The sequence below is a fragment of the Oncorhynchus kisutch genome, linkage group LG2 (assembly GCF_002021735.2).
Source record: "Oncorhynchus kisutch isolate 150728-3 linkage group LG2, Okis_V2, whole genome shotgun sequence".
NCBI lineage: Eukaryota > Metazoa > Chordata > Actinopteri > Salmoniformes > Salmonidae > Oncorhynchus > Oncorhynchus kisutch.
This window is the reverse complement of record NC_034175.2, coordinates 46,045,306-46,189,484: the sequence shown is the minus strand read 5'-3', so window position 1 is coordinate 46,189,484 and position 144,179 is coordinate 46,045,306. Positions and strand designations below refer to the sequence as shown.

General features: G+C 41.4%; 1 protein-coding gene across 1 annotated transcript; it reads left to right on the top strand.

The window, feature by feature from the left end:
• Positions 1–27,429: 27,429 nt before the first annotated feature.
• On the top strand, positions 27,430–142,641 carry LOC109867271 (contactin-associated protein-like 5). The gene is made up of 24 exons (XM_020456332.2): positions 27,430–27,703; positions 53,219–53,329; positions 58,127–58,320; positions 65,415–65,562; positions 70,620–70,823; positions 95,218–95,402; positions 95,636–95,779; positions 96,836–97,103; positions 103,479–103,622; positions 113,405–113,579; positions 116,108–116,214; positions 119,195–119,314; positions 119,901–120,101; positions 126,141–126,297; positions 126,539–126,666; positions 126,873–127,043; positions 127,777–127,995; positions 128,934–129,173; positions 132,749–132,973; positions 136,419–136,552; positions 136,759–136,846; positions 139,878–140,081; positions 140,474–140,548; positions 140,714–142,641. Exons 1-24 carry the CDS (start codon positions 27,631–27,633, stop codon positions 140,965–140,967), a joined length of 3,969 nt encoding a protein of 1,322 aa, XP_020311921.2. The 5' UTR covers positions 27,430–27,630; the 3' UTR covers positions 140,968–142,641.
• The last annotated feature ends 1,538 nt before the right edge of the window (positions 142,642–144,179 follow it).

The following is a 144,179-nucleotide window of genomic DNA, read 5'->3' as shown; positions in this document are numbered from 1 at the left end:
CGCTCGATTATCTTTGATGTTTGTTGATTTCATTATTACGCACGTGTATGTAAAGTGTCAGAACTGTGGTTGTTCCTCAGTTTCTGATTATCAAGAGTATTTGTATTGGTGGACTATATGATTAAACACGCTTCACTGACATCCCTGCTCTCCTGCGCCTGACTCCTACACCTCTCACCGAGACGCACCTTATCACAGTATTACAATTGGGTACTTTTTTTATGATCTTATAGATACCTCATATGCGACCCATAATAAGACTAAGCAATTAAGACTAAGCCCATTAAATGAATTCTTATGCAAGAGACTATAGTTGAGTTACAGTAATAGAAAGGCAAAATAAAGGTCTGAGAATATATTTGTAAATATAAGTGTATTTAATTACTTAGTCAAATGAATGCTAAATTTATACAAGGCATGAGCTTAAGTTAACAAGCATGACAAGGCATTATTCTAGATATGATCAGAGAGAGAGAGAAAGAGAGATCCTGCGACATATGAGGTATGTATCAGACGTTCATCATGCTCTGCTTACACCTACTGTGATGGTCCGGGCCTAAACCACACAAAAACACTAGACAATATGGAACACAAAGCTTTTACTATTTCATCCTTGAATATACAAGATCTGAGGTCATTTGCCTCCGGATCAAATCAAATGTATTTATATAGCCCTTCTTACATCAGCTGATATCTCAAAGTGGTGTACAAAAACCTAGCCTAAAACCCCAAACAGCAAGCAATGCAGGTGTAGAAGCACAGTGGCTTGGAAAAACTCCCTAGAAGGGCCAAAACCTAGGAAGAAAACTAGAGAGGAACCAGGCTATGAGGGGTGGCCAGTCCTCTTCTGGCTGTGCCAGGTGGAGATTATAACAGAACATGGCCAAGATGTTCTAATGTTCATAAATGACCAGCATGGTCAAATAATAATAATCACAGTAGTTGTAGCTTAAGCCCCACCCTCTTCAACATATATATATCAACAAATTGGCGAGGGCACTAGATAGGTCTGCCTCACCCTACTAGAATCAGAAGTCAAATTTATACTGTTTGCTGATGATCTGGTGCTTCTGTCCCCAACCAGTGAAGGCCTACAGTAGCACCCAGATCTTCTGCACAGACAGTAAATCTCAGTAAGAAAAAAATTATGGTGTTGCAAAAAAAGGTCCAGTTCCCATGAACACAAATACAAATTCCATCTAGATGCCTTTGCCCTAGAGCACACAGAAAAACTATGCATACCTCGGCCTAAACATCAGTGCCACAGGTAACTTCCACAAAGCTGTGAACGATCTGAGGGACAAGGCAAGAAAGGCCTTCTACGCCATCAAAAGGAACATAAAATTCGACATACCAATTAGGATCTGGCAAAAAATACTTGAATCAGTTATAGAACCCATTGCCCTTTCTGGTTATGAGGTCTGGTGTCCGGTCACAACCAAGAACTCAGAAAATGGGACAAACACCAAATTGAGGCTCTGCATGCAGAATTCTGCAAAAATATCTTCCGTGTACAACGCAAAACATCAAATAATTAATGTGGAGCAGAATTAGGCCGATACCCGCTAATTATAAAAATCCCAAAAAGAGCAGTTAAATTCTACAACCACCTAAAAGGAAGCAATTTCCAAACCTTCCATAACAAAGCCATTAAATACAGAGAAATAAACATGGAGAAGAGCCCCCTAAGCAAGCTGGTCCTGGGGCTCTGTTAACAAACTCAAACAGAACCAACAGAGCAACACAATTGGATCCAACCAAATCATGAGATAACAAAAGATAATTACTTGAGACATTGGAAAGAAATAACCAAAAATATTTGGCCCTAAACAGAGAGTACACACTGGCAGAATACGTGACCACTGTGACTGACCCAAAATTAAGGAAATCTTTGACTATGTACAAACTCTTGCTATTGAGAAAGGCCGCCGAAGGCAGACCTGGCTCTCAAGAGAAGACAGGCTATATGCACAATGCCCACAGCATAAGGTGGAAACTGAGCTGCACTTCCTAACCTCCTGCCAAATGTATGACGATATTAGAGACGCATATTTCCCTCAGATTACACAGACTCAAAAACAAATCCAATTTTGATAAACCTCAAAATATTTTGGGTGAAATACCACAGTGTGCAATGTTTGCGACCTGTTGCCACAAGGGCAACCAGTGAAGAACTAACACCATTGTAAATACAACCTATATTTATGTTGATTTATTTTCCCTTATGACCTTTAGCTATTTGCAAATCATTACAGCACTGTACATAGACATAATATGACATTTGAAATATCTTTATTATTTTATAAGTGTCTTTTTATTTTTTATTATCTATTTCACTTACTATAGCAATGTAAACATACATTTCCCATGCAGAGATAGACACCCATAGCTCATGGGAGAAAGAAAGAAAGCAGTTCAGGAACAAAAAAAAGAGAACGAATCTAAGACTGTTTATAAGCATCTGAGTTGTTTGGATTAAAACACTGAGTTGTTGACCAATAGTATTACTGTACAGTTAACCTTCAATCAGATTTCAGTCCTACAGGATGCAACCTCTGCTTCTCAGTGGCGAGACAGTGGGTGTTGGACAGATAATATAGCGAAGGTTGAATTCCTGAGAAGACAATAAAACCTTTTGCATAGAGTGTTGATAAAAAGAGTCACTTTGGGGGCTGCCTTACATAATCCTCTCTTGAAAACATCTGATTCTGCTTCAGAAAGAAGTGGTAAAAACCGGATAGCCAACGCTGTAGTCTATCAGGAATCAAGCTAAGACCCAGATGCAGAAACGTCAAATTGACAATGGTTTAATATTCCAACAGAGGCAGGCAATAGACAGGTCAAGGCAGGCAGGCGTCAGTAAACCAGAGGTGGGGCAAAGGTACAGGTCAGGCAGGTGAGCAGGCAAGGGTCAAAACCAGGAGGGCGAGAAATAGAGAGACTGGGAAAAGCAGGTGCTGATAACAAAACAGGAGACAAAGGGCTGTGAGACATGAGTTTGAGTCTGGACACATGAAAGGTGGGATGTATATGAAGGGTACGGGGCAACAGAAGACGAACAGCAGAGGGGCTAATAATCTTGGAGATGGGAAATGGGCCGATAAACCGGGGGGAGAGTTTGCGGGATTACACCCGGAGGTGCAGATCCTGGGTGGATAGCCATACCTTCTGCCCGAGATGAACCCAGGGAGCCGGGATCCAATGGTGATCTGCTTGTCGTTGATACTGGCCGACGACCCAAATGAGGCCACAGAATGTCTTCCAGAACCGGGACGAGAACTGAGGCCCCCGGTTCACTCACGTGAACGAGACCTTGGGCGAGGTGAGTGCAGACAGGGGTGAAGCCAGGATGCTGTAACCCCAGATAAAGCAGCGATAGAAGTTGGCGAACCCCAGGAAGCTGTAGCTGCACCCTGGAAGTAGGCTGGGGCCAATCCACCACACCTTCCCAGGATTTGCACACTCCCAGCAGCGGTGATGAAACCCAGAAAAGGGATGGTGTAATGTTGAAACTCGCACTTCTCTGCTTTCACAAACAGCTGGTTCTCCAGGAGGCATTGGAGAACCTGTCGGATGTGGAGCACATGTTCTTGAGTGGAAAGGGAGAAGATGAGGATGTCATCTAGGTAGACAAAGATGAACTGGTTCAACATGTCGCGGAGAACATCATTGACCAGAGCCTGGAACACAGCAAGTTGGTAAGTCCAAATGGCATGACCAGAGACTCGTAGTGAGCGCTGGCTGTGTTGAAGGTGGTCTTCCACTCTCCCCTTCCCGTATCTGCACCAGGTGGTAGGTGTTCTGTAGGGGGGATTCAGGGGGCCACCATGGAAACACGGTGGCCCGTGGAAGCACAGATGAATCCTGCAGCAAGGGAGTCCCAAATGCAGGTCTCCATCGCCGACAGAGTACAGTTGTCCCCGGAGAGGAGTCGTGCTAGGGAGAAGGTCAATCCCGCAGTCATAAGGTCGGTGTGGCTGGACAAAAGTGGCCCGGGCCTTGCTGAACACCTCTCAGAGGTCCAGGTACTCTGCGAGAATGACGGAGAGGTCTGGGGCACCTTCCAGGAAGATGTCCCGGGGCAGGCTGTGCAGACTTCAGGCAATGGGCGTGGCAAAACGGGCTCCAGCCCATGGTGGCACCAGTAGACCAGTTAATTTGGGGATTGGGTCGCTGGAGCCAGGAGAATCCAAATACAATGGGTACTAAATGAGCGGGAGCTGGATAGCCTCGCTGTGGTTCCCTGACACACGTAGGTTGATGGGAATGGTGTTGTGGGTGACTTGTTCTATAGAGCGCCCGTCCAGCTCTCTAACGTCCATGGAAATGGAGAGGGGCTGAGTGAGGATGTTCAGCTCGGACGCCAGGGTAGCGTCCAAAAAGCTCTCGTCGGCCCCAGAGTCGATGAGAACCCGGAGAGATTTGGACTGGTCTCCCCACATTAGAATAGCATGAAAAGGGGTGCATGCAAGGGAAGCAGGAACGTTCTCCATATGGCCCACCAGAGTACACGCTCCTACTGGTGAGCTTGTTTTTTAAAGGACAAGAGAACATGAAGTGACCAAGAGTCCCGCAATACAGACAACTCTTTGTGTTGATCCTGTATTGCCAATCCACTGGCGACAGCCCAGCTCTGCCTAGTGGCATAGGCTCAGGAAGCGGTGACTCAGCCGTCTTCGGCAGCCCTCAGGACAGGTCGCGAAGCCTCGGATTCTCTCAGCAACGAGACCGTCGGGAGCTTCCGGGATGACTCGGAGGCAAGGTGGGATCCTTGGGCGTGCAGGCAAAAAACAATTTCCTCTGCCTCTGCCGTTCCCGTAATCGCCCATCGATACGGATGGTCAAAGCAGGAATTGAGCGCCGTAGGTAACTTCCAGGCTGCAAGCTCGTCCTTGACCTCCTCCAAGATGCCGTGCAGGAACATAATTAACAGTGCCTCTTGATTCCAAGCAATCTACAGCCATGTTGTTCCCAAATGGCAGTAGCCCAGTTGAGGGCCCTCCCGGACATCAGCGTGATGAGGTAGGCTTTCTTGGAGCGATTCGAGAGGAAGGAGGAGGGCTGAAGCTCGAAGATGAGGGCACACTGACCGGTGCTCTGCTCTCCATTGAAACGTTCTGGAGGAGGTAAGCAGAGCTCCCAAGAAGGTGGAGTGACCGATGAGTCGGTGCTGCTAGCAGCTGAGTCGCTGAGGAGCTGTGGGGTTATCACCATGGTAGGCGGCCTCCCAGAACACCTGTGAAATTGCTCCAGCAAACTGTCCAACACCCGGTCACGGCGTTCAGTCAACGTTTGGACCCCCTCTACAAGGCCACAATGAAATTCCTTGTGCCTACCGATGGTGGCTTCCTGGGTGGAGATGGCGTTGCGCATTTGGCCCTGGTCTGCTGGGTCAGTCATGGCCAGCTCGTACTATCAGGAATCAAGGTAGGACCCAGATGCAGACACGTCAAATTGACAATGGTTTAATATTCCAACAGGGGTAGACAATAGCCAGGTCAAGGCAGGCAGGGGTCAGTAAACCAGAGGTGGGGCAAAGGTACAGGTCGGCAGACAGGCAGGCTCAGGGTCAGGACAGGCAAGGGTCAAAACCAGGTGGATGAGAAAAAGAGAGACTGAGAAAAGCAGGAGCTGATAACAAAAATGCTTGTTGACTTAACAAACAAGATGAACTGGCAATGGACAAACAGAGAATAGGTTTAAATACACTGGGTGTAATGGGGAAGATGGGCGACACCTGGAGGGGGGTGGAGACAATCACAAGGACAGGTAAAACAGATCAGGGTGTGACAGTCGTCACTCTAGACAACCTTCAGACTAGCATTTTATGGTCCATAAGCATCACTTCAGAAGTGTCCTTTAGGCAGGTAGCATTGTCTTCTTTAGACATGGAAATGTTTTAGATAACACCATTCCTGCAAGCAAGCTAGAAAGGAAGGCTCCATTTTTCTTTGGAAGAGAAAAACATTTCAGATTAATTTCCATTAACATAAAATAGTCTGTTTTTCTGATTGGATTGGTCAATAGCAGCTTCAAAAGTAGTTGTATCAAAACAGTCAGATTAATATAAAATATATGAAAGATCACTGCTTCATAGAATACAGTATATTTTAAATTAAAACTCTCAAACTCTCCTCCCTTTGAGAGAAAATATATTTGCCTTGAAAATGAGAAAATAAACAAAAGAACCATGCATTTTGTAATAATCAAGAACAATTCTTGAAGCTAAATCAAAACAACAATCGAACACATGTTTTAGGTCTAGCATTTGTGTGAGAATTACAATGTAGGTTTAGAGTGGTTTCAAAAGCTATTTGAAAATTAAATGTATTAGCATCACAGTTTACAGCACCCAACATTAGCATAGCAATGGTGAAAGTTCTAAGGCCATTTTCGAACAAATAATGACTTTTCACAGCACACACACATTTTTACATTCAGATTGACTTAGCCATTTACACCACGCTTAAGAAAACAAACTATTCTTTGATAATACAGAGAAAGCTGAATTCCTGAGAAGACAATAAAACCTTTTGCATAGTTGTTCATAAGAAGAATCGCTTTGGGGGCTCCCCAGCAGTGTAAAGTATGACACACAGATTACTGATAGGCCTGCATCAGCCAATAATTTGCACTCACAACATTATACACCTATTTGTTTTTATGTAACTTGAACTTGACTTTATCTGTCTTGTTGCTGTTTATTGCCATATAACGATGAATAACATGTACATAGGGTTTAATAACACATCAATAGCCTCCACCTGCATTTTGTACATTTTCTGACAATCATGTAAATTATTTGGTGGTCTGAATCAAAGAGTGAGACCAGATCAAGACAAAGGGCCCTGACAACTGCATGGGAATGGATCTGGCCCAGCCGGGTATTATGACAAATCTCCTTCAGAATGAGAGCTTACTGTGCAATGCATCGGGGAGGAAGATTAGTGGGCCACTTCAAGTCTGAATTTGATTCAAGTTACAGAGTTTTTCTCTCTCTCTCTCGCTCTCTCTTCTTTCAAAGTTTCAGAGAAGATGAAATGCCAAACACTAGTAAAAAGAGCATTAACCAAACCATCTTATCTTTTGGATGGAACATTGTCAGTGAAGAAGTGCTATCCCACAGGCAATAATTGGTTTTGAGGAAAGGGGCCATTTATTGTTTTATTTTTGTTTTATTGTGTTACGTAAATAATTTTGTTAGTAAAAACTATAGATTTATTAACTCGTTTTCAATGTAGTTAGTGCAGAGAACACAAGCACATTAGGTTTGTGTATGCTAGATGCACGTGCTCTTTCCCCTTGGATGCTCTAACATGCTTTCTACCTCTCTCAACACGGATATTATCACCCTGTCACCCATGTCATATCCTCTGATAGGTCACATGAACATTATATTGAGTAACTGTCAGAACATGTCATCGTGGCATTGGCTATGTGAGTTTTGATTGACAGCTGTATGCAGTGAGACTCCACATTCCCACTGTTCCTCTATATCCTCTTTGAAATAGTTAAATAACCTAATTGATTCATGGCCTTAAACTCTGATCTAGTGTATGTTCTTCAACTGAAAGGTGTCATTAAATAAGCATATGAATAATTGAACAATGTGAAAACCAGACCATGGAAAACAGGAGGGTTTCTGTAGATAAAAACACATGACATGATTCATCTTAACCCTAAGATGGCACTGACAGAGAGGACTGCCTTGCTTCTATTTCTTAGGAAACTTTGCAGTATTGTGTTTTTTAAATATTTTATTTCTTACATTGTTAGCCCAGAAAATTGTATGTGTTATTACGTACAGCCGGGAAAAACTATTGGATATCAGAGTGGCGGTAACTCACCAGCACAACCAGCATTACGGATCCTTTGTTCGCACCACTCAGGGCAATTGAACTGATTCCAGAGGCCGACCCAAAACAACGCCGGCGAAGGAGAGGTACTCGGAGCGGTCTTCTAGTCCAACAAGAAGGGTGGGGGTGTATGTTTCATGATTAACAACTCATGGTCTAATTGTGATAACATACAGTCCTTTTGTTCACCAGACCTAGAATAACTCACAATCAAATGTCGATGGTATTACTGTATCTCCCAAGAGAATTCTCTTCGGTTATAGTCACGGCCTTGTATATCCCGATACCATAGCCGATACCATGATGGCCCTCAAGGAACTTAACCTGACTTTATGTAACCTGGAAACCCTATATCCTGAGGCTGCATTTATTGTAGATGTGAATTTTAACAAAGCAAATTTGAGGAAAACGCTGCCTAAATTCTATCAGCATATCGACTATAGAACTTGCACTGCTAAAACACTCAACCACTGTTACTCCAACTATCCGGGGTGCATAAAAGGCCCTCCCCCACCCTCCTGTCAGCAATTCTGACCACGACTCCATTTTGCTCCTCCCTTCCTATAGGCAGAAACTCAAACAGGAAGTACCTGTGCTAAGGACTATTCAATGCTGGTCTGACCAATTGGAATCCCTGCTTCAAGATGTAGCTTCCGAGAATAATATTGATGAATACACTTACACGGTGACTGAGTTTGTCAGGAAGTGTATAGGAGATGTTGTACCAACTGTGACTATTAAAACCTACACTAACCAGAAACTGTGGATAGATGGCAGCATTCATGCAAAACTGAAAGTGTGAACCATCGCATTTAACCATGGCAAGGTGACTGGGAATATGGCAGAATATAAACAAAGTAGTCATTCCATCCGCAAGGCAATCAAACGGGCAAAACTTCAGAATAGAGACAAAATGGAGTCACAATTCAACCGCTTAGACACAAGACGTATGTGACAGGGTCTACAGACAATCACGGACTACAAAAGGAAAACCAGTCACATTGCGGACACCGATGTCTTGCTTCCGGACAAGCTAAACACATTCTTTGGTCGCTTTGAGGATAACACAGTGCCATCGATGCTGCCCTCAACCAAGGACTGTGGGCTCTCCTCCTCCATGGCCGACTTGAGAAAGATATTTAAACGTGTTATTAACCCTCGCCGGCCCAGACAGCATCCCAAGCCGAGTCCTCAGAGCATGCACAGACCAACTGGCTGGTGTGTTTACGGACATATTCAATCTCTCTGTATCCAAGTCTGTCCCCACATGCTTCAAGATGGCCACCATTGTTCCTGTACCGAAGAATGCAGGTAACTGAACTAAATTACTATCGCCCCGTTGCACTCACTTCTGTCATCGTGAAGTGCTTTGAGAGACAAGGATCATAGCACCTCCACCTTACGTGTCACTCTAGACCCACTTCAATTTCCTTTCCGCCTTAATTGGTTCACAGACTTTGCAATCGCCATCACACTGTACACTGCCCTATATCATCTGGACAAGAGGAATACCTATGTAAGAATGCTTGACTATAGCACAGCATTCAACACCACAGTGCCCTCCAAACTCATCATTAAGCTCGGGGCCCTGGTTCTGAACCCCACCCTGTGCAATTGCATACTGGACTTCCTGACGCACTGCCCCCAGGTTGTGAAGGTAGGAAACAACACCTCCACAGCCTACTGGGAGGGGGTGAGGGCTCTTGGAGTGGGGTGCCAGGAAAATAACCTCTCACTCAACGTCAACAAAACAAAGGAGATGGTCGTGGACTTCAGGAAACAGCAGAGGTAGCACCCCCTATCCACATCGACTGGACAGCAGTGGAGAAGGTGGAAAGTGTTAAGTTCCTCTGCGTACACATCACTGACAAACTGAAATGGTCCACCCACACAGACAGTGAGTTGAAGAAGACGCAACAGTGCCTCTTCAACCTCAAGAGGCTGAAGAAATTTGGCTTGTCACCTAAAACCCTCACACTTTTACAGATGCACAATTAAGAGCATCCTGTTGGGCTGCATCATACCGCTTAGGAAGGAGATGCATTCTGTCTCCTAGAGATGAACGTACTTTGGTGCGAAAAGTGCAAATAAATTCCAAAACAACAGCAATGGACCTTGTAAAGATGCTGGAGGAAACAGGTACAAAATTATCTATATCCACAGAAAAACGAGTCCTATATCGACATAACCTGAAAGGTTGCTCAGCAAGGAAGAAATCACCGGTCCAAAACCACCATAAAAAAGCCAGACTACATTTTGCAACTGCACATGGGGACAAAGATCGTACTTTTTGGATAAATGTCCTCTGGTCTGATGAAACAAAAACAGAACTGTTTTTCCATAATGACCATCGTTATGTTTGGAGGAAAAAGGGGGAGGATTGCAAGCCGAAGAACACCATCCCAACCGTGAAGCATGGGAGTGGCAGCATCATGTTGTGGTGGTGCTTTGCTGCAAGAGAGACTGGTGCACTTCACAAAATAGATGGCATCATGAGGCAGGAAAATGATGTGGATATATTGAAGCAACATCTCAAGACATCAGTCAGAAAGTTAAAGCTTGGTCGCAAATGGGTCTTCCAAATGAACAATGACCCCAAGCATACTTTCAAAGTTTTGGCAAAATGGCTTAATGACAACAAAGAACAGGTATTGGAGTGGCCATCACAAAGCCCTGACCTCAATCTTATAGAAAATGTGTGGGCAGAACTGAAAAAGCGTGTGCAAGCAAGGGGTCCTACAAACCTGACTCAGTTACACCAGCTCTGTCAAGAGATACGGGCCAAAATTCACCAAACTTATTGTGGGAAGCTTGTGGAAGGCTAACTGAAATGTTTGACCCAAGTTAAACAATTCAAAAGGTAATGCTACCAAATACAAATTGAGTGTATGTAAACTTCTGACCCACTGGGAATGTGATGAAATAAAAGCTGGAATAAATAATTCTCTGCTAATATTCTGACATTTCACATCCTTAAAATGAAGTGGTGATCCTAACTTACTTATGACAGTGAATTTTTACTAGGATTAAATGTCAGGAATTGTGAAAAACGGAGTTTAAATGTATTCGGCTAAGATGTATATTAACTTCCGACTACAAATGTGATTGGTCACATACAGTTGATAAGATGGATTCTGTTAAAAATGTAACATGTTTTAAGTTAAACTGTAGTTTGTTTTTATCCTGTTTAGTGAATGATTACTGTGTGTTTTAATGATTTTAGGCCATCAAACTGTGTGTATGCTAATTTGGAATGTTTGACCTAATCAGATAAAAGGAAATTGCCTAGGATCAGAGAGCAGGATCAGACCTAGGACAATGAAGATGGACGGAGTGTGAGTCTGACATCTAGCTAAACAAAGTAAGAGCCATGGACATTCCACAGGGGAAATAAGGGAAACTCATTGAATGTATAGCTGGGGAGGTTACACCTACAAGAGTGTGTGACCAAAAGGAGGGAAGAGCATAAGATGTGCTGTCAACTTTCTAAATATATGCACTCAGATGACGGCATCCTTGTTAATAAACACTTGAAACTTCTCTTGAGCTTTTGGTCTCAATTCCTTATTGCAAAGAGGTTGCAATAGCATTTTTCTTTTTAACAATTTGATTACATGATTCATACAGTACAATATCACACAACAGTATTGTGGCCAACAAACAGAATGAGAAATACCACATCAAATCTACAGTAATCATGTAAGATGTTGTCACATGCTTCATAAACAGACTATCAATGAAATGCTTACATACGGGTCATTTTCCAACATTGCAGAGTTAAAGATAAAAAAATTAAAAAAATACATTGAAATAGCGACACGAGGAACACAGAGAATAACAAATCAATAACGAGTAAAACAAAACATGGCTATATACAAGGAGTACCAGTACAGAGTCAATGTCCAGGGGTAGGAAGTAATTTAGGTAGCTGTATAGATATAGGTGAGTAGGAAAAGTGAGTAGTTAACAGGATAGATAATATACGGTAGCAGCAGCGTATGTGGTGTGTGTGTGTGTCTGGCCATGCTTTGTCCAGCATTTTTCATTTCCTTCGTCACGGTTCTTTTAATCAGGCCCATTATGTTGTATTTATTTAGCCTACCCCACCACTAATGCACTGAGATGTTGTCACATTGTATAATGATAGGAGACAGGCGCAAGAATAGGAAATATGCTTTTTTATTTCTTTACCCAAAATAGCGTACGTCATGAACATGACGGGGACGAAGCCCAAAACAAATACGTATATATATATATATATATATATCTCACAGGGCTGTAAGCAAAACAAAGGACGAGGTGTAAACCTCTAGAAAATACACGGAACGAGACCCGTAATAACAAGTGCACACTAACACAGTAACACCAAAGCAGATACAACAGAGCACAGGTTCTCACAAGACCAACAGACATGGAACAATAATCAAGCAGGACAATGGGGAACAGAGGGCACATATATAAACATACTAATCAGGGGGAATGGGAACCAGGTGGACGTAATGAGGCAAGACAGTCTGGGGTTGGAGGTAGTGATCCAGTTGAGTGACGCCTAGAAGGCCAGTGACTTAGACCTCCGGAGCTGGTGAACGGAATGAGCAGCAGTACCGGGGGAATCCATGACTGATGTTGATATGAGTCCACCAAGAAATAATCGTAAATAGTCACAAAAGTAGATGGGGTGTTTGTTAAATTATCTTTTAAAATAAAAAATGAATGGAGCAAATTTTGAGCAGCAGTTTTGGTAGGCTCATGTCGCTGGGCAACTCGCGGCTTGGTTTCCGTTTGTAATCCGTGAAGTCCTGCCTGTCACATTCGTCGTAACGAGGAGACCAAGGCGCAGCGTTATTGGAATACATTCTTCTTTTATTAAAACAAAGAACACTTAAACGTGACGCTATAAACAACTAGTGCTGACATGCAACTACACAGACAATAACCCACAAAACCAAAATGGGAAAATGGCAACCTAAATAGGATCCCCAATCAGAGACAACAATAAACAGCTGCCTCTGATTGGGAACCAACTCAAGCCACCATAGATCTACATTTACCTAGACAAACCAAAACCCCATAGATGTACAAAAATCCTAGACAAGTAAAACATCCATACCACCCTCGTCACAACCTGACCTAACCAAAATAATAAAGAAAACAAAGATAACTAAGGTCAGGGCGTGACACTGGCACATCCAGCGAGCGTCAGAGGTGGTATAGTAGGATTCTATCTTAGTTCTGTATTGACTTTTTGCCCGTTTGAAATGCAGAAAGTAGAGTAGCTTACACAGTGTAATGTAGCTACAGTGGGTGAAGTAGAAATAGTTGTGCATTCCATTACCAGAAAGGCCAGGCGTGAATTCTTTAGAAGAGTTAGTTTTTTTACGTTGGATATAAATTCCACAACACTGATTGTTGAAATGGTAAACATTGATGCAGTTTTGCTGACTGTATCTGTAAAGGGACTCTGTTGCTGCAGCAACAATGAATTAATGTAGGGAATTTGTTACCAGTGGTACAGTTCATAAAGTACAACAAATTGTGATTTCCCTATTCCCTTGCATTTGAATAGTTTTCCACTCATCCTGATTATGTAATAATACCAATATGTAGATTTCATATTGTGTCAAGCCTAGGTCGAGTATCCCCATTGATATTGTCCACATTTGAAACAACGTAGATCTGCATTGTCAGAGCAATACAAAATGAGTATAAATTATTCCGAATTGCAACACTTTCTCTCTGTGTATACAGTATGTGTATTAGTCACTGTTGTTTTCCCTCCCAGTGCCATTGTCTATGTGGAGATCCCCCTGGATGTAGAGGCCAGGGTATTCAGGGATCTGCAATGGACCTGGGCCAGGGCTTGGCCACTGCCATGGGAGGGATGAATATTCATCATATCTACCCTGTGGAAGACGTATGGAGAAATGTGATCCCCAGTCTCGTCAGTTCAGCTTACTGTTTTCCTCCTCATCCATCAGAGTGACTGCAGCCCTCCCCCCTGGGCAACTCCATGCAGTGGCTCTGACTCTGCCCTCTCACTCCAGTGCAGAGAGACAGAGAGGATCTAGGCAGAATCCATAGCTACTCATCCCAGAGTGTGCCATGAACTGGGCCAATGTGATATGCTTTTATAGAGACTGCAAGCTCTTTTTCTATTGCAAGTTCTTTTTCTATTGCAAGTGCCATCGGTTACACATTCCTGATACCATTGTAAAGCATAAGTTACTCTTGAGGACCTATATTTCAGTGAGAAACATGTGCTTTTGTTAAGCTTTGTGCCTAAATGGAGCTCAGGTGCACACTCTACGGCGAGTGCTACCTCTCCATTTTAGAATGACGCATTTGCATCCACTTATAGTAGGAACTTCATGAATTCAACAAAAGCTATTATTTTTTCTGATCAAAGCAGTTGAAATATAAAATGAACACACTCCCATCCATCAGGCTTCATAAGCATCTGGCTGTGGTAGACAGGAGCATACCAAATCAGTTACTGACTGCCTCAGTAGGGTAATTAAGCTTTGGGTACTGCCAGATCCTGTCACCTGTTCGTCGGGCTTTGTTTACCCTCTCTAGCTCCACAGATGATGAGTGGTCCTCAAACGAGACAGAAATCCAATCGGAAGTAGAGATACAGAGGCTGAGGGGTTTTCAGAGAAGACAGCAGCCAATTAGAAGCACAGATACAGAGGCTGAGTGGTTCTCTGAAAGGACAGTCAACCAATCAGAAGTAGAGATGCAGAGGCTGAGGGTCCTCAGAGGAGACAGCAAACAAATCAGAAACAGGTGTGCAGATTAGTTTGACTTCTGTCACAATCAAATGATTGAGTCCAAGACAAACAGAACGAGAGGTCATTCCAGTATATCTGGGTCAGGTGCAGGAGCAGTTGCCCCTCCCTTGCATGCCGCCTGCCTAGGGTTGCAAAGCTATTAGTATTACTTCTGTAAATTTGTTAATGTATACCACAATAACTTTAAAAAATGTATTCTTATATAGTATTCCTTTTTCACATCTGTGTTCATGAGTTTCCAGTCGATAGACCATATGATTCAAGAGAAAATAGCCTCTAATCAATAATGTAATTTTTTCAATGAACTCTGAAACCCTTCCAACTATTGAATTTTTTCTAAACTGCCACCAGTTAGGCTCCAAAACATTTACAACAAAGACATAAAAATGTGTAAAAAAATATATATTTCATGCTGAAACCCTCATAGTAAACCCCAATGGTATTCGCTTAATTGATGCTTTGCATTTAAGATAATGTTTTACAAATATGTCATTACATTAATTAGACACATTATATTTTGATGTTCCCAAAAAGGCCAGTAGATGTCATCTTTTAAAAATAAAAATAAAAATCTTGAAAGCTACCAACCAAAATGTTGGTAGTTTACTGGTCAACTTTGAACTTTGTCCCTGACCTGTTTGGAGAGCTCCTTGGTCTCCATAGTGCCGCTTGCTTAGTGGTGTTGCAGACTCTGGTGCCTTTCCGAACAGGTGTATATATACTGAGATCATGTGACACTTATATTGCACACAGGTGGACTTTAATTATGTGACTTCTGAAGGTAATTGGTTGCACCAGATCTTATTTAGGGGCTTCATAGCAAATATGCATGCATCACTTTTCCATTTTGTTATTCTTTTGAATTTTTTGAAACAAGTCATTTTTTTTCATTTCACTTCACCAATTTGGATGTCCATTACATGAAATCCAAATAAAAATCCATTTAAAATACAGGTTGTAATGCAACAAAATAGGAAAAACGCCAAGGGGGTGAATACTTTTTGCAAGGCACTGTATAGTCATGGGTGCCAAAATGTTTTATGTATGATCCAGGGAATCAAACCCACTATCTTGGCATTACAAGCACCATGCTCTGCCGAGCTAGATGTTGCTGTGTGAGCTATGTGGCGGAGAGCTACTACAGCGCTGTGCAGCGCGTGGACATTTTGCAGATGCAGGTGATGACTCCAATATGTGTAGTTTTTTGGGACAACTGGGAAAATGGCTATTTTTCAGCTATGAACCCAGTGTGAACCTGCAGGAGATCGCCCATTGGTTGATGCAATGGGGAACACGACCCTAATTTGCTCTCAATGTGTATGGTATATTACCAGGATATACACTATATTATAAGGACATAAGGATTTGGAAGGGTCTCTGAGATTGCAAAGACAATCCAGTCCTTTATAATAATGTTAAACAACAGCTGATTTTGGAGTGCAGTGTCAAATGTCCACCATAAAAGTAATGAATAATAATATGGTAAATTATCATGCATGCAGGTGTCTGGTCATTGACAGTCAGTTTGAACGGTTCCTCTCTAGCACAGAATGAAACACCAAAGTCCTTCATTATGATTGCATATAAAGCACAGGCACCATCAACGTGGGAGACTTGTAATGTTTCATTTGTGTGATGGAAACTAAACCCACCCACTTCCTCAGCCCACAGGCAGAAGATAGCAGTGGGAAGGAACCCTGACTCAGTACATCAACCATTACATTCATCCCCTGTTCTAATCCTTGGAGTGATGACTCGACGGTTCTAACAGCCTGCCAGGGCAAATGGGGGCTCCCATCCCAGTCAGCCGCAGTTAGTGCCTCCCATGTTGAAACTCAATAATAGCGCCTTCATCTCATTGGCTCCCGAGGGATGCGGTGCCAGGGTCTATTGGCTCATCAATTGTAGCTCTATTGTCCCACCCCTGGGTTTTAAAGTGAACTTTTGGGCAACCCTCACCCCCACCTCTATCCCTCCAGTCCCACTCCCCTTCCAGTCAGAACTGGTTAGCTGTGGCGGTGGCACCCATGGCAGGCAGCTGTTACAGGATTGGCCTGGATATGCCTTTAGCCTGTCTGCAGACTGGCCTCCCTGGAGGAGCAGCGGTGGGTTCAGAGGAGAAATGAGTGGCTGCTTCCTCCATCACTGTTTTTATGGAAGCACCAGAACCTCCCAGAGGGAAACAATTTGGCATGGTTATGGGCGATGGATGAGGATTATCCCTTGCGTGTTAGTTAGGGATAAGAGTAATTTTCAATCAAATAACTAATAATTTCTACACCAATGCATTCAGAGAAAAACACTAAAAGGAACAGAAAACAGAGGTGTGCTTAATTCAAGGATTTACTCCACCAGCATTACATTACTGTTTTCACATGAAGCTGGCACACTGTCCCGGGGTACAACATTGACAAGAAATGAGGGATGCCCTCTCTTTGTGTGACCCAGTGATCACCTCTCCACTGACTGTGCATCAGAGCTGCAGACAGAACCGTTCAATACCTGTCAAGTGTCTCCCTGTCTCTGTCTGGCCCGCCTGAGCACTGTGACAGCCAGAGAGGAGATGAGAGGAATACAGACGAAGCTGAGGCTACAGCAGACTTCAAACAGACAAAACCAGACAGAACAGGGGACCTTTGCCAACAGAGACATATACAGTAAACTGCTGCAGTCGAAAACAGCCCCAGGTGGATGCTATCTAGCTAGCTAACGTAAGGTGTGTAGGCCCAAACGGAATCTGCAGTTTTCTATTTTCTGCAGAGATTTCTGATGAAAATCTGCAGAATTCTGCGGGAAGCTTTTTTTGTGTACCTCATGCAGTGTAATGGGGCACTTCATTTTAAACAAATAAAGTTACATGTAAAAGTTACCTGTTACATGTAAAACAACATGAACCCACTTACTTTCGATTTCGAACATTTACTTAATTTTTCTTTAAGTACAATCTGTGTAAACAGATATGAAAACAGTAAGTTAATAAATAAATAGATAAACAGTTTCGCATAAAGTGTCATGAATTCGATACTTTTTGTGTGAGAGAGGGTGGGAAAGACAAGAGAGAGAGAGAGAGAGAGAGAAATGTGCAGTGGAAAGAGTCAGCTCTTTTCTGCCTGGAGGATGTACATATTTCAAATTGAAACAAAAAATAAATAATACGTGCATCAAATCAAATCAAATTTATTTATATAGCCCTTCGTACATCAGCTGATATCTCAAAGTGCTGTACAGAAACCCAGCCTAAAACCCCAAACAGCAAGCAATGCAGGTGTAGAAGCACGGTGGCTAGGAAAAACTCCCTAGAAAGGCCAATACCTAGGAAGAAACCTAGAGAGGAACCAGGCTATGTGGGGTGGCCAGTCCTCTTCTGGCTGTGCCGGGTGGAGATTATAACAGAACATGGCCAAGATGTTCAAATGCATGTAGCCTATACAACTCAGACCGCAAACTTCAATTCAATAACACATTATGTTTTTGTATGTATGAACTAAGATCCAAGAATTTCATTGACAAAATAGGTGTTAGACTACAATACCCTGAGCACTTACATCTGAATTTGAATCACTTGAATCACTTGTGTTTGAAGAGTCAATCAGGCCATCAAATAAATAAACAAAACCTGGAGAGGTGTAGACAGGAATGTAAAAGCGCCAACCAACATCATTTCCTAAATACCTGTTCAACAAAATACATTTCTGCCTATAACATTCCATAACTTTGCAAACTGTTAGACCAAGGGTTCCCCAGAAAACTCACCTTCCAGGGTTCTTCAGAAGGCTCACCTTCCAGGGTTCTTCAGAAGGCTCACCTTCCAGGTGAGCAAGATACTTAAGCAGTAAGACCCGAGGAGGTGAGGGCTATGGCCAATATACCACAGCTAATGACTGTTCTTAGCAAGATGCAACACGGAGTGCCTGGATACAGGCATATTGGCCATATACCACAAACCCCTGAGGTGCCTTATTGCTATACTAAACTGGTTACCAACGTAATTAGAGCAGTAAAAATAAATGTTTTGTCATACATGTGGAATACGTTCTGATATATCATGGCTGTCCGCTAATTAGCATTCAGGGCTCTAACCACCCAGGTTAAACTCTCTAAGAGTATGATGTAAGTATGACCTACAGTAATTCTGACAGAAAGAGGGCGAGAAATAGAGAGGGAGAAAAAAGAAAGAAAGAGAGAAATAGAGAGAAGAGAGAAGAGAGAAAGAAAGAGGGAGGTGTGAGACCGCATGAGAGAGTTCATTCTTCAGTGCTGCCGTTGAACTTGGCATTCTTCTGTTCTGAGTTAACAAGTTCTGGTAATGAGAGAAGAGTTTCTCAACATCCACAAGTAAAGAGAAGCAATGCGGGCCAGAGTTGGCGGCCTGTCTTTCGTCGCTGCCCACCAGTCTACTGCTCTCACCTCTCTGAAATCAGTCTTGTCTATTGACGTGTACCTGTGCCACTCCTCCTCAGACACCTCACTCAAAGCAGGGATGATGTGTACATAGTCCTTCCTCTCTTTTCCTGGACCCTTCCACTCGTGAGTAGGTCCTGCAGTTTGTTGCCAATCTTGTGGGCGAATGGCTCCGATGTCTTCTCCAGCTTCTTAAGGAGGACCACAAGCTCCAGACTGTGTTCTACAATAAACACAGCTTAGGCCTTCAGCGAAGATATGTGGATCCCCAGCAGCTCCTTCAGATCTTGGACACACTTGGCAAAGGTGTCCAGGAACACAGAGAGGACATCCATGTGCTTTGCCAGCCACTCCACAGCACTGACCTAAGAGCACCACCTCGTCTGTACTGTGTAGACTGGCATTACAGGAGTGAGGTCCACTTCTAGCATGATGCTGGCGACAGTGGAGGACAAAAATACCTCTTAACATGAGCACACAAGGTGTTTATCTCCACGAACACTTCAGGCAAGACCTAAAACAAAGTTTAGGAGATGTGCAACATATGTCACATGGGTTATGTTGGGAAAGAGGCCCTTCGGGAGTTTCTTAAAGGCCTTTTTCATGTAGCTGGCTGAATTTGGCCCACAACTGATTGAAGCTCACCCCATTGCTACTCAGACTTATCCAAAAATTGGATAATGGGTCTCTCCTCTACTGGCTGAAGTAGAATGACCAAGGCGCACCTGACCCTTGTGTCGGTGGTCTCGTCCAAGTTCACGTAGAGATCCTGACCTTTCAATACATCTTTGATTTTCTGGGTGTAGAGCTGGTACAGTTCAGCTAGGTATTCAGTGAACATATGGGAAGCTGCAGGAACACTCCCTCCTTGCTTGGAGTGTTTTTGTTTTAGAAACGTGGAGAACTTCGGTTCCTTCTCCAGCAGAACATTGACAAAACACTGTGTCAGCGTCTGAATTCTTGATTGACCTGTAGGATGATAATAACAACATGTGTTAATATAAATGAAAAATTAAGGATAACTTAAAGTCACAATAAGGTTTTGGTAAAACAGACTCTCCCTCTCACACACATACAGCACACAGAGCACACACACAGACCGAGAGAGAGAGCGAGAGGGCGATCCCAACACCCCTAAACACACACACAGACCGAGAGAGAGAGCGAGAGGGCGATCCCAACACCCCTAAACCCACACACAGCGTACAAAAGGATGCCCCATCATTTATTTTATTTTCAAAACCTAGGCCTATTTATTGGTCTGGTCATTATTTCCTCCAAGCTAACTCTAAACCTATTTAGGTGAGTAAATACAGGCTAGGAAATCTAGCAATATTGGCCACTGTTGCCTTTGATCAATGTGCCATGAAGCTGTGCATAGCACTCTCGCCCTCACACATGCGGGCAGTACCCAGCTAAACTTGTGGGGACACACAAAATTCAACCCCATTCAAAATCCAATTTTCCCTAACCCTAAACCTAACCCTAGCCCGTACTCTTACCTTTACCCTAACCTTAACCGTAAACCTAACCCTAGCTCTTAACCCTAACCCTAAAACGAACCCTAGCTCCTAACCCTAACCCTTAATGTAATTCTCACCCTAACACTAATTCTAACCTTAAATTTAAACCCCCTAGAAATAGCATTTGACCTCGTGGGGACAAAAAAAATGTCCCCAGTTGGTCAAATTTGTGTTCGTTTTCCATTCTTGTGGCGACTTCTGTTCCCCACAAGAATAGCGAAACATGTCCACACACACACCACAGAGTTCACACACACACCACAGCTAGACACTGTAGCAGAAACAGTAGCCAACCACACAGTGTATATCACATGATTTCATATGTGCCTGGACTGATTTAATGACCATCAATAAAATAGACAAACAGACTCTCGAACATAAGTGAGAAGAGGAAATGGAGGAGAGCAGGCTCATTGTCTCAACATCAGCTCTTGGCTCAGCCAGTGAAGGACATTGTCACGTACACTCTCACACACACACACACACACAGTCCCCCATGGACCTAGGGTGATAAGTCAGAAGAGATGAGACGTGCCATTAAACCAAACTAAAGTTATGCCCAGTCACACAGTAGCGCTGGGTGAGATGTCGAGTTATACAGCAAGTCATGAAGTCAAGGATCCTCATGACAACGTCATCATTTAAAATGGCAGCCGTCTTCCATGCTTATTAACAGGATTTATCAGCTTGTGGTTCCTAGTCAATTCCAGACGTACTCTATATGCATTCAGAATAAATTGGATTTAAAGTGAGAAAACAAGTGAGAAATTAAGTTATGGTGGAACAATCTCCAGGGGGTACAGCATCAATTCAGCAAGTGTTGTGGTTTGAGAATATGATAATGTCATATATAGACTACAGTATATCTATCTGCCAACTCCTCCATCTTCCCACCATGAACAAACAAGTATACTAGAGGAATGTTTTTTAATTTGTTATCCTGACAATAATTTTATATACATGATCGTACAGTACACTAAATGAGTATAATTAAGAGACCATATACAGTATATGACAAAACACAATTGTTTTTGAGCAACAACATCAGGTGAAGGTAAGTGGATCAAGCGGCGTAATGATATCAATGTCAAAGTCAGGACGTTCCCAATTTCACTCTCATCTGATAAGACTGTCAGTTCTATTCTCTGTGTCTGGGTTGCTGGGAAGGTTGGCTTGTCAAATCCAGTGCCATGGAAACGCACGCCCACCGTGAGCCCTGTCACTTATTGCCTTTGTAACAATATTACTTCAGCTGAGGGAGAGGACCAGAGCTAATATGAAAAGGCTAATGCAGCCATGATTAAAAGGAAAATCTGCCCTCCGTCTCTAGGTAATACAAAAGCAGATAGCTCATATTACCTTCATATCATTGCAAATACATCTAATGGTGAGAAATGAATGGTTATTATATCACAGCAGCTAATATGGCATTTTAAGAACTCTGTGACTCAGATCTCTCCTCCATATTTGTTTATTTTCTGTGTCCGCGTAAATGTCATTGAGATCAAGGGAAAGGGAACACAGAGATTACAACAAATTAAACAGACAACTGATAGAGAATTTGGGACACAGAAATGAGTAGCACTGTGGCCAAAGTGTTGGTGGCTCCTTATGGCAGCATTCTTTAAAAAGCACTGCTAGAGTTTTTTTAAATAAAGACAGAGGCCTGTGGTGATTGAGAAACACTCCAGGGCATCCTCATCAGAATCACTCAGCCCTAAATGTGAGAGTTCTTTGCATCTGAGATCTCAGCCTCATCTATCAGCCATATGAGTGAAACTATAGGCAGCCTCTCAGTTTCCCAAATTAAATTCTCCACAGTGGCTGCATCTGAGGATGTCCACAGAAGAGTAATGTGGCGGAGAGGACAACCTGAAAATGCAGCAATCAGGGAGGTGTCGGAGATCTAGGTGATCTGTGAGTCCCAGAAGGACATTTATTTTTTTGGTCAGGTGAAGGTATTTGCCTGATTATGCCAATGATTTTACACAAGTCTACATAGCGGTTTAATACAAATGTCTATTTCAAGCATCTGTTGCTGCTGGTTATATTATCTTGCCTCTGGAAGGAAAATCCATGATAGAGATACAGACAGGGGCCCAAAGTGATTTTGGCTGATAAACTGCCAAGTTATGTCATTCCACTTTGCCTTCTAAGATTTATTGGATTTGTGTTTCTTCCTGATCCTTCCTCCAACAAGCATGCACTTGATGCGATTGTTTACCATCACTATTGCTGATATTTCCACTATATTGAACTCCCAAGTGGCGCAGTGGTCAAAGGCACTGCATCTCAGTGATAGAGGCGTCACCATAGATACCCTGGTTTGAATCCAGGCTGTATCACAACCGGCTGTGATTGGGAGTCCCATAGGGCGGCGCACAATTGGCCCAGCGTCGTCCGGGTTTGGCCAGTGTAGGCCGGCATTGTAAATAATAATTTGTTCTTAACCGACTTGCCTAGTTAAATAAAAGGTTACATACATTATCTGAATGAATACCACAGTCATGATACTAGCCACAGTATGTAGCTTGGGAGATCATCAATCCATAAATCAATTGTTTTTACTCCAGAATTCAAATGTTGAGGCTAGCATTTCTCTCTGGGTAAAACAATACACTATGGAGAATATGGTAGATGAAATAAGAGGAAAATCCATTAATATACAACAATAAATGTTCAATTATTGATCAGGAATAATATTTCAGCAGTTCTGTTTTGTTTCATCTGCATTTTTCTCTTTATATTTTCCTCTCATAAAATATTTAGGAGCTCAATCTACTTATCCACATTTTCATTATCTGCAGATTTCCTCAAGTGGGTCCATTAGTGCAGTTTAACATTACACCTTGCCAACAATTTAGGAGGAGCATCTGGGAAGCTTAAGGTTATTGAGCAAACTTTAATGGTCAACGACCTTCTCTATTGACTAGTGCCGTAACATGATATTTTCAAGCTAATAAAACTAACAAACTTGCCCTTTGTGAAATCAGTAAACTTGAACACTTTCTCCACCCGAGTTAGAAACCTTGACTTACCACTAAACAAAAATATAAAACGCAACATGTAAAGTGTTGTTCCCATGTTTCATGAGCTGACATAAAAGATCCCAGATATGTTCCATATGCATCAAATAGCTTATTTTGCTCTAATTTTGTGCACAAATCTGTTTACATCCCTGTTAGTGAGCATTTCTTCTTTGTCAAGATAAACCATCCACCTGACAGATGTGGCATATCAAGAAGCTGTTAAACAGCATGATCATTACACAGGTGCACCTTGTGCTGGGGACAATAAAAGGCCACTCAAAATGTGCAGTTTTGTTACACAACACAATGCCACAGACGTCTCAAGTTTTGAGGGAGCGTGCAATTGGCCAGCTGACTGCAGGAATGTCCACCTGTGCTGTTGCCTGAGAATTTAATTTGAATTTCTCTACCAAAAGCTGCCTCCACTGTCGTGTTAAAGAATTTGTCAGTACAGCCAACCGATCTCGTGAGCGAGCGGTTTGCTGATATCAACGTTGTGAACAGTGCCCCATGGTGGCGGTGGGGTTATGGTATGGGCAGGTATAAGCTACGTACAACAAACACAATTGCATTTTATTGATGTCAATTTCAATGCACAGCGATACCTTGACGAGATCCCGACGCCAATTGTGAGGCAAATTTTGTTTAAGGTATCTGTGACCAACAGATATGTGTTCCCAGTCATGTGAAATCCATAGATTAGGGCCTAAAGAATTTATTTCAATTAACAGATTTCCTTTATTGAATTGTAACTCTTAATGAACTGTAGAATGTTGAGTTTATATTTTTGTTCCATGTAGATTTATGGCAGATAGAATATTTAAAGCTAGCATCTTTGCACTTTAACATCTCAAGTTAGGACAGTTCTACAAAACATCTTTAATGAAATGGACTCTGTCTTTGCTAATGTACTGCACTCCTAATGCTGCTCGTAATGCTCTACCTTGTAACCACTGAAAGTGCCAATATCCATTATGGCGTACTCTAATCAATGGAGGAGTAGCATTTAGGTGCATTTAGACACAGACTGTTTAAACAGGCTGCTAATGAAAGCTAGTAAATTATACAATTCAGTGGACTTCCATTTAGCTATAATACATGTACAAACAATACTGTCAATACATGGCTATTCCTATAGCTATCAAATATGGTCATCAATACTTACATATGTATGTCTTAATGTGGACAGTTTTCTACAGCAGGAAAATAATCCTGCAGCAGCAGGAAATGTGAATTATTATGTGGATTATAATTAATGGACCTTTTTGTAGGGGTTGATACATTTTTCGTTAGGGCAAATAAAGTCGGAAATTTCAATGTGGCAATTAAACTATAGAAGTGTTTTTACAACTCAAATACACAACAAGTTTGCATTTCCTGCTATGCAGGAAAATTCTCAGACACAAAAGAATGATCAAATTAAGAGCCTACATCTGTATGGCATCAAAGCTCACACCTTCATTGTTCAGTGGACAATCATCAACACTCCTTTCCACACTTTTTTTTTTTTTTTTTTTACCTTTATTTAACCAGGCAAGTCAGTTAAGAACAAATTCTTATTTACAATGACGGCCTAGGAACAGTGGGTTAACTGCCTGTTCAGGGGCAGAACGACAGATTTGTACCTTGTCAGCTCGGGGGTTTGAACTTGCAACCTTCCGGTTACTATTCCAACGCTCTAACCACTAGGCTACCCTGCCGCCCCGACAAGGAGATATGTTCTATAAATATCACCACATTAATACAGTGTGTCAAGAACATGTAGGACCTATCCTCTAGTCTAGACCTGATTCTGCATTGATTATACCAGACTCAGGTGATCTGCAGCAAAGCGGTAAAGCGGGGTAGAAGGGAGCGGTGTAGGACAGGTGGGGGAGCAGCTGTTCCCAATGGGTACAGAGACATCAGCAAGACAGGGCAGATGGAGCCCCTCGACACCTCCAACAACACCCATTGCTTCAAACCAGAGCAGGGCACAAATGATGAATGGGTTTATTAATGTGTGACTATTGTGAAAATCAAATTAAATTAAGTCCGTAGCCATCTCTCTGATTACTATATTCATTATATTCAGTATTAGGTTTTTCAATTTCCTTTGCAGTAGAACAGTCATTCACTAATAACCATTACCGGCATAGTGAGATGAGTCACTGTCATTAGTTCTACACAGCTCTTCAACATCAACCTAGTTCTCTCTATCCATTAGTCAATGATCAACCAACAAATCACAATTAGTCAATCAACCACCCAATAAATCAGTCAATCAAACCAGCATTTCAATAAGTCAATCTAAAATAAAAGTCATCTTTTAACTCCTTGAGACAAGCCATTTTGCTTTCGGCTCGGCAAAGAACTGACTGAACACTGATGCCTGACTGCGTGGTAGAATGGACCTACACATGTGGTGATTTTAGGGCTTTTGGGATGCATGTACTTTTTACTCTCTCATTCAATATTCAATTTGCCGCTACCTTTGGAGATCTTAAAAGAAAGTATACATTTTTCATGGGGCACTTGTCAAGTGGAAATGGTGTTGAACCCGGTACCATATTTGTAGACCTTAAAAAGGTGACAAATATGGCCCTGTAATTTAATAGCACTTTAGCGTAGGCCTCATACCTTGACACCTGACAAGAACCCCAGGGTTATGCATTGAGGAATAGAGGTGTTAGATAAATGAATGTTGCATGCACTTATGCTAATGGAGAATTCTGCCAGAGTATTCAGGGTGATGTCAAAAAGAAGGCAGAAGAGAGCAGGCGGACGGTTAGGTGAAGTAAATTACTCCGAAATGGCTGTTTTCCATGATTCACAGGATAATATAAGACAATAATATTACAATAATGCACCATAACAATCAATACAATAGAGAGGAATGTCTTCTTCTAAGTCCAAAAGGTGGCCAATATGATCTAAACTGTGATAATATAGCAGGTAATGTGTAGTGCGTATACAGTAGATGGGTGGGAGGTGGGATTTTCAACAATATTGATGCATAGCTGAACAATTTGCATCTACAGTATAGGTCTGCGTGTGCAAAGCCCTGTTGTGTTGAAGGTATTTTTTTCACAATGTGTTACCATGAAATAAATGACAACGATCGAGCTACTGTCACCCTACCTACCCTGAATATTCGTTGCCCAAGGATCCCCATATATATTTGTCAATTATCATCCGAAATGGAAATGTGTTTTTAGATCAAATAATAGAGACAGTAGAAGTCGAAATAGACGGTAATCGCGGCGAGACTGGAGGTTATCCACCGCTCGGTTACCGCCTGTGGGCAGAAGTAAATAAAGAGACAGAAGGGAAAAAACGCGTGTTTTTTTGTACCGTCTCTGTAGTCTATGCAGTCTCGACATCTAAAACATACAGCCTGTGGCACAATGTCTGGAGGGAAACTTAGAGAAACTGCAACATTAAGCCAAACAAGTTGAGAGAGGTATATATGAAGTATTCATTTGAGCCAGGCCTGCTAGCAGCTTGGTATTGTTTTGACTGCTGGCTGTGCTTTGTGAAGAATGCAGCATGCCGATCTGTCTATTGCTGTGAAGCTGAAATAGTGTGAGCGGCAGTTGAGAGCGCGACTGGGAGCTCACGTTAGCATCCACCGAAGCTCTCCCCAGTGCCCATTCCTCTGAAATAAGCCATATAACCTTCAAAAACTTCCATAACTAATGCAACATATGTCAATATTGCTATACCATAGCTTAATCGTGCAGAATGTCCAAAAATAAACTCGAAATGATTAAAGGCGTTTTTGTGTGAGAGGGCGAAAGAGAGAGAGAGAGAGAGAGAGAGAGAGGAGAGAGAAAGAGAGAGACGCACCGATGTGACGGAGATTTGGGAGCAGCAGCAGAGTAGAGGGTGTTGTGCGCGCGCTAGCAGACCTGCCTCGTGATGGTTCTGCAGTGAATAGGTGAAGTCGAAGCAGCTGGAATTATAACACACTGCTCGGAAGTACGGTCATCGGAGGTATTTTCACTGAGGATATACAGAAGCCTGGATATCTGTGGCAAGCAAGGTGGAAATGTCATCTCTGGCCATCGCCTTTATTCTCACGGTGCTTGGCGTTGTCAGTGCTGCGCTGGCGGCCAGTCACTGTAAGTAACTTGATAATAATACAACATACATTGTATCGAGATTGTTGGTTCTGTTTTCTAAGTTTGTATGGCATTTGTTCTCTCTCGCAATCCTAAATCAGCAGAAATTTGAGCATGGAGTTCCATGCATGCATATGATAACCTCAACTCAGTCAGATAAACTACAGAGCGGTTTTGCAAAACCTGTATTTGTCTCTACAATTGCAATGGATGTAAACGGATCTAATCGATTGTTTATAATACTCAGATCAATCAACTAACTTCCTGTACTTGGAATACACGTTTTAGCGCACGTCATTTGAGTAAACATGTGTCGCATAGATCCATCTTTCTTACATTGCAGTGTTCTGTATTAACAGTAGGAGCAAAATTCGAAATGAAGTTTTCAACATCACTTTCCTATCTCGGGATTTGTGAAGTCCTTGCGAAAACCTAGAGCTGTGTAGGGTTACATCCCACTGGGCACAGACGTCAATTCAACTTCTATTACACGTTTGTTCGGCGTAATTTCATAAAAATTATATGGAAACAACGTTGATTCAACCAGTGTTTTGCCCAATTGGATAAGCTGTTTTTATTTAATTTAATTGCTTTAGGCTACTGTTTCTTTCAGAGACCACACTCAAACACAATGCATGTGCATTATACCTACTACCTATGTGAACCCAGTTCGACTAGAGGCCTATGCCTAGAAGCACATCCTACCATGGTCATCAAACTTACTAAGAGGAATGACATTCTCAAGTGCAAATGCTTAGGCTATCCGTGTTACCATGTCTGCACTGTCACTAGAGGTCAGAATTATTCTACTTAGGTGCAGGAAGCTCTTCGATCAGAGAATATAACTGCTCAATTTGAAGTGGAATGAGACAGTTCTGAACACTATATTCTCAAAGATAAGACAAATATGTCATGGTTCCTCATCTGAACAGTAGATGCCAGATGTCACCCATGATTATCAGCATAAAGGTTCAGTAATCAGTAGAAATAATATACATTCATAAGCCAAAGCTTTTTTTCAAACTTAAATAAACACAAAGGAATTAGCAATCAGTCTCTGATATTGATTTGGTAGCACTGTAGTTCTGAATCCATTTACTGTTCTTATAATTCTTTGAAACATTGTTTCAAACAGGGAGTTGTCTAAATGGCATTACTGTATGCAACCTTGTTTAAGGTTGAGGCAAAAACTGTGCATTTTGGGGGCTTTGCTGCTAATGTTAGTGCCTGGGACCCTTTTAGTCTGTGACTTGGTACCCTTTTTCACCTACAGTAATGTATTAATGTGGTTAATGGCAGCTCAATGTCTCCCGTCGGACAGGCATTGCTTTGCCGTAGCTCTACCTGGTGCTGGAAGGCAACCTGGCAGGCAACCTGGCAGGCAGCCTGGCCGAGAGAGAGAAAGCAGGGGGAAACACTACAGTGTGTTTGTGCCTCACAGTTTGAACAGCCTGCTGCTCTTCTCTATTTGGATCAGAGTCTCATCAAGTGAGGCTTCTGTTCAATGGTCCTCCCAGACAGTGCTCTGATCATCATGGTTCATTCTCCCCATCCCTCCCCCTATTTTTAAAGCTTCAATTTCAACTCGAGGAAATAAATGTACTCAGCACAGGATGCATAGAAGAGTGGTTGATCTGACATTAAAATGCATATCAGTATTTTATCTTGACACGGTGTCTAACGGATGATTAAATATGACTAAAAATAGCAAACTTTCACTTGGCGGTTTACCCTTTCCTCTGTGTGTGTGTGTGTGTGTGTAACTAATTGGTTGCATGCATGAGTACTGGTGGTGTGCATATGTGTGTGGCTCATTTCATTTCATGGCCTAACGGTTCAATGACCTCATCCATCAGTCGTGATAGCTGCTCGTCATCTCATCCTGTATTTATTCAAAGGATATGGACTTGAGTCAACAGTGTGTATTGACCTGAAGCATGAAACATCAAATGTTACATTGTCCCTTTTGTTCAAGCAATTCATTGTTTACTATAAGTTTATATATTTTGGTTTGTAAATAAGTAAGAAAGTTATAACAAACATCAAAAGGACATTAAAAAAATGGTGCTTTACAACCAAGCAATCCTTTTGGTAGCGCTTTACAATGACTCAAGGTAATATAACATTCATAATGGATTAGTAAATGTTTTATTCATTATTTATCATCATTACTCACACATTTGTAAATGTTAGTAACCTAGTTATTCACACATGTATAAACAACTTGTAAAGTACTTAAAAAATAATTAATATGATTACGCAAAAGAGGTTGAGTTAGTTAAGTCTTTTTGCGTGGCGTCATATAAAGTGTGTGCTATTTATATGGTCCCCTTTTGATGAGCTATTTCTACTTTATACATTAGAAATGTAATTTCTCACAAAAAGATTCACATGCCATTGGTAGAAAATTCCAGCTCTACTTGATGCTCATTAAGGTCTCAAAATGTGCCCTAGAACATATCAATGGTTAAATAATAGGCACGCAATATGGAGGATGTTTAAGAAAATATATTGAAATTTTTATTCCAAAACAGTCACACGGTTGTACTAGTGGGATGTGTAACTTCAGACAGACTCTATGCTGAGTAAAATAACATAAGTGTTACATTTCTACCAAAACCAAAGTGTGAATTGCAGCAGTCACTCCGTAGAGTCTAATATGTGAAAAAACCTATGCTGGATTCAAAACTTAGTTTTTCAATTTAAACTATTATACAACATTTATGCAACCAACAGAATGTTATATATAAACATATATATAACATATATATAACATATAACATATATATAACATATATATAACATATAACATATATATAACATATATATAACATATATATAACATATAACATATATATATAACATATAACATATATATATAACATATAACATATATATAACATATAACATATATATAACATATATATAACATATAACATATATATATAACATATATAGAAACATTCCTTTTTCAGGACCCTGTCTTTCAAAGATAATTTGTAAAAATCCATTGTAAAGGGTTTAAACACGGTTTCCCATGTTTGTTCAATGAACCATAAACAATTAATGAACATGCACCTGTGGAACGGTCGTTAAGACACTAACAGCTTGCAGACGCTAGGCAATTAAGGTCACAGTTATGAAAACTTTGGACACTAAAGAGGCCTTTCTACTGACTGAGAAACACGAAAAGAAAGATGCCCAGGGTCCCTGCTCATCTGCGTGAACGTGCCTTAGGCATGCTGCAAGGAGGCATGAGAACTGCAGATGTGGCCAGTGCAATAAATTGCAATGTCCGTACTGTGAGACGCCTAAGACAGCTCTACAGGGAGACAGGACGGACAGCTGATCGTCCTCGCAGTGGCAGACCACGTGTAACACCTGCACAGGATCGGTACATCCGAACATCACACCTGCGGGACAGGTACAGGATGGCAACAACAACTGCCCGAGTTACACCAGGAACGCTCAATCCCTCCATCAGTGTTCAGACTGTCTGCACAATAGGCTAAGAGAGGCTGGACTGAGGGCTTGTAGGCCTGTTGTAAGGCAGGTCCTCAGCTCACGATTTGGAGGTGGAGGGTCCGTCGTGGTCTGGGGCGGTGTGTCACAGCATCATCGGACTGAGCTTGTTGTCATTGCAGGCAATCTCAACGCTTTGCGTTACAGGGAAGACATCCTCCTCCCTCATGTGGTAACCTTCCTGCAGGCTCATCCTGACTAGAGGTCGACCGATAAACAGTGCTGAGCTGGCGAAGAGCTGCTGGCAAAACGCAAAACGCACGAAAGTGCTGTTTGAATGAATGCTTATGAGCCTGCTGCTGCCTACCATCGCTCAGTCAGACTGCTCTATCAAATCATAGACTTAATTATAACACACAGAAATACGAGCCTTTGGTCATTAATATGGTGGAATCCAGAAACTATCATTTCGAAAACAAAACATTTACTATTTCAGTGAAATACGGAACCGTTCGTTTTTTTATCTAACGGGTGGCATCCCGTCCAGTCTAAATATTCTTGTTACATTGCACAACCTTCAATGTTATGTCATAATTACGTAAAATTCTGGAAAATTAGTTCACAATGAGCCAGGCTGCCCAAACTGTTGCATATACCCTGACTCTGCGTGCAATGAACGCAAGAGAAATGACACAATTTCACCTGGTTAATATTGCCTGCTAACCTGGATTTCTTTTAGCTAAATATGCAGGTTTAAAAATATGTACTTCTGTGTATTGATTTTAAGAAAGGAATTGGTGTTTATGGTTAGGTACAGTCGTCCAACGATTGTGCTTTTTTCGCAAATGCGCTTTTGTTAAATCATCCCCCAGCGTTGCATCGATTATATGCAACGCAGGACTCGCTAGATAAACGAGTAATATCATCAACCATGTGAAGTTATAACTAGTGATTATGATTGATTCATCGTTTTTTTATAAGATAAGTTTAATGCTAGCTAGCAACTTACCTTGGCTTCTACTGCATTTCCGTAACAGGCAGGCTCCTCGTGGAGTGCAATGAGAGGCAGGTGTTTAGAGCATTGGACTAGTTAACTAACGTTGCAAGATTGGATCCCCCGAGCTGATAAGGTGAAAATCTGTCGTTCTGCCCCTGAACAAGGCAGTTAAACCCACCGTTCCTAGGCCGTCATTGAAAATAAGAATGTGTTCTTAACTGTCTTGCCTAGTTAAATGTATATATATAAAAATCGGCGCCCAAAAATACCAATTTCCGATTGTTACGAAAACTTGAAATCGGCCCTAATTAATCGGCCATTCCGATTAATCGGTCGACCTCTAATCCTGACATGACCCTCCAGCATGACATTGCCACCAGCCATACTGCTCGTTCTGTGCGTGATTTCCTGCAAGACAGGAATGTCAGTGTTCTGACATGGCCAGCGAAGAGCTTAATCCCATTGAGCACATCTGGGTCGGAGGGTGAGGGCTAGGGCTATTCCCCCCAGAAATGTCCGGGAACTTGCAGGTGCTTTGGTGGAAGAGTGGGGTAACATCTCACAGCAAGAACTGGCATATCTGGTGCAGTCCATGAGGAGGAGATAGCTTGTATGGCTAATGAATTTCAACATTTTCCTGGAGCTAACCCTGCAAATAGCACTGCTGGGCGATTTAAAAAGTCATACTCAAATCGATCAATAATGTAATAATACTTTTAGCAAAAAATGTTTATTTTTAAGATGACAATCTGTAGAAACTATGAAAAAAAGAAAGGTTCTGTACTTTTGTGAAACAGAGCACAGCTGAAAAACAAATGGCAAATTGAAAACGGGATGGTGTTCAGAGATAGATGGGAGGGTTTGAGTGAAGTTGAAGCATGTGTCTAAAAGCAAACAAAAGATAACTATTGTAAAATGTCTGTGTCCGTAAAATGTATATAGTATTTTTAAAAGTAAGAATAGGAATAGGAAGTAGAATCCTAAGTGTTGTTGTCCATTAGTTTACTCCAATTAGGGGAGTGGTGGTAGTGTTAGGGGAAAATAATAAAGGAAAATATATAAACATTTATACAGTACCAGTCAAAAGTTTGGACACACCTACTCATTCCAGGGTTTTACTTTATTTTTTTTACATTGTAGAATAATAGTGAAGACATCAAAACTAACTATAAAATAACACATATGGGATCATGTAGTAACCAAAACACTGTGCCTGGTTAGAAGTTAAGAATGAAAGAAATTCCACAAATTAACGCGTTTGTGCCAATCAGTTGTGTTGTGACAAGGTTAGTGGTGATATAGAAGATAACCCTATTTGGTAAAATATCAAGTCTATATTATGGCAAGAACAGCTCAAATAAGCAAAGCGAAATGACAGTCCATCATTATTTTAAGACGAAGGTCAGTTAATACGGAACATTTGAACGTTTCTTCAAGGGCAGTTGCAACCTTCAAGTGCTATGATGAAACTGGCTCTCAATTCCACTCTAAATAATGCCACTTTAATAATGTCTACATATCTTACATTACAAAAATCACCTGTATATTCTGTATTGAGACCCAATCAGTGGACACTAATAAATGGATCACTAGTCACTTTAAACAATGCCACTTTAAATAATGCCACTTTTATAATGTTTACATATCTTACTCATATCACATGTATATACTGTATTTTATACCATCTACTGCACCTTGCCTATGCCGCTCGGCCATCGCTCATTCATATATTTATATGCACATATTCTCATTCACCCCATTAGATTTGTGTGTATTAGGTAGTTGTTGGGGAATTTTTAGACTACTTTTTGGATTTGTGTGTATTAGGTAGTTGTTAGGAATTATTAGACATTACTGCGCTGCTGGAACTAGAAGCACAAGTATTTCACTGCACTCACATTAACATCTGCTAACCTTGTGTATGTGACCAATACAATTTGATTTGATTTGAGATCGGCCACAGGAAAGGAAGACCCAGAGTTACATCTGCTGCAGAGGATAAGTTCATTAGAGTTACCAGCCTCAGAAATTGCAGCCCTTTTGACTGTATATATATATATATATATATATATTACAAAAAGACTTACATAATGATTATTAAATGGTTTGTAAGGACCTATATTAAACATCTTATGATTGGAGTAATGATTCAGAAATAAACTATTTACTAATCCATTATAAATGCTTTATGACGCGGCATTATTATGAAGTGCTACCCTTCGTTCACAATTAACCATTCAACACGGTACGGTTCAAAAGCACCTACAAACTTCACAACGGCACCACACACATACCAGCATTTGGCCCACTGCTACAATTCCTGTGTTTTGGAGATTTAATTTCCATCCTCCTCGTCATCTGTGAATTGTTTCATCCAATGTCCATGAACTAATTAAATCTCCTCGAGAGGTAAATTCTTACTTTTGTTCTTGTCACGTTCGTCATAACGAGGAGACCAAGACGCAGCGTGATAAGAATACATTCTTCTTTATTTACACGAGGAACACTAAACAAACTAACAAACCGCCTGCGCCGCTATATGCCACAAGTGCTGACAGGCAACTACACATAGACAATAACCCACAAAACCAAAATGGAAAATGGCAACCTAAATAGGATCCCCAATCAGAGACAACGATAAACAGCTGTCTCTGATTGGGAACCAATTCAGGCCACCATAGACCTACATATACCTAGACATACTAAAACCCCATAGAATTACAAAAACCCTAGACAGGAAAAAAACACCTAGACAATACAAAAACTAAACCAACCACCCTTGTCACACCCTGACCTAACCAAAATAATAAAGACAACAAAGATAACTAAGGTCAGCGCGTGACAGTTCTTACTTTTCAAACCCAATTTTTGGCTAATCTATAAAAACAATGTTGATAGCCGCTCTTGCACATGTAGGATTTCAGATGGTAATAAACATGTGCAAACCCTGACCGGTTTCCTGATGTAGATATTTGGTTGGGTATTTTAGCAAGGATTTCATGCCGCAGATCAAAACAAAACATTGTTTTGTGTAATGTTTGGTCAAGTAAAAAAAAGGTGACCAAAAACAGGTATGGGCAATGGACATAAATAGACATGTATTATAGTTTTACTTCGTCTATGCGGGGTGAATCTAAGCACAAGTCTGAACAATCATTCATGAACATTCTGCATTCATGTCAAATTCACTCCGTGATCAGGATTGACAAGCTGCTCAGAGATAAAACATCTAGATTCTCCTAGAGGACAAGCAAATGACTGTTCTCATATTTACCTTTGAGAAACAAAAGGAGAAGCCAGATATCCATCATGGGTGGTTTGTGTAGCCCCTGTGTCTGGTGACAGAGATAATGGCAGCCACATCCTCTCAGAGGAGCATGTCCTCATGCACTCCTCGCAGAGAGAGAGAGAGATTTGTGACCTGTTGCCGCAAGAAAAGGTTAACCAGTGAAGAACAAACACCATTGTAAATACAACCCGTATTTACAGTATGTTTATTTATATTCCATTTTGTACTTCAACTATTTGCAGATTGTAACAACACTGTTAGACAGCCATAATATAACATTTGAAATGTCTTTATTCTTTTGAAACTTTAGTGCGTGAAATGTTTACTGTTCATTTCTGATGGTTTATTTCACATTTCACTTGCTTTGGCATTGTAAACATATGTTTCCCACGCCAATAAAGCCATTTGAACTGAATTGAATTGAAATTGAGAGAGGGAAGTGTCTCTCCTACAGTAGCTGTGATAGAAGCAAGTTTATAATTGTGTGTAATGGGATTAATCGAGGCTCAACATAAGCTGTGTTGGGTTGACTAGGCCAATATTAATATTGAGCCAATCTTGTTGAGGGCCGCCACACTAGCAATAGAGTAAACAAACCTCTCGTATGAACTTCTTTATGCTAGAACTTGTATTGTCTGATTGCAAATGGTGTAGGCTATTACAAAGTATAGCTAAAGAGTTAAAACCAGGAGAGGATTTTATTCTGATATTATACTGTAAGTGAGTACTCAAAAGGTTAAAACAGTATAATAATGTAATATGTCACTATATTTGTGAAAGCAGTGACTAATTTCACATTTCCCAATACATCCCCACTCTCTGTGGGGGATTGTGGAATTTTGACCAAAGCATTAGTGTAATAGAGTCTTTACCTCAATTTTATTATGAGGTCAAACATGTTAGGTGTTTTAAATGGAGTCACACTGCTGGGAGGGAGAGTACGGTTGTGAAGGTTGCCTTGGGCAAGGAACAGCGGGGGGAGTTTCCATTTCAAAAACTCATACTGATAGTATAACTTATGACATACTTCCCTAGGGTCTGGCTCCAGCATATTGCTCCAGATCCTGTCAATACCATGGGGAAATGGGTCTTGACAACCCACACAAAGTCAAAGGGATTTATACAAGAGCACATTAGACACACACCTACACACACACACCTACACACACACACCTACATATGCACACACGCACACATACTCCTAAACATGCACACACCTACAGCCATGCACATAAGCGTGTGCATGTGGACACACAAAGACTGTCAGACATAGCGAGCCTTCCAACCTTTGAAACCCTCTAAAATGTAAATGAATACCTCTTATCGTAGATAGACCATATCACCACACACAGCGAGGGAAGCTACAGTATGAATGACCTTGCGAGGGAAGACAAATACAATAGGAGTGGTATGTGGCCGTAATTCTCTCTTTACCCCATGCTAATTTATTCCAGGTGTTTCTATAGGGGTAATTTAAATTAGTGAGTGATTGGTCACTCTAGAGATGAATGAAACAACTTTGAGAGATAGCCGTGTTCTGAATTGCCCTCTAAAATGCCCCATCACTCACCCCTTCTCCCCTTCTCCAGATCTCCAAGATAGATGAGGATCCATTAAGTGATCAGGGAGTTAGGAGGAGGACAAAATGTCACTGTAAATTATGCAGAGGGATGTTGTTGTGGTGTTGTTTAATTACGATGGGGACAACCCTATCAGCTGATGTGCTATATTTCCAAAATGATAATCAGCTGTTGACCTGGTGCTGAAAAATACATTGTGATAAACCGTTATCATCATCAGGATCCTGATCGTCTGCCTCACCATGGCTAGCCCTCGGCTAGGATCACAGATAATGCAGATTATGATATGCCTCGGGGGGCATTAAAATGTTTGTGTTGGCAAGACACAAAGAACAGGACAGTGATACAGTTGGCACAGGGAAAATAGAGCTGGCTTTATCCTAAAGGGGTTTCTATCTAAATCCATTACAAACACAACTGTTCTGGATAAACCCACGGCCGTAACTGCCTCATTCTCACTGACTAGAGTTCATGTCTTCCTCTACCAGACTTATTCTGTTTGAACGGTTCAGCCCCCACTGTTCGAATTCATTGCTTTTTGTATTAATGAGAACGTGGCTATTCTTTTTCTTGAGTTTGACTTATTGCAGCTGTTCCGGGCGAATTGAGTACCAAAGCAAAGAGAGGCAGAGAGAAAATCTTTTTCTTCCTCTCACAGAGCTCACGATCAAATTAGAGTTCTCTTTTCTTTGATATGTTTTTGCTAGTGCCTGGTCCGCTTTGTATTACCCTAGGCTTTGGATTATGGTTTTATATTGTGTCAGATGACAATTCAAGTAAATTGTGCTTTCTTTTCAATAGGTCTGCAGGACAGACTGTTATTGCTGTCCTGTTCTGATTTATCACACTTGATGAAGTGTTAAGACTAAACTAAATGTGTCTGTAACCTAACGACCCGCACTCACAAAAGAGCATTTACATGTTCATTGCTATGAGCTAGTTTGTAATTAGTATAGTTTTGTTAAAACTAGTTTCTTTTTTATTAAATAGCCGTGTCTTCACATTTCCAGTCTGAGTAATACACAGAGAGTGAGTTGGGGAGATGAGCTGTTTCCAGTTAAAATAGTACCCATATATGACAAGCTTTTTTCATCTTCCAGTGTGTGGAAGATGACGCTGTAGGACAGCTCTGGTCAGCTGAGGGCATCTCACCCCACGGTTGTGTTTTCTCATTAAGCTGGTGTTTAATGTGATAACGTGAAATGATGAATCGCTACAAATTATGGCAGCCTGAAAATAAATTATCCACTTGCATCAACTTGAGCAATTTGCATGCATTGACTGCAATCACCACGCATGAGATACGTTTCTCTCTTTTTGAGGGTGCCCAAATTAATTAATACTACAGAATTACAGTTCAATTTAGCTATAATGGGGTCTCAGTTACACCACTTCTGAGTGTGCTCACACTCACACACACTGTGCAGACACACTTGTGCAGACACAAACATACACACAGTATCTATTTGACAAATGTGGTGCCAGTGGAGGTCTTTGTATTTACAATCTAATCACTCCAACACTGATGGAACACCACTCTCCATCTATTGAGTCCTATACATTAGCTGTAAATATTAGTCTATTCATTTCTTTTAAAATCTTAATTAATTCATGGCATACAGTAACTAACCACAAAGTAAAAATTCCCACAAATCTGTTTTTAGACTTTGTAAATCCCCAACATAGTAAGAGTTTATATTTGATCCATTAATCCATTTTTGTTTGAACATATTTGGGGACAGTTTCGCAGTCAAGATGACACTGCAGCGGTGGTGTAATCCCAACTGGCCAGGCAGTCCCAGATACTCCTTCTGTATCCTTTGATCTTCAATTCGGGAGACTTAATCAAGTACCATAAAGTAGATTTGGGCAGTATTCAGATTTTCATACCATCATTCCGTTTCTGTACCATACTGGGGTATACGGTATTACCGGAAATGCACAAAAGGGGAGCTATTTAAAAAAACATATTTATTATGATATAAAAAATAAAAACATTTACCCAGAAAACTATTTAGGCAACAGGGATCTTGATCCAGGAGGGGATTGAATGTTGCTGTGGAGTTGCGTGCTACAGTATTGAAAATCTTACTGTCGGTATTTCGAAATAACCCAGTATACGGTATATCGCTCAAGCCTACTGTAAAGTACACTTTTTACAGTATAAATCCACACAGTGCCCTCCACTGTAACTTAAGCCCTCCATGCTCTCAACGTCAACAGTGAAGAGGCGACTCCGGGATGAGAGTTCCTCTGTCCAGTGTCTGTGTTCTTTTGTCCATCTTAATCTTTTCTTTTTATTGGCCAGTCTGAGATATGGCTTTTTCTTTGCAACTCTGCCTAGAAGGCCAGCATCCCGGAGTCGCCTCTTCACTGTTGACGTTGAGACTGGTGTTTTGCGGGTACTATTTAATGAAGCTGCCATGTGAGGACTTGTGAGGCATCTGTTCTCAAACTAGACACTATAATGTACTTGCTCAGTTGTGCACCGGGGCCTCTCATTCCTCTTTCTATTCTGGTTAGAGACCGTTTGTGCTGTTCTGTGAAAGGAGATGTACACAGCGTTGTATGAGATCTTCAGTTTCTTGGCAATTTCTCACATGGAATAGCCTTAATTTCTCAGAACATGAATAGACTGATGAGTTTCAGAAGAACGTTCTTTGTTTCTGGCCATTTTGAGACTGCAATCGAAACCACAAATGCTGATGCTAGAGACACTCAACTAGTCTAACGAAGGCCAGTTTTGTTGCTTCTTTAACCAGCACAAGAGTTTTCAGCTGTGCTAACATAATTGAAAAGGGTTTTCTAATGATGAATTAGCCTTTTAAAATGATACACTTGGATTAGCTAACACAACGTGCCATTGGAACACAGGAGTGATGGTTGCTGATAATGGGCCTCTGTACACCTATGTAGATATCCCGTAAAAAAAATCTGCAGTTTCCAGCTACAATTGTCATTTACAAAACTAACAATGTCTACACTGTATTTCTGATCAATTTGATGTTATTTTAATGGACAAAAAATGTGCTTTTCTTTCAATAACAAGGACATTTCTAAGTGACCCCTAACCTTTGAACGGTAGTGTACCTCACAGAAGTCTGAAATGTAACAAAACCATTTGACATAGAAACACTGTATTTTCTGTGGGCTTTCACAGCTTCATATAGTGTACATTCTATACATGGTTTACAGTATACCTATTTAGATTTTGGGGTCGCCACATGATATTAGCACCATGTATTCCAATATATGTGATATTATTCCAGTGTATTTAAATGTGAGTGTGCTGGCAGACATTTTTACAGGAAAACGAGTGCTGTCATGTCAGACCCACCATCTGGGGCTGCCGGGCTACATGATTCTATTTGAATGGGAGGCCCTCTCCTTCAGTCTAGTATTCAGTGGGGCTAATCAGCCAATAATCCCTGGTTGCTGACTTCCAGTGGGGGCTAATGTGTGGGGTCACTTGGGACCAACTAGGATCCATATTTTTTCCCAGCACTGGGGCTATTCAGTGGAGGTGAGGCAGGATCACCTGGAGTGTCAAATATGATTGGAATTACCACCCTGGAATCATTGGCTATGGTTGAGAAGGTTTGCTAAATTGAATGGTAAAAATATAACCTGTGTGATATTTTGTGATATTGGTTCTCCCATCCTGTCAACTCCTCATGGATATCTGAGGCAGGTCTGAGTTTGGGTGAACTGATGTTAACATTTAGTATCAAAACCCAAGAAAATGTTGGTATATAGTCTGTGGAAGAAAGAAATAACAGTTTGAACATCTGACTAACTAGAGAAAGTACCTTAGCTATCTTGTGAAAATAGGGCAATTTGTTACCGTAAATTAGTCTGGTTTCATTGTAGGGCAATGTTTGTTTGGTGTCTGAGAAGCTTGCTAATGAGCAAAGAGAGTTGAGAGATCTGTTGATAAGCACTGTCAAACAGACAAATGGGCCCATGATATCAGGAGGAGATCAAAGCCATCATCAGGACAGACAAAGAAGTTGGAGCCAAAGGCAAAAATTGGCACCACTGGTTAAAAAATAGGTCGTAAACAATATTTATTTCAGCCTCTAAAAGTACTTAGTACCTTTCTCCTGGTTGAATTTAGGCCTACTAGTATTAAACACAGTTTAGTTGGCATATCATTGTTCGTCATCTGTATATATGAGACTGTGTCCCTTTTCTAATGTCCCAGTATGTACATTTTATACCACCTGAAATATCCCAATGGAACCAATATGCTGGGGCTGGAACATGATTTTGAGAGCTCTAGTGATAAAAACACAACTAGTTTCTCTCCATGTTAGCAATCTTATGTAACATGGTTATAAATACATATTGTTAGGGAGGGGATTCAGGATTCAACTGCAGAAGATACACTGTGCACAAAACATTAGGAACTCATTCCATGACATAGACTCACCAGGTGAATCCAGGTGAAAGTTATGATCCCTTGTTGATGTCACTTCTTAAATCCACTTCAATCAGTGTAGATGAAGGGGAGGAGACAGGATGTTTAAGCCTTGAGACAATTGAGACGTGGATTGTGTATGTGAGAAAGGGAAAGGGGATACCTAGTCAGTTGCACAAGTGAATGCATTCAACCGAAATGTGCCTTCTGCATTTAATCCAACCCCTATAAATCAGAGAGGTGCGGGGGGCTGCCTTAATTGACGCCCATGTCATCAGCACCATTCAGAGGGTGAATGGGCAAGACAAAGGATTTAAGTGCCTTTAAATTGGGTATGGTAGTATGTGCCAGGCAGACCGGTTTGAGTGTGTCAAGAACTGCAGCGCTGTTGGGTTTTTCACACTCAACAGTTTTCCGTGTATATCAAGAACGGTCTACCACCCAAAGGACATCCAGCCAACTTGACAGAACTGTGGGAAGCATGGGCCAGCATCCCTGTGGAACGCTTTCGACACCTTGTAGAGTCCATGCTCCGACGAATTGAAGCAGTTCTGAGGGCAAATGGGGCTACAACTCAATATAAGGAAGGTGTTTGTAATGTTATGCTTGTGTATCTCAATGATTCACGTACTGTAGTTGTTGCTGACTGTATATATATTTAGTATTCAGCTCACAAACTACCAGCAGCCTCTATGCCCTTCAGTCTGTGTTTGGTTCATTACTGGTGAGTTCATATGAAACCATGTCGTGCCCTCAGGAATATGTATACTATACTTCAGACAGTCCTCTCCACGCAAACAGACTGGATTTGGGATTATGTCTTCAGGGATTTGTTTGACTGCGTCAGAACTTGTCATGGATTCAGACAGAAGAAGCACTTGATTTGAGTATGCAACTTCTGTAAACTCACATCTCAGGTGGAGAAGTAGACAGTTTACATCTGAAGTTGGTAATTCCTAAATAATCCATCAAATTCCCCTTCAGGTGTCAACCCATTTCATCTGTTTGCTTTTAGTATTGTGTCAACTCAACACATCTCTTTCTGACTAAAATCCAACAGGCGAATCCCTTCATTAGCCTTTATCCAGAGAAGGGGTGGTCATTTTGGATTTGAATTAATACCAGCCCTTTTGTTCAGGTCTAACACGCAGACGAGAATAGCACATCCCAGTCCTGCCCAGTCCAGCGCTGCTGCCTAAAACCTTCTATTACAGTACAATGCTCCAGCCTTCCTCCATCAGCCTCAATGTGCTGACTGCAGGGAAATGTAATTATGCGACCACCGACCGTTTGAGCTGAGTCACTGCTGCAGTTGGGGCTCTCTTCTCGTCCTGCCTAACGACTTAAGCCACAGGGGCGGGATAGAGAGTTTAACCGTGTGCTTGGACACATGTTGCGCTGTAGTGATGACGGGGATTGTATTGTTGACACTGCACAAGTGACTTGTTAAGTTACTATAATACCTGTGTAGTCAAAATGTAATTATTGTAACAACATGTTATAAACGGCAGTTTTTTTGTTTGTTGTGGAAGTGCAATAGAAACTGTACCTTATTTCAGTTGTTTAATAATAAAGGTAGTGTTACCAAAGATGTAAATGAGGTAATCTGAACTATATGAACTATATGTGCCGTGTTTACTTGGAGCTTGACCGGTGAGAAAAACAAGTACTTATCTATTTAAAGTAAAATATGATGTACTCCTGATCCTAAATCACTAAACCTTGATCCTCTTACATGATGTTGATGTGAAGATGTAAACCCTGCAGAGCTATGGCATGCATCTCAGCTCAGAGAGGAGCAGAGGGAGATGGAGGGGCAGAGAGTGCGATAGGCAGGGAGAGAAAGCAAACAGCCAACGTGCACGGTAGCCTGCAGCATACCACAGAATAAAAAGGAGAGCGTCAACATCAAAATCCCTTCAGAGCACGTTGGCACTTGCTGTAGTGATGTGCGTAATGTACATTGGCAGATATCTCACTGCCCGGCTGTATCTGGGTCTTAAAAAATGGCTTGATCCACTCAGCATCAGAGGCATCTGCTGGCGAGTGATCTGAGTGCCGCCAAATCAGGTCAGATGAGATCCAGTGGGCCAAAGCATGCAAACAGACTTAATGCTGTCTGTTTTTTTAACATGACATTGTTGTCTACTAGATGAGTGGTCACTAGCCAATGCAGGTGTTTCCAGGAGGAGAGCTCCAACATGGAGACAGCATCCAAAACAAGAGAGAAATCGATGAATGAGTCACTGATGGAGAGTATACAGTGATCATTGTAATCAAGCTGTTGCCAGTTATTTTTATGTCCTGGGATCTTCCTTAGCAGCCACACAGTGATGCTCCAGAAGCCACACTGCTCAGTGGAAACAACAAAGGAGAGTTGTGGTGCAGTAACTAGCTAAGTGAAAGAGCTCCACCCCACTCACTGCTCTTATTGGGGCCTGGCAGGCAGGGCTGGATCAGTGGAGATGTGCCCGACACGTTCAGATCACTGGACTCTTAATGTCCTTCTGCCTGGTGGAAGTGATCTAATCTCACACTGATGGATTAGGGGAACACTACAAGTGTTCGTGCAGGATCTCGCCGGTTCCGTCTATAACTCAACTCAATTTGGATTTATGATTCAGTTAACGTGCACGCCACAATCTGACTGAATGGTACAATGAATGTCATGTTATCAGGTTTATCTTTGGCCGATATTGTCGTTATCTAATCGGCCATGATAATAGGAGTTTTATTTCAGTTTTAATGAGCACTTTTAATCAGGCCCTGCTTTAGGTGTTAATCTCTAGATGATTTTCAGGCCTCAGAAAGCAGGTAATAGGCTAATCAAAGCCGGTGGGTGATTTGTAGAACCAGCGGAGAAAATCAATCTCAGGATTTAATGGGTGTAGAAAATAGTTTGATTTCCTATAACCACTCATTGATATAAAAGGTTAGATGTTGTTATCCATGAATCTACAAACTACTGTAAAGTTACCTGGTTGCCGTGTACTAGAAAATTTGTATTCAGTATTCATATTTCTGTTTTTTTTTCTTGAAATACATGCTGGAGATATTCAGCTACTCCTGAAGGACAGTGGAAGTTCAGCGAAAGATTATTGATTTATTATTTAAAATCTCTTTCTATCTCCAAGTCATGCACCTTGGTTGGACTGTGTGGTAGCAGCAGCATTTGTTTTCCTTTGTCTTAAATCTGTGCAGACAGGAAGATATAACAATGCTTTTTGGCAATGATATCAAAGCCGCCTAAGGGTCCAGGAGATGTTATTTATCAGAAAAGTAATTGTTGCAAATGTAACCATCTGAGGATATTTTGTGGAGCTTTGCTATAGAAACTAATGTGTGAAAGGAAACATTTGACTATACTAAAATGAAAATGGGTTTCATGTCCTGCATCAGCAGTGGGCTGGGTTGACTAAGAATTCCCTTGAGTAAATATTGATATTCTATTCCTTCTATCATTTAATTTTTTCCCTCTCAAGGCCATTGGCTCCTGTGAGAGTCGTAGATGCAGAGGTAGCTGCCGCTGTGAGCTGCTGAAAGCTTAGTGGAAATGTGTTTGCAATTACATGCAAATTCCCCAGAAAGGTCAAGAAACGTCAAACCCTGCGGTAGTTAACGTCACTAGCTACATCTGCCTTTCATCTATGATACAATAGTAATATGCTAAGACAGAGAACTGAAAGTTACCGAGGTATGGAGTATCACACAACTCAGAAGAAAGATTCTAAAGAATACTGTAAGAATTCTGAAGCAGTTTAGTTGTTTCTTCTGAAAAAGCAATGGATCACTGAATCCCTGTTTGTTTTCTCCCTCCCCACAACCTTTGTTCACAAGGGTCTGAGACCTTGAGAGAGAAGTGCCTGGTTGCCAGTACCAGGTTAGGACTCATTTTTAAAGATAGATGATGTTCCACAGTGTTTCAGAACCTGCAAAGCCATGCTGTGCAGCTTGCCCCAAGTCTTTAGGGTCCACAGGCAGTCTCACACACTGACATGGATGGTGTTTTATAACTAACGGTTATATTCCAAGTTGTGGAATGTTTTTGATGACTACCATACAATATTCACATGCCAATCCAATCCTCAAATATCCTATACATGACCTGTCAAGGTGTAGAGGAGAGGTGCACAACAGATATTTGGGACATTTATGCCCTAAAGGCTGTTGCCATGGAAATGACCTTGACCTCTGTTAATATATCTCTAGAAACCCAATTTAATGTTGTATAGACAGGTTGGTTGTTTAGCAACAAAACTGACCCGTGCACAACTGTGGGGGCAAAACTGACAGGGTTGGCTTAGATTGTTGACAACATGTGAGCTATCTTTCAACTCCAATGTTTATTGAAAATGTGACTGCATCTGCACAATGAGCACTTGTTGTCTCTCAAATACAACATTACAGTTGTTGCTTAGCTAGATTGCGAATTTTTGGCATATTTGGGACATTGACATGAAATCAGTCAAAACACCTCAAAATAAGACATGGTATCAAGTACAAGATGAAACGAGCCACTTACGATTCCCCACATGGCAGTTTCTTGTCATTCTTGTCATCACAACAACACGGTGACCTCTGCTCCATGGAAGTGCCTACATCACTTTTGTGACGTTGTCAGCTAACCCATCTACAGGATGTGTGTTTATGCTCCCCTGAAGTACTGTACAATATTACGTTGGATAGACATGGCTGCAGTCATATTTGTGGACTGCACAGCATTGAAGGTCACGGTTGAGAATATGGTTGTATATCCTCTTCTGCAGCCCAGGCATTTCTAATGGATCCCACACAAGTGACGATAGACTAGTGTTGTCACGATTCCCGAATTTTGACTTCGATACCACTTCCAGGATTAGTATCACGATACATGATACCATCACAATACTCGATTAAAAAAAAATACCACAACAACAGAAAATGAGGCGTTTAAGCCAAAGTTACAGAATGGCACTTGCTCCAGACATAAACTCAGCTTCTGCCCTGTTCAATCGCTGGGCATCTTTTTTTTTTTGCATGAAGAACTCAATAAGACAATCATACAATCAATTTGACTTTGTTTTTAACAATCTAACTTTAAATGGGACTACAAAACAACATAATGGTAAACTTTTAGTTGAAAGGTAAATCTCTATTGTTAATCTGGGTAACTGAAGATGTAGCCTAGGTCTATTCACAATACAGGTGAATGCATATTATTCAATAGTGCGTGCATGCATTGTGTTATTGAGTTGGTTTTAGCTGATTTCATGGGGCTGCAGATGACAAACAACCCCTTCTATTTAGGACTTGTTTTATTGGCAACTGCTAGCAAAACATACAGTTAATGTCGGAAGTTTACATACACTTAGGTTATAGTCATTAAAACTAGTTTTTCCACCACTCCACACATTTCTTGTTAACAAACCATTGTTTTGGCAAGTCAGTTAAGACATCTACTTTGTGCATGACACAAGTCATTTTTCCAACAATTGTTTACAGACAGATTATTTCACTTATAAGTGTAACGGCCGTCTGGTGAAGAAGGATCTGACCAAAGCGTAGCGTGGTAAGTGTTCATGATTTTATTGAAAACTGAACACTAGAAAAAAAATAACAAAGTGAGAACTAAACAGTCCTGTCAGGTGCAGAACACTAAACAGTAAACAACTACCCGCAAAACACAGGTGGGAAAAAGCTACCTAAGTATGGTTCCCAATCAGAGACAACGATAGACAGCTGTCTCTGATTGAGAACCATACCCGGCTAAAACAAAGAAATACAAAACATAGAAAAATGAACATAGAATGCCCACCCAAATCACACCCTGACCAAACCAAAATAGAGACATAAAAAGCTCTCTAAGGTCAGGGCATGACAATAAGTCACTGTATCACAATTCCATTGGGTCAGAAGTTTACATACACTAAGTTGACTGTGCCTTTCAAACAGCTTGGGAGATTCCAGAAAAGATGTCAAGGCTTTATAAGCTTCTGTTAGGCTAATTGACATAATTTGAGTCAATTGGAGGTGTACCTGTGGATGTATTTCAAGGCTTACCTTCATACTCAGTGCCTCTTTGCTTGACATCATGGGAAAATCAAAAGAGATCAGCCAAGACCTCAGAAAAAAAATGTAGACCTCCACAAGTCTGGTTCATCCTTGGGAGCAATTTCCAAACGCCTGAAGGTGCCACGTTGATTTGTACAAACAATAGTATGCAAGTATAAACATCATGGGACCACGCAGCTGTCATACCGCTCAGGAAGGAGATGCGTTCTGTGTCCTAGACATGATCGCACTTTGGTGTGAAGTGCAAATCAATCCCAGAACAACAGCAAAATACCTTGTGAAGATGCTGGAGGAAACAGGTACAAAAGTATCTATATCCACAGAAAAACTAGTTGTATATCGACATAACCTGAAAGGCCGCTCAGCAAGGGAGAAGCCACTGCGCCAAAACCGCCATCAAAAAGCCAGACTACGGTTTGCAACTGCACATGGGGACAAAGATCGTACGTTTTGGATAAATGTCCTCTGGTTTAGTGAAACAAAAATAGAACTGTTAGGCCAAAATGACTTGTGTTATGTTTGGAGGAAAAAGGGGGAGGCTTACAAGCTGAAGAACACCTTCCCAACGTGAAGTACGGGGGTGGCAGCATCATGTTGTGGGGGTGCTTTGCTGCAGGAGGGACTGGTGCACTTCACAAAATAGATGGCATCATGAGGCAGGAAAATGATGTGCATATATCGAAGCAACATCTCAAGACATCAGTCAGGAAGTTAAAGCTTGGTTGCAAATGGGTCTTCCAAATGGACAATGAACCCAAGCATACTTTCAAAGTTGTGGAAAAATGGCTTAAGAACAACAAAGTCCAGGTATAGGAGTGGCCATCACAAAGCCCTGATCTCAATCCCGTAGAAAACATGTGGGCAGGAGTTAAAAAGTGTGTACGAGCAAGGAATTACACCAGCTCTGTCAGGAGGAATGGGCCAAATTTCTCCCAACTTATTATGGGAAGCTTGTGGAACTGTATTATTTTATTGTACTAATCAACAACATTGCATTAGAAGAAGCAGTCTTATCTTTTATAAAAGTGTCTCTTTAAGAAAGGAATGTCATTCAGGAGGAGACAAAGAAGTAAATTAGTTTTTGGTGGCAACGGAGACGAAGTGAATTAGTAACGTTTTTGGTGACAATTAGCTTTGAAATCAGCATATTTTGCGTTATGGTTTGCATATTATTACAAACATGTACTAGGGTATTGAATTGATGTTGCTTCAGGTGTAGCCTACAAGTAAAGCTGGAAGCTACCAGTATTATTTCTGCATGCCATGTTGCAGTATTCAAGTGTGTTAACCTTTGTGCATCATGAGTGGGGATCAACCAATGCAGCCCCGACAGACAGCTCTAGCAATTAATGAGTAAGTGGACTATGCACTTTGCTCTTCGCACTGTATTGGGGCTGCGCTGATAGACAGACTTGATCCTCTCAGTCACGTGAGACACATTTGACAGAAGTACCGAACATAACAAAAAGTTGTGTTTTTTTTTGTATAGAAAAAGTATCTACGTTTTGGAATACCGTGCAACAACACGATGGACAAGTAACTGTTGCCCGGGACCCAACAGTATAATATACCAGTTTCAAGAGTTGTTTAGATTGTTCATTTAAATGGAATAGACATCCAAATAATTTGCATGTTAGGTACAATATTGTGAGAATTGATTTAGTTTAAAACTTGTTTTTGACAATGTATGGGAGGTAATGCATAAATTAAAAAGCTGATCAATGTAATGCAGTTTGGCATATGCCAAACACAAAGCAGGTGGTCCTGTTTTAATTACTTTGCATGACTAAACCTGACATCTCGGAAGTGGAAACAATTACTCACTTTTATTATCACAGTGCACGAGAGAGAGCGTGAGAGAGGGAGAGAGAGAGAGAGAAAGTGCTTATATAAACAAGATATTACAACAGTGCAATATGCAGATCGATAAGAGGAGTTTATTGAATTGCACTCAAGGCCCTCCTTACTTTCAAAGACTGTGTAGTCCAATACTGTTGACGCCAACCTTAAGACTTATTGCAGATGTGACCGCCACCAAGGACGGTGCACTCTTAGAAAAAAGGCACTATCTGGAACCTAAAAGGGTTCATCGGCTATCCCAATAGGAGAACCCTTTCCACAGAGGGTTCTACTCTACATAGAACCAAAAAGGATTTGATCTGGAACCTAAAAGGGGTTCTCCTATGGCAGGGTTCCCCAACTGGCGGCCCGTGTGCCGAATTTGGCCCGCTGGTGAGTTTTCTGGGCAAAAACGAATAATAAAACAAATATATTTTTGTTGTTGTTGAATTTTCATTGTTGGAAATAAAAGACTGTAAAAAGACCAGGAAATCAGCTCCAAGTGATTTTCATTTTGGAAATCTGTTCCCAAATATTCCCACGCATAATAGAGAGACATATGTGATTGTATACAAATAATAGTAATTAATAATAATTGATTGGAATCATATAACATTTTTCTACCAACTGGGGTGCTCAAAGTGTTTTACATAGTAGGAAGAAACTCACCTCATCCACCGTCAATGTGTAGCACCCACCTCAGTGATGCACAGCAATCATTTTTGTACAAGAACTCTCACCACACATCTGCTGTCAGTTGATGAGATGAGCAGTGATATATGCCAATTAGGAATGAGGAGGATGATTAGGTGGCCATGATGGAATGTGGCCAGGTTGGGAATTTAGCCATGACACCGGGGTGAACATCCCTACTCTTACAATAAGTGGGATTTTGAATGACCACAGAGAGTTAGGACGCCTGTTTTAACGTCCCATCCGAAAGACGGCACCCTATGCTTATCAATGCTCCCAAATATAACCAAGGTTTGAAATGATTATGTTTTAGTCAAATATTATATCCGTTTAGGCTTCTTGTGGGCAATTTGCAGTCTACAAATATATCATTTTATTATGTTCCGGCCCCTTAACCATATGCTCAAGAAAAAATTCCAATGGGGACAGCCGAAGAAACCTTTTGGAACCCTTTTTAATAAGAGTGTGTGTGAGGACATGGTAGGCAAACTGCTTGAGGTCTTTCAACAAAGAGAATTGGAAAGAGAGAAAGACAGAGAAGGCGAGGGACACCTACCTCATTCTCACATCTTTTATTTTTTTTCGGTATTTTAGCACAGAAAGTAACACCACAAAATATGTGTGGTCGGTGTGAAGTTCTGAATGTTTTTCTCTCCAAATCGTGGAGGGTGAGGCTTGGGGATATATCCCAGTGATTCTACTGTACACCCTGTATGTCTCTGAGCAGATTTGAGCCTCCTTGCTCTCCATTTCTTTAGGTACTTAGAGCCCTCATTGGTACTTAGAGCCCTCATTGAGAGATTACCATTGGGTATCATATAATTCTCTGGCCATTACAGCCTCACAGCTTAGAACTCCACAACCACATCTTCCAGCATTTCTTCTTCTTGTTTTATAACTGAATGTCAAGCCTACTTTGGGGCTTAAAACCCTATCAGTCTCTGAAGTATCTTAGCTCTGATGTTTAGTGGAAATGCAGCACACTGAGAGATAACAAGAGGGCCTCCACACACTCCCGGGCCCCTCGCCACCCTGCACCCTTTCTCCATGCTCTTCCATCATGTGTTTCTTTCCGCTGTCACCCGTGTCTGTCTCTCTCTCTCATGATGATGTTGGAAATCAATTAATCAAATCTGGAGCCATCGTTTTTGATGTGGGGCTCATTGAGCAGACCTGTGAAAAGGTTAATTAGCTGAATAATCAGCTTAGCTACTGCTTGGCAGCTTAAACTGTTGGCCTCTATGGAGTGTATCAGACATGGTTAGGGGCTCTTCCTCTGTGTTTAACCATACTGCTAGTACAGCTATAGCCGATCCCATGAATGTTCACCTGGGACGAACATTGGGTTTTGCTCAGAGTACTCCCCGTCCCATGCTATTACATGTCAAATAAATCAGTAATCATGCATATGGGGGTAAGGCCAGGGTGAGCCCCCCAAAAAAGCCTGTCACTGTCTTCGTTGATGTTGGAGCCTGCTCAGCTCACCTGCAGATGCCTCATGGCATGGGATATGGTAGAGAGGGCTTGACTGACAGCGGGGGAGGGAGGGAGGGGGTCAGTGACAGGTCCCAGACTGCAGTCTGAGGGCAAAGTCTCATCAAGATGACGAGGAAAAAGCTGTCCCCAGCAATCACAGAGGAGAGGAGATGAGAGGAAATATGCTCTAATGAGAAAGAGAGATAGACAGTAGAGCTGGGGGCAGGCAAGTGTGCAGAGAGGAAAGAAGAGGAGTAAGAAAGGGAAAAAAACTAGGAAATAGAAGAGGGAGTGGAAACAAGAAAAGAGAGCCAGAGAGAATACAGTACTATGAAAAGGAGATGATGTATTATAGATATACTGTATACCACGCTTCTCTGTGGAGCTGAATCGCATGCTGGCATTCACTCGTCTGTAAACAAACCGCTCTCGGCATACCCATGGTGAAGGCCAATAAGGTGCAATAGAAAGCAGCAGGTCTCAGCAGGTCAATGAGGTACTACTGAATCAGTGATGTAATGAAACCTCGGAATACTAATTGGCCTCAAGGAAATAGAGAAAGTCTGAGCGATAGAGATAAGAATGGAGGGAAAAGAAGAATGTGAGAAGAGAGAACGGAGTGATATTTGCTCGGTATGCGAGATAAAAGCCCTGCAGCGACACAATCAAATTCAGCGCAGATGCTTCAATAGAAGCCACAATTGAAAACAAGAACAATAATGGATTGTCTCTTGGGTTTTCTTGACATTATTCTAAACAGATAAATTAATGTGTCAATTGCTGGAGGAAGGGCAAGCACCAAGCAGACAAAAGAAGAAAAAGCGCTTGTGGTCTTTTATGTGAACAAGGAGGCGATTGCTTGTTGATTTCCTCTGAACTGAAAATGACTCTGTCCCTACAATGAGAGATTAAAGAGACTTGTATCCCCTTTGAACCAGGACAGATCGCGTCAAACACTTTCTAGGCGGTACGTTGTCGGTCATTTGAAGGGGCTCTGTTACTTTCTGCATAACCAAACCTCAAAGCATCCAAATCCTCTAAAGACAAACCTGAACAAAATGGTGCACAGTCCTAGGTGAAGGGAGCTAGCTTCAACATGTTGGAAACCATGTATTAGCCAATACGAATCAATGATACATGACACATATGACTGACTGATCATTTCTAATGAGAATACTGTTATTTCCCATGATTCTTGTCTCGTGGGTAAATCAACTTCCACTGTAGTGCTCCATCACATGGCAAATATTTGACTGATTATGACGCATGTAATTAGTTACATCTCCCAGTCAACATAGAACAGCAGAGCTTGGTTAAACGAAGAGAAAAGGTTACCAGAACTCATATTTCATCAGCCTGTGCATGACTTTGAAATGAAGCACTAGGCATAACCCTTCTCAGAACCGTTTGTCTTTCCCATCTTTTGTGTCTAATGCAATCAGAACTTAATGAGTTGGTTGTCACATTTGTCTGCATATACAATACACTGTCATTTGTCATACATTGGGGGCAGTGAACCTCACTTGAATGTCATCAATCATTCACTAGAGACAGTATAAGACATGCTCAAGGAGATCACAGGAAACAGGATCATTCAATGTTACAAAATGTATGTTGAAAGCATATTTGCTACAGTTCTCAGAGGTGTATCAAGGCTACTTACTGTATTATCGCGCTAACCTGATTGCTCTGGTTTTGATCTCTTTAGATAACTGTGATGGCCCTTTGGTATCAAATCTGCCCCAGGCCTCATTTCAGAGTTCCTCGCAGTCCTCCACCAGCAACGTTCCACACTTCTCCAAGCTCAACAGAAGAGATGGTGAGTAAAGATTAAGGCCACGCTCAACGCTGTGTATAAGTACCTATCCATCAGTGATAACCTCTTGACGCAGAGTCAACTTCCCATGAACATCCTGTGCAGAACATGTTGCTTTAACATTTCATTTCCACGTGTAGCATAATAAACACAAATGATCTGTGAATAGCTGTAATTGATTTGATCGATGGATTGTAAACAACAATTGCTTGTCATTTAATTATATGGTTGTGAGCAGTTAATTGCCAGCTGTTTCCTTTAGAGTCCGCCATCTGCATTTGATCACTATACATCAATGGCTTTCACTCACGTAAATGAGAACTTGTCAAAGTATTGATGAACTCCAAAGGCCAACCTAATTGTCCCAGACACTCCATACTCCTCAGTCTGGAAAGTTGTCAATGTGGTAACAACAGAGTTGTTGAAGTTGCCTGACTTAAAAAATGCTGTTTGGCCTTTAACATACAGTACTTATATATATATATATATATATATATATATATATATATATATATATATATATATATATAACAAACAGAGGCCTTCCAGGGAAACATACTGTATATACACATATATTTTTCACACCCTGTCCATCAAACACTGACTGTACCCCAGGTTATTTTTAGCCACAGCCAACCTCCCTTTGTGAGTCTGTAAGAACCTGAATGATCCTTCTCTCTGGGGGGGGGGGGGGCTCCGTAAACGATGCTTCCTCTGTGACTGAGACTGGTTTGATATTCAGAGCTCATCTGCTCCCATGGTGTTGTGTCCCAGCCCACAGCAGCTGAGTAATGAATCTCTGCCTGAGCTGACCTGTTTCTTCTTCTTGATAGCTGAGTAGCTGTGGGGCTTAAACACATCTTTAAGGAACATAACATACATTACAATTAGGACTACTCAAACGATTAACATAAATGAATCAAGTTAATGGCATTAGTTCATTTTTTGTTGTTGAATTTGCTCAAATTTGTCCCTATAGAAAAAAAGCAGTTCATTGAGTAACATGTATACTTTGCTTTGATTGTCCGATTTTTTAGGCTACATCAGAATGTTTTAATAGCATTTTCACTATAAACAACACAAAAGTCACTGCAACATACAGCTATTAATGCTCCCAATGTTTAAGTAGTTTAACACACACACACACACACACACACACACACACACACACACACACACACACACACACACACACACACACACACACACACACACACACACACACACACACACACACACACACACACGCACACACACACACACACACATACATAATGACAAAATACTACTCACCTCACACTTTGACAAGCTTCTCATACTGTACAGTCCTGGCAAAAAGTTTTGAGAATTACACAAATTAAAATTTTCACAGTCTGTTGCCTCATTTTGTATGATGGCAATTTGTATATACCTCAGAATGTTATAAGGAGTGATCAGATGAATTGCAATTAATTGCAAAGTCCTTCTTTGCCATGCAAATGAACTGAATCCCCCAAAAACATTTCCACTGCATTTTAGCCCTGCCACAAAAGGACCAGCTGACATCATGTCAGTGATTCTCTCGTTGTTGACGAGGGAAAGGCTGGAGATCACTCTGTCATGCTGAATGAGTTTGAATAACAGACTGGAAGCTTCAAAAGGAGGGTGGTGCTTGGAATCATTGTTCTTCCTCTGTCAGCCATGGTTACCTGCAAGGAAACACATGCCGTCATCATGGAGGATGGCCTGGTGTCAAGAAGGGCAGCAAATAAGCCACTTCTCTCCAGGAAAAACATCAGGGACAGACTGATATTCTGCAAAAGGTATAGGGATTGGCCTGCTGAGGACTGGGATGAATTCATTTTCTCTGATGAATCCCCTTTCCGATTGTTTGGGTCATCTGGAAAAAGCTTGTCCAGAGAAGACAAGATGAGCGCTACCATCAGTCCTGTGTCATGCCAACACTAAAGCATCCTGAGACCATTCATGTGTGGGGTTGCTTCTCAGCCAAGGTAGTGGGCTCACTCACAATTTTTCCTAAGAACAAGAATAAAGAATGGTACCAACACATCCTCTGAGAGCAACTTCTCCCAACCAACCAGGAACAGTTTGGTGACTAGCAATGCCTTTTCCAGCATGATGGAGCACATTGCCATAAGGCAAAAGGGATAACTAAGTGGCTCTGGGAACAAAACATTGACATTTTGGGTCCATGGCCAGGAAACTCCCCAGACCTTAATCCCATTGAGAACTTGTGGTCAATCCTCAAGAGGCGAGTGGACAAACAAAAACCCACATATTCTGACAAACTCCAAGCATTGATTATACAAGAATGGGCTGCCACCAGTGGGCTGCCACCATGTGGCCCAGAAGTTAATTGACAGCATGCCAGGGTGGATTGCAGAGGTCTTGAAAAAGAAGGGTCAACACTGCAAATATTCATCAACTTCATGTAATTGTTAATAAAAGCCTTAGACACTTATGAAATGCTTGTTATAAAATCAAATCAAATTTATATATATAGCCCTTCGTACATTAGCTGATATCTCAAAGTGCTGTACAGAAACCCAGCCTAAAACCCCAAACAGCAAGCAATGCAGGTGTAGAAGCACGGTAGCTAGGAAAAACTCCCTAGAAAGGCCAAAACCTGGGAAGAAACCTAGAGAGGAACCTATGTGGGGGGGCCAGTCCTCTTCTGGCTGTGCCGGGTGGAGATTATAACAGAACATGGCCAAGATGTTCAAATGTTCATAAATGACCAGCATGGTCATATAATAATAAGGCAGAACAGTTGAAACTGGAGCAGCAGCACGGTCAGATGGACTGGGGACAGCAAGGAGTCATCATGTCAGGTAGTCCTGGGGCATGGTCCTAGGGCTCAGGTCCTCTGAGAGAGAGAAAGAAAGAGAGAATTAGAGAGAGCATATGTGGGGTGGCCAGTCCTCTTCTGGCTGTGCCGGGTGGAGATTATAACAGAACATGGCCAAGATGTTCAAATGTTCATAAATGACCAGCATGTTCGAATAATAATAAGGCAGAACAGTTGAAACTGGAGCAGCAGCACGGCCAGGTGGACTGGGGACAGCAAGGAGTCATCATGTCAGGTAGTCCTGGGGCATGGTCCTAGGGCTCAGGTCCTCCGAGAGAGAGAAAGAAAGAGAGAAGGAGAGAATTAGAGAACGCACACTTAGATTCACACAGGACACCGAATAGGACAGGAGAAGTACTCCAGATATAACAAACTGACCCTAGCCCCCCGACACATAAACTACTGCAGCATAAATACTGTAGGCTGAGACAGGAGGGGTCAAGAGACACTGTGGCCCCAACAGGGCCAAACAGGAAGGATATAACCCCACCCACTTTGCCAAAGCACAGCCCCCACACCACTAGAGGGATATCTTCAACCACCAACTTACCATCCTGAGACAAGGCTGAGTATAGCCCACAAAGATCTCCGCCATGGCACAACCCAAGTGGGGGCGCCAACCCAGACAGGATGACCACATCAGTGAATCAACCCACTCAGGTGACGCACCCCTTCCAGGGACGGCATGAGAGAGCCCCAGTAAGCCAGTGACTCAGCCCCTGTAATAGGGTTAGAGGCAGAGAATCCCAGTGGAAAGAGGGGAACCGGCCAGGCAGAGACAGCAAGGGCGGTTCGTTGCCCCAGAGCCTTTCCGTTCACCTTCCCACTCCTGGGCCAGACTACACTCAATCATATGACCCACTGAAGAGATGAGTCTTCAGTAAAGACTTAAAGGTTGAGACCGAGTTTGCGTCTCTGACATGGGTAGGCAGACCATTCCATAAAAATGGAGCTCTATAGGAGAAGGCCCTGCCTCCAGCTGTTTTATACTTCAGTAGTCCATAGTAACATCTGACAAAAATATCTAAAGACACTGAAGCAGCAAACTTTGTGAAAATTTATATTTGTGTCATTCTCCAAACTTTTGGCCACGACTGTATACTGGAAATACATAGCTTAAAGATATACTTAATATACTTTCTATACTGTACGTCCTTTCAGGCTTTGGGAAAAACATGCTACTGTATCAGAATCTCAATGCAGTCAGAGGATAGGCTATTAATACATCTCTGCTAGCATGTCTGTTTCTCTGTTAGTTTCTCTGGGAGACTAGGTCCACAGGCTAAGGGATATCAAGACCGTGTCCATATTTTAGAGTAACGGCTATGTGTAATAGAATGCTGAATACCAGACCAGAATTAAAGTTAGTTGCTTTTGTTTTTATTTGATTTTTTCTAAGGCACAACTACATGATTGAAACCATTAATGGTTCACTACTACAAAGATGAGAAAGAAAAACCCTTGGTTCAAATTGTTTCCGATCCGGCACAAAGGACTGACTAGTCTAAGGGTGCAAAGGCACTGCCAAAACTGTCTGAATCACCTCCAATAATGCCACATTAAACTGCTTTTAGACAGGGTTTAGACAATCGTGCTCATGAACACATATAGTAGAGTACAGCCAGTGAGTCTGTATGAGTTAACCCAAATGCCAAATCTGAAAAATGCTCTATTATTTCTGTCTGACTCACAGCCCTACAGACATAATAACTGCAACAGTGACCAGTGACCAAACACAATCCCACTCTCTCCCACACACTCTATATTCTCTCTGGCTGGAGCTTTAAGGAAAATAATCTTTCTCACTGGAGATAGCTGTCTGGACTACCTATCTGTTTGGGGTTGTGTGCGTGTCTGTCTGTCTATCTACTCATGCTGTGTCACACCTAGCCATGCTAGGTCACTCTTTGCACCTTCCTGTCCTGAAATGTTTTTTCTTTCTCTGGTCTCAGGAGCGGGAGGCTGGTCTCCCCAGGTGACAGACAGACAGCCGTGGCTGCAGCTGGACCTCAGGGACAGGATGGAGGTGACGGCCGTCGCCACACAGGGGCACTACGGCAGCTCAGACTGGGTCAGCGGCTACCTGCTGCTCTTCAGTGACACCGGCCTAGCCTGGAAGCAATACCGACAGGAGGATGGGGTTGGGGTGAGTCTCCTCGCTAATGATTTCTGTACCAGGAAAGGCTCTGTTCTCCATTTGAATCCTTTAAACATTTCTGCAGGCCATGTTCAATAATATGTGAGAGCTTCAGATCTATAACTGCATTCCCCATTACAACGCCCGGAAGAAGGCGTCAAATAAAGCTGTATCTGACAGTAACGTCAGACTTCCTTGGGAAGATACATAGCTAGCTAGTTTGCCTCCTACCTGTCAACTCAGAAGCAGTACATGCTGACTGCAATGTTTGGGTTTGCTGAAGTGGATTTGAGTCAGACTAAAAGTATGAAAGAATGACAAAAAGTCTATGGAAGAGTGACACTGCTAAATAAGACTGTTGGATAAGAAACATATGACTCAGTGTCTGAGCTCTCTCTATCTTCACTCTGCCAGATACAAGGGAGTTTTAATCCACTCTTTCAAGTCTTTACTTCATTTTAGCGTTGCCATGAGGGACAGAGTAACGGTTGATCAAGATTTTTTGAGTCTTGACTGTTTTTTGTTCCTGCGGTTTGAAATCCCAACTTGGATTTGAAATCCTAACAAAGGAGGGTTTTTGCAGATGCACGTACTCATCAGGCAACTACACCCCATGGACAAACATGCACACAGGTTCCTCTATCACACCCTTCCAGAGTGTGGAATAAGAATTGTTATCCATGTCCACTGATGATTTATAAATATTGCACTTGGCTCTATTTTTTCCCCTCTCGTTCAGTGTGTGAGCAGAGAGTAGAGGAAACATGCGCCTGTGTGGCCAATGCAAAGTCACATTACAGGAGAAAAGATTGATTGACTTATCATGTCCATTTTTTTTGGGGCCTCATCAAAATGGATGCCGCGTCTCGACCTGGAGGTGTGAACTTTTCATCACTCACATGCTCAGAAACACATGGATGAAAGAACACCTTTTCTTCTTCTGGTACAGTATGACTGAGCTCAGCTGCTGCTCATGTAGCAGTCATATAGGGTAGGTCCAGCTATAGACCAACGACACTCCTATATCATAGAGGCGTTGGAGATGGTGCCACGGCAATTTCAGTGACCTCTCTATTAGTTGGTGTCACTCGAAACCAAGCAGTCATAAACCTTGTAGTATTGTTGTTGGTGTGAGAGGTGTAGGATCCATTAGATTCAGAGTAGTGGCCATAACTGTGCTTGTGCTGACAAGCCAGCTTAGGGCTCTTATAGAGCTGACATTGACACATATCTTTCCACACCCTCATCTCTCTTCATCTCCTAGCCTTTGTCACTTAACGGCAGGTGAACCTTGATTCCTCGTAGTGGAAAGTGCTGAGTGCAGGGGCTTTCTGAGTGCTTGTTGCTACACAGTTATTACTGTCATCGCATGTCTTCCCCAAAGACATGCATTTTAGACGCTTTCATGCCTCATAGGTTGTCATCTCAATAATAGTTTTCAAGGGCATAGTCTATACTCAGTGGTACTTTGCTTGACATAAATGCATGTACTTTGTCTGTCATGAAAGTATTGCCAGTCAAAGAAAGGAATGGAAATTGCCAAAATAATGTCAACAGCGTTGTTAATAAAAAGAAAAGCTATAACTTTGAGAGGGCATCATATTTTTCTGACAGATTAACAAATAAAAAAAAATAGACCAAGGTAATGATGGTTATTTTTGGTTAACCATTACATCGCAGTTGAAAATGAAATATTTCTCACAAAATGAACTACAATTCTGCTACGCAAGTTACATCGTAATTATTTGATGGTTATGTATTTGACATTTGAGATGATAAATTATGAACTTTGTCTTTAAATGATAATCTTATAGCAGAGGTCATAAGCTAATTCTGTATGTATGAAAGGGTTAAACACAACATGAATTATGTTGCACGCCATAATGTTCTAAAAGGTGCTGATAACCATAAGAACGAACATGTATTTCTCATTGAACCTTTATTCCACCAGCAAATCTCATTAGGTTTGTGCTTCTCTTCTCCGAGAGACTTTGCCCTTGATAAAGAAGCAGCGGATGTCACTCATTCAAACCATTGTGCTGAAAAGGTTTCCCAGGTTCAACCCACTCTTTCATTTTCCATGAAGGGTTTCAGTGATTCTTTTGATGTAGGAGCACAGCACTTTTCAGTTTTTTTTTTTTTTTTTTAAATTGACAGGGGCACCTTTTTTAGAAAATGGTATTCATTGACGTGCTGCTGGTAATTTTCACCAGGTTTCCAAGATCAAAGACTGTGAAAGACCAGAGCAGCTACAACATTGGTCTTTCTGCATACAAATGTGGAGAAAATGGAGCCTTCGATATAAACAGGTTGTGCTTTGTTTAAACCTATGCATCTTGAAGCCATCTTACATTTTATGCCTCATGTATGTTTTGAACCTTGAGAAAAGGGTCACATAAGGACATTTGCATACATGATTTGTCATGCAGTTATGTAGGCATTATAAAGGGCTTATGGAGGCGTCATTAAACATTCAAAGTGTGACCGATAAACAGATTAACAGACCTCCCATTAGTGCTGAGTGCTGCTCCCAGGCTCTCATAACCCCTGATTGACCACATGACCAGATACATCAGATCATGTGCTCTCCATACTTTTGGTTCATTTCCAATATCCAGCTCTCAAGTCTTCCATTACAGGGAGGCTTGAGCAGCCCACAGGCCAATCAATATGGAGTCTATTACCATGTGAAGATTGGGTGCAAGAGCATGGTCTGGTGGTCAGTGTAGATCTTCTCCGGGTCTAATTGATGGAAGGTTCGTTGGGATTGTCGAGGGGATCGGAAGCTCCAAACTGATGCTGAGTAATTGGTGAGAAGAAGACACATTTATCTCCATGGGTGGATATCTCACTTGTTTAACACATAGCTTAATATTAAACAAAGATTGGTGATGTTGATGATGAGTGAAAGTTAACTTCCAAGAAACAGAGGTTAACGGTTAGCTTGGATTACATTTGAATGACAACGTACACATACATTTTAGAAAACTATGAGCATGAATATTTAAAAAAATCTATTTTTTGGTTTTGGTAATGATTTATTCATTTGTTTTTGTACTACATCGTAAATGTATTGTCTTTTTTTATAGTGTATAAAAAACCCAGGAAATAGTGCAGTTGAGGTGGGAATTCCATCTGCAGCTGTTTGTCCAAGGATGTGTTTATAAATTGCCTCCAGTGTGTCAAAGTGCGCTCTGAGCCGTTCGTAAATTCAAAGTGTTTCGCTCTGGAGCGTTCAGAGCGCACTGGACGCTCTGGCCAAGTATTAGGGTTGATCCGAGCCTTCTGACCTCACAATGTCAGTCAAGCACCAAAAACTTGCTAAAGTTGGCTAGCTTGCTAGCTACTTCCAGAATCAAATGAGAGAACTCTTAACTCTGATCATTTTACTCGCCCTAGCAGAGCTGGTTAGACTTTTCCATGTTATCAAGAGGGTTAGTTACTGTAACTGTGCTGCTGGCGACTATTTCATTCAGTTTTTTGCCGAGTTCATAAATGAATCAATTACTCAACTCGGAGTAGCCAGAATGAATTTACAAACGCACCCCATATCAACATCTGGCAAGTATTTGTGAAGAAGTAGACATAATGATATTGCTCCCTATCTGGTACTTTAACTAGACCCATAAAGTCACATACTGGCCTATTATTTGTCCTCAAACAGGAATTAGTTGGTCCCATTTCACACATGCAGAATATTTTTCAGCAGCAGAATTAGCAATCATTGTGGTCCATAGTCTCTGCAATGTAGTAGCTTTCTAGTTTAGCTAACAACAAACTCAAAGTCTTTCTGACTTCAGAGTCTGGGAAGGCTGCATGATGCTGTAGGCACAATGCAATCGATAATGGGGTCTGGGATTTTTTTATGACTCAAACACCCGCATGTACAACCACACACAGCCCTCGAGCTCCACCCCTTTACAATACAACTGTTTGATTTTCAAATCCAAACAACCTGAGGCCTCAACCCCCAGGAAATATATATATATATATATATATATATATATATATTGAGAAAGAACCAATCAAACAACAGCACATTTCTGCACGAATACTCCATTTACAACGGACTCCTGTCCAGACTAGTGTGTCACATCTCTCCCTTGCTGTGTACCACGTGAGTCAACCAGGCTAGTTACTTCCCTGAATTTGACTAGTTTTCTAATTTTCTAATTATGTGGTCAGGAAATTGTAATTGCTTTCACGGGGTATCTTTTATGGAGCTTCAACGGTTTTTCCTTAGATCCTAAGAAATATGCTTTTCTTGAGTGGCAGTAGTACATGTTTGGTTAATGCATCAATGTGTTTTCTGTCTCCATTGAGTCAATATTGTTTCAATGGCGGTTCTGAGGACAGCAAGAGCTTGATTCCGTAGATATCAATATGGGAGACAGCATCCTTTCAAATAAATAAATATTGACTTACTTAAACAAAGTATACCAACATCTCATCCGATCACAGAATCTGTGATTATTAACTCATATTTATTCCATAGCAGAAAATGGCTAATCATATATCAGTATTTACAAGTATGTTTTTGTTACATTTTATCTTCAGTTTCTGATGCCTCAGACAGAAGCGATGCAACATGTAGACGTACTGTGATGAATAATGAACTCATCTTTTCTCAAAAGTTTCTGTCCCAGGTGCTATTCTGTGTTTTCTTCCTCATTGAACAGAGTAAATAATAGATTGTCTCTGATGTTTGCCTATGTGCAAGTGTAGCAGAGCATCAGAGACAGTGGAATGAAGAAAGCGCTTGGCGTAACCCCTTGGGAGAACTTGGCTGCCTTTGCCTCCCCTGTAAGCCCGGTAACCATGGCACTCAGGTGCTCTTTGTGTTTGACACATAGCTAAGTCCGCCCGGCTCAAGGGACCATATAAAGCATCTTTCTGCAAGGGGAAGGAAGATACGTTAAAAAGCTTGTACTGTAGCTAAAAGAAACACTGGGGCATTCTTTTCTACAACTCAATACATCTTCCTTTGTTTAATGTACTGTTTGTATGTTTGTTTTGCATCGAGTGAACAATGCCTCAAAATAGTAGGAACTATCCTCAGAGAGCTTTCATATCTTTTCAAATGTCTACATGACACGAGGAGACATGCCATTTGCCTATGTTGTTACAATATATTGTCTTTAGAATTTTATTATCCTACATTTTCATATAGAGGGGAGTGAATATTTTACCCTAGAGCTAGTGTGCATTCAGCTGACGTGCATGACATTAGGGACCTCATCACAGTAGAGGAAGAGTAAAGAGTCCTAATGAATGGGAGGGAGGCCGTTGGTTCAAGAGTCGATACAGGAATAGAAATAATGAAGTCACTGTGGGGTTAGTAGCTGTTTATGTGGACAGTGACAAACCTAAAGCCCTGTGGTCCAATGGGAGGTATTCTGTCCCCTCGGGGTTCTAGCCAAAGACTCTGGTTCACATCTGCACGGTAATTGGGCGGATGTGTTGTCGCCATTTTTTTCAGATCTGGAATAACAAGGGTTGTTCTGGGACAGGGTTTAGTTTCCATTGTGCTTTAAAATAGATCACTCTTGCGGGAGACTGATGTTCCTGATATGACGCAAGATGACTGCTGGGACTTTTGTAAAGCAAGCTGCAAAGCTTAAAGTCACTGTCCCTGCTGAATCACTTGTTGTACATGTGTTTCCAAGGTCACACACACCATGCACTCATCCATTTCAGTCCAAACATCAAACAAAAAATGTGTCTTAGGTCTGCTGTATATGACTAATTTGAAAGAAAGAGATGACACTCATGACGATTTGTATTACCTTCGAGGGCCTGTACGTATGTGTACTCACTCACTACTCACTCAACTCACTTTCTCTAACTGAATAGAGTTTAACCATGATTCTTGCAGCCAACAGGGAGACATGCAGATACTGCCTCTGGGTCTTACTCAGTTCAACACAAACCATTGGTCTTGACAGTATGATTGAATCATTATAAGTCATTTCAGTGCTGATTCCCTTACTTAATTTTCAAAAGACAGAAATGTTACAAAGAGAGAATTACTGATCAGTATTGCATGCCTATACTGTTGATTTAAGGATTTAATGAAGAGTGTCATTGACCCAAACGACGCTAGATAACGCCGATAGATACATTCTATTGAATTATTGTCTATGTTCTAGGTAAGGCATTTTCTTGTATGCTATTGATGAGATGATTATGAAATGCTAAGATATCCTGGACATATAGGAGAGATTTTAATATCAAGAAATGTAATGGCATTTGTATATTATAGTCATTAGGGGGGAAACATTTGGGGGGGGGGGGGGGGGTAGTGCCTTGATTTTTTATTATTATTAATAAACATATCCTGCTATATAAATCCTAATGAAAGGGGGGAAAAAAATCCAATATTATGAAAGCTGACACTTGGAAAACAGAACAAGGAAAACAATGATGAAATTGCACCATGCAGGGTATAGTATATGTTTCCAGGCCATTCTAATTCAAACAGAATACTAATGACTTCATGCAAATTGAATTGTAAATAGCTTTTGCCATGTTGTTATTCATATTGTGGTATCAAAGTGTTTTCATTAAGTAAAACAGTGTGCACAGAAGCCACAGTACAACAACGCAAAATGCAGGACAGAATCTGCATGATTATGATTTCACTGTATGGGTGTCCTTAGTCCGTATCTAGTGACCATGATATTTTGTATACTGTGTGCGCGTGGGTGTAGGCCTATGTGTCTAAAGACACTATGACACGTGCTTGGAAGGTGTTGATATGTACTGGGACTTGTTAACAAAATTTTTAACAAAACATGTATTGTACAGTTGAGAACTACCATCTGTACAATGGATGGAGAACAAAGAGAGTTTGTCCATTTGTGTTGCCCTCAATACTTCCTTTGAGAATGGATGAATGTTCAGTCATGGCTTACACAGTAGAGTCGATGATGTGATTAAGAGGATAAATATGATGAGTATCTTCATAAAATTTGCATTTTACTTTTCCACCTCTCAGGGTGCGCTTAAGGTTACTGTAGTGACGCTGCATGAACGATGAAAGACACTTAATGCATCTTATGTAACCCTTCTGCCTGTTCTCCTTCCTCTCTGTGTGTCTCCAGAGGTTTGTGGGGAACGTGAACGCTGATGGCGTCGTCCACCACAAGTTGTCCCACTCTATCAGAAGCCGCTTCCTACGCTTCGTCCCGCTGGACTGGAACCCCAGTGGCTGGGTGGGACTCAGAGTGGAGGTGTACGGCTGTGCCTACAGTGAGTGACCAGACCACCAACATTACAGAAAACAAACGTGTTCAGCTAATATCATAATAACTCCATACACATTGAGCTAATATCATAATGTTCTGGCATCTGTGATTCTAACCCATTTGGTATTCACTCTGTGGGACTCCTGGACTGCATTGGACATTGCTCTAACAAGAGCATGTTCAAACCTGTCCAGACTCTAACACTTGTCATTGGGGCTTGTCATCTATCATGTGGCTGATTGTATCCCCATGTTGACGGTGGAATCCATGAGAAAATAGCATTATGCTAGCCAGTAATGTCATTGTAACCATCCTTTACATTGTTGCCCATTATTTAATAAGATATACAGTATATGCTAACTGAAGAGACATTTCCTTCTGGCATGCCTTCCTTCATACAAGATCAAAGCAAATACTGACAGAACACAGTCCTCACCAGTTAATAGAGGCAGACAGTGACAGCCAGCCAGGCGTGCCAGTTGAGAGCCAGTCTCTGCCTGGGTAATGCTAAATAAATAAAGGGGAGTAACTGGGACGCCTCTCACACACATTCTGAAGCAGCATTAACTGGATCAGCCAGTGAATTACTGCTTTGTGAAAGACAGTTACAATTAACCCTGAGTGAGCACTTTCATAATGCCGAACTGTTCCACAGCATGATCCCTGTATTAATGTTGGATGAATGTGTGCTCTGCTAATAAATGCTGCGTGACATGCACCTCAATGTTAAAATGAAACTCCGGAGTGCTCTAACAACGAGCAAATACAGAGGGGAAGGGAAGAATCTTGGAGCCATGCAGTACCATTGAACATGTCATAGATGACAAAGTTGCACTTATAGGTAAGCCCTTGGAATCTGTATTCGGCTCATCATAATCATTATGGAAATCTTGCTGAAAGGAAGGTCTGACTTTTATACATCCTCTAAAATGATTTACAGACATGCATAAGATCCGGGCACAAATCAATGACAAATGTTGAAGTTAGCTGTCATTTGCTTAACTGTGGTCGGTACTGCCCAAATTAGCATGATTCAAACATAACATGTCTACTTTAATTACACCAACAGAAGAAATATTTCAACATTAGAATGCAGATTTCATTTTTTAATGTTCACATACTTATTGCAAATCTTGTTAATGTCAACTGAAGGGCTGTCCTTTGCCTGGAGACTGAGTCACACCCATGTCTCTCCATCTCATTTTGTTTTTCATTCACTAGACCCTCAGACTTCAGATCAATGAAGGGTAAAACGATTTAACTTATTTTCACAGCTAATCACGTGAACAATTCTTACTTTTGTTCTGAATATTCCCCATAATTGCCATAATGCCTTATTGTAATTGACAAGGTTGGGTAGGTTACTTTCTAAATGTAATCTGTTATAGTTACTAGTTACCTGTCCAAAATTGTAATCAGTAACGTAACTTTTGGATCACATAAACTCAGCAATGTAATCTTATTACATTCAGTTAAGAGGCATTAGAAAAAGACAAAAATGTATGTTACCAATTTAATGACATCTATTGTAGGATAAATCATTTTTAAAGTTTACATAGCTGGCCATATATGGATGTTACATTTTACTTAATGGGTTGGTTATGTAGACATCTTCTCACCCATTGCTTTCTACTTGTTACGTTCTGACCCTAGTTCTTGTGTTATTTGTTTGTTTTAGTTGGTCAGGATGTGAGTTGGGTGGGCATTCTATGTTTTGTGTTTCTAGGTTGTTTTCTGTGTTCGGCCTAGTATGGTTCTCAATCAGAGGCAGGTGTCGTTAATTGTCTCTGATTGAGAATCATACTTAGGTAGCCTGGGTTTCAGTGTTGTTTTTGTGGGTGATTGTTTCCGTGTCTGTGTTTGTTCGCCACACGGTACTGTTTCAGTTTTGTTCAAGTTTATTGTTTTGTAGTCATTGAGTGTTCAGTTTATGTTTTTAAATAAACAACCATGGACACTTACCACGCCGCATCTTGGTTCGATCCTTGCTTACACCTCTTCAGAGGAAGAGGAGGAAAACCTTTACACTACTACATATAATAATACGATTAAATTATATATATTCAAATACACATTTAGATTTGTGAACAGCCATCCACAACAACCACGTAAGGCGCAAATAGCTAAATGAGAGAGCAACAGTGTGATTCAAATCAATGCGCGATGTAGGTATCAACAATACAGTGGCAAGAAAAAGTTTGTGAACCCTTTGGAATTGCCTGGACTTCTGCATACATTGGTCATAAAATTGTATCTGATCTTCATCTAAGTCACAACATAAGACAAACACAGTCTGCTTAAACTAATAACGCAAACAATTATACGTTTACATGTCTTTATTGAACACACCGTGTAAACATTGACAGTGCAGGGTGGACATTTTTTGTCAACCCTTGGATTTAATAACGGGTTGACCCTCCTTTGGCAGCAATAACCTCAACCAAATGTTTTCTGTAGTTGCGGATCAGTTGAGTCTCAATCGGGATCAGGTCAGGACTGGGCCACTCCAGAAGGCATATTTTCTTCTGTTGAAGCCATTCTATTGTTGATTTACTTCTGTGTTTTGGGTTGTTGTCCTGTTTTATCACCCAACTTCTGTTGAGCTTCAATTAGCGGACAGATAGCCTCACATTCTCCTGCAAAATGGCTTGATAAACTTGGGAATTCCATCAATGATATCAAGCTGTCCAGGCCCTGAGGCAGAAAGCCACTGCTGTAAAAAAAAAAAAGAAGATCTGTGCCTCGACACAATCCTGTATCGGAGCTCTACGGGACAATTCCTTCGACTTCATGGCTTGGTATTTGCTCTGACCTTATGTCTACAGGTGTGTGCCTTTCTAAATGATCAATTGAATTGAATTTACCACAGGTGGACTCCAATCAAGTTTTAGAAACATCTCAAGAATGATCAATGGAAACATGATGCACCTGAGTTAAATTTTGAGTCTCATAGCAACGGGTCTGAATACTTTCGTAAATAAGGTATTGATTTTATTGCTATGGGGTATTGTGTGTAGATTGATGAGGATTTTTTTATCCATTCTAGTATGAGGCTGAAACATGACAAAATGTGGAAAAAGGTTAGGGGTCTGAATACTTTCACAATGCAATGAATAAATATATACTGTACCAGTCAAAGGTTTGGACATAACTACTCATTCCAGGGTTTTTATTTATTATTACTATTTTCTACATTTTAGAATAATAGTGAAGACTTCAAAACTTTGAAATTACACATATGGAATCATGTATCAACCAAAAAATTGATAAACAAATCTAAATATATTTAATATTTGAGATTCTTCAAAGTAGCCACCCTTTGCCTTGATGACAGCTTTGCACACTCTTGGCATTCTCTCAACCAGCTTCATGCAATGCATTTCAATTAACAGGTGTGCCTTGTTATAAGTTAATTTGTGGAATTTCTTTCTTTCTTAATGCGTTTGAGCCAATCAGTTGTGTTGTGACAAGGTAAGGGTGGTATACAGAAGATAGCCCTATTTGGTAAAAGACTAAAATATTATGGCAAGAACAGCTCAAATAAGCAAAGAGAAACGACAGTCCATCATTGGTGCTATAATGAAACTGGCTATCATGAGGACTGCCACAGGAAAGGAAGACCCAGTGTTACCTCTGCTGCAGAGGATAAGTTCATTAGAGTTACCAGCCTCAGAAATTGCAGCCCAAATAAACGCTTGACAGAGTTCAGGTAACGGACACATCTCAACAACAGCTGTTCAGAGGAGACTGCGTGAATAAGGCCTTCATAGTCAAATTTCTGTAAAGAAACCACTACTAAAGGACACCAATAAGAAGAAGAAATTTAGCTTGGGCCAAGAAACACAAGCAATGGATGTTAGCCCGATGAAAATCTGTCCTTTGGTCTGATGAGTCCAAATTTGAGATTTTTGGTTCCAACCGCCGTGTGTTTGTGAGAGTTGGTGAACGGATGATTTTCACATGTGTGGTACCCACCGTGAAGCATGGAGGAGGAGGTGTGATGGTGTGGGGGAGCTTTGCTGATGACATTGTCTGTGATTTATTTAGAATTTAAGGCACACTTAACCAGTATGTGTTATTTCATAGTTTTGATATCTTCACTATTATTCTACAATGTAGAAAATAGTAAAACATTAAGAAAAACCCTGGAATGAGTAGGTGTGTCCAAATTTTTGACTGATACTGTATATATATATATTTATATTCTGGACTAATTTCTTTATTCTTTACATTTTGGATTATGTGTGTCTTGTTTTTTATTGCTAGGTATTACTGCACTTTTGGAGCTTGAAACACAAGCATTTTGCTGCACCTGAGATAACATCTGCAAATCTGTATACGTGACCAATAAACATAGATTTTGTTATTATTTTTACTTATTCGATTGAGTAAACAATTCTAAGAGGTAGGGCGATTCTGGAATTGTGTTTGTGTGTTTACGAACGTGTTAAACATTCTTTAAATACACGATAGCAAAGTCATGTCTTTGATACAATGTAATGTAAATGTTAGTTGAACAGCTTGCCCAAACACGTCAAGTTTTCTCCTACTCATTGCTGATTCCCTTGTTTCTCTAGGCACATCACCCTCCCTCAGTTCTGTGTTGGAATAGCAGGTGCATGTTAGAGATTGCATTATTTATTCAGACAGCTTTGCCTACAGAAACTGAATCCCATCAGAAAATATAATGTATTCAGGCTTTAAAAACAGGAATTCAACATTTCTCCTGCTGCTGAAGCTCACTACAGTATATCTTCAGTTCAGGCCCATCCACATGAACTGAGCATGGAGCAGAGGCGCAGTGTTAGATAATGTATTAGACAGAGCTAGAGAGTTGTGATAAAAGTACCTCAGAATAAATAGAAAAAGTTTGACATATACTTCCAATCAGAATTTGTGGTGAAAAGTCAATTCTGTAAAAAGAAATGTAACTTGCCACTTCAATTCCTCTCAAAAGTACTGGCAACAGAAAACTCACAGCTCAGACGTGACACAGTGCCATAACTGAGGCCATTTTCTAAAAAGCAATGATTCTTTGATCTTCTTTCAATCCTCATCTAGAATCGTACGTGGCAGACTTTGATGGCAGAAGCTCCCTGCTCTACCGGTTTAACCAGAAGTCCATGAGCACGGTGAAAGATGTGATCTCACTGCGATTCAAGAGCCGCCAGGCTGAGGGGGTGCTGCTCCATGGAGAGGGTCAGAGGGGCGACTACATCACTCTGGAGCTGCACCGGGGCAGGCTGGCCCTCTACCTCAACCTGGGTGAGTTTGTCACACCGGGGCAAGCTGGCCCTCTACCTCAACCTGAGTGAGTTTGTCACACTAAGGCATGCTGGCTCTCTACCTCAACCTACGTAAGTTGCTGGCCCTGCACCTCAACCTTGCTCACATAGGTCAGGGGTTAGAAGTCAGAGATTAGAGATCATGGGTAACAGAACACACGGCACTCTGGGTAAGTATGGAGGAGTCCTTTGAACCTTAAAAAGAGTCAGGGAAGCAGTCTGGATGTTTGTATTCTACTCCCCTTCCAATTACCACTGCACCTGAGCTCCATTTACTAGCTGAACTCAGACTGTTAAGGATCCACATTGTGAGCAGTTGAGCTGGGAAAGATAATTCTTAAAGGACAACTGCACTTCCTGATTTGGCCTCATTTTCGTCAATGCTCATTAACTTCTTGCGTCGAGCCATCCCGGATCCGGGATCGTGAATACAGCCTCAAGCTCATTACCATAACGCAACGTTAACTATTCATGAAAATCGCAAATGAAATGAAATTAATATGCTAGCTCTCAAGTTTAGCCTTTTGTTAACAACACTGTCATCTAAGATTTTCAAAATATGCTTCTCAACCATAGAAAAACAAGCATTTGTGTAACAGCTAGCCCAGCTAGCGTAGCATTTAGTGTTAGCATTAGCAGGCAACATTTTCACAAAAACCAGAAAATCATTCAAATAAAATCATTACCTTTGAAGAACTTCAGATGTTTTCAATGAGGAGACTCTCAGTTAGATAGCAAATGCTCAGTTTTTCCTGAAAGATTATTTGTTTAGGAGAAATCGCTCCGTTTGGTGCGTCACGTTTAGCTACGAAAAAAACCTGTATCCAGGAGTGTAATTATCCCCGCAGCTCATTAGCATAACACAACGTTAACTATTCATGAAAATCGCAAATGAAATGAAATTAATATGCTAGCTCTCAAGCTTAGCCTTTTGTTAACAACACTGTCATCTTAGATTTTCAAAATATGCTTCTCAACCATAGCAAAACAAGCATTTGTGTAACAGCTAGCCCAGCTAGCGTAGCATTTAGCGTTAGCATTAGCAGGCAACATTTTCACAAAAAACAGAAAATCATTCAAATAAAATCATTACCTTTGAAGAACTTCAGATGTTTTCAATGAGGAGACTCTCAGTTAGATAGCAAATGCTCAGTTTTTCCTGAAAGATGATTTGTTTAGGAGAAATTGCTCCGTTTGGTGCGTCACGTTTGGCTACCAAAAAACCCCGAAAATTCAGTCTTCAAAACGCAGAACCTTTTTCAAAATTAACTGCATAATATCGACTGAAACATGGTAAACGTTGTTTAGAATCAATCCTCAAGGTGTTTTTCACATATCTCTTCATGATATATCGTTCGTTGAAAGCCTCCTCTCTCCTCTCAATCACTGGATGACTGCGTGCAGCTTGTAGATTACGCACCAATTTAGACAAAGGACACCGGGCGGACACCTGGTAAATGTAGTCTCTTATGGCCAATCTTCCAATGATATGCCTACAAATACGTCACAATGCTGCAGACACCTTGGAGAAACGATAGGCGCATTCACAGCCATATAAAGAGACAATGGAAAACAGAGCTTCAAAAATTCTGCCCATTTCCTGGTTGAAGTTTCATCTTGGTTTCGCCTGTAGCATGAGTTCTGTGGCAATCACAGATAATATCTTTGCAGTTTTGGAAACCTTAGAGTGTTTTCTTTCCAAAGCTGCCAATTATATGCATAGTCGAGCATCTTTTCGTGACAAAATATTGCGCTTAAAACGGGCACGTTTTTTTATCCATAAATTAAAAGAGCGCCCCCTATATCCAAGAAGTTAAGAAAAGCTTGCTGCCATCACTTAATGCAAATGAGAGTTATCTTAAGGGGTGTGGTTTGATGTGGGTGTGTCTTTGCCATTCTATCAGAACAAACAAGGACAGTAGCTAGCCAGTTCTAGTTGAAATATCACTGAAAGCAAGCTGGCAACATTCATCAAAAATGTTGTCAGGTTTACTTGATTATGAGCTTGTCATAATCAAGCAAAAACATTAGCTAGCAGGGATAAAATAAAATAAATGTAATTCGTCAGATGCTTCGTAAACAACAGGTGTGGACTAACAATGAAATGCTTAATTACGGGCCCTTATATAGAACAAGAAGGCCCGCACACTGTTAAAGCTCCCAATTCACCGCTTTATTGACAACGTTTCGATCCGAAATGGATCTTTGTCAGGGCCCTTTCCCACAATGCAGATAGAAAGAAAATAGAGAAATAATAGAAAAGTTAAATATATTTTTTATTATTTATTATACTTTGCAATATACAAGGGGTAACAGGACCGAGTCGATGTGCATATGTCCTAGGTAATTGAGGTAGATAAGTTCAGTTGAAGTCGGAAGTTTACATACACTTAGGTTGGAGTCATTAAAACACGGTTTTCAACCACTCCACAAATGTCTTTTTAACAAACTATAGTTTGGCAAGTCAGTTAGGACATCTACTTTGTGCATGACACAAGTCATTTTTCCAGCAATTGTTTACAGACAGATTATTTCACTTATAATTAATGTATCACAATTCCAGTGGGTCAGAAGTTTACATACACTAAGTTGACTGTCTTCAAACAGCTTGGAAGATTCCAGAAAATTATGTCATGACTTTAGAAGCTTCTGACATCATTTGAGTCAATTGGAGGTGAACCTGTGACTGTATTTCAAGGCCTACCTTCAAACTCAGTGCCTCTGCTTGACATCATGGGAAAATCAAAAGAAATCAGCCAAGTCCTCAGAAAAAAGACCTCCACAAGTCTGGTTCATCCTTGGGAGCAATTTCAAAATGCCTGAAGGTACCACATTCATCTGTACAACCAATAGTACGCAACTATAAACACCATGGGACCATGCAGCCATCATTCCGCTCAGGAAGGAGATGCGTTCTGTCTCCTAGAAATTAGCGTACTTTGGTGTGAAAAGTGCAAATCAATCCCAGAACAACAGCAAAGGACCATGTGGAGATGCTGGAGGAAACAGGTACAAAGTATCTATATCCACAGTAAAACGAGTCCTATATCGACATACCTTGAAAGGCCGCTCAGCAAGGAAGAAGCCACTGCTCCAAAACCACCATAAAATAGCCAGACTATTGCAACTGCACATGGGGACAAGATCATACTTTTTGGAGAAATGTCCTCTGGTCTGATGAAACAAAAAATAGAACTGTTTGGCCATAATGACTTTCATTATGTTTGGAGGAAGAAGGGGGAGGCTTGCAAGCCGAAGAACACCATCCCAACGATGAAGCACGGGGGTGGCAGAATCATGTTGTGGGGGTGTTTTGCTGCAGGAGGGACTGGTGCACTTCACAAAATAGATGGCTTCATGAGGAAGAACAATTATGTGCATATATTGAAGCTAATCTCAATACATCAGTCAGGAAGTTAAAGCTTGGTCACAAATGAGTCTTCCAAATGGACAATGACCCCAAGCATACTTCCAAAGTTGTGGCAAAATGGCTAAAGGACAAATACGTCCAGGTATTTCAGTGGCCATCACAAAGCCAAGGAGGCCTATAAACCTGACTCAGTTACACCAGCTCTGTCAGGAGGAATGTGCCAAAATTCACCCACCTCTTTGTGGAAAGCTTGTGGAAGGGTACCCGAAATGATTGACCCAAGTTAAACAATTTAAAGGCAATGCTACCAAATACTAATTGAGTGTATGTAAACGTCTGAACCACTGGGAATGTGATGAAAGGAATCAAAGCTGAAATAAATCACTCTACTATTATTCTGACATTTCACATTCTTAAAATAAAGTGGTGATCCTATCTGACCTAAGACAGGGAAATTCTACTAGGATTAAATATCTGGAATTGTGAAAATCTGAGTTTAAGTGTATTTGGCTAAGGGGTATGTAATCTTCCGACTTCAACTATACGTACTGTATAACTAGGAATAAAGTGACAAATAGCAAACTGTAGCATCAGGGTATGTGATGAGTCAAAAAGGTTAGTGAAAAAGGTTTAATGCAGATAGTTCGGGTAGCTATTTGGTTAACAATTTAACTAACTATTTAGTGGTCATGGCTTGGGGGGAGAAGCTGTTCAAGGTCCTGTTGGTTCCAGACTTGTCATGCGGTAGCAGTGTCACCTCTACTCCCACTCCTCCCCTCCGGCGTTTGGCGATGCCGGCATACTATCTACCGGTCCTGGTATCCATCATTACGTGCACCTGCAAGTCATCATCAGACACACCTGGACTCCATTACCTCACTTATTACCTCCCCTATATCTGGCACTCCCTTTGGGTCTTTCCTTAGGTTCTTTCTGAAAGTATTCACTCCTCTAGACATTTTGTTGTGTTACAGCCTGAATTCAAAATTGATTACATTCAGATTTTTGGTCACTGTCCTATTCAAAATACCCCATAATGTCAAAGTGGAATTATGTTTTCAGATATTTTTACAAATTAATTAAAAGTGAAAAGCTGAAAAGTCTTGAATCATCAGTATTCAACCCCTTTGTTAAGGCAAGCATAAATAAGTTCAGGAGTAGATATTTGCTTAACAAGTCACATAATATTTGCACGAACTCACTCAGTGTGCAATAATAGTGTTTGACATGATTTTTGAATGACTACCTCATCTCTGTATCCACATATACAATTATCTGTAAGTTGGCCAGTGAATTTCAAACACCATCCCAACGATGAAGCACGGGGGTGGCAGAATCATGTTGTGGGGGTGTTTTGCTGCAGGAGGGACTGGTGCACTTCACAAAATAGATGGCTTCATGAGGAAGAACAATTATGTGCATATATTGAAGCTAATCTCAAGACATCAGTCAGGAAGTTTCTTTCTGAAAGTATTCACTCCTCTAGACATTTGGTTGTGTTACAGCCTGAATTCAGTCACAAAGACCAGAGAGGTTTCCAATGGTTAAAAACAGACATTGAATATCCCTTTGAGCATGGTGAAGTTATTCATTACAATTTGAATGGTGTATCAATACACCAAGTTACTACAAAGATACAGGCATCCTTCCCAACTCAGTTGCCAGAGAGGAAGGAAACTGGAAAATCAGAGATTTCACCATGAAGCCAATAGTGACTTTAAAACAGTTGCAGAGTTTAACGGCTGTGATAGGAGGAAACTGAGGATGGATCATCAAGATTGTAGTTACTCCACAATACTAATCTAATTGACATAGTGAAAAGAAGGAAGCCTGTACAGAATAAAGCCTGTACCTTTTGTACTGAATACAAATCAAATCAATCAAATCAAATTATATTTGTCACATACACATGGTTAGCAGATGTTAATGTGAGTGTAGCGAAATGCTTGTGCTTCTAGTTCCGACAATGCAGTAATAACCATCGAGTAATCTAATCTAACAATTCCAAAACTACTACCTTATACACACAAGTGTAAAGGGATAAAGTATATGTACATAAAGATATATGAATGAGTGATGGTACAGAACGGCATAGGCAAGATGCAGTATATGGTATCGAGTACAGTATATACATATGAGATGATTAATGTAGGGTATGTAAACAAAGTGGCATAATTTTAAGTGGCTAGTGATACATGTATTACATAAAGATGCAGTAGATGATAGAGTACAGTATATACATATACATATGAGATGAGTAATGTAGGGTATGTAAACATTATATTAAGTAGCATTGTTTAAAGTGGCTAGTGATATATTTTTTACATCAATTTCCATTATTAAAGTGGCTGGAGTTGAGTCAGTGTGTTGGCAGCAGCCACTCAATGTTAGTGGTGGCTATTTTACAGTCTGATGGCCTTGAGATAGAAGCTGTTTTTTAGTCTCTCGGTCCCTGCTTTAATGCACCTGTACTGACCTCGCCTTCTGGATGATAGCGAGGTGAACAGGCAGTGGCTCGGGTGGTTGTTGTCCTTGATGATCTTTATGGCCTTCCTGTGACATCGGGTGGTGTAGGTGTCCTGGAGGGCAGGTAGTTTTCCCCCGGTGATGCGTTGTGCAGACCTCACTACCCTCTGGAGAGCCTTACGATTGTGGGCAGAGCAGTAGCCGTACCAGGCGGTGATACAGCCCGACAGGATGCTCTCGATTGTGCATCTGTAGAAGTTTGTGAGTGTTTTTGGTGAGAAGCCAGATTTCTTAAGCCTCCTGAGGTTGAAGAGGCGCCGCCGCGCCTTCTTCACGACGCCGTCTGTGTGGGTGGACCATTTCAGCTTGTCCGTGATGTGTACACCGAGGAACTTAAAACGTATTACCCTCTCCACTACTGTCCCGTCGATGTGGATAGGGGGGTGCTCCCTCTGCTGTTTCCTTAAGTCCACAGTCATCTTCTTTGTTTTGTTGACGTTGAGTGTGAGGTTATTTTCCTGAAACCATAGTCCGAGGGCCCTCATCTCCTCCCTGTAGGCCGTCTCGTCGTTGTTGGTAATCAAGCCTACCACTGTAGTGTCGTCTGCAAACTTGATGATTGAGTTGGAGGCGTGCATGGCCATGCAGTCGTGGGTGAACAGGGAGTACAGGAGAGGGCTCAGAACGCACCCTTGTGGGGCCTCAGAGTTGAGGATCAGCGGGGTGGAGATGTTGTTACCTACCCTCACCACCTGGGGGGCGGCCCGTCAGGAAGTCCAGTACCCAGTTGCACAGGGCGGGGTCGAGACCCAGGGTCTCGAGCATGATGACGAGTTTGGAGGGTACTATGGTGTTAAATGCTGAGCTGTAGTCGATGAACAGCATTCTCACATAGGTATTCCTCTTGTCCAGATGGGTTAAGGCAGTGTGCAGTGTGGTTGCGATTGCGTCGTCTGTGGACCTATTTGGGCGATAAGCAAATTGGAGTGGGTCTAGGGTGTCAGGTAGGGTGGAGGTGATATGGTCCCTGACTAGTCTCTCAAAGCACGGAAGTGAGTGCTACGGGGCGGTAGTCGTTTAGCTCAGTTACCTTAGCTTTCTTGGGAACAGGGATAATGGTGGCCCTGTTGAAGCATGTGGGAACAGCAGACTGGGATAAGGATTGATTGAATATGTCCGTAAACACACCAGCCAGCTGGTCTGCGCATGCTCTGAGGACGTGGCTGGGGATGCCGTCTGGGCCTGCAGCCTTGCGAGGCTTAACACGATTAAATGTTTTACTCACGTCGGCTGCAGTGAAGGAGAGTCCGCAGGTTTTGGTAGCGGGCCGTGTCAGTGGCACTGTATTGTCCTCAAAGCGGGCAAACAAGTTATTTAGTCTTGTCTGGGAGCAAGACATCCTGGTCCGCGACGTGTTATGTTTGTGTCAAATCTAATACAACACATTACTGAGTACCACTCTCCATATTTTCAAGCATAGTGGTGGCTGCATCATGTTATGGGTATGCTTGTAATTCTTTAGGACGGTGGAGTTTGTCAGAATAAAAAATACATGGAATGGAGCTAAGCACAGTCAAAATCCTATTGGAAAACCTACTTCAGTCTGCTTTCCAACAGACACTGGGAGATGAATTCACCTTTCAGCAGTACAATAACCTAAAACACAATGCCAAATATACACTGTAGTTGCTACCAAAAAGACAGTGAATGTTCCTAAGTGGCCAATTTACAGTTTTGACATAAATCTACTTTAAAAGGTATGGCAACAACTGAAAGAGGTTGTCTAGAAAAGGTCAACAACCAATTTGACTGAGCTTGAAGAATTTTAAAAAGAATAATGGGCAAATGTTGCACAATCCAGGTGTGGAAAGCTCTTAGAGACTTACACAGAAAGACTGTTTACATTCAAAGACATCTGTAATTGTTGCCAAAGGTGCATCTACAAAGTATTGACTCAGGGGTGTGAATACTTATGTAAATTAGATATTTCTGTATTCCATTTCAATTCATATGAGAACATTTCCCAAACATGTTTTCACTTTGTCATTATTGGGTATTGTGTGTTACAACATATTTTGGAATGTTTTTATTCTGTACAGGCTTCATTCACAATGTCTAAAAACATGCCCTAACAAGCAAAAAAGGCTTGCACATAGTGTGGAAAAATTGCTTTTATTTACCTTTGTTTCACAGTAACTTTATGCAGTTACAGCTAACATTTTCTCCAAAATACAATAGAGGCAGGATACTGGTCCACACGATTAAGCATGCATTTAAGGTTGCAAAAAATGACATTCATTTTCAACCAAATGAGCAGCTACTGCCTTTTTGCTTGGAACGGCAGTGTAGATGGGTGAGGGGGAAAAAACGATTTAATCCATTTTGAATTCAGGCAATAACACAAGAAAATGTGGAATACAGTGGCTTGTGAAATAATTCACCCCCCTTGGCATTTTTCCTATTTTGTTGCCATACAACCTGGAATTAAAATAGATTTTTGGAGGGTTTGTATCGTTTGATTTACACAACATGCCAACCACTTTGTAGATGAAAAATATTTTTTATTGTGAAACAAATAAGAAATAAGACAAAAAAACAGAACACTTGAGCGTGCATAACTATTCAACCCCCAAAGGCAATACTTTGTAGAACCACCTTTTGCAGGAATTATAGCTGCATGTCTCTTGGGGTATGTCTTTATAAGCTTGGAACATCTAGCCATTGGGAATTTTGCCCATTCTTCAAGGCAAAACTGCTCCAGCTCCTTCAAGTTGGATGGGTTCCGCTGGTGTATTAAGTCATACCACAGATTCTCAATTGGATTGAAGTCTGGGCTTTGACTAGGCCATTCCAAGACATTTAAATGTTTCCCCTTAAACCACTTGAGTGTTGCTTTAGCAGTCTGCTTAGGCTCATTGTCCTGCTGGAAGGTGAACCTCCATCCCAGTCTCAAATCTCTGGAAGACTGAAACAGGTTTTCCTCACGAATTTCACTGTATTTATCGCCATTCAACATTCCTTCAATTCTGACCAGTTTCCCAGTCCCCGCCGATGAAAAACACCCCCACAGCATGATGCTGCCACCACCATGCTTGACTGTGGGGATGGTGTTCTCGGGGTGATGGGAGGCGTTGGGTTTGCGCCAGACATAGCATTTTCCTTAATGGCCAAAAAGCTACATTTTAGTCTCATCTGATCTCCCACTCTCATCTGATCTGATCTCATCTCCCACATGCCTTTTGGCGAACACCAAACGTGTTGGCTTATTCTTTTCTTTAAGCAATGGCTTTTTTTCTGACCACTCTTCCGTAAAGCCCAACTCTGTGGAGTTAACGGCTTAAAGTGGTCCTATGGACATATACCTATGGACTTATACTTATTATTATTGGACCATGCTGGTCATTTATGAACATTTGAACATCTTGGCCATGTTCTGTTATAATCTCCACCCGGCACAGCCAGAAGAGGGCTGGCCACCCCTCATAGCCTGGTTCCTCTCTAGGTTTCTTCCTAGGTTTTGGCCTTTCTAGGGAGTTTTTCCTAGCCACCGTGCTTCTACACCTGCATTGCTTGCTGTTTGGGGTTTTAGGCTGGGTTTCTGTACAGCACTTTGAGATATCAGCTGATGTACGAAGGGCTATATAAATAAATTTGATTTGATTTGATATACTCCAATCTCCGCTGTGGAGCTTTGCAGCTCCTTCAGGGTTATCTTTGGTCTCTTTGTTGCCTCTCTGATTAATGCCCTCCTTGCCTGGTCTGTGGGTTTTGGTGGGCGGCCCTCTCTTGGCAGGCTTGTTGTGGTGCCATATTCTTTCAATCTTTTAAAAATGGATTTAATGGTGCTCCGTGAGATGTCCAAAGTTTCGGATATTCTTTTATAACCCAACCCTGATCTGTACTTCTCCACAACTTTTTCCCTGACCTGTTTGGAGAGCTCCTTTGTCTTCATGGTGCCGCTTGCTTGGTGGTGCCCCTTGCTTAGTGGTGTTGCAGACTCTGTGGCCTTTCAGAACAGGTGTATATATACTGAGATCATGTGACAGATCATGTGACACTTTGATTGCACACAGGTGGACTTTATTTAACTAATTATGTGACTTCTGAAGGTAATTGGTTGCACCAGATCTTATTTAGGGGGTTCATAGCAAAGGGGGTGAATACATATGCGCGCACCAATTTTCCGTAAATAAATATGTATTTATTTTTTAAACAAGTTATTTTTTTCACATGACCAATTTGGACAATTTTGTGTATGTCCATTACATGAAATCCAAATAAAAATCCATTTCAATTATAGGTTGAAATGCAACAACATAGGAAAAATACCAATGGGGGTGAATACATTCGCAAGCCACTGTAAGACAAGGAGTATGAATACTTTCTAAAGCACTATACTGTTGGTGTTCCTTTTGTCCAAATGGGAAAGGGCAGTGTGGAGTGCAATAGAGATTGCATCATCTGTGGAGCTGTTGGGGCGGTATGTGGATCCAGTGTGTCTGGGATGATGGTGTTGATGTGAGCCATGGCCAGCCTTTCAAAGCATTTGATGGCTATAGATGTGAGTGCTACGGGGCGATAGTCATTTAGACAGGTTACCTTGGCATTCTTGGGCACAGGGACTATGGTGGTCTGCTTGAAACATGTAGGTATAACAATCTGGGTCAGGGAGAGTTTAAAAATGTCAGTGAAGTCACTTGCCAGCTGGTCAGCGCATGCTCTGAGTACACGTCCTGGTAATCCCTGTGGCCCTGCTGCCTTGTGAATGTTAACCTGTTTCACAGTAGAACCACTGGGCCTTGACGGACCCCCCTTCAAGCTAATTATATTCTCACAGTGTAATTAATATATTTAATTTATGCTAATGCAAAAATAATCACTTGGTTGTGTTTATGAAGGCCTTGGGTAACATTAGAATTAGGGTTGGGCGGTATTCAGACTTTCGTATCGTCACATCGTCCTTCTCTCATACCGGCATATACAGTATTACTGGCTTAGTACACGAGGGGGCGCCAAATAACACACAAAAAGCCCATTGTGTTTCTATTATCTGCTAACAAAATGAGCATAAGTAATAGCGAATTTCAATGGAGGCTGCTAGCTAAATATGCTAGGGAGCTCAAATGAAAATAAACAAATTGAAAATATAGGCTATCCAGCTCATGAATTTAGACATAGGTAGGAGCTACCCAATGTCATTTTGGTGAGTTTGTACATTTACAAGTGAATGTGAGAGAAACATTTTGCAACTGAACAAAGTTTTGAGGCTTGCTTGTCTGAAAGACCAGTACTGGCTCTGGAGCAGCATGTGTAGGCTACACGCTCAATCTGTGTTCAGTCATTTGGGCGACAGGCCTGCCTTCTCTGCTTAGAGAAGAGGGGAGAGCTGAAGATGGACCCTGCTCGGGAGAAGAGGGGAGAGGAGAAGATGGGCCAAGAACAGAGAGGAGAAAATACGCAAGGAATTCAAGATAGCATTGGCAGCGGTACAAATAACTAATCCAAAGGGCTTTGACTTCTCAAACATGGCAGAAAACAAACACAATATGATGCCCTGTCACCTTATTAATTCACCAACTTACTTAGATTAACTAGCAAGTTAAATTTAGGGGTCGGGCTAATACAAAATTCTGCGTTTTTCACATAGGGTTAAGTATACAACACATAAGAAATACTTGCTGCATTTTGTAAACACAGATGTAAATAGCTTCTTATTGTAATTTCTGCATGGCATCAAACACATTTCGTGCTTCAGTTGCACTTCTCAACTCAGATGATAATTAAATAACAGGCATTCTATCAGCAGACCTGGCTCTGACTGATGTGTAGATAATTTTCTACTTTTTTTCTTGGTGTAGCCAGCCTACTTTCCTCTGGTAAAATGCTAAATTGACTGAAGCTGGCTACATTCTTTCTATGATAAACATGAGAAATATGGTGGCCATGCATCATTTTTGTAAGCTCATTTACCTGTGTGACTACCAGCCAAACGCAAGTATAAACACCATGGGACCAGGCAGCCATCATACCGCTCAGGAAGGAGACTTATTCTGTCTCCTAGAGATGTACGTACTTTGGTGCGAAAAGTGCAAATCAATCCCAGAACAACAGCAATGGACCTTGTGAAGATGCTGGAGGAAACAGGTACAAAGGTATCTATATCCACAGTAAAACGAGTCCTATATCGACATAACCTGAAAGGTCGCTCAGCAAGGAAAATGTCACTACTCCAAAACCGCCATAAAAAGCCTGACTAATGTTTGTAACTGCACATGGGGACAAAGATCGTACTTTTTGGAGAAATGTCCTCTGGTCTCATGAAACAAAAGTAGAACTGTTTGGCCATAATGACCATCGTTATATTTGGAGGATAAAGGGGGAGGCTTGCAATCCACAGAACACCATCCCAACGATGAAGCACGGGGGTGGCAGCATCATGTTGTGGGGGTGGCAGCATCATGTTGTGGGGGTGCTTCGCTGCATGAGGGACTGGTGCACGTCAGAAAATAGATGGCATCATGAGGGAAGAAAATGATGTGGATATATTAAAGCAACATCTCAAGACATCAGTCAGGAAGTTAAAGCTTGGTCACAATGGGTCTTCCAAATGGACAATGAACCCAAGCATACTCCCAAAGTTGTGGCAAAATTACTTAAGGATAGCAAAGTTAAGGTATTGGATTGGCAATCACAAAGCCCTGACCTCAATCCTATAGAACATTTGTGGACAGAACTGAAAAAGTGTGTGCGAGCAAGAAGGGCTACAAATCTGACTCAGTTACACCAGCTCTGTTAGGAGGAGTGGGACAAAATTCACCCAACTTATTGTGGGAAGCTTGTGAAAGGCTACCTGAAATGTTTGACCCAAGTTAAACAATTTAATGGCAATGCTACCAAATACTAATTGAGTGTATGTAAACTTTTAACCCACTGGGAATGTGATGAAAGATATAAAATCTGAAAGAAATGCTATTTAATTTTTTATATGACCTTTATTTAACCAGGTAGGCTAGTTGAGAACAAGTTCTCATATACAACTGCGACCTGGCCAAGATAAAGCAAAGCAGTGCGACACAAACAACAACACAGAGCTACACATGGAATAAACAAACATACAGTCAATAAAAAGTCTATATATAGTGTGTGCAAATGAGGTGTATAAGGGAGGTAAGGAATACAATATAGCAATTAAGCACTGGAGTGATAGATGTGCAAAAGATGAGTGTGCAAGTAGAGATACTGGAGGGAAAAGAAGCAAAATAGATAAATACCAGTATGGGGATGAGGTAGTTGGATGGGCTATTTACAGATGGGCTATGTACAGGGGCGGTGATCTGTGAGCTGCTCTGACAGCTGGTGCTTAAAGCTAGTGAGGGAGATATGAGTCTCCAGCTTCAGTGATTTTTGCAGTTCGTTCCAGTCATTGGCAGCAGAGAAGTGGAAGGAGGGTGGCCAGTGAAATATACCTTCTGGAGCGTGTGCTATGGGTGGGTGGGTGGGTGACCAGTGAGCTGAGGTAAGGCCAGGGCTCTACCTAGGAAAGACTTATAGATGACCTGGAATGAATGAGCTCTGAAGATAGATGGGAGGCAATCAATTCACATATGGTGTCCAGGGCACAGCTGGGGGCAGAAGGTGGTCTCTAGCAAGCGTCAACTGTGAGAGACTTGTTTCTGGAAAGGTGGATTTTTAAAAGTAGATAGCAACTCCGCCCTCGTTGGCAGTTCTAAATGTTATAGTTAGGGATGGAAATTTCAGGGTTTTTGGTGGTCTTCTTAAGCCAGGATTCAGACACGGCTAGGACATCCGGCTTGGCAGAGTGTGCTAAAGCAGTGAATAAAACAAACTTAGGGAGGAGGCTTCTAATGTTAACATGTATGAAACCAAGGTTTTTATGGTTACAGAAGTCAACAAATGAGAGTGCCTGGGGAATGGGAGTGGAGCTAGGCACTGCAGGACCTGGATTAACCTCTACATCACCAGAGGAACAGAGGAGGAGTAGGAGAAGGGTACGGCTAAAGGCTATAAGAACTGGTCGTCTATTACGTTCGGAACAGAGAGTAAATGGAGCAGGTTTCTGGTCACGGTAGAATAGATTCAAGGCATAATGTACAGACAAAGGTATGGTAGGATGTGAATAGAGTGGAGGTAAATCTATGCATTGTGTGACGATGAGAGAGACATTGTCTGTAGAAACATAATTTAAACCAGGTGAGGTCACCGCATGTGTGGGAGGGGTTAGCTAAGGCGTATTGTGCAGGGCTAGAGGCTCTACAGTGAGATAAGGCAATAATCACTAACCAAAACAGCAATGAACAAGGCATATTGACATTAGGGAGAGGCATGCGTAGCAGAGTGATCATAGGGGTCCAATGAGTAGCTCGGCGGGCTGGATGCACGGCGATTCGGACAGCTAGCAGGCCGCGACTAGCAAGCCAGCAGAAGGGCCTTAGAGGGACGCCGTGATGGAAGAAGTCTGTTGTAGCCCCCTTGTGCTGTTACGTCGGCAGACCAGTCGTGATCAGCAGAGCTCCGTGTGGTAAAAGGGTCCAGGCCAATTGCCAAAATAGGTATAGTGGCCAAAGAAATTGTGCGATGGGCCTCTTCAGCTAACAGTCCGATATGCTCTAGACAGCTAGCGGGCTGTGGATAGCAGATGGGCATTCAGGGTACTTTGCTAGCTAGCTGCGATGATCCAGGTAAAAAGGTTCAGAGCTTGCGGTAGGAATCCGGAGATATTGGAGAAAAATACGTCCGATATGCTCTGGTTTGAATCGCGCTTTGCAGACTGGCAAGAATTGTCCGGGCTAAAGGTTAGCTGATGACCGCTAGTAGTGGCTAGCTGACTACTAGCTAGTAGCTAGTTAGCTCGCTAGCTTCTGTTGGGGGTTCCGGTTAAAAAATAACGAAAATAGCAGATCCATACCACATTGGGTGAGGCGGATTGCAGGAGAGTATGTTGAAGTTGAGGTTAAGAAAAATACTTAAAAAATATATGCGAAGAAAAAATATATAAAAAGATATATACACGGGACACGACAAGACGAAGACAAAGACGTCTGACTGCTACGCCATCTTGGAAGAAGTCTCTCTACCAATCATTCTCTCTACCATTATTCTGACATTTCACATTCTTAAAATAAAGTGGTGATCCTAGCTGACCTAAGACAGGGAATATTTACTAGGATTAAATGTCAGTAATTGTGAAAAACTGAGTTTAAATGTATTTGGCTAAGGTGTATGTAAACTTCCGACTTCAAATGTCGAATGTCAAACTGTAGGTGAAATGAAGAACACAATCTGCTTAATCTCCTAATGTATTGCACAAGTTGACTGCAGATATTTACTTAAAATGTAGTTGCACATATTATGATCATGTAAAGTGTAGGTCGCATGTTCCATGACCTGAAATATAAGATCCCAGAAATGTTCCATATGCACAAAAAGCCAATTTTCTCAAAAAAAATGTGCGCAAATTTGTTTACATCCCTGTTAGGTGAGCACTTCTCCTTTGCCTAGATAATCCATCCACCTGACAGGTGTGGCATATAAAGGGGCGGCAGGGTAGCATAGTGGTTAGAGCATTGGACTAGTAACCCCGAGCTGACAAGGTACAAATCTATCGTTCTGCCCCTGAACAGGCAGTTAACCCACTGTTCCTAGGCCGTGACTTGCCTAGTTAAATAAAGGTAAAATAAAAATAAAAAAAGAGGCTAATTAAAATGCATGATCTTTACACAGGTGCACCTTGTGCTAGGGACAATAAAAGGCCACTCAAGAATGTGCAGTTTTGTCACACAACATAACAATGCCACAGATGTCTCAAGTTTTGAGGAAGCGTGCAATTGGCATGCTCACTGCAGCAATGTTGCCATGTTGCCATGGAATTGAATGTTCATTACTCTACCATAAGCCGCCTCCTCCAATGTCATTTTAGATTCTTTGGCAGTCTGGCCTCACAACCACAGACCACGTGTATGGCATCATGTGGGCGAGTGGTTTGCTGATGTCAACGTTGTGAACAGAGTGCCCCATGGTGGCTGTGGCGTTATGGTATGGGCAGACATAAGCTACTGACAACAAACACAAGTGCATTGTATTGATGGCAATTTGAATGCACAGAGATACTGTGATGAGATCCTGAGGCTCATTGTCGGGCCATTTATCTGCCGCCATCACCTCATGTTTCAGCATGATAATGGCCCCATGTCGCAGGAATCTGTACACAATTCCTGGAAGCTGGAAATTTCCCAGTTCCTCCATGGTCCGCATAATCACCAGACATATCACCCACTGAGCATGTTTGGGATGTTCTGGATCGGCGTGTACCACAGCATGTTCCAGTTCCCGCCAATATCCAGAAACTTCGCACAGCCATTGAAGAGGAGTGAGACAACATTCCACAGACCACAATCAACAGCCTGATCAACACAGCCTGATTATGCACAGAAAATGTGTCGTGCTGCATGGGGGAAATGGTGGTCACACCAGATACCCACTGGTTTTCTGATCTGCGCCCCTACCTTTTTTGTAAGGTACAGTATCTGTGACTATCAGATGTATATCTGTATTCCCAGTCATGTGAAATCCATAGATTAGGGCATAATTTATTTATTTCAACTGACTGATTTCCTTTTGTGTGACTCAGTAAATTATTTATATGGATCTCCCAGTTTCCAGTTTTGAAAGCGGCAGAAGTCATGCTGGATTGACAGCATGGCCAATGTTTATCCTTTTAAGCTTGGAAAAGAGACCCATAAACCCAGAGTTGGACCACACATCCACTCCACTGAATAGCAGGCTAGTGATTGCTTTGCAATGCTTTTAGTTAGCCAATGATTCCTTCCAAGCCACTCATTGTTGAATTTGCGATTTCCAACCTGTTGTGTAATGTTTATGTCCAATGGCCGAGGAGAAGCAATACATTTTATCTATAACTTCTCTTCATAATTTCTCTTCATATGACAAAAATGTAACATGATTTGCCAGTAGATTGCCAACTTGATTCATGATGATGACTGCTAGCTTGCTAGCTAAGATTTTGAAAGTATGATGTTGACTTGATCAGTCCAATCAAAGTTACTGTAGATATAACGTGGTTTGTCGGCATTTAATCTGTGGGCAATGACCTTGAGCCTTCTAGGATGGGCACTTATAATGTAACTATGGTAGCACCCAAGTGGCTTGAATTTTTGAGCTCTTTAGCAATGATGTAGTGTCCCCATGAGTGACAGAACACTGAGCCAATCACGGCAAAACTAGAGAACATTACCAACCCCTATGCTCCGTTTTTTTCACTGGCTACCCCACCACCACAGGAAGCTCTGAGATAGGCTGAAACACCTGCATTTTAGAGCTGCCTTACTAAGAGGCCGTGTTTGTGTGCGGCTTTATTAAGTTAAAGATTTATTTTAATTTTTTTACATTGTTTTGCAAACTGATATGTGACACTTATTAATTGCAAAATAACATGCAAAACAAACTAGCCAGACAGGTGGGGCTCAAAACAGAATGAATGACGGGTCGACACTGGGACACTAGGATTTATTTCCAGTTTCAGTAGCGGTGCGTGGGTAAAATCTCTGAGGAAGCCATGCAAAGCCAGTAAAAAGTACATTTTAGAACCGCTGTTGTGATAATTGCGTTGTTTGCTCTATAACCCATTCGTTCATATGCCATGGTAATATACAGTAAGGCCGTGACAACAAAAAGACACCAGTCTCACAGGGGCGGAATAAATTAAAGTCATAAGTTTGGACACAACTACTCATTCAAGGATTATTCTTTATGTTTACTATATTCTACATTGTAGATGTATAGTGAAGACATCAAAACTATGAAATAACACAAATGGAATCATGTAGTAACCAAAAAAGTGTTTAACAAAATATATTTTAGATTCTTCAAAGTAGCCACCCTTTGCCTTGATGACAGCTTTGCCCAGTCTTGGCCTTCTCTTAACCAGCTTTATGAGGAATGCTTGTACAACAGTCTTAAAGGAGTTCCAACATATGCTGAACACTTGTTGGCTGCTTTTTTTAGTACAGAATGCTCAGATCAAACCCTAACAACACTGGACCAATTGTGCCAGTTGTGATACAGCCTGGAATCAAACCAGGGTCTGTAGTGACACCTCTAGCACTGAGATGCAGTGCCTTAGACAGCTGCGCCACTTGGGAGCCCGAAGACTGAATCAAGGCGGTCGATCACATATTGAACTTTAATCGTCTCAGGCCTGTGGCACAACATATTAATTTATGGTTAGATCAGAATCGTCCTCATAATCATTGGCCTGTACAGAGAATTAAGTTAAAACCACAAGTCCAAATCCCCATCTCCATCCATGGCTTGGGAAAGGGCTGATTTAGCAAGCAAGCTACTGCAGGACATCAACATAAGCAGACCAGAAAGAGACACGTTTTTCTGAAAATTATTTGATTGGTGTGAAGCCAAATTCAAACTGGCCTCCCTTGGTGGACGTTTTGCTGCTCCAGGACAACCCACAGTTGAGCTTAGCTCAACGCTGATTGGCCAATTATTTAATTTTTTAACAAGGGAGACCAAGTGCTTGCTGGCATCAATCAATCAAATAATACGATGACAACATGTTATAATGTTTTGGTCCAGTCAGCATCAGATACAAGGGCTTCACATACTGAGACAGAGGGGCTCTGTTTCCCTCACTCAGATGATTTCGCCGATGAGAGTCAGACACTTCAAATAAAATAAAATTAAATTGTACTTGTCACATACACATAGTTAGCAGATCATTTTGCGGATATAGCAAAATGCTTGTGTTCCTAGCTCCAACAGTGCAGTAATATCTAACAATACACAACAATACACACATCTAAAAGTAAACAATGGCTACAAGGCCCTCCCCCACCCTCCCATCTGCAAAACAGATCATGACTCCATTCTGCTCCTCCCTTCCTATAGGCAGAAACTCAAACAGGAAGTATCTGTGCTAAGGTCTGTTTAATGCTGGTCTGACCAATCGGAATCCATGCTTCAAGACAGTTTTGATCACACGGGCTGGAATATGTTCCGAGTTTCCTCTGAGAATAACATTGACTGAAACACTGACACAGTGACTGAGTTCACCAGGAACTATTGTTCCCACTGTGACAATTAAAACCTATTAAAACCAAAAAACCTGCATAGATGGCAGCATTCGCGCAAAACTGAAAGTGTGAACCTGAACACGACGATGAACACAATGGGAGACAGAGAGCTGGTTTCAAGCGCAGGGCGCAACAGGTGTTTAATGTAAAGGACCACAGGAGGAGGCAGGTAGCTGAGTCCAGGGGCAGGCAGAAGGTCATACACAAGGGGTCCAAAAAGGGAAACAGTACAGGGAGGGAAAAGGCTAGTAACGTAGTCCGAGATATCAGGCAATAGGTAGATAACAGGAAATCCGATAGGACTAAATACAGGCAGGGTATAGGAAAAAGGAGTCGTTAGTGAGGCAGGCAAAAACTATCATACATGGGAGGAGTAAATCAAAGGAAAAGACAGCGCTCCGAAAGACGTGTGTCACAAAACAAACAATACCTCACAGTGATGGGGTGCAAAGAACTGAACTAAATAGTGTGTGATAATGATATACAGGTGTATAGGATCTAGGTGTTTGAGAGTGGGAGCTGGAAAGTGGGCTGGAAAGTGAGCTGCGTTCAGGGGATCTACATATTTGAGGGTGTGAGTTGGAAGCAGATGTTACAGAACCACCGCATTTAACCATGGCAAGGTGATTGGAAATCTGGTCGACTACAAACAGTCTAGTTATGCCCTCCGTAAGGCAATCAAACAGGCAAAATGTCAATACAGAGACTAAGTGGAATCACAATTTAGTGGCTCAGACATGAGACTCCAGACAATCCCATATTTTAAAGGGAGAATCAGCCATGTCGCGAACACAGACGTCTTGCTCCCAGACAAGCTAAACACCTTCTTCGCCCACTTTGAGGATAACAGTGCCGCCGTCGTGGGCCTCTCCCGAGTACTGTGAGCTCTCGTTCTTCGTGGCCAACGTGAGTAAGACATTTAAGTGTGTTAACCCGCTTGCCCAGACGGAATCCCTGGCCGCTTCCTCAGAGCATGCGCAGACCAGCTGGCTGCAGTGTTTAAGTACAAATTCAATCTCTACCTATCCCAGTCTGCTGTTGCCACTTGCTTCAAGATGTCCACCATTGTTCATGTACCCAAGAAAGTGAAGGTAACTGAACTAAATGACTATTGCCCCAATGTCATCATGAAGTGCTTTGAGAGGCTGGTTAAGGATCATATCATACCTTGGCATCCATGAATACATGCCACTGACCATTTTAAGATTATAAATAAAGTAATAGATCAATACAATAGATCAGCCCAACCTGTTCTTCATTCACAATTGGTGATTACATAATTATCATTTGCTTGACTATTGCCCCAATGTCATCATGAAGTGCTTTGAGAGGCTGGTTAAGGATCATATCATACCTTGGCATCCATGAATACATGCCACTGACCATTTTAAGATTATAAATAAAGTAATAGATCAATACAATAGATCAGCCCAACCTGTTCTTCATTCACAATTGGTGATTACATAATTATCATTTGCTTCCCCTCACTCATCAACTCATCCATTCTCTCCTTTCTCCACATCATACTTTACTTTCACTGGTCACCCCCAAAGCCAACTCCTCATTTGGCCGCCTTTCCTTCCAGTTCTCTGCTGCCAATGACTGGAACGAATTGCAAAAATCACTGAAGCTGGAGACTTATATCTCCCTCACTAACTTTAAACATCAGCTGTCAGAGCAGCTTACCGATCATTGCACCTGTGGATAGCCCATCTGTAAATAGCCCACCCAACTACCTCATCCCCATATTGTTATTTTTCCTTTTGCTCCTTTGCACCCCAGTATCTCTACTTGCACATTCATCTTCTGCACATCCATCACTCGTGTTTAATTGCTATATTGTAATTATTTCGACACTATGGGCTATTTATTGCCTTACCTTCCTAATCTTACTACGTTTGCACACACTGTATATAGACTATATAGACTTTTCTGTTGTGTTATTGACTCTACGTTTGTTTATCCAATGTGTAACTCTGTGTTGCTTGTGTCACACTGCTTTGCTTTATCTTGGCCAGGTCGCAGTTGTAAATGAGAACTTGTTCTGGACTATCTGGTTAAATAAAGGTGAAATAAGAAAATGAAAAAATACATTTACTTATTCTGTTGCTATATGTGTGAAAATAGTTTCGGTATAGTTTAAGTTCAGTTTCAAGGCAATTATCGGTGTGATTATCAGCTGGTCACTGCACTTTCAACTGTCGGAAGAAAGAGCGGAACAGGCCCTTGGGAGAAGGAGGGACCAAAGGGGAAAACCATTTTAAAAAATGATCCTCCGTAAACTGGTTATAACTTAAGTTCTGTTGGTGATATTAAGATTCTAACATCAACAGTGTGTGTATAGACTTATTTAGGAAAAGTCAAGGACAGAAGGGAGCATGACAACAAGAAAAAGGCAGAGTAATAATAATAAAAAAATTGTTCAAGGTCTTTTTCACATCGGTTATGGTGAGTGTGATCAGACAGTCATCCGGAACAGCTGGTGATCTCGCGCATGGTTCAATGTTGCTTGCCTCGAAGCAAGCATAGAATATATTTTGCTCGTTTGGTAGGCTCGCGTCACTGGGCAGCTCGCGCCTGTGTTTCTTTTCGTAATCCGTGATAGTTTGTAAGCCCTGCCACATCCAGTGTCAGAGCCAGTGTAGTGGGATTCGATCATAGTTCTGTATTGTCGCTTTGTCTGTTTGATGGTTCTTAGTGCTGTCATCGGTTTGTGTTGGTAGATAGACTGGTAATAGTATGGTTTACAGCTTGTCATGAGATATTCTATCAGGCGAACAGAACCAAGAGACTTCCTTACTATTAAAGATTGCGCACCAGCTGCTGTTAACAAAGAGACACACGCCACCCCCCTTGAGCTTACACTGCCATTCTGTGCTGCCGATACATAGAAAAACCAGCTAGTTGTATATTAACAATATCCTTGTTTAGCCAATTTTCTGAGAAACATAGGATAATACAGTTCTTCAGGTCCCATTGATAGGGTAGTCTCGAACGGAACCCGTCCAGTTTGTTCTCCAGTGATTGTACATTTGCCAATAGAAGAGAGGGTAGTTTCATCAGGGTGCCCGCATTGCCGTCTCTTTCTCTTCCGATTGTCCGGTATTAGGGCCTGGTCCGGAGTGATCAGTATGTCCTGCGCCGCCAACCCTTTGAAGTAGAGATCTTCATTCAAATTGAGAGTAGTGATTGCTGTTCTGATGTCCAGACGCTCTTTTTGTCATAGGAAACGGAGGAAACATTATGTACAAAAAAACACACATAATAGCAGAATTGGTCAGGAGCCCATAAAACGGCCACTATACTTTTCATCGCCATTCTTCAGACCTGTCTTCAGGTGCAACGTTAGCTATGCAAATCTTCCTCTTACATTACACGTCAGGTAGAGGCTATTAATTTAGCTAGTTACATCACAGCATAATAGCCTAGTTTCATTGCAGCATAGCCTGTCAAGTAAGGACATAGCTATAAACCAAATTGAGCTACTTACCAACGACACACCTGTCTCTGGTTTGACAGTTGACAGGCCAAGTAGAAAGTAGTCAGATGTAATCCCTGTCATGGCCGTCTGCTCAAGATTGTGGAACAACTTCATGGAAGCCCATTTTCACTACAGTAGCTATTTTCTGAGAAAGTGCAAGTACTAGCCACACGTCTTATCTGGGGAAGAGGTTCCATTGGGTGGGTTCATTTTGCTTGACCCAGTGCCCAGGGTGGGCAGGGTTTGCTCATTTTTTACATTCTATGTATGAAAATACCCTCAAATTAAAGCTGACCGTTTGCACTTTAACTTCATAGTCATTGTTTGATTTCAAATCCAAACTTTTGGAGTATGGAGCCAATAAATATGGAGGACACTGTAATTCATATCACAGGCCCAATACTACTGTAGAGCTGTTTTTACTTGCACTATATAGCTGGGTTGCCCCGTCCTGTCCCTAAGGGTCCACTGCCCCGCAGCGCCCAAATCCAACATACTCCGCTCAGCTTTAGCATTTTAGTGAAACATTCACTATTGGTTTCAGGTGTGTTTGTCTAAGGCCAGAGTGACAACCAACAGTATGGCAGCCCCCCAGGGCCAGGACTGAGCAGCCCAGCAGCTAGGGATTTCTTAATTAATTAATTAATTAAATAATTATCTCCCCTGACGTGGGCATGTTTTTAATACAGATTCCTTTTCTCATACATTATTCCATATAAGGCATCCAGACCTTATGCTAGTTGCACAGAATTCCTTTAATCATGTAATAAATCAAATTGAGTGATATATAACTTGACATTTCTGCCATCCATTGTGACTTTGTGGAATGATAATCAACCTTCTAATTAATGGCAATGCATTTCTTAGTCGCTATAAACGCTAGGTTAAACAGTTTCTTCTTATAACAGTCTTCAGTATCAACATTTCCAAGCAAACAAAAGCAGGGAGAAGGGAGAATCTGTGGACATGCTGAGATAAGAGCACATACTCCTTGCCAGAATTCATCCAGCCTTCACAAGAGCGTGACATAAGCAGATATGCCCCCTTTTGTGTTTTACACCTCCAGCAGTGGAATTACATTTCTGTGTCGATTATATTCATATTCACTGGTATATAGTGCATTCTATGGATGGTATTAAACTACGGTAATTTATGTGGTCTCTATAACAGCCCTTAATACAATTTGGAACTCATCTTTAGTGGTTTGTCAGACTGTCTAAAAATGGTTTAAATCTTTGAAGCTTCTGGCTTGTCCAGTGTTTGCTGCACAGACAAAGTATTGCATCTGCAAAAGTTCACCTCCACGCCATCACAGACTGCTCTTCCCTGGTTGCCTGATCCTGCTGAGACCACTGTCGCCATCTGATCCTGCTCAGATGAGGCATGACAAAGAAGTACCTTGCTGTACATTTATACATTATATTATCCAAGAATAGAGTCAATGGTTCAATAATTGAAATTACCATTATTCCCAGATCCCAGACTATAGCCTACCCATCAACTCAAGATTAAAACAAAGGCTACAAAACATTCCCATACACACAAGAACTGTTATATACTGCTACCTGACAGCTGACCTGTAGCTAGACCCGAGAGCTGAACTGGCTTTGGTAGCTAATAGCACTTCCATTGAGAGGGGATGAAACATGTAATGCATTGGCTAACATTACATGTCAGTTACACTACTAACTCAGCACTGGGGGAATAAATATATATTTATTTATGTTGAGTCAAACAGCAGTTATCTTGCCAGCAACATCAGTCAAATAAAGAGTAGCCAGTTTCTAATATGCTTGCTTTTACAACTTGGAGAAAAAGCACAACACACACAGACAACAGCTGCCTCTGTTAACGCACTCTGTGGTGTCCGACCAGTCCTAAATCCTAAAAAGGCCATGCTTATATTTTCAATTTGTTTTTTTTTTGTCTTCAGATGACACCCGGTTGCGGTTCAGCAGTGGTCGTGTTGCGGTCACTCTGGGCAGTCTTCTGGATGACCAGCACTGGCACTCTGTCCTCATCGAGCGCTTCAACAAGCAAGTCAACCTCACCGTGGACACCCACACACAGCACTTCAGGACCAAGGGGGAAGGAGACTCTCTGGATGTGGACTATGAGGTGTGTCTATCCAAACATCCAGAATATTTCCTTACAGTAGGTCTGAGTAGATTACACCACTATCATCCAGTCAGGAAAAACACATCACCCCAATACCAAGGTGAGATTAAGAATAATACTTGGTCTATCTCGTTAGAACCTGACATCTCGTTTCAACCTGACACCTGACACTATACTTTCGTAGGACTTTTCTTCTATTTCTTTATATATTTCACCTTCTTTCCTCATCAAAGCTCAGCTTCGGGGGCATCCCACTACCAGGTAAGCCTGGCACCTTCCTGAGGAAGAACTTCCATGGTTGCATCGAGAACCTCTACTACAACGGGATCAACATCATTGACCTAGCCAAGCGACGCAAGCCTCAGATCTACAGTGTGGTAAAAGCTTTTCAGCTACTCATTTTTAATGCATAAACTGTAGGCCAAGGCCACATTTATTTTGCGCTGAATTACCAATATATTAACTTATGTAAGTGATAATGCTCCATTGTATTAGAAGTGGAGGTTAACAACACCTAACCTTAGAGAACTAGTGAACCATAACAGTTGTTGCATAACAAATTACAGACTGCGGATAGGTATCCATGTGAATACAGGGTGCATGGCAAGAACCACTTAGAGCTGAGAGAATAGTCTTCTATTTTCTTCTCTTGTTCTTATTTTGGAAAGAGATGAGGGCTCAGTGATGAGTTGGAGCAGGAGCTGTATTCAGTGATCCATTCAATATAGAGGTATTATTACCTTCTGTAGCCCGAGGTAAATTGCATTATTTAAGGTAGTCCTCTCGGAGATGTCAGGGCCTTGTGCAGCCCCTAAATGATACATCTTAATGGATATTAACCTTGAGAAACTTTCTGTCTCAGTGGTCTTACAGCCCCAAACGCGAGGTGTGATACACAACGGGTGTCACCTAACCTCTAACAACAAATCCGCTAACACTGAAATAGCATTAGCATAAATAAGTTATGAATGATTCGGTGTGAGTTAGTGTCAGCCTATTGAAATAGGAGGATACTGAAATCAAGTTTGGTTGATTTGAAGGAAGAGTCCCTGTGGAGGGTTTAGTGAACGTGCTCCATGTCACTGCCACTCCATGTCACCAGGATCGATGATGTGTTCATCCCCACACTGCTCTGACCTTTTCCTGTGTACAGAAACTCATGTCCTCTGTACTGGCTCTTCCTGTCCCTAGGAGTCATAGTGGGGTTGGCAGTGGCATGTAACCCAGCTCCCTACAGAGTTGATTTTATCTCATTCCACTGTTCTCTCTATTGTTCTTTCTCTCTCTCTTTTTTTTGTTGGTCTCGTACTATACCCGCCATTTTCTTTCTCTCTTTCTAGAAGGGGGCCAGTAAGGATTTTTAATTAACCCCTAAATGTTGAAAGTTGATCTTGAGGTGACTGTAAGACTATGTGTTCCATGTGTGTCACCAGGGCAACGTGACCTTCTCGTGCTCGCAGCCCCAGCTGGTGTCCACCACATTCCTGAGCTCCAGCAGCAGCTTCCTGTCGCTCCCGGCCACGCCGTCTGCTTCAGGAGGCTTCACGGTGCGTTTCCAGTTCAGAACATGGAACCCAGATGGGCTACTGCTCTCCACCCAGCTGTCCCTGGAGCCCCAGAGACTGGAGCTGCAGATAAGCAACAGCCGGCTGCGCTTGACCCATCACACGTCAGCCCAGCAGAAAGAAGAGGTCTCCACCGGTGAGGGCCAGGCCAACAGCCTCTAGCCTAGTTGACCCACACTATGGGCTGGAATCAGTGGTTCTGCCTATGGGGACTCAGATTATAAAAAGCTATTGTATTCTAGTGAAGAAGGCAGACCATGAGAAACCCATTTTATTACTGCAGAGTATGTTTGTGGTTTTACACAGAGATCTGATAGTGATAGTAAAGATTATGAGTAAAGCTTATAAGAAGAGAGAATCCATTCAGTTGGACCTGTGCTTATCTCTTCTGAGTTCACAAACCAGACCTGTGTTCAAATACATGTGTTTTTGAGTATTACATATTTTAATGCTTTTTTCTGTGTATTTACTTATTTTCAAATACACAGCCCAAAACAAGTACCAAATAGTCGACCAAATTGTATTTGAATGTATTTAAAAAAAAAATACTTATTTAATTGTCAAATACCTGAGTTAATGTAACGTAATGTATTTAAGTCTGTGTATTTTGAGTATTTCCAAATTCATTGCAATATTCAACTTCTTGTATTCATGATATCATAGAAAAATGTCATCCTCTCACGTTTTTTGCAAAAGGTAAAATGTCACAGTCGCTGACATTTTTCTCAATCATTGCCATCAGGGGTAAAATGTGAGTGTTACAGGCTAGTGATGTGTAGGTTGACTCATAACCCGATGTCCCCACAGTTACAGTGTCTTCGGGAAGTATTCAGGCCCCTTAACTTTTTCAAAATTTTGTTACGTTACACCCTTATTCTAAAATGTATTAAATTAAATAAATCCCCCATGAATCTACACACTATACCCCATGAAGACAAAGCGCAAAACAGGTTTTTACAAATGTTTGCAAATTGATTAAAAATTAAAAACAGAAATACCTTATTTACATAAGTATTCAGACCCTTTGCTATGAGACTCAAAATTGAGCTCAGGTGCATCCTGTTTCCATTGATCATCCGTGAGATGTTTCTACAAATTGATTATAATCCACCTGTGGTAAATTCAATTGATTGGACATGATTTGGAAAGGCACACACCTGTGTATATAAAGGTACCACAGTTGACAGTGCATGTCAGAGCAAAAACCAAGCCATACGGTTGAAGGAATTGTCTGTTGAGCTCAGAGACAGGATTGTGTTGAGGCACAGATCTTGGGAAGGGTACCAAAACATCTCTGCAGCATTGAAGGTCCCCAAGAACACAGTGGCCTCCATCATTCTTAAATGGAAGAAGTTTGGAACCACCAAGACTTTTCCTAGATCTGGCCGCCCGGCCAAACTGAGCAATCGGGGGAGAAGGGCCTTGGTCAGGGAGGTGACCAAGAACCTGATGGTCACTCTGGCAGATCTCTAGAGTTCCTCTGTGGAGATAGGAGAACCTTCCAGAATGACAACCATATCTGCAGCATTCCACCAATCAGGCCTGTCTGGTAGTGGACAGATGAAAACCACAACTCAGTAAAAGGCACATGACAGCCCGCTTGGAGTTTGCCAAAAGGCACTTAAAGGAATCTCAGACCATGAGAAACACGATTATCTCATCTGCTGTAACCAAGATTGGCCTGAATGCCAAGCGTCCTGTCTGGAGGAAACCTGGCACCATCCCTACGGTGAAGCATGGTGGTTGCAGCATCATGGTGTGGGGATGTTTTATGTTTTTCAGCGACAGGCACTGGGAGACTAGTCAAGATTGAGGGAATGATGAATGGAGCAAAAATAAAGATATGCAATATTATCATTGTCTTATAGGAAGGGAGGCTAGATGAGAGAAATGGAGAAATCAGGATATAGTTGGTGACACAGACAAACAAGACAGAAATAGCCCTCATATGTAAATGAGATAAGTAGAAGTGAAGGTTGACAGAAGTAGAGAGATCCTTGATGACAACCTGCTCCAGAGCGCTCAGGACCCCAGACTGGGGCGAAGGTTCACCTTCCAACAGAACAACGACCCTAAGCACACAGCAAAGACAACACAGGAGTGGCTTTGGGACAAGTCTCTGAATGTCTTTGAGTGGCCCAGTCAGATCCTGGACTTGAAGCCGTTTGTGTAGCAACGCTCCCGAACCAACATGACAGAGCTTGAGAGGATCTGCAGAGAAGAATGGGAAAAACGCCCCAAATACAGGTGTGCCAAGTTTGTAGTGTCATACCCAAGAAGCCTCAAGGCTGTACTCACTGCCAAAGGTGCTTCAACAAAATACTTAGTAAAGGGTCTGAATAGTTATGAAATGTAATTTTTCATTAAAAAAAATAAGAAATCGCAAAAATGTCTAAAAACACGCTTTTGCTTCATCATTATGGGAAATTGTGTGTAGGTTGATGAGGAGATAAAAACGATTGAATCAGTTTTAGAGTAAGGCTGTAACCTAACAAAATGTGGAAAAAGTCAAGAGCTCTGAATACTTCCCAAAGGCACTGTATATCCGAAGGGTGAGCGAGGTTAGGGAAATTAAGTATTGTATGGCTAAAGGATGGGTGTATCTGTAGGCTACATTGAGGGTTTTCTATAATTATTTTGCTGTCTATCTGGCATTATTGCGTAAGCCTAAGCTTTAGGGCCTAACCATATGCGTGCCAAATAGCCTACACGCCAATCGCCAAATGCTTTTGAGAACTGGTAAAAAAAGTTAGTCGATCTACTCAGGCAAAAAGCACAGTTTATTTCAAGAAAAAAGTTGCGAAATAGAGAGATTGGGAAGTGGTAAAAGAATATGGTTGCAGTTATGTGTGATGATTGTGTAGCATGCTATACACATTTGACATTCACAAGACGGGGACTTAGAATACACCTCTGGCACGTCAATGGAACTGTAGCCAACTGCACTGTTCAGATGGGTTAAATGGAAACTGAAAACTGGAGACTGACTGTAGGTCTATATCCTCTCCCATAACTCCTGCAGAATTAATATTTTTTTCTTGCAGTAAAATTATATATCAAATGTACAGTTGAAGTTGGAAGTTTACATACACTTAGGTTGGAGTCATTAAAACTCGTTTTTCAACCACTCCACAAGTGTCTTGTTAACAAACTGTAGTTTTTGCAAGTTGGTTAGGACATCTACAGCCTTATTTCTATTACAGCATATTGGATGACTGTCGTTCATATTCCACCCAGCTCAGTGTAACATTGGCTACTACATGATACTTACATTTTCGCTAAATCCACCATGAAGTTGCTACAACCTAGCCTAATTTACAACATAGGTGCACAGGTAGAGAGAAAAGTGAGAGTAATCAAGGTGATAGAGAGTGGCACATTCAATACTGCCTTGCACACTCTCGCCTGCATCTAGCTGATCTAGGGTGTAATCATTCGTCCAACAGTTTGAAATTATAGTTTCTGTTGTACAAATTCAGATAGGTTTATCCATGTTTCGTTTCTTTTGCTTCCACTTAAAACTTCTTAAGACTAGGGGGCGGTATTTTCACGTCCGGATGAAAGGCGTGCCCAAAGTAAACTGCCTGCTACTCAGGCCCAGAAGCTAGGATATGCATGTTATTAGTAGATTTGGATAGAAAATACTTTGAGGTTTCTAAAACTGCGGGGATGGCACACCAGTATTACCAGTGGTACATTTAACATTAATTACCATAATTTCCAATCTACAATGTTTGTTTGGGTATGGTCATTTCTGTTCATGCATTCAATATATTATTATTACAGTCTTACCATTGTGTTTGTAGGGGTGGACACATTATTTGCGTAGTGCACAACCTAGGCTACACTTGTGAGAAAAAAGTTTGGGTTTATTTCATTCCATTTACAAGTATTAATTGTCTTTTGTTTGGAGCATTCCTGTCAGTCTTGAGTAAGAACACGCACCTGTTTACGCATAGAAGTAGGCCTAGGCTACCTGGCCAGCGCGCAAATGTAGGCTTATAAATGTGCCCATTTGGGGATCTGATACTATTTCTGATTGTCTTAACTCACCATTTTTCTTCACCTCAAACAGCAAGTAAACAAGTCTGTTTTTACATCCAATGAGAATAGTTCCTCAACCTAGCATATTTGAAAAATCATTCCAGCTCTCTCCCTTTCAATAACTATTCAGCATGAATGGAGAAAAAAATGTAATGCTCTGATCCGGTGAAACCGCATAAAAAAGGCCTACCTAATTACTTCTTATCCCTTGGGCAAATAGCCTACAGCTGTGTCTGTCTGTCCAGGAGCTCACTGCCACCTGAAACTCTGAGGGCCCAGAATATTTTATACAATGTTGAAAGTTTGCTAGCAGGAGCTTTTGGCTGGACCAAGTTAATAGCTGATACAATGTTTCAAGTTCCTTGCAGACAGGCCATGCATATCCAATGTGATTTATAGGATATTCATTTTTATCAGCATATTTTCTACCTGCAGGCTGCAATGTTTTTATTTGATGGCTTTATGTAGGGCAATTTTTGACATAATGGCAATAGAAGTTACTTTTAGATTTGTATCGTTTTCATTTAGCTATCATTTTGAATAACCACATGACACATGAAATGAATCAGTTCCATGAAAATCATAACTGGCACGCAGATCAATAGAAATGGTATGATAACTTGCCACTCCAAATTTAAAAGGTTGCTTATTACCGGCAACTTCCGGAGCATAAGGCCAGCAGCAGCATGCAGCAGAAGCAGGAGGGTCAGGAACAGGTTTTTGTCCTCTGGTGGAATTGATCTCTCTGAATTGATCTCTGGTTCCCTCTAGTAATGTGTGTCTTAATTTTCAAATTGCAGTGCTTAAAGCATTAGACATGCTCAAGTAACATACATATAGCTAATTCTATTCAAACATAGGGTGGGTCTATATATGGAAAAATACACAACATTTTTTTACCAATAGCTTTTGACCAAAAACAGACGACTCCCAGGTGTTCAAGATTTGTTTTAGTCAGGGACAGCCCTAGAATCGGCGGGAATGAATACACCGCTGATCACACGCAAACACAGTTCATAGCAGCCACATACAACAGCATGATCACTTGCTCAATGTACTATAATTCCTTATTGCATCTACACGTTCTCCTCCTCTCACCTTTTCCCTTCACTTGTGGACTTCAGTGCAGTGAAAGAAGGAGGGAGATAGAGGGTGAAGGAGAGAGGGTGGAAAGAGAGATAGAGAGAGGGGAGGTAGGGAGAAAGAGATATGAGAGAGAGAGAGAGAGAAGGAGGCAGAGGGAGAGGACGGTTCATGTCTGTGATGCCTTTCTCTATGCTTCCATGTTGTGATGTTAATCTTCCCCCATTGAGTGGAATGTATTCACTTAGGAATCAACCCTGTGACACTCATCTTTTCCTATTGACATAAGCGTCATCACTGTCACTAAGTGTTCCACATTGACTGCAATGTTTTGACATACACGTCAACCCTGTGACACTCATATTTTCCCATTGAATTCAATGTATGTCATAAACATCCAACCTGTGACACTTGTCTTTTTCCATTGACTGCAATGTATTGAGAAAAATATCTGCTTTTCAAATCAAGGTTATCTGAATACTTGCTTTGAAATGTATTGAAAAGTAATTGAAATGCCTGAAATAGTATTTGAACCCAGGTCTGTCACACAAAAAGATAAGCATTTGGTTTTGTCCATTTTTTTAACAATGGGGAGATGAAATATGCATGGAGGTGGGATTCCATATTGTTGGATTTAGTTATTTTTACATGCTTATTAGCAAGACATAGCACATAGACAGAGTTATGTTTGACCCGTCTCTGTGTCTGTGTGCTCATTTGAGACTGATCTCACTCACTGCAACATAATCAAGATGTTATCAGTAACAATCTGAGGTCGTCCTCCATCTGTTGCATGTTGGAGGCTTCTCAGAGTCAATGTTTGAACCAGGTGTGCTTTTTTGTTTGTTTCAAACAATTTACTGCCTGAAATCTAGCACATTTAATTACATTCCATTGTAATTCTCCTAGCCTGCAACCCTGCAAGCAGATGGCAAGCACAGAGGGGATTGTAGACAGAGCAGACACACACAGAGCTTGGATGCCCTTCACTGTAAAGGCCTGAGCTTAATTAAATCAAAAACCAAAGATTATACCACTGAGGTTTACCATTGGTTCCTTCTCAGAATGGAACTACAAACACAACAGATGGTGATTGTGGGTGATCCTTTGTTTATTTGGTAATGTAAGGGAAACTATATGAAATGTGTGTGTAGTGTGGAGGGAGATCCATAAAATCAACATCTGCGAGAGCAACAGAGTGAATGCAGAGGTTTGTTGCAGACAAACAGATTGTATATATAAATATAAAACTGTACATTTTTTTTGTAAATTGTTTTTTATAACAGTGTAGTTGCTATGGTAAAATAGCAGTGATGTGCAGAGATTGATAGTGTATTTTAAAGTCTCCAAACCACCCAGAACCTACACCCTGCTGTCTCCACAGGTCACAGGGTGAATGATGGACTGTGGCACACCGTGAGTCTCGGCTCCCGAAGTCTCCAGGTCACCATGACTCTGGACAACGAGCCGTCCTCAACCATCGAACTGGCGGACCACATGGACGCAGGAGACAACCTCTACTTTGGAGGTAAGAGGACAGATAATATGACCAATACTTCGTTAGGTATGAATATATGTTCTGGTATTTACAGTAGAAACGCAAGGACTTGATGAAACTGGGGACTGTAATACCTAAATAGCCTCACTCTTTGGCATCGTCACTCAAGTGCCATAGTGGCTCTTAATTTACATTGGCTTGTAAGCAGAGATTAACTTAATACATCCCTGTACAAACTTTAGCTTCCCAAAACTTGCCATGTACTGTACATATCAAATCTTCTGATAGCTGGCATTTTACTAAGCTGCTTTTAAAAGGCTTCAACTTGTATAATGGCATGTCTTGGCAGGTTTAACTCTGCTCTCTTTTTTGGGGGCGACTTCTCTCTCTGCCATAATAGAGGTTTAACAACTTTACATGATTGTCACTAAATCACAAATGTTGTATTTTCTGCTTGCATGTCTCCAGTCAGTAAGTCAGTCAGCACTCTTAGCAACTTAACATGCAGTGCCTTCGGAAAGTATTCAGACCCCTTGACTTTTTCCACATTTTGTTACGTGACAGCCTTATTCCCATCTATCTACACACAATACCCAATAATGACAAAGCAAAAACACGTTTTTAGAATATTTTGCTAATTTATTCACCAACAAAAAAACTGAAATGTGACATTTGCATAAGTATTCAGACCCTTTACTCAGTACTTTGTTAAAGCACCTTTGGCAGCGATTACAGCATCGAGTCTTCTTGGGTATGACGCTACAAGCTTGGCACACCTGTATTTGGGGAGTTTCTCCCATTCTTCTCTGCAGATCCTCTCAAGCTCTGTGAGGTTGAATGGGGAGCGCTGCAGCACAGCTATTTTCAGGTATTTCCATAGATATTCGATCGGGTTCAAGTCCAGGTTCTGGCTGGGCAACTCAAGGTCATTCAGAGACTTGTCCCAAAGCCACTCCTGTGTTATCTCTGCTGTGTGCTTAGGGTCATTGGAAGGTGAACAAGTTTTCATCAAGGGTCTCTCTGTAATTTGCTCGGATTATCTTTGCCTCGATCCAGACTAATCTCCCAGTCCTTGTCACTGAAAATCTTCCCCACAGCAAGATGCTGCCATCACCATGCTTCTCCGTAGGGATGGTGCCAGGTTTCCTCCAGACATGAAGCTTGGCATTCAGGCCAAATAGTTTAATCTTGGTTTCATCAGACCAGAGAATTCCCAAGTGGGCTGCCATGTGGCTTTTACTGAGTAGTGACTTCCGTCTTGCTACTCTACCATAAACGTCTGATTGGTGTAATGCTGCAGAGATAGTTATCCTTCTGGAAGGTTCACCCATCTCCACAGAGGAACTGTAGAGCTCTGTCAGAGGGACCATCGCATTCTTGGTCACCTCCCTGACCAAGGCCCTTCTCCCCCAATTGCTCCGTTTGGCCGGGTGGCCAGCTCTAGGAAGAGTTTTGGTGGTTCCAATCTTCTTCCATGTAAGAATGATGGAGGCCACTGTGTTCTTGGGGACTTTCAATGCTGCAGAAATGTTTTGGTACCCTTCCCCAGATCTGTGCCTCGACACAATCCTTTCTCGTATCTCCATGGACAATTCCTTCGACCTCATGGCTTGGTTTTTGCTCTGACATGCATTGTCAACTGTGGGCCCTTATATAGACAGGTGTGTGCCTTTCTAAATCATGTCCTATAAATGTAATTTACACTGGATCTTCCTTTAGAAGTTGCATCATACTGCAGCACAGCTTGCGGGCTGCCGCAGGATTCTAAGGCATGTTATTTAAGTGTCAGCCATTGTTGCCATTAATGCTAGTTAGTCCTAGTTTGATCACCAGAGGGCATCATTGAGAAGCATTTTACTGTTTTCAATATTGGCTGTACGAGAGAATTTAAAACCTTTTTTGTAAGATCATAGTATATGGGATTGATTTTAAGAAATGTAACTTAATTAATTTGATTAATATTATGGTGTTTCTAATTCCAAGGAAAACTAAAAACTAAACCCTCAGAGTTTTCGTTAGTAAAATATGGCGCTGTCAATGATGTGCGTACTGGGAGCAGAGTCAGGTGCAGGAGAGCAGAGAGTTGTGAACAGGCGCACACTTTATTTAGGCAGGAGAAACCAACAGACGGACGCCACTGCGTCGAAACCTCCAGCCAATTGGCAAAAGTGAAAACTCGCAAACAGTCACAATAATATGTACAAACAAATAAACATACCTCGTGAAATAAAACACGGAAATAAACGCATACCAGTATAGCGAGTCAAGGGAACAAGACAAAACAAATGGATAAATGAAAACTGGAGCGGCGATGGCTAGAAAGCCGGTGACATCAACCACCGAACGCCGCCCGAACAAGGAGAGGAGCCGATTTCGGCGGAAGTCGTGACAGGCGCTGTACAATGTGAAGACCATACACCATAATTGTAGGCTAACCAATACCCAAATGGAGATTGAGTGAAAATAAAGTCTAATTGATTTATCAAGACCAGTCCCCATGCTTTTCTCAGAGCAGCGTGAAACTGTGCTGGCATAGTTTACCACACGCTGGTAGGCTATTGCTTCAAATCCTATTATAACAATTGGTTGACTGGGAGTTTCAGTAAGCAACAATTTGTTGCCTTCATTAGCCTACTTTATTCTGAAAACAACTCCAGCACAGAGAAGAGAAAGGAGCCTTAAATAATTCAACAATAAAGCGATTGAATTCAAAAATGCTTTTGACTCTTTTTAATTTGGGGCATCAACCAAAAACACAGCATCTACCGTGGTTTTGAATTAGATTTAAAACATACAACTATTTCAAAATGCATATGTTTATTAGGCTACTGTGTAGTCTGACAAAACCAACAGGACAATGAGAATAGGCAAAAATAACACGCCATAATTCCTCTCAAGAGAATTAACATTACAGTTACACCAACTGGTAGGCTAATCACACAATTGTACAAAATGGTAAGAGAACTCATGAAGAAAGCTACCCCTCTACATATACATTTCTTGTGTTTACATCTAACAATAGCAACAAGAATTATAAATGTGAAATAAGTATTTGTTCTGACGTACATTTGGTCAAAAACGCACAAATATCCAATGAATGACAGTCTGATCTCCACAAAAGCCATCCTAACTAAGAAATACATGTTGTTGGTTGCCATGGTGAATAATCCAATAATAATTGGTAGGACACATAAAAGGAAACATCAACGAGTTTACCGGAATCTCTAAACGAAAATACTGGCAAATCAATAAAATGTCCTTGTACAGTAGTAGATCTAATTACATTTAGAGGATTCTAAATTTAATATCTAAGGGGATTTTGAAAAAATTAAAATGCAGGGTTAATAATAAATTTATATATTTGTAGGGGTTGATGCATTTTGGGGGGGGCAAATCTGGTTTTAGAGTACTTAAGCATCGAATACATTGCAAGTTTGCCCATTTTGGCCTTTGGGCTACACTTTACAATAGGACTCAACTCTGACTGACCGCAGCATCTATAGTGCTACAAATATATTATTGAATTAGATTTTTTTTAAACTGTTTTATTAAGTAGTCTTGCTTGTCTCAGAGCAGCGCAAAACAGTGCTGAAGTAGTTGACCACATTCAAGTAGGCTATTGCTTCAAATCCTATTATAACAATTGGATGACATTGGGAGTTTCAGTAAGCTACAATTTGTTGCCTTCATTAGCCTACTTTATTCTTAAATGAACTCCAGCACATAGAAGAGAAAGGATTGAATTCACAAATGCATTTGACTGTTTTTAATATTGGCCATCAACCAAAAACACAGCATCTGCCGTGATAGAAATACGTTATTGTATTCGTTTTTCGTTGTTTTTACTATTTCAAAATGCGTATGTTTATTAGGCTACTGTGCAGTCTGACTAGTAAACATACCCTACATTACATAGTAAACATGGTAATGTGCCTAATTACTTACATAAGGGAGAGCAGGCCATGTCCAGACTTTCTCGATGACCTGAAGTACTCATTAACTCTGTCTTTAATGCTTTTTCGGGTTGCATCAGTCATGGACAGAAACATCTGAAAGTCAGTATTAATGATGAACACCCAGAGGTTCACTGGTAAGCCACATTAGCCTTGGTATCCATCCCAAATGGTATTCTGTGTCAATTTGTGTTATCTCTCTTCGGTCACACATCCTGGGAATAGCAGAACAGTCCGGACGGACCTCGCCGTGCCTGGTGAGCAGTTCGTCAAGTTTTGTTGTCAGAAGAGGAATGGAAATGTCAGAGTGAACCGATGACCTGACGAACCCGCCACATATGTTGACTCTGCCTGTCAGGGGTGGAGTTCCAGAGCTCACAGGTGTGCCTGGCATGGATTGTGACTCCATTTCGTTCCTCGACCTCCACCAAATCCTATTATAACAATTTGGATGACTTTGGGTGTTCCAGTAAGCAACTATTTGTTGCCTTCATTAGCCTACTTTATTGCAATATTTCTGTCATTCAGTGATATTTATTCCCATAGTAATTCGTTATGGTTCCATCCAGATGTGGTTAGAAAACAATGCATTTGGTGGACCCGGTAAGAGTCTATTGTCTTGCTGATAGCCCATCAAGGGTGGATGACTTCTTTTGTATTCTTAAAAGAACTCCAGCACATAGAAGAGAAAGGAGCCTTGAATAATTAAACATGTCGGTAAAATGCTGTTAGACTTGGGGAATATGGTCACGGACAGTGCTATTCGCCTGTGTTACGCCGAACGCGACAGCCCAGGAAAAGGAACAGGTACAGTAGGCTACAATGCTGTAAAGTTGGCCTAATAATGCTGAAAATAATGCTTAAATAAATTGACTGCTGGTCTTTACTGTATGCTGCACATTTTTACATTGTATTCAATTTCCAACAAGACTATTCAAGCCATCAACTAACTGATGGTTGAAGATGATGAGCGATCGGCAAAGGCAATCTGGAATCTGCTGGCATCACAGCACAACAGCAACATCGCTCTAATCACAGTCAGAAGACAGTTGAAGAAACTGGAGTGGACTTATGGAAAGGCTCTGTTACACATTTTATATACAGTTGAAGTTGGAAGTTTACATTCACTTAGGTTGGAGTCATTAAAACTAGTTTTTCAACCACTCCACAAATGTCTTGTTAACAAACTATAGTTTTGGCAAGTCGGTTAGGACATCTACTTTGTGCATAACACAAGCAATTTATCCAACAGTTGTACAGACAGATTATTTCACTTATAACTCACCGTATCACAATTCCAGTGGGCCAGAAGTTTACATACTCTTAAGTTGACTGTGCCTTTAAAGAGCTTGGAAAATTCCATAAAATGTTGTCATGGCTTTAGAAACTTCTGATAGGCTAATTGACATAATTTGAGTCAATTGGAGATGTACCTGTGGCTGTAATTCAAGGCCTACCTTCAAACTCAGTGCCTCTTTGCCAAGACTTCAGATATTTGTAGACCTCCACAAGTCTGGTTCGTCCTTGGGAGCAATTTCCAAATGCCTGACTGTACCACGTTCATCTGTACAAACAATAGTACGCAAGTATAAACACCTTGGACCACGCAGCCGTGATACTGCTCAGGAAGGAGACGCATACTGTCTCCTAGAGTTGAACGTACTTTGGTGCGAAAAGTGCAAATCAATCCCAGACCAACAGCAAAAGACCATGTGAAGATGCCTGAGGAAACAGGTACAAAAGTATCTATATTCACAGTAAAACAAGTCCTATACCGATATAACCTGAGAGGCCGCTCAGCAAGTAAGAAGCCACTGCTCCAAAACTGCCATAAAAAGCCAGACTACGGTTTGCAACTGCACATGGGGACAAAGACCGTACTTTGGCTTGATGAAACAAAAATAGAACTATTATGTTATGTTTGGAGGAAAAAGGGGGAGGCTTGCAAACCGAAGAACACCATCCCAACCGTGAAGCACAGGGGTGACAGCATCATGTTGTGGGGGGTGTTTTGCTGCAGGAGGGACTGGTGCACTTCAGAAAATAGATTGCTTCATGAGGAAGGTAAATGATGTGGATATATTGAAGCAACATCTGAAGACATCAGTCTTACTAAAATGGTGAAACTAACTGACCGAAAACAGGGAATTTTTTCCAGGATTAAATGTCAGGAATTGTGAAAAACTGAGTTTAAATGTATTTGGCTAAGGTGTATGTAATCTTCTGACTTCTGTAGTTTTGTCACAATAATTGGTCTGACAAACAGAGAACTTTGCGTGCTGCAGGCCCAGGCATGGATCAAAGCTGGCGAGACATTCAAAGACATCATCAAGAATTATGCAGGACCCTATGTCAGAGAGGTGTTTTTGTGACCACATAGTGTCCTACTAATAGCCCTTGTGAAAAACAAGTGTTTGAGAACACGTTTTCAAATACCTCCAGGGCCGATAGACAAGTTCCTTACCCTTTCCCCCTTCTGCTTGCCTCTTCCATTTTTGCAGTAATGCTGCAATTAGTTGGTTGTAATTTTGGGTAGAGCAGACATTTCCGTGTTAGCTGCATGTGTAACATAACTCTACCAGTCCTATTTATGATATCATTTACAAAGTTGTACCTTTTTTTTTTTTTTTTAAATAATGTTTTTTAAATCAATTGGTATATTTGAGTTTAACTACAATATTTATTTTATTATTTCATTTTCAAATAATCGCAAGTGAGCAGTTGTAATCTGAATAAAGGTACAAAGGCCATTCTTGAACATGGGGTGAGACATTCTTACTAATTTGATAGAAAATCAGTACGGTTTTAATTATAACTTTTGTATGACTGACACCTTTAGTGAGAGGTCTAATGCTTTAATATTTAATCATTTCTGCCCTCCGAATTCATGTTCATTATATAAATAGGCCCATGTGCGCCTTCATCAGATGAACCGCAACATGTCGGTTAAAGCGATTTAATTCATGAATGCATTTGAAAGTTTTTTATATTGTGATAATGAAGAGCAAAATAATCCTAACATTTCCAAATAAAAATCGGATTGATTTATCAAGACCAGTCCCCATGCTATGTAATTCAGTGATATTTATTCCCATAGTAAATCGATATGCATCCGTTAATATATATATATATGTAAAGTCCCTCAAATTGGCAAGAGTCTATTGTCCTGCTGATAGTTGAAATTAACGTCTGCATTTTGAAATCGTTTTTTTTTTATCATAATTTTTATTAACGTAAGCATAAAGATGTCGATGAAGTAATACTGTACAGTATATGCTTTATCCGACATTTTGCGGTTGAATGAGGTTTGGAGTTAGAAATGTAAAACTTTAGAATACTTAATACATTTCAAGTTGGGGGGATTTTTTTCACACCTAGCCAAGCCATCCTTTTGTAAAAGTTGAAGAGTCTGTCGTCCTGCTAATAGCCCATCATGGAAACGTTATTGGACCCATAGGTTTTAAGCCTGCAAGTAGGTTATAATAATCCATGCCTTCTGGGAATGTTTAAATGTCCAAAAGTTATAGGTGGAGTTAGAATTTTGTCTGTCAGAAGTATTAAAATCAACCAATTAAATGTGCTTTATTATACAAATGTTTAAAGTGCAACACGCATCTGATTATTCAATATGAATAGGAATTATTTTGTTTACATTATTTATTGCAACCACAATGTCACAAATTATTGAACACACACAACATGAGCAGATTAACTTGGTCAAAACCGTCAAAACATTTATTTATTAAAGACTAACAGACTGAAAACACCTCCATTAATTTACGAACAGGTAGTCAATTTACAGATTAGACTACTGATAGATCAGCGATATTTTCGAGATGATTTTGTTTTCAAATACCTGAAAGTGAGCGGTTGTAATCTAAATAAAGGAAAAAAGGCCATTCTTGAACATGGGGTGAGACAATATGATCTTAAATGGAATATTTTTCATATAATTTTAACAGGTCGCTAGGTGTAGTCAAAACCATAAGCAAATATGTGAACTGTGATATGACTAAAGAGTTAACCTCTCTGGTGTCCCACCTCGCCAACAGCCAGTGAAATTGCAGGGCGACAAATTCAAAACAGCAGAAATATCATAATTAAAATTCCTCAACCATACAAGTATTTTACACCATTTTATAGATACACTTCTCGTTAATCCAACCACAGTGTCCGATTTCAAAAAGGCTTTTCGGCGAAAGCAGAACATATCATTATGTTAGGTCAGCAACTAGTCACAGAAAGCATTCAGCCATTTTCCAACCAAAGAGAGGTGTCACAAAAAGCAGAAATATAGATAAAATGAATCACTAACCTTTGACGATCTTCATCAGATGACACTCCCAGGACTCAATGTTACACAATACATGTATGTTTTGTTCGATCAAGTTCATATCTAATCAGGGTGATTTTTTCACAAATAGACAGGCATTTTCATCAATGGCACGTTGTTTGAAGAGTCCACAAACAGGAGGTAGAGTTCCAGAGCTCACAGGTGTGGCTGGCATGGATTGTGACTCCATCTCGTTCCTCGCCCTCTTCAACTCGTTTTTCTCCACCTGACTCTCCACCAATGCCGACTGACTCTCTGCCAATGACGTGACTCTCCGCCAATACCTCCTGGCTCTGGACCAATGCATCAACTGATTCAGTTTACAATCACAATCAGATACATTTTACAATCATAATCCTAACATTTCCAAATAAAAATCGGATTGATTTATCAAGACCAGCTTTGTCATTCAGTAATAATAATAATAATAAATAATAATCATTGGATAACAGATCATCTCTCAGAACTCGTTAAGAGGCAGCTTCTATCTTCAATATAATCATTCATTCAGAAGGTCAAACCCAGAGGTGGTCTGCAGTAGGTTATAATTAATGGAAAATTGCGTGTCAATTTATAAACCATGTGCCATGGAATCGGTACATCTAAAATCTCTTCCCAACTATTTTGCAAAATGGTATATATTTTTATTTATCACAATTTTCTTTAACCAATTTTGTTCTTTAATGTGTCTGTCGGCCCTGCACTACTTTTCCCCCATTGAACTTGATAAAGGTTCCAATTGACAATGTTTTTTTAATCAAATAGTATATTTGAGTTTAACCACAATAATTTGTTGTATTATTTGTTCTGTCTTTTCTGGTGGATTAAACTGAAATTGAAACCAACTTTCTATGGCTTGTTTAAAAAATATTTTGGAGATGATTTAATTTTCAAATAACCGAAAGAGAGCGGTTGTAATCTGAAGAAAGGGGGAAAGGCCATACTTGAACATGGGGTGAGACATTCTTACTAATTTGTAAATAAAGCCAGTTTGTTATTTTGAATGATTTATTTAGGTTTTTAGAGGGAGACCAACCGAAATCCCACCGTGCCTATTTTTCGAAAATTGTCAGTCCACATGTCAAATGAAATTCCCCAATTGTATTTACCCAAATTCTCTCTTAACTCCAGGACCACCGACAATTTTTGTTGTTGCCTGATGCCGGACTCTAGTGCCAGAGAAGGGAGACTCTCAGACTGAAAACACTTCCATTAATTTACGAAAAGACAGTACATTTGTGCCACAGTTTAGACTACCAGTAGTTCCGTGTTCTACCTCCCCCTTGTGATGACAGAATGCCACCATCTACCACTAACGGTCGCGGAACTTTTAAAATAAGGTATTTTTGTTTTTATAGGTTATAGGGTATTTTGTGTAGATTTCATTTATTTAATCCGTTTAAAGTCTGTAACGTAACAAAATGTGGGAAAAGTCAAGCGGCCTGAATACTTTGCATTATTATAATAGAAGCTGGTTTGGCAGACGTTTTGTTACGTAAACATCCTTCTGCTGTGTGTTCCATTAGGCTGTCCCTCCTTGTCCCCAGCTGACCCAGGCTGTGAGAACCCCACATTGGCATTCCAGGGTTGCATGCGTCTCATCTCCATCAACAGCCAGCCAATGGACCTGAACCAGGTGCAACAAGGACGGCTGGGAAAGTACAAGGAGCTGCAGTTTGACACATGTGGCATCCATGACAGGTATCACAATTTCTGTATACAATATTAGAATTTTGAAATGATGTGCCAAGGTGACAACCTTCAACTCAAAGCATATGCATGGGACTTTTGTTTTTTGCTTATGCAACTAACACAAAACTTAACACTTGATTATTGTCAGACCTTGTTTGATATAGTATGTTCCAGCAACTCTGTTTGGATTGTGCAAGCACATAATTGTTGTCTCATTTGATTTTATGGCGCTGCTATAAAACATTGTAGTTTATTTTGGACCTGAAGCTTGTGAAATCCTTTTCTCACAGCTGAAGTGTGAGCAAATTAACATTAACACACATTCTAAGGCAGGGGACCTTTGAAGTCAGCAGCCTTTACAGGGTCTACAGTAATTACTGAGGAGGGTTGAGTAATTATAGAAACGTGGTAGGTTCCTATGTTGCCCAATGGAAAAAGCAGCTGATTGGGCTTTCGACTGTGTCTCTAATTAACTGTGACTGGAGTCAGAGTACCGATTGACTGATTGCCAGACTGACAGTCTACTGTACAACTTTTACTGGGATGAAACCAAGGAACCAGTTAACCTAAGAGACAAGATCCCCTGAGAAGTGATGATGAGGAGAGGAGCTTATTTTTCTTTGGTGTTTCCAAAAGTGTCGGGAGCAAAATGTCTCATGTTATGACACCTCACCGAACATATTTTAATTGGGAACCTAGCATGAGAAAGAGTAAGCAAAAATAATTGTGGCAAAGCTCAAAAGAGGCAACTTGTTTCTTAGTGTTAAAATCTTGAACATTCTTTTGCTATTTTTATGTATAGAACCAGCGCCCAATACATTAGTCAAAGCACAATATGAATAATCCGATGTCTGCATGCATTGCTATACTGTAATTAGACTAAACACTATTTCAGGATCTGCAACATGGGAGTGTTTTTGGAGAACTGGTGATTTAAACCGCACCCATTTCTGAATGACTTTGTATTTCGTTCCTGTGGTGAGGATTAAGCACGGTGTTTATGCTTGTGGGGTTCCAATAATCAGCACAATAAAAAAAGCTTCCATCTTCAACCTTTTCAATATAATGACAACCTACTTATAATTGCGTAACCTCCACTGTAACGGGCAAATCACTGCAATCAAACAAGATTACTACATACCCTGGGAGGTGTTCTTTCTATCATCTTACCTTTTTAGAAAGTGTTGATTTATTCTTCCCCCTGCTCAACACTGCCTGTATATTCATAGTATAACATAGCAAAGCTAGGCCTCCCTCTGTCTCTCTCCATCACCAATTCTCCAGCTTTAAAACATTCATGAGCAGCTGTCATCCTCCAGGACCCTGCCAGGCTCAGGGTGGCAGTCCCCTAACAGCCAGCGGAGGTTGACTGGAAGACCGCGGCCTCCGCATGCCACCGTGGAGTTGGGGGCCATGGGTTCCTAGGAATGTTCAATAAAGCCATTAAGGGACATGCCCAACCTAACTCAGCACTTTGGCTTGTGACATACTTTAAAGAAAAGCAATTCATTTCTTTGTCAGCGAGGGAACTAATTACATAACACAAAAAAACTTGAAGAGATTATAGTATCTTTTGTTGAAGAGCTTTCTTTGCCATTCACTCCGACCACTAAAAGTTTATTGTCCGGTTTATTGCGGAGGAACAGTTCTGCAAGTTGAGCAGCATAATTTTATGGTCCACGAAAGCCTTTTTTCTGTGTGCATGAATAAAAATAGCACAGCAATAATTAAACCATCACCTGAACATTATGCGGAGAACAGTTGACTCCTTTTGTAGTGCTAAATAGGTAAATGTGTATTGTAATAGCTGTGTTGTATGTACAACCCCCACTAAACCAGAGCTCCCCTGGGACAGGTTTCACAATTGAAGCGGAATTAAATAATATATGCAAGCTTAAAAGGCAGGTAATTTTAGAAGGTACAGAGGCATGAGGAAGGCACTATTAATCAGAGTGTCTTTCCATAGCCAGTTTCACTGGTACTTTTTCTGCATATTGTTAACATTTACAGAGACCTCAGACGATTTGCAAAAATGTCATTGTAGAGAGGGAGAGGGGTGAGGAGAGTGGGGTTGGGTTGGGTTGCTTGCACCTGCCATAGCCATGCATGTTTACAAACAACTGCCGGCACAAACACCTGCTTTACTTGAATTTGAGCCCCACACAAAAATCAACAATAACAAAATTGTTATGAAAATCTAAACTCAATATTCTGTTTGCTAAATCTATTGTCACTGGAGAGTTTTGTATGCAGATGCTCATCTTTAAACGGCTCCCTGTGAAATTAGACTGTGTCAGGAATAATTACAATTTTAAGTCTTACAGTCGTTTTGTTGTTAAGAAGATGTCAAAACACCTGCCATCGTCAGTCAAGCATATTTTGTAATGTCCTCAAAACCATTATCTCCAGCTAGTTCAGTTCAGTCAGAGAGTGGGAACAACCACATTGTTTTAGCATTGCTGTCTCCATGACTTTGCCTCTCTAGTACCAGGTTACTTGGATTCCTTCTCACTGTCTGATCTTCCCTGTCTCTCCAGATGTCTGCCCAACTTCTGTGAACATGGAGGGCAGTGTTCCCAGTCCTGGAACACCTTCTACTGTGACTGCTCTGGAACAGGATACGCTGGAGCCACCTGCCACAACTGTGAGTCCTGCCTGCTCTCCGGCTGTATGGGACATGACTGGGCTGACCTCTGTACCCATTGTGTTTTATTGTGTAAATAAACTAGATGACCAAAAGTATGTGGACACCTGCTTGTCAAACATCTCATTCCAAAATCATGGGCATTAATATGGAGTTGGTCCCCCTTTTGCTGCAATAACAGCCTCCACTCTTCTGGGAAGGCTTTCCACTAGATGTTGGAATATTGCTGCGGGGACTTGCTTCTATTCATCTACAAGAGCAATAGTGATGTTGGGTGATTAGGCCTGGCTCACAGTTGGTGTTCCAATTCATCCCAAAGGTGTTCGATGAGTTGAGGTCAGTGCTCTGTGCACTGGGGGCATTGTCATGCTGAAGCAGGAAAGGGCCTTCCCCAAACTGTTGCCACAAAGTTGGAAGCACAGAATAATCTAGAATGTCATTGTAATCTATAATGTCATTGTATGCTATAGCTTTAAGATTTCCCTTCACTGGAACTAAGGGGCCTAGCCCGAACCATGAAAAACAGCCCCAGACCATTAATCCTCCTCCACCAAACTTTACAATTGGCACTCTGCATTGAGGTTGGTAGCATTCTCCTGGCATCCGCCAAACCTATATTCGTCCCTCGGACTGCCAGATGGTGAAACATGATTCATCACTTCAGAGAAAGCGTTTCAATTGCTCCAGAGTCCAATGGCGTGAGCTTTACACAACTCCAGCCAACGCTTGGCTTTGCCCTTCGGGATCTTAGGCTTGTGTGCGGCTGCTCGGCCTTGGAAACTCATTTCATGAATCTCCCAAAGAACAGTTATTGTGCTGACGTTGCTTCCAGAGGCAGCTTGGAACTCGGGTAGTGAGTGTTGCAACCGAGGACAGAAGATGTTTACCCGCTACGCCCTTCAGCACTCGGTGGTCCCGTTTTTTGAGCTTGTGAGGTCTACCACTTCACGTTGTTTTCCTAGACATTTCCACTTCACAATAACAGCACTTACAGTTGACTAGGGTAGCTCTAGCAGGGCAGACATTTTACGAACTGACTTGTTGGAAAGCTGGCATCCGATCAAAGTCACTGAGCTCTTCAGTAAGGCTATTCTACTGCCAATCTATGTCTATGGAGATTGCATGGTTGTGTGCTCGATTTCTTTACACCTATCAGCAACGAGTGATGTTGAAATAGCCGAATCCACTAATTTGAAGAGTTGTCCACATACTTTTGTATATATAGTGTATACTACTCAGCAAAAAAAGAAACATCCCTTTTTCAGGACCCTGTCTTTCAAAGATAATTTCTAAAAATCCAAATAACTTCACAGATCTTCATTGTAGAGGGTTTAAACACTGTTTCCCATGCTTGTTCAATGAACCATAAACAATTAATGAACATGCACCTGTGGAACGGTCGTTAAGACACTAACAGCTTACAGACGCTAGGTCAGTTATGAAAACTTAGGACACTAAAGAGGACTTTCTACTGACTCTGAAAAACACCAAAAGAAATATGCCCAGGGTCCCTGCTCATCAGCGTGAATGTGCCTTAGGCATGCTGCAAGGAGGCATGAGGACTGCAGATGTGGCCAGGACAATAAATTGCAATGTCCGTACTGTGAGACGCCTAAGACAGCGCTACAGGGAGATGGGACAAACATCTGATCGTCCTCGCAGTGGCAGACCACGTGCAGCAACACCTGCACAGGATCGGTACATCCCAACATCACACCTGCGGGACAGGTACAGGATGGCAACAACAACTGCCCGAGTTACACCAGGAACGCCCTCTCCCTCCATCAGTACTCAGACTGTCCACAATAGGCTGAGAGAGGCTGGACTGAGGGCTTGTAGGCCTGTTGTAAGGCAGGTCCTCACCAGACATCACCGGCAACAACGTCGCTGGACCAGACAGGTCTGGCAAAAAGTGCTCTTCAACTGATGAGTCGCGGTTTTGTCTCACCTTGGGTGATGGTCGGAATCGAGTTTATCGTCGAAGGAATGAGCGTTACACCGATGCCTGTACTCTGGTGCGGGATCGACTTGGAAGTGGAGGGTCCGTCATGGTCTGGGGCGGTGTGTTACAGCATCATCGGACTGAGCTTGTTGTCATTGCAGGCGATATCAAGGCTGTGCGTTACATGGAAGACATCCTTCTCCCTCATGTGGTACTCTTCCTGCAGGCTCATCCTGGCATGACCTTCCAGTATGACAATGCCACCAGCCATACTGCTCGTTCTGTGCATGATTTCCTGCAAGACAGGAATGTCAGTGTTCCGCCATGGCCAGCGAAGAGCCTGGATCTCAATCCCATTGAGCACGTCTGGGACCTGTTGGATCGGAGGGTGAGGACTAGGGCCATTCCCCCCAGAAATGTCCGGGAACTTGCAGGTCCCTTGGTGGAAGAGTGGGGTAACATCTCACAGCAAGAACTGTCAAATCTGGGTCAGTCCATGAGGAGGAGATGCACTGCAGTACTTAATGCATATGGTGGCCACACCAGATACTGACTTTTACTTTTGATTTTGACCCCACCTTTGTTCAGGGACACATTATTCCACTTGTTCAGTTTACGTATGTCTCAGTTGTTGAATCTTGTTATGTTCATACAAATATTTACACATGTTAAGGTTCCTGAAAATCAATGCAGTTGACAGTGAGAGGATGTTTCTTTTTTTTGCTGAGTTTATATGCGACAGGGTTGACCACTATTCCCATTCTGTTTCACTGTGTAAATAAACAATCTAGTCTCACTATTTCCATATCTAATATGTTGTTTTAGGGTTTAGCCATAGATTGTTTTGCATACTTATTGTTATATTGTTAGGCCACCATCACATTTTAAATGGAAACAAATAAATATATACACAACCCTATAATACAACTGTTTCTGCAAGCGTTTTTCTTTTTGTAACAGCCTGTGACAATATTTTATTATATTTACCCTACTCAAATTGTATTTTCATTCTCTACTCCCATGTGTATTCCTCTGTAGCCATCTATGAGGCATCATGTGAGGCCTACAGGCTGACTGGCAGCTCCTCAGGCTACTTCTCCATTGATCCAGATGGCAGTGGACCTCTGGGGGCGACACAGGTCTTCTGCAACATGACAGGTGAGCTGCCATCCTGGCCCTCAACCCCACATAGACATTTAGACTGATGGCCTTTATGATCTTGTTGTCAGACTAATCTAGATTTTCAGCCAGAATTATACTTTAGATCGGATTGACATTGATCATAATCCAACAATATTATGATAATTCAGATCAATCTCAGTCTATTTCATTGATCTTCATGGGCTTTATTTAAGATAGGTACATTCTGGATTAAATGCTTTTTTCTTTTCCCTTTATCCTGTTATTTGGGAAGCAGCCACATTAGACCGTTTCATATCTGTAAAATCAGAATGCACTCTAGCGAGGATGACAGAGACTGACTGGTAATTAGGGGGACTGTCAGATATGTAAATACCTCCCAGTTTGGTACAGGATCATGAATAATCATACATCATATTCAAATCACTCCTCGAAATGAAACTTAACGTATAATCACTACTGTGCTCTCAGATTCTGACTCTGACTTTCTGACTTGTCATCCTCAATTATTCTATTTATGCATGTGCCTTTTTACATCTGTTTTTAAAAGTGTCAAAATAAACTAAACTAAAACCTGTTTATTTGCTCCATATTGTGTGTGTAGAGGACAAGGTGTGGACAGTGGTGACCCACAACAGCACAGATCCAGTCAGGGTCCAGGGTTCTACTCTCCAAAAGCCCTACGTTATGAAGTTCAACTACAGCGCCTCACCTGAACAACTGATGGCCCTCGTGGCCGGGTCAGAGCAGTGTCAACAGGAAGTAGTATACAGCTGCAGGAAGTCCCGCCTCTTTAACACTTGGGGTGAGCATTTCCCGTATTGGCTTGCAACATGACTGAAACTTTATCTCCTCAAAACAGTTCAGTTACAGATATTTCACACATTTCACTTAGCAGGCAACCGAAGCGCAACCCACTTAATACCCATTGTTTGTCCATGCAGAGTTTGTCTATTCCCAGCTGTATAAATTCTATTGAACATTGTTTGTGTGCCGTCGCATGGGGAGTTGAAGAATTCATCTAGCCAGTGAGACCCCTTTATTCCCTCAGTTTTCTCATCGCTTGGGGAGAACCCAACTATAGGTTAATCATTTATGAAAAATGTATGTAGTCAGATGTCTATGAGGTGAATACAATGTCACCGCAGACAATAAACAACTTTATTATGCCCAAACAACAAGATCATTAAAGGAAGAAAATACTTTTATTTTCAGGCCCAGTAGATATGAAACAAAACATAATTGCTTTCATTGCTTACTTGAATGCTTCAGAAACCGTTGTTGTCTAAAAAAAGAAGAGATTTAAAAACACAGCTCACTGTAATTGGACTTGCAAACAAAAGAGGCTCCTTATATTACCACTGTAACCATGTTTCCATCCAGTTTTTTATGCAAGTAAAGTCATAAAGTACAACAAAAAAAATGGCAGCTGTAATGGAAAGAGGAAGATTCAGTGTAATTTTATAAATGCAGACAGATAATTTGTTCATTCAACATGTTGGGATCTTTTTGTGTCGGTAAAATGTATAATGCAGGAAATGGTGGTGGAAACGCCTTTAATGCACAAATATTGATATAATAACCATCATATCGAAGTAAATCAGGAGTCACGCGATGATATGGTGTGTGGTCCTCCCACTACGACTCGGGAAACCATTCAGTTTATTAGGCTACAGATAAAATAAGTTACGATAAACTTCACAGGGTGGTGAAAGTGCACGGTGATGAGCTTGATGCTGCTTTCCGATAAATATAGGTCTTATTCTGGTGACATCATGATCGATGCTTGACTACCGTTTGACAAATAAAAACATTCTCGCTCTTATCCATAATAATCTCATCATGAAGCCTAGCCTACCCTCACAGCCTACCCGCACTGTATCTGCGAGCTGTTGGCTAGAGCGCAGGTGCCAAGACCAGAGTAGGCACATTTGCTATTTAACGCATCAGTTTTTGTGACAAAACTGTCGGTAAAGTTGAAAAATGCAATGGAAACGCATTGAACTTTCGGTTTTATTCAGTACATGAACACTTATGCGAAAATGTACAGTTCGTCTTGACTACGTCATCACTGGTTTTTATCCTCAAAAAGTCAGTTTAGTGGAAACATAGCACTGGTGGGAAATGTTAATATTTTGTTTATGCAGATTCCTGAATATTTGCATGAAAATCTGTCGCCAATTGAATGGAAACCTAGCTAATGATGCACTTTCTATCCTGCTGTATAAAAGATGGCTTTTTTCATGCTACATCATAAGAAGCTTTACAGAAAGGTTATCGTTATGGCCAGGCCTACACTTCAATTGCCAGAGACAGAAATAGATCCATATGCATGAAAGCTGCATAATGTGCAAAACTAAAAGAGGTTGAACTGAAGCAAACAAGAAGGGATTTGTAAAAAACTGATTATCATAACTTGATAACTTCTACTTCATATGTACATGTTTCATCTGCATGAAAAAGGGAAACTTTATATTGCTCACCTTTTCACGATAATGACAGGAAGATCTTACATAACATCATATTTGAGTAACAGGAAACATTTACTCTCACCATTTATCTAGATGAAAGCATCACCTTGTCTCTCCTGTCATTGAAAATTCCAAGTAATTTATTCTCTGGAAGGGTCTTGATAAATAAGTTATTCCTAACTCCTTGAGACGGTAGCTCATATCCCTATACGGAAATATAGATTTAATCAGATCTTCCCCTTTGTTTGAGCACGTTTGGAAACCAATTTCCTCGTGATTACTTTGATTTAACTGGAAAACAATACACGGACAGCACTTCCGTTAAGCTGATCTATGGAAGTGTATGCCCTGCATTTTGTTGAATTATTAACCTAGCTCTTATCCCAGACTCCCCAAAACCATAATTATATCCTCAAACTATATCTGACGCTAATGGAAAGCAAACAACTGATTTATTGCGATTCATCATGATCGTTGAACGTTTTTGAAAGAATCTTTGTGCAAATATTAAAATCAGGCTATACAGTGGGGCAAAAAAGTATTTAGTCAGCCACCAATTGTGCAATTTTCATCATAGGTACACTTCAACTATGACAGACAAAATGAGAAAAAAAATCCAGAAAATCACATTGTATGATTTTTTATGAATTTATTTGCAAATTATGGTGGAAAATAAGAAAATAATTTGGTCAATAACAAAAGTTTATCTCAATACTTTGTTATATACCCTTTGTTGACAATGACAGAGGTCAAATGTTTTCTGTAAGTCTTCACAACGTTTTCACACACTGTTGCTGGTATTTTGGCTCATTCCTCCATGCAGATCTGCTCTAGAGCAGTGATGTTTTGGGGCTGTTGCTGGGCAACAGAGACTTTCAACTCCCCCCAAGATTCTCTATGGGTTGAGATCTGGAGACTGGCTAGGCCACTCCAGGACCTTGAAATGTTTCTTACGAAGCCACTCCTTCGTTGCCAGGGTGGTGTGTTTGGGATCATTGTCATGCTGAAAGACCCAGCCACGTTTCATCTTCAATGCCCTTGCTGATGGAAGGAGGTTTTCACTCAAAATCTCACGATACATGGCCCCATTCATTCTTTCCTTTACACGGATCAGTCGTCCTGGTCCCTTTGCAGAAAAATAGCCCCAAAGCATGATGTTTCCATCCCCCTGCTTCACAGTAGGTATGGTGTTCTTTGGATGCAACTCAGCATCCTTTGTCCTCCAAACACGACGAGTCATCTGACCATATGACATTCTACTAATCTTCTTCTGGATCATCCAAATGCTATCTATCAAACTTCAGAAGGGCCTGGACATGTACTGGCTTAAGCAGGGGGACACGTCTGGCACTGCAGGATTTGAGTCCCTGGTGGCGTAGTGTGTTACTTAGTGTGTTACTGACGGTAGGCTTTGTTACTTTGGTCCCAGCTCTCTGCAGGTCATTCACTAGGTCCCCCCGTGTGGTTCTGGGATTTTTGCTCACCGTTCTTGTGATCATTTCGACCCCCCGGGGTGAGATCTTGCGTGGAACCCCAGATCAAGGGAGATTATCAGTGGTCTTGTATGTCTTCCATTTCCTAATAATTGCTCCCACAGTTGCTTTCTTCAAACCAAGCTGCTTACCTATTGCAGATTCAGTCTTCCCAGCCTGGTGCAGGTCTACAATTTTGTTTCTGGTGTCCTTTGACAGCTCTTTGGTCTTGGCCATAGTGGAGTTTGGAGTGTGACTGTTTGTGGTTGTGGACAGGTGTCTTTTAAACTGATAACAAGTTCAAACAGGTGCCATTAATACAGGTAACGAGTGGAGGACAGAGGAACCTCTTAAAGAAGAAGTTACAGGTCTGTGAGAGCCAGAAATCTTTCTTGATTGTAGGTGATCAAATACTGATTTTCCACCATAATTTGCAAATAAATTCATAAAAAATCCTACAATGTGATTTTCTGGATTTTTTTTCTCATTTTGTCTGTCATAGTTGAAGTGTACCTATGATGAAAATTACAGGCCTCTCTCATCTTTTTAAGTGGGAGAACTTGCAAGGAAGCCAGGAAGAAGCACAATTGGTGGCTGACTAAATACTTTTTTGCCCCACTGTGTATACTTAAAAAAAACTTTTACTAGGCAATGCAGTTAGGAACGAATTCTTATTGACAATGACAGCCTACCAGGGAACAGTGGGTTAACTGCCTTGTTCAGGGTGAGAACGACAGACTTTTACCTCGTTAGCTCAGGGATTCGATCCAGCAACCTTCCGGTTACTGGCCCAACCCTCTAACCACTAGGCTACCTGCTACCTTCTATATCAAACATTATTTTAGCATCAATGCATGAATATGGGGAAATCCTCTGGTGTAGAATTACCACCACTCCAAACTCATAAATTCTAGTACAGTTGAAGTCGGAAGTTTACATATATTTAGGTTGGAGTCATTAAAAATCGTTTTTCAACCACTCCACAAATTTCTTGTTAACAAAGTATAGTTTTGGCAAGTTGGTTAGTACATGTACTTTGTGCATGACACAAAGTAATTTTTCCAAAAATGGTTTACAGACAGATTATTTCACTTATAATTCACTGTATCACAATTCCAGTGGGTCAGAAGTTTACATATTCTAAGTTGACTGTGCTTTTTAAACAGCTTGGAAAATTCCAGAAATGTATGTCATGGCTTTAGAAGCTTCTAATAGGCAAATGTATATCATTTGAGTCAATTGGAGGTGTGTGGATGTATTTCATGGCTTTACCTTCAAACTCAGTGCCTCTTTGATTGACATCATGGGAATATCAAAATAAATCAACCAAGACCACAGAAAAACAATTGTAGACCTCCACAAATCTGGTTCATCCTTGGGAACAATTTCTAAACGCCTGAAGTTACCACATTCATCTGTACAAACAGTAGTACGCAAGTATAAACACCATGGGACCATGCAGCCGTCATACCGCTCAGGAAGGAGAAGCGTTCTGTCTAGAGATTAACATACTTTTGTGCGAAAAGCGCAAATCAATCCCAGAACAACAGCAAAGGACCTTGTGAAGATGCTAGAGGAAACAAGTACAAAAGTATCTGTATCCCCATTAAAATGAGTCCTATATCGACATAACCTGAAAGGCCGCTCAGCAAGGAAGAAGCCACTGCTCCAAAACCACCATAAAAGCCAGACTATGGTTTGCAACTGCACATGGGGACAAAGATCGTACTTTTTGGAGAAGTGCCCTTTGGTCTGATGAAACAAATATAGAACTATTTGGCCATAATGACCATTGTTATGTTTGGAGGAAAAAGGGGGAGGCTTGCAAGCCGAAGAACACCATGCCAACTGTGAAGCACGGGGGTGGCAGCATCCTATTGTGGGGGTGCTTTGTCAAGGTATTGGAGTGGCCATCACAAAGCCCTGACCTCAATCCCATAGAAGATTTGTGGGCAGAACTGAAAAAGCGTGTGCGAGCAAGGAGGCCTACAAACCTGACTCAGTTACACCAGCTCAGTCAGGAGGAATGGGACAAAATTCACCCAACTTATTGTGGGAAGCTTGTGGAAGGCTACCCGAAACGTTTGACCCACGTTAAACAATTTAAAGGCAATGCTACCAAATACTAATTGAGTGTATGTAAACTTCTGACCCACTGGGAATGTGATGAAAGAAATAAAAGCTGAAATACATAATTCTCTCTACTATTATTCTGACATTTCAAATTCTTAAAATAAATTGGTGATCCTAACTGACCTAAAATAGGGAATTTTACCAGGATTAAATGTCAGGAATTGTGAAAAACTGAGTTTAAATGTATTTGGCTAAGGTGTATGTAAACTTCTGACTTCAAATGTATATACTCATCTTATTTCCATGTAATTTGTTATTCCTAAACCATTTCTGTATTCGGTGGTCTATTCTGCTTTGTTTCAATTGAGTAACAATGTCAATTTGACATGATACCAAAGACAGAAGAATATTGGATTACATACTTTGGTACACTGTAATCCGTTACCCCACAACATACACTGACATTGACAGTGTGTCTTGACCAGTACCGCTGTTACAAACCCCCCATGCCCACACTTATCAAATTACTCTCAATGTAATGTTCCTATTATACGGTCCCCACTCTCCCACCACTCTCCTGTCTTAAGAGTAGAGTCTGAGAGCTAAGGGGCTGCTCCCTACAGGCCTGGAGTGTCTCTAATGCAGAGTCATATCGTCTGACGGATGGCTGTAGCAGGGCCACTTACAGATGCTCCAGGAAATGAGCCCTGCCTGTCTGACTGGCATCACTGAGGGTTAATTGACACAATGCCATGGGATGCCAACAGATGCTGTACAGATTATGCTACTCTATATGTGGACCTAATTGTAATATTGTGGTTGGTGCAGATGGCAGCCCCCTGTCCTGGTGGGTGGACCAGGGTGGAGAGAGACGGACTTACTGGGGAGGCTTCCTGCCGGGGGTTCAGCAGTGCTCCTGCAGCCTGGAGGAAAACTGCATGGACATGAACTACTTCTGCAACTGTGATGCCGACACAGACTCATGGTAATAATGCAAATATGGCTCTCTGTGTATCTACTGCCCTGCCCATCAATATGATTTAGCTATGAATCTGTGTGCATATCTTCTATTTCTTGTCTCATCTTACATTTCCACATTTGTACACTATTTAGTATATTACCTTTTGTCAAATATTGAGATTAAGTGGGTCACGACAGGGTAGGCGAGGGTTCCATCATTGTTTGATTCCTTCCACAGAGACCATGCTCTCCTCTCTGTATTGTAGGGCTAATGACACAGGAGTCCTCTCCTACAAAGAGCACTTACCAGTGAGTGAGATCGTGATTGGAGACACCAACAGAACAGGCTCTGAGGCACTCTACAGAATCGGCCCACTGCGTTGTTATGGTGACAGTAGGTGAACTCTTCTGTTTTGTTCCATTTTTATCTTACAGATGGTCCCTTTAAACATCCTTGTTTTTCCACACCAAATGCGGATGAAATATTGAGTATGTTCAAACGCTCCACTCAGTCCCAAGATATTCATCCTCATCTCTGTATCCTTATTATGTGAGTCAGGACTTTCCTCTAAGAAGAAATGACTGTTTCCTGTTTTCTAGAGTCTGTGTGGAATGCGGCGTCCTTCTACCAGGAGTCATCCTACCTGCACTTCCCAACCCTCCAGGCAGAGCTCAGCGCTGACATCTCCTTCTACTTCAAGACCAGCGTCCCATCAGGAGTCTTTCTGGAGGACCTGGGCCTCAAGGACTTCATCAGAGTGGAGCTTAGCTGTGAGTTTGTGGGCCACACACGCACGCACAAACACACACACGCTCAGAAATAATCTGCACTTCATTTCATGAGAGCACTACATGTGACATAAAATCACAAATCGAATCTAATTTTATTGGTCGCGTACACATATTTTGCAGATGTTAATCGCAGGTGCAGCGAAATGCTTATGTTTCTAGCTCCAACAGTGCAGTAATACCTAAGAATACAAAACAATACACACAAATCCCCCCAAAAATAATAAAGGAATTAAGAAATATCTGGTTGAGCAATGTCTGAGTCTGTAATATAAATATACTTTACGTATATAATGGTGTGTATAGACATTATGGACAATATATTAGTATAAAAGGTGTGTACAGCAGTAGTTAAATAGGATGACATGTGCTTCAAAAAGCTGTCCAAGCTGTCCATCCAGATATAAACTTCATAATGTAATCCAAATTATAAGATGTATTATAAAGCACAATTACAGCGCTATCATCAAGCTGTCAACTTAGCTTTGAATAGATGCAGAAAATGACCCATGTGCTTGGAGAGAGAAAGAGCATAAAAGAGGGTTGGAGGGGTAGCAGGCGGTGGGAAAGGAAATTCTCAGAATTCATTGTGCGGATGTACTTCTATTGAAGGGAAAATGTGAGAAACCGACAGGAAAATGGAAGTACAAAATGTGAAGGATGAGTTCTCTGTGACCTGACTGTCAGCTATTCTCATCCTGTTCTGCTCCCTCAGCTCCATCCGTGGTGACGTTCTCCTTTGACGTGGGAAACGGGGGGGTGGTCCTTGCCGTCAAGTCCCATGTGCCCCTGAATGACAGGCAGTGGCACTATGTGAGGGCAGAGCGCAATGTGAAGGAGGCCTCTCTGCAGGTGGACCAGCTGCCCTTACGCTTCCTGGAAGCTCCATCTGATGGACACCTCCGCCTCCGGCTCAACAGCCAACTGTTTGTGGGTAGGACTGGCTTGTCCTCATAGCCTTAGTCTCAGTCTCAACTGCCAGCTGTTTGTGGATGGGGCTGTTCTGCTCTCAGTCTCAGTCTCAATAACCAGTTGTGTGTTGGTAGGGCTGTCCTTGGCCTCAGTAATTATAATATATTTTATTTAATTAGACAGCCTTTAATTGTGGCCTTTCCCCCTCAAGTTCCACCAGAGATATACTCTATTGTCTCGGTACAGTTTCTATCTCAGGATTTACAGTGTCCTCAAATTTGACAGTAGGTCAAGGTATGAATTATAATGCTATTAGATATTCTTTTTCATATTCATTATCATTATTTCACTGTAACTTTCTGGTTATGCCAAGGCATTACACACATGAATGGGTTCCCTATAAGAAATTCCCAATGAGCTTTTCCTGAGATTAAACCTTTATTTGGCCATAAATCTTGATTTGTCATTCGGGGGCTATACTGTTTCTTCTGCTCATAATGGCTTGAAAGGTCAGCCCAACACTTCATCGTTATAGATATTCTTCCATATTTGCATATAGTTAGTCTTAATGAGGCCTCTCACACATGAATAGTTCCAGAGATGTCTTAGATGCTTACTGGAATTAAATCAAGGGTTGCAGTAAATCAGTGGGGTGCTTTCATAGGTATAAAGACTAGTTAGATTTTTTTTATAATGTATATAACGTGTCATCTCCTCCTCTAGGGAGAACAGCAGCCAGGCAGAGGGGTTTCCAGGACTGTATTATGTATATAGAGTAGTTATACATCTGTTATAGCATTCTATTAGGCATTATTAACTAGTTATAACCTGCAGTCTCACCTCTAGGAGGAACAGCAGATAATATTCCACAGAGTACTATGCATGATATACTAATTATAAATGTGTTATAACACTGTAAAAGCCATATCAAGTCATTATAACCTGTGGTCCCTCCTCCAGGGGGAACAGCGGCCAGGCAGAGGGGCTTCATGGGCTGCATCAGAACTCTGAATATAAACGGCATGACATTTAACCTGGAGGAGCGGGCTAAGATGACCCCGGGCGTAAGTGCAGGCTGCCCCGGCCACTGCAGCGGCTCCAGCAGTCTCTGCCACAACAGAGGGAGGTGCATCGAGAAGAACAGCGGCTATGTCTGTGACTGCTCCCAGTCTGCTTACGGGGGACCCTCCTGCAAGGAAGGTCTGTGAGGATATGCCCCCAAAAAGCTAGATGTAAATGGGATCACTCATGAGATTGTCTATGATGAATTATTAAATGGAAAAACACTTAAAACACAATGATTAAGACATAAGAGTAGGCTTACACTTTGAAATTATTAATAATTTATCTAATACAGTTGGTACTTGGAACATTCTCCAGGTCCTCATCACACTGCATGTATCATACAATAGAGTGATGACATCCATATGCAACTGGTACTGTACAGCTAGGGGTGTAACAGTACACATATTCGGTTCGATGGCCGATCCTGCGTAATCGTTTAAATCTACAATTTGGGAACATTTTAGCTTCCCAGTAGATTACAACGATGATGGACAGAGAGTTATGGATTAGAAGTTAACAGTATGTCGCCACACTCAATGAGAATAGCCTATGCAGCCGGAAACGCAAAGAAAAAACAACACAACATCTTCTCCCCTCTGCATTCAAGCATTCCTTGCCAGCTGATTCTGACCGGGCCAAAAAAAAGAGAGCGATTGGTAGGCTGTGTTTATATTTTGTAGTCTTTGGTTTATAGACACGGATATGCGACATTCATTGTGGTTGAGAATGGGGGGTTTCAGCACCTCGTGAAAGTGCTCGAGCCACGTTATGACCTTCCCACTAGCACCCATTTCAGCAAACAGTTAATACCCGCTCTATAGACGAGTTTGTTGTTTTGCAACAAATACCAAGACATGCGCAAATATGGGGCAAAACATATGGGGTTGGCTTAGATTCTTGACAACACGTAAACAATATTTAGTCTTCAGTGTTTATTGAAAACATAAATAAATGTGCACTATGAGCACTTGTTGTCTGTTAAATACATTGTTACATTTGTTGGTTAGCCATCTAACCATATTAGCATTGACATGAAATCAGTCAAAACACCTCAAACAAGACATGGTATCAAGAACCAAATTAAATTAGCTGAAACTAGACACTCAGGATTCCCCACATGGCAGTCTTGTCATTGTTGCTCGCCATCTGGCCACCCAGAGTCACAACAACTCACGGACTTCTGCCCCATTGTGTTAGTGACGTTGTCAGCTAACCCAGCTATATAAACAAGCCAAAGCCAAAGTTTTCAATGAATTGGCCAATTCACCCTGTGTTGCATTTACTTAACAGTGACAGCCCATCACATTACTCCAGAGTGGGAAAGGTACGGTGCTACAGACATGCCCCCTTTATGAGAGTCACAACTGCGCATCTGGCACTCAAGGAGTCAGTATGATGGTGCGTTCCTAACTAAGTGGGAATTTACCACATACGACTGGGAAAAATCCACTTGAACGGCTCTCCAAATGGTAATTACTAGTGGGAAACTCATCTATCATCCTGAGCACCCACTTCTCCCACATGGTGACCTCTGACGTCACCTACTAAGGAAACAGACTATAGAACAGCATTTCCGGCAGTTAAATGCAACATCAAAACATTATTTATAAAAAGCTATCTATTATTATTTACTTGTAAGCATGATAGCTGTACTCTATGCAGTTCAAAGTAAAAATCACAACGCATCTAACTGATATTTACAGCATCACAACTGATACACTTCCACCTTTTTTTTATTTACTTAACTAGGCAAGTTAGTTATGAATAAATTCTTATTTACAATGACTGCCTAGGAACAGTGTGTTATCAGCCTTGTTCAGGGGTAGAACAGCATAATTATTATATATCTTTATCTTTTTACCTTGTCAGCTCAGGGAATTGATCCAGCAATCTATCAGTTACTGACTGGCCCAACACTCTAACCACTAGGCTACCTGGAACTCCACCTGCCACATGGTTACATATGTAGCATCAGAGTGGAAACTTGAGATGCCCAACATAACAACCCTGTCACAACAGACAGGAACATTGTGAATGGCATTTCATTTTCCCGATGTACCAAACTGAACCCCAAAACCACAATAGGTACTGAACCATGGGTTTGGTGAACCATTACACTCATATGTACACTTCTCCACCCCCCTGTGGAAACTCTTTTTTACCTTGCCAGGTTTTGAACAGTCATACCTTACAACAGAAGCCCTGTTAATACTTGGTTCTAACATGCATCCTTTGTCCTGATCTTTTCCACATTCTGATTATGCCCAATTTTTTTTGACAAATGTAGATGATTAAAGATCTGACTGTGATCTGATCTTCCTCAACACCTACCGAGGTAGTCAGATGCATTGTGTCTGTCTTACAATTGTAGACGGATCTCCACTGTGAAACCATTTAAATCATCATCCCGCCCTATAAAATCATTGACACATATTGATGCCATTGACTTATGGCATCAATGTGTGTCTTAAAATAAATAAATATTATTTTGAAAGAATATCTGTCAAGTAATTAGCATAGAGGCAGGGACCAGGATATCTGATCACAATGCAGAGACAGTGGATGGATAAGAGACACATTTTGCTACCATGTGTTGATGCAACAGTTACAATGTGGGCACAATCAGAAAGTAAATAAAATCAGGACAAAGGACACATTGGATGCGTTTATACAGGCAGCCCAATTCTGACATTTTTTTCACTAATTGGTCTTTTGGCAATCAGATCATCTCTGAAAAATTATGAGAAAACATCTGATGTGATTGGTCAAAATACTAATTAGTGAAAAAAAGACCTGAATCCGGCTGCCTGTGTAAACACAGACATGTTAGCCACAGGTATAAACGAGGCTAGAAAGAGCAGTTTTAAGCAAAAAGCAGGATGTAGCGACCGCCGCATGTGTGGGATTCTTGCATATTTTGAGATAGCTTGTTTTTCTCTGAAGCACTGGATATACTTGTTCCTGAGCCTCTTTCCAGTTAAGCAATCCTTGCCTTCAATCATGTTTAAGAAAGAAAGCAATATTGACTTATCATAACCCTGTTCTGTCTTTGTAGATTCTTCTTTATTTCCACTGTCTGCTCTTGTGTGGGTGGAGCGCTTTTCATTCTCTTTCCACAAAGTCATGACTTGTTATGAAACATAGTTATGAAAACATAAAACTCGCTGAGAATGTGCTTAGACAAAGCTATAATTATGCAATATCTTCCTTTGTCCATGAATAATTTTGAAGAGAACGGGGGAAGAGAAAAGAACGGAATGTTTTGAGAGGTGTTCACTTTGCTCTTAAAGTGGAGGTGTTGAGATCAGTGGCATTCAGAGTGCAGATTGGAGTCCATCTGAAATAGACATCAAAGAGGGAGAAGATGAGATGACAGATCCTTGCTGCTCTGCTTTCTCTGGTCTGTCTGAGAGGATCTGGCTCTCACATTCACACTAATCTAGGCCTCCATTATCATGGAGCAGACACTTCTTTAACAAAGGGTGTTCTGTTTCTTATAGGAGGTACATGTCGTTCTATTTCGTCCGATGACATTGACAGAACGTGTATTTGTCAGGAGTGTTGGTGATTTTTTAAATTCTGACTGGTGATTAGGTTCAGCTAAGTGCAGCTACAACTTATAAAATGTAATCAACAATTTATGGAATGAATTCAGTGTATAATAGCATGACTCCCCTAATGATCCATCCTCTCTCTCTGTGTCCATGCAGAGGTGTCTGTGTCATTTGACAGAGAGTCGTCGGTGACCTACACCTTCCAGGAGCCTTTCTCTGTGATGCAGAACAGGAGCTCCCAGGCGTCCAGAGTCTACAGAGAGAGCACTAGGGCCAGAGAGAACATGGCTTTCAGCTTCATGACCACACAAAGCCCTGCCATGCTGCTCACTGTCAGCACCTTCAGCCAGCAGTACATAGCAGTCATCCTGGCACTCAATGGTAGGGACACCTCTACCATTCATTTGTTTGTAACAGTGGAAGCTGCTGAGGGGATGATGGCTTATAATAATGGCTGGAATGGAGTGAAGGGAATGGTATGGTTTGATACCATTCCATTTACTCCAGTCCAGCCATTATTATAAGCCGTCCTTCCCTCAGGAGCCTCCACTGGTCTGTAGTACGTACAATAATTGAATCATTTCTAATGTGTCCTGTCTATGCTTTGAACATATTTCCAGATTTCTGGAAAAAGTTGGCGCTCCACCAAGGCTTTAGCAAAGGGGGTTGTAATGGCTCAATTAGCTAGCAGAGTGCAACTCTAAATTCAGAATTTAATCTCATTATATGGAGTGTTTTCTCCCATTGTACCTCATAGCAAAAGGCTGAAAGAACCAAGTTGCCTTGCACAACTTTCAACACAAAAAATGCTATATGTTTTTTTTATAGAATGATGGAATTATAGTCCCTTCACAAATATGGAAGAAGTAATATGTTATGTTGAGAATATCTCCATCCATTACATAATGGACAGGAATAAAAAAAAGAATTGAACCTTGACAGATCCAGGTTTAGCAATGCGTCTCAGCCTATTCAGCCTCATCCATAACGACGCCATGAACACTCCAGATCACACACCTTAGACCTCTAATCTGACATCCTTCCAAGTAGAACAGAAAGCCCACCAGCATCCTGTTGAGTTACACCGTTTATCTTTAAGTCGTCGCTCCTTTATGCTCGTTTGTGTTCATCGGTGCATGTGGAAGAGTCACGCCTTTGTAAATATTGGAGGATCAGGAGGACATTTCATCCACGGTAATCTCCGGCACCCGGGCACTGTCAGGGGTTTCTCAAACATATCATAAAACCATTCGCCGAACTGAGCTGGAATTGTAGTATTGACCCATCTTCACTTGATAATGCAAAGCTCTCTGCCTCTCAGATCTAGTGTCGTGTGTGTGGGAGGAACATTGAGGCTGTTCGAGGATAACTATTTATACATCTACATATGTGGGATCTTAATTTCATCACTCTTTTGTTGAGGGGCATCAATAAAGAAGCACACTGGAGTGTATAAAACATTAGGAACACCTTCCTAATATTGAGTTCATCCCCTTTTGCCCTCAGAACAGCCTCAATTTGTCAGTGCATGGACTCTATAAGGTTTTGAAAGTATTCCATAGGGATGCTGGCCCAAGTTGACTCCAATGCTTCCCACAGTTGTGTCAAGTTGGTTGAATGTCCTTTGGGTGGTGGACCATTCTAGATACACACGGGAAACTGTTGAGCGTGAAAATCCCAGCAGCGTTGCAGTTCTTGACACACTCAAAGCGGTGCGACTGGCATCTACTACCATACCCCGTTCAAAGGCACTTAAATATTTTGTCTTACCCATTCACCCTCTGAATGGCACACATACACAATCCATGTCTCAATTGTCTCAAGGCTTAAAATCCTTCTTTAACCGGTCTCCTCTCTTTCATTCAGTCAGAATGCTATTTTCATTTATATGGTTCTTGGCATTCCAAACTAATTTAGATTGATAGATGTGCGTGGGGCATTGAATAGGTTAAGATGAGGTGATCCTCATGAGATAAGTTTATCTATTTAAATTAAAGGTTATTGTCAAGCCTCTGGCGTTTTAATGAATAAACAACTCTCGGGACAATCTCGTCGGAACAGCTCATGGAAAATTGCCAAATTCAAAGAAACAAAGGCAATAACATTACCAAAGCACCAAAAGGGCATTTAATGGATATTTCAAAATACGTTTTCATTTTCGTGCATACTTTAGCCCGAATGAAAATAGATATTTGCATAGTCCCCACATTGACTTCGATGCATGATGCATGATTTAAACAAGTCCAATAGTCCCACGCATCAAGGTACAGTGCCTTCAGAAAGTATTCAGACCCCTTGAATTTCCACATTTTGTTACATCACAGCCTAATTCTAAAATGTATTAAAACAAAAATAATAAGTATCATCATTCTACACACAATACCCCATGACAGAGCAAAAATAGGTTTATATAAATGTTTGTGAATGTATTACATATAAAAGATGAAATATCACATTTGCATAAGTATTCAGACCCTTTGGCGGTGATTACAGCATTGAGTCTTCTTGGGTATGATGCTACAAGCTTAACACACCTGTATTTGAGGAGTTTCTCCCGTACTTCTCTGCAGATCCTCTCAAGCTCTGTCAGGTTGGATGGGGAGCTTTGCTGCACAGCTATTTTCAGGTCTCTCCAGATATGTTCGATCGGGTTCTTGTCCGGGCCACTATTCAGAGGCTTGTCCCAAATCCACTCATGTGTTGTCTTGGCTGTGTGCTTAGGGTTGTTGTCCTGTAGGAAGGTGCACCTTGCCCCAGTCTGAGGTCCTGAGTGCTCTAGAGCAGGTTTTCATCAAGGATCTCTCTGTACATTGCTCTGTTCATCTTTGCCTCAATCCTGACTAGTCTCCCAGTCCCTGCCGCTGTAAAACATCCACACAGCACGATGCTGCCACCACAATGCTTCACCGTAGGGATGGTACCAAGTTTCCTCCAGACGTGACACTTGGCATTCAGCCCAAAGAGTTCAATCTCGGTTTCATCAGACCAGAGAATCTTGTTTCTTGTGGTCTGAGAGTCTTTAGATGCCGTTTGGAAAACTCCAAGCAGGCTGTCATGTGCCTTTTACTGAGGAGTGACTTCCATCTGGCCACTCTACCATAAAGGCCTGATTGGTGGAGTGCTGCATAGATTGTTGACCTTCTGGACGTATCTCCCATCTCCAGAGAGGAACTCTGGAGCTCTGTCAGAGTGACCATCGAGTTCTTGGTCCCTGACCAAGGCCCTTCTCCCCCGATTGCTCAGTTTGGCCGGGCGGCCAGGTCTAGGAAGAGCCTTGGTGGTTCCAAACTTCTTCCATTAAAGAATGATGGAGGCCACCCTTCCCCAGATCTGTGCCTCAACACAATCCTGTCTCGGAGCTCAAAGGGACAATTCCTTCGACCTCATGGCTTGGTTTTTGCTCTGACATGCACTGTCAACTGTGGGACCTTATATAGACAGTGTGCCTTTCCAAATCATGTCCAATCATCTGAATTTACCACAGGTGGACTCCAATCAAGTAGTAGAAACACCTCATGGATGATCAACGGAAACAGGATGCACCTGAATTTAAATTTGAGTCTCATAGCAAAGGGTCTGAATACTTACGTAAATAATACATTTGCAAATAAAAAACTGTTTTCGCTTTCTCATTATGGGCATATTGTGCGTAGATTGCTGATTTTTTAACTGGTTAGGATCAAATGTAATTTAATCGATTTTAGAATAAGGCTGCAACGGAACAAAATGTGTAAAAAGTCAAGTAGTCTGAATACTTTCCGAAGGCACTGTGAGTTTTAGATCTTTCAATGCATGGTTTTCACCCAGTTTGTGCTGTGTTTTGCAGGGAGTCTCCAGATCTGGTATCGTCTCCATGTGTACAGGAAGCCAGATGTGTTCAGCCCCAGCCCCAGCAGCCTGGCAGACGGACGCCTCCACCGTATCAGAATCCACCGTCAGGGGAAAGATGTCTACCTGCAGGTGAGCAATGGATACATGTACAAGAGGTGTAGATACTGTGCAGTGTAATTCCTTCGCAGCATCTGGGCAATATTGTATACTGTTAAGAAAGTGTTTTAGTTCCCAATCAATTTAGCTGGACTAGAGCAATTTGCAGCCATTTAGATGAATCAGTATTTCCTGTAATCCTCGTTTTTATTACTTGATTGCTTTCCACATTCCCCCAGATCGATCAGGACATCCACAGAAAGTACACCCTGTCATCTGATGCGGAGTTGATCTTAATCAGATCATTGACTTTGGGCAAAGTCATCGGTAAGCCCGCCTATGAAATGATACTGCCATTGCATGGAGCTATTTTGAATAATGAAATGAGGACCACGCGCACACGTGTGTTGTTTCATGACTTTATGTGATGCTGTTCACACCTATTTCTCCACATTTTCAAACCCGTTCTCAGAATAGCTTTTGTAAAACCGGACATGCAGATTTAAAGATTTTACCATCAATGTTGTAGCATAATTATTTGTTTATCCCTCACTCCTGTTGCCATAGAAACCTTATCTTCAATTCAGGAGGCAAAGGAGGCTGAATCTAATAAAGGCTGTATAAAGATTAATTGATGGGGAGGCTGAATCTAATATAGGCTGAATAAAGATTCATTGATGGGGACTAAAAGGGTTCTGACAGAGAGCAAATACAATAATACAATAACCTAAGCAGAAATATCTCTCTCTCTCTCTCTCTCTCTCTCTCTCTCTCTCTCTCTCTCTCTCTCTCTCTCTCTCTCTCTCTCTCTCTCTCTCTCTCTCTCTCTCTCTCTCTCTCTCTCTCTCTCTCTCTCTCTCTCTGTATCCTACTCACTCACTCCTCTAATTAAAAGCATACAAATGAAGATCTACTAAATATGCTCTACATACATATCTTCCACAGTGACTAATTTGTACATCATAAAAGCACAAATTGCTAGCACAGACTGGAATATGTTCTGGGGTTATTCTGATGGCATTGAGGAGTACACCACATCAGTCACTGGCTTCATCAACAAACAAAAAAAATAACCTTTATTTAACCAGGTAAGCTAGTTGAGAACAAGTTCTCATTTACAACTGTGACCTGGCCAAGATAAAGCAAAGCAGTGCGACACAAACAACAGCACAAACAACAGCACAGTTACACATGGAATAAACAAGCGTAGAGTCAATAACACAATAGAAAAACAAATTAAAAAATAAATAAAAATAAAGTCTATATACAGTGTGTGCAAATGGCGTGAGGAGGTAAGGCAATTAATAGGCCATAGTAGCGAAGTAATTACAATTTAGCAGATTAACACGGAGTGATAGATGATGATGTGCAAGTAGTGATACTGGTGTGATAAGTGCATCGATGACATCGTCACCACAGTGACCGTACGTACATATCCCAACCAGAAGCCATGGATTACAGGCAACATCTGTACTGAGCTAAAGGGTTGAGCTGCGACTTTCAAGGAGTGGAACTCTAACCCAGAAGCCTATAAGAAATCTTGCTATGCCCTCTGACGAACCATCAAACAGGCAACGCGTCAATAGAGGACTAAGATTGAATCGTACTACACTGGCACCGACGCTCGTCGGATGTGCCAGGGCTTGCAAACTATTACAGACTACAAAGGGAAGCACAGCCACGAGCTGCCCAGTGACACGAACCTACCAGTCAAGCTAAATTACTTCTTTGCTCGCTTCGAGGCAAGTAACACTGAAACATGCATGAGAGCACCAGCTGTTCCGGAAGACTGTGTGATCACGATCTCCGTAGCCGTTGTGAGTAAGACCTTTAAACAGGTGGCCGCAGGGTCAGATGGATTTCCAGGACGTGTACTGCGAGCATGTGCTGACCAACTGGCAAGTGTCTTCACTGACATTTTCAACCGGTCCTTGACTGAGTCTGTAATACCAACATGTTTCAAGCAGACCACCATAGTTCCTTTGCCCAACAACACTAAGGTAACCTGCCTAAATGACTACCGACCCATAGCACTCACGTCTGTAGCCATGAAGAGCATTGAAAGGCTGGTCATGGATCACATCAACACCATTATCCCAGAAACCCTAGACCCACTCCAATTTGCATACCACCCCAACAGATCCACAGATGATGCAATCTCTATTGCACTCAACACTGCCCTTTCCCACCTGGACAAGAGGAACAACTATGTGAGAATGCTATCCATTGACTACAGCTCAGCGTTCAACACCATAGTGCCCTCAAAGCTCATCACTAAGCTAAGGACCCTGGGACTAAACATCTCCCTCTGCAACTGGATCCTGGACTTCCTGACGGGCCGTCCCCAGGTGGTAAGGGTAGGGAACAACACATCCCCCACGCTGATCCTCAACACGGGGGCCCCTCAGGGGTGCGTGCTCAGTCCCCTCCTGTACTCCCTGTTCACTCATGACTGCATAACATAGCACGACTCTAACACCATCATCAAGTTTTGCCGACGACACAACAGTGGTAGGCCTGATCACCAACAACGATGAGACAGCCTATAGGGAGGAGGTCAGAGACCTGGTTGCATCACTGCCTAGTATGGCAACTGCTCGGCCTCCGACCGCAAGAACTATGGGCGTAGTGCGTCTGGCCCAGTACATCACTGGGGATAAGCTTCTTGCCATCCAGGATGTCTATATCAGGCGGTGTCAGAGCAAGTCCCTAAAAATTGTCAAAGACTCCAGCCACCCTAGTCATAGACTGTTCTCTATGCTACCGCACGGCAAGTGGTACCAGAGCGCCAAGTCTAGTTCCAAAAGGCTTCTTAACAGCTTCTACCCCCAAGCCATAAGACTCCTGAACAGCTAATCAAAGGGCTACCCAGACCCCTCTTTTACGCTGCTGCTACTCTCTGTTTATAACCTATGCAATCACTTTAACTCTACCTACATATTACCTCAATTACCTCAACTAACCGGTGCCCCCGTACATTGACTCTGTACCGGTACCCCCTGTATATAGACTCTGTACCGGTACCCCCTGTATATAGACTCTGTACCGGTACCCCCTGTATATAGCCTCGCTTGTTATTGTACTGCTGCTGTTTAATTCTATGTTATTATTATTTTTATTTTTATTTTTTTTTTTTTACTTAACACTTTTTTAAACTTCTGAAAGCATTGTTGGTTAAGGTCTTGTAAGTAAGCAACACCTGTTGTTTTCAGCGCATGTGACAAATAAAAATTTGATTTGATTTGATATATGTTTTTTTTGTTTTAGCTCACAAGAAACTTGTTCTCTTGTGGGATAACTTTCTTTCCCGTGAGAGACTATACTGCTTTAACAGCTCAATGTTAATTCTGAATTACAGGAGGAGAAAATTTTGATGAGGAGGTGATGCAGGCAGGATCTAAGGGCTTCATTGGCTGCCTCTCATCAGTCCAGTTCAATCACGTGGCTCCACTGAAGGCAGCGCTACTAAACCGTGGCAGCTCATTGGTCAGCGTACGGGGTCACCTGGTGGAGTCTAACTGTGGGGTGCTGGCTGACTCAACAACCTCACACCCACTCTCAGGTAAGCTATTGTAAAACACAGTCTCCACTTAGCTAACTGGATATAACTCAGGCCGAACAAATATATTTGTTTGTTTACTACGCCACAGCTGTTCAGCTTTCATTCTGGAAACCATTTGAAGGTGTGTGGAATCAACTGTGGATGTCCAGTTTTGTCTCTGGCTTAAAGCATCATTATTACATTTTAGGGATAAATCAGGAACGAATCGACACCACAATGAGCGGATGCCTGACAGCCTAATGGAAGTTTTGTTATCATTGTTTACACAGTTACAAAAATACGTTATCTTCTGCCACATACACCCGGTTGAGGAACATCCGTTGGCTGCACAGCTCATTCACTCATTACTGAAAGTTAATTAATTAGCCTGCTTCTCTTTTCTTCTCTGCCAGATCAAGCTGCGAAAGCAAACAAAGATAAGGAGCAGCAAGGCAATGACACCCGGCATGATTCAGCAGTAATTGGAGGTTTGTTTCTCTATTTTGTCTTAATTTATTGGTCCTGTCTTAATATGAATTTAGCCTATTTTTCTTTCTTCCTTTCTCTCGCTCTCTTACCTTACACCAATTTTTGTGGTTGTCTCCTTGATAACCTAACCTGTGATGTCATAACTAACCCTTGCTCGTCTACAGGAGTGGTGACAGCAGTGGTCTTCATCACTCTGTGTGTGGTGGTGGTGATGACCCGTTTCCTTTACCAACACCGGCAAGCCCAGAGAGATGCCAGCATCAAGGAGAAGGAGCACCGACACAACCTGGAAACAGCCTACCGGAGAGAAGCAGCCTACCAGGCCGAACCGGTCTATCGGGCCGAATCAGCCTACCGGACAGAGCTCCACCTCCATGACAGCGCCACCCTCAGGGACAACAGGGAGTACTACATCTGAACACAGCATCCAGCCAAGCCTTTTAGCCATCGCTGCTTACCTTTATTCTGTTTTGTCCAGCTGTCTGCACGGGAGGAGGCATCCAGACTTTTTCCTCGCTCCTCTGCGGTAGAAATGAAGAATTCATTCTCCTTTAGGGAACTGTGGGAATATCCTGGTGGGGAACGTCTTCCCATTTCTGTCTAGATATTTCGTAGGACAGGACTTGTAGCTGCAAAGATGTTGACCGGTCTGCTTACGAATGCTGGTGATGGGACAGGAAAATGGTGCCATAAGAGATTGAAGCATTTGGGTATGGTGCAACGGATTTATCCAATGATAGGAATACAAAGAGCCTGGAAGGGTTAGAATAGGCAGGCAATGTTGTACGAAGTGTAGGCAATGTTATGGTATAAAGCCACATAGAGGAAAACATGGACAGTGGCACTGTTTTGGTGGCTCAATGTATGTAGATTGCGAAGATTAAACTCTCCCACTGTCATGTGGGGAAGAAATCTCATGTTCTGACTCAGAGAATCTACGCACACATGCAATGAATCTATTTCAAATTCCTAAGAAAATGGTTAGAAGTTTAACAGAATGGAATGGTTGAAAAGACTAAACGCAAAGGCCATCTTAGATAATATACTATTGAAAAACACAGAGTAAGATAAGTATTGTTTTACTAATCTTGATAATGCAATGATTAATTAAGATTAAATTAATTCCACAAAGAACTGATATTAAATTAAATCTCCATTTCAATATATCCTTAAATAAAGCCATTTAAAAATGAGGTGCCCCGGACCGGTTTCCTACATTATAATGATTTGAAAGTTTGATTTAAAATTCTTCTTTCTCCACAATGTTCTTGAGGTTTCTAATACACATGTTGGGCTGCATTGTATTGCTGCAAGAAAGGGAATGTAAAAATAACCCAGCTAACTGGAACATCTGCTAGCGGTCCCCTAGCAAGAAAACCTAACCATCATATACCACAGAAGTGGCTGCCGGCCAAGGGTTAGAGGAGTCTTCAAAGAGCTGCCATATACAAAGCTTAAGTTGTTCACCCAAGCTTTTTAGATTTATTTTGGGTATTTTTTATTGTTTTGTTTGTTTCCTTCAGTAAACATTTTGTTCTGTCACATGTTTGATCTGTTCACGCATTTGCTACCATTTTATATTGTATTTTTTATTAAAAGTTTTTAATTCATTGCTACTGCTTGACGTCAACAGTATCCCTGTGTTAGATCTACAGTATAAAGTGATTAGTATATACTGATATTTAATGCTGGATATTGATGCTTAGTTTAGTGTAATTTTTCTCTGAAAATTAAGTGGGAAAGGATAATCGGCACTAAGTGCAAAATAACACAGTTTGACAGTTTATCAATAATAAAACAGAGAATGAGAATGAAAATCGTATACGCAAACATCTTTGATGAGCAACAGTTCATAAACACACCATCACCAAAATAATGAAATTGGCGGAAGTATTGCCTGAAAACATCTTTTTCTTTCATATTAAAGTGTCCTTGACAGCAAGTTATGGTTAACCTCTGAGACTCTGAAATCCTTTTTGTACTCATGTTGATATTGTGGTTATTTTGAGGGCCCATTTTGTATGGCTATATAATGTACAGGTATATTATGAATATATGTTTAATAAAACCAAACATTCTTTTTGAAAAATAATGATCTCTTTCAGAGAAGTTTTATGCTACATAACCTGTATCTCAATCTTTAACTTTCTTATTGTCTTTATATGTGTGATTGTGTTGTTTTTACATGCATGCAGAAGCATACATAGACCAAGGATGGTAAATGCCAAGAGGTGGTCCTTTGTATTCTGATGTAGTAGAAACATTCATTATGTGCTGTGAAACTACATCCTCCTTCCTACAAATGTTGTTATGGTAAATGTGCAAAATGGAATCTGACCTAATTCAATCACAAAGCCACAGTATTTAATTACTTTAATGGGTGGGAAATTGTGTTGTCTCTAAATTAATTGTGCTTTCTGCAGTATTTTATCCTGACGAGTCTAGTCAAATATTACAACACCGGGATATATTCTTATTCATCCAATTAAGTGTCCAATTAAAAAATGAATTCCTGCTATTTTATTTAATTAATTGCATCATAAATGTATTACCGTGGAGTAACCATTTATATTCCCCTTTTTCTATTATACCCTGGTCTAACCCATGGTTCTGTCAATCATAAGATAACATGGTGTCTCCATGAGTGGCTTTAGTAGTGTGGCAATGGGCAAGGCCAAGGAAGTTTCATTTCAGCTAAAATACTTTGCATATTGCTAGGTGTGTTTTGTTCTCAAAATGTAAATGAATGGAAAGTCACCTGAGAAAACCCCTTTTGCGTGCATGCAAACTGGATTGCTCCAGATCTATTACGGTTGCTCAAGGTATGGTTGTAAAATATGTGTCCAGTGAAAGGGAGTATTTTCAAAGATGGATAATGCTGTGTTTACTGGTCTTTGGGGAGACATTCATTTTACCACCACTGTGGTAAACATAATTGTTGTGTTTATTTGAGATTTCCCCTCATATCTAGAACACGGTGTACTGTAGCACCAATTCACTTGGTATATCTATTCCTGGGTTTCGACATCATGATATTGTCCTGGGGAAGGACCTTTGTGTACCTGTGAAGGCACATGAAGAAGATGGAAGAACGCAGCAGGCCTTTCTCCCAGCCCCAAGCACTGTAGAGCCAGATGAGGGTTACTGTGACATACATGATGAAGACACTGTAGATCACTGTAATATGCATGTATAGAAAATACTTATATGGTGACATGGATCCCTGTGGACACACACTGTGATTTATCAGTTAATAATAATATATGCCATTCAGCAGACACCGAAATATATAAGTATGGGTGACCCGCCAACCCTGGTGGTACAAGTGCCATGCGATACCAACTGAGCCTTGCAGGACCAGTTCTCCCTCTGTATCTCCCTGTGCTTCAGCTTCTCTCATTCTGTTTACAGCCAGCATGGAGCTACTTTGTATTAGTATACTGTGTACACCAGTGGAGGCTCCTCAGAGGAGGAAGGGGAGAACCATCCTCCTCAGTGAATTTCCCAAAAATGTAAATTCTAAAACATTTTAAAAGTTATCCTTTTTAGATACAACTATACTGACTATAATCACGTGACCAAACAATTGATTAAGAAAACAATACTGAATATAATCACGTCACCAAACAA

Coding starts and splice junctions, on each gene's coding strand:
- LOC109867271 (XM_020456332.2), top strand. CDS start 27,631: ATGTCATCTCTGGCCATCGCCTTTATTCTCACGGTGCTTGGCGTTGTC. Junction 129,174..132,748: donor GGGACCCTCCTGCAAGGAAG/GTCTGTGAGGAT, acceptor GTGTCCATGCAG/AGGTGTCTGTGTCATTTGAC. Junction 132,974..136,418: donor AGTCATCCTGGCACTCAATG/GTAGGGACACCT, acceptor TGTGTTTTGCAG/GGAGTCTCCAGATCTGGTAT.